General features: G+C 41.3%; 5 protein-coding genes and 1 long non-coding RNA gene across 16 annotated transcripts; all 6 read left to right on the top strand.

Annotated features, from left to right (window-relative positions):
* The first annotated feature begins 945 nt into the window (after positions 1-945).
* Positions 946-34,924, top strand: ube3c (ubiquitin protein ligase E3C). 2 transcript variants are annotated; one of them, XM_046850996.1, is made up of 25 exons: positions 946-1,081; positions 3,169-3,273; positions 3,571-3,624; positions 3,704-3,778; positions 4,862-5,008; positions 5,410-5,525; positions 8,749-8,906; positions 9,013-9,166; positions 9,706-9,926; positions 10,043-10,200; positions 10,342-10,529; positions 15,436-15,522; positions 15,639-15,796; positions 16,438-16,476; positions 16,686-16,912; positions 19,631-19,735; positions 20,590-20,677; positions 22,415-22,512; positions 22,623-22,755; positions 23,825-24,072; positions 28,119-28,331; positions 29,501-29,689; positions 30,219-30,285; positions 30,386-30,516; positions 32,457-34,924. In XM_046850996.1, exons 2-25 carry the CDS (start codon positions 3,208-3,210, stop codon positions 32,625-32,627), a joined length of 3,291 nt encoding a protein of 1,096 aa, XP_046706952.1. In that variant the 5' UTR covers positions 946-1,081; positions 3,169-3,207; the 3' UTR covers positions 32,628-34,924. The 2 variants fall into 2 exon arrangements, with proteins under 2 accessions (XP_046706952.1, XP_046706953.1); XM_046850997.1 differs by lacking the exon at positions 16,438-16,476.
* Positions 34,925-43,881: 8,957 nt separating this feature from the next.
* LOC124386947 (E3 ubiquitin-protein ligase TRIM21-like) lies at positions 43,882-50,723 on the top strand. Of its 7 annotated transcripts, none has more exons than XM_046851021.1 (8): positions 43,882-43,962; positions 44,208-44,231; positions 44,672-44,985; positions 45,086-45,181; positions 46,797-47,030; positions 47,122-47,269; positions 48,714-48,740; positions 48,836-50,722. In XM_046851021.1, the coding sequence occupies exons 3-8, from the start codon at positions 44,674-44,676 to the stop codon at positions 49,372-49,374; spliced, it is 1,356 nt and encodes a 451-aa protein (XP_046706977.1). In that variant the 5' UTR covers positions 43,882-43,962; positions 44,208-44,231; positions 44,672-44,673; the 3' UTR covers positions 49,375-50,722. The 7 variants fall into 7 exon arrangements, with proteins under 7 accessions (XP_046706977.1, XP_046706978.1, XP_046706975.1 ...); XM_046851020.1 differs by having other exon boundaries at positions 43,911-43,962; positions 44,155-44,231; XM_046851023.1 differs by having other exon boundaries at positions 43,919-43,962; positions 44,202-44,231.
* A 3,722-nt stretch (positions 50,724-54,445) lies between these two features.
* Positions 54,446-61,295, top strand: LOC124388047 (E3 ubiquitin-protein ligase TRIM68-like). 2 transcript variants are annotated; one of them, XM_046852674.1, is made up of 7 exons: positions 54,446-54,589; positions 55,940-56,532; positions 56,617-56,712; positions 56,795-57,028; positions 57,121-57,268; positions 59,822-59,848; positions 59,935-61,295. In XM_046852674.1, the coding sequence occupies exons 2-7, from the start codon at positions 55,942-55,944 to the stop codon at positions 60,504-60,506; spliced, it is 1,668 nt and encodes a 555-aa protein (XP_046708630.1). In that variant the 5' UTR covers positions 54,446-54,589; positions 55,940-55,941; the 3' UTR covers positions 60,507-61,295. The 2 variants fall into 2 exon arrangements, with proteins under 2 accessions (XP_046708630.1, XP_046708631.1); XM_046852675.1 differs by having other exon boundaries at positions 54,449-54,578.
* Positions 61,296-65,714: 4,419 nt separating this feature from the next.
* On the top strand, positions 65,715-75,970 carry LOC124387766 (E3 ubiquitin-protein ligase TRIM39-like). 2 transcript variants are annotated; one of them, XM_046852321.1, is made up of 7 exons: positions 65,715-65,833; positions 66,491-67,105; positions 67,186-67,281; positions 69,894-70,127; positions 70,226-70,364; positions 71,395-71,421; positions 75,313-75,970. In XM_046852321.1, the coding sequence occupies exons 2-7, from the start codon at positions 66,518-66,520 to the stop codon at positions 75,858-75,860; spliced, it is 1,632 nt and encodes a 543-aa protein (XP_046708277.1). In that variant the 5' UTR covers positions 65,715-65,833; positions 66,491-66,517; the 3' UTR covers positions 75,861-75,970. The 2 variants fall into 2 exon arrangements, with proteins under 2 accessions (XP_046708277.1, XP_046708276.1); XM_046852320.1 differs by lacking the exon at positions 75,313-75,970 and adding an exon at positions 71,506-72,499.
* Positions 75,971-95,954: 19,984 nt separating this feature from the next.
* On the top strand, positions 95,955-103,500 carry LOC124387368 (carcinoembryonic antigen-related cell adhesion molecule 5-like). 2 transcript variants are annotated; one of them, XM_046851688.1, is made up of 7 exons: positions 95,955-96,284; positions 98,918-98,953; positions 99,411-99,680; positions 100,351-100,668; positions 101,505-101,753; positions 102,009-102,125; positions 102,644-103,500. In XM_046851688.1, exons 1-7 carry the CDS (start codon positions 96,041-96,043, stop codon positions 102,688-102,690), a joined length of 1,281 nt encoding a protein of 426 aa, XP_046707644.1. In that variant the 5' UTR covers positions 95,955-96,040; the 3' UTR covers positions 102,691-103,500. The 2 variants fall into 2 exon arrangements, with proteins under 2 accessions (XP_046707644.1, XP_046707645.1); XM_046851689.1 differs by lacking the exons at positions 102,009-102,125; positions 102,644-103,500 and having other exon boundaries at positions 100,977-101,631.
* A 29,589-nt stretch (positions 103,501-133,089) lies between these two features.
* On the top strand, positions 133,090-137,104 carry LOC124387387. The gene is made up of 3 exons (XR_006926152.1): positions 133,090-133,145; positions 136,214-136,481; positions 136,631-137,104. It is a non-coding gene; the product is annotated as an uncharacterized LOC124387387 (long non-coding RNA).
* Positions 137,105-144,179: the final 7,075 nt, after the last annotated feature.

A 144,179-nucleotide genomic window follows, 5' to 3' on the forward strand; every position in this document is an offset into this window, starting at 1 on the left:
TCCACACCACACCACACAACTCCACACCATGCTACAAAACTCCACCACACTATGCCACACAACTCACACCACACAACGCCACACAACTCCACACCACACCACACAACTCACACCATGCTACAAAACTCCACACCACACACAACTCCACACCACACCACACAACTCCACACCACACCACACAACTCCACACCACACCACACAACATTACACCACACTCGCCACACAACTTCACACCACACCACACCACACCACAAAAATACATATATATTAAATATATTTTAAATAACAACGCCACACAAGCCACACAACTCTACGCCACACAAATCCACACCATGCTACAAAACTCCACCACACCACACAACTCCACACAACTCCACACTCCACACAATGCCACACAACTCCACACACACCACACAACTCCACGCCACAAGACTCCACGCCACACAACATTACACCACACTCACGCCACACAACTCCACACCACACCACACAACTCCACGCCACAAAACTCCACGCCACACCACACCACACACACAACTCCACTCCACACCACACAACTCCACACAACTCCACACCACACCACACAACTCCACGCCACAAAACTCCACACCACACCACACCACACAACATTACACCACACAACTCCACACAACTCACACCACACCACACAACATTACACCACACCACAAAAATACATATATATTAAATTACATTTAAATGTGAAATATATTTAAAATAACTAAAAACTAATAATCACACACACACACACACACACACACACACACACACACACACACACACACACACACACACACACACACACACAATGACCTTAAAGTTAATGCAGGAAGTGCTTTTGACACTCTACACCGCCCCCAAAGCGCATCGACCAATAGGATTGCAGGGTCTCCGAATCGGTCGAATCGCGTGTGACGCTGATTGGGGGTGGGCGTGGCCACGGCTCTGTTGTGCTTCTGAAAGCTACAGCTGAGGAGGGAAGCAGAGCGGCGCAGTTTTTGTTTCGGTTTCTCGGATATTTGTTCACATTTCATCTTAAACTGAATATTTATCTACATTTCAGGTAAATGTTCAGCTTTATACCGGTGTGAAAAAGGGTGAAAGTGTTCTAAACCCGGGCAGGAGTCACTCCTGAAGTGCAGCACAGGGTCTGAATGCCGGAGCGCTATGCTAAGCTAGGCTAGGCTAGGCTAGCTCTTTTACGGATTAAAATGGCGGTGTTTCCATTGTTTTTGTAGTTACAGGTTTATTTTTCTGGGAATGAGGAGACACAATAGCGGAATATGTTCTACCACACAAACCCGAGTGATGTCAAATCCGCGGTCAGTTTGTGTTCATTCTGCTGAGTCATTAGCAACCTACAGTGTTAGCTAACCTGCACAACGAGCTGTGTCCCAATCCGCTACATGTGCACTACTCAGGGTGCAGGGCCCGAACTCAAGTACCCTATTTAACCCTATTTACACTCCGTTTACAACACTGCCTTCTTCCTCCTCCTCTTCTTCTTCTTCTGACTCATCTTCCTCCTCCCCTTCTTCTTCCTCCTCTTCTTCTCTTTCCTCCTCTTCTTCCTCCTCCCCTTCTTCTTCCTCCTCTTCTTACCCACCTCCCTTCTTCTCCCTCCTCCTCTTTCTCATCTTCTTCACCTTCTCATTCCTCATCCTCTTCTTCCTCCTTCTGCTCCTTCTCCTCCCTTATTCCTCTTCCTCCCCTTCTTCTTCATCCTCCTCTTCCTCTTCTTCCTTCTCATTCCTCATCTTCTTCTTCCTCCTTCTGCTCCTTCTCCTCTCCTTATTCCTCTTCCTCCTCTTCTTCTTCCGCTTCTTCCTCCTCCGATGCCTCTTCCTCATCCTCTTCTGTTTCCTTCTGCTCCTTCTCCTCTCCTTCTTCTTCCTCTTCTTCCTTCTCATTCCTCATCTTCTTCTTCCTTCTTCCTCCTCTTCTTCCTCTTCTTCCTCCTCCCTTCTTCTTCCTCCTCCTTTCTTCTTCTTCCTCCTCCTCCCTTCTGTTTTCTCCTCCTCTTCTTCTTGCTCATCCTCTTCTTCCTCCTATTCCGTGTCTCACTCATCCTCTTCTTCTTCATCCTCTTCTTCTTCCTCCTTTTCTTCTTCCTCCTCCTTCTCCTCTTCTTCCTCTTCCCCTCTTCTTCTTCATTTCTTCTTGTTCTTCTTTTTATTCATATTCTTCTCATACTTCAACTTTGTTTTCTTCCTATGCTTTCTTTTCCTCCTCATCATCATCTTCCTCTTTCTTCTTTTACTAATTTCACTTCCTCCTTCTTCTTCTGTAGGATGTTACTGAGCTCAGATTGAGATTGTATTGTTTTATTGTGTAATATTTTATGAATGAATGATTTCAGTATTTAGTGTAGAAGCAGAAATGTATCACTTTATAAATAAAATCTACAGCAGCAGCCAAAAGTTTCTCTTCTACTTCAGTGGACTTTCTCTCTTTTTATACTCCACATTGTGCATTAATACTGAAGTCATCCAAACTACAGTCCAATGTATCCTTAAGTGCAGTCTTTAAAACTGTCTCAGGAAAGAAGGACTGAGAGCTACCTCTGCTGCAGAGGATAAGTTCAGCAGCCGCAGATTTACATCAACGCTTCGAGTTCAATCACACCTCCAGGTTCTGTAAGAGCTATTTGTCCATGAAGGAGAGTGATGAAGTGCTGCATCAGAAGATCTGACCTGGTAATCACATCATATAAATACAGTTGGGATCATTGTGGATGAATTGGACCGGAGAGTGAAGAAAAACGAGCCAACGAGCACTTAACACCTCAGAGAGCTACTCCAGCTTGCAGGTGGTCGCTCATGAGGTTCACTGAGAGAATAGCAGGTTGGGATTAAAGTTGGTGGCTACTTTGAAGAATCGGAAATATAAAACATACTCTGGGTTGTGAAAGACGTTTTTTGCTCCATGGATCAGAACGCTGTTTGTTATTGGTCAGTAACGAGTACGCTCTGACCAATCAGGTATCAGACATTTAGAAGCAGTCTCCAGTGTCAGGGCTCCAGAACGTGTCTCCTAACAGAGGGCACTGTGACGAGTGTAACTGTAAACGGATAAAAAGTACACTGTGTGTGTGTGTGTGTGTGTGTGTGTGTGTGTGTGTGTGTGTGTGTGTGTGTGTGCGCGCCTCAGGTTATCCAGACGCTGCAGCTCCATGGGAGAATTGTAGCCATGTTCAGCTTCGAGGGAGATTTCAAACGGACACGAAACGTGTCTCTCGGCGGGGCGAGTAAAAAGGTGCGTCGCAGCACTCCTCTGTTATTTTCTTCTCCTCCGTCAATCGTTATTCCTTCAGCACTTCCTCCTTTTACTTTTTCTTTTCCCACGATTTCCTCTTTCCTTTATCTCCATCACCTCTTCCTTTATCTCCATCACTTCTGTTTTCCTTTTTCTCCATCACTTCTCCTTCCTTTATCTCAATCACTACTTCTTCCTTTATCTCCATCACTTCTCCTTCCTTTATCTCCATCACTACTTCTTCCTTTATCACTTCTTTTCATTAGTTTTAATTTAAACTTTTGTTTTGTTTTTCAGGAGGAAAAAACATCACTTCTTCAGCGGACCCAGGAGGAAAGACGCAAGCGTGAGGTGTGTGTGTGTGTGTGTGTGTGTGTGTGTGTGGGGGGCAAGGCCGATGACACTGATGTTGTGTTCTGGTTGTTTTCAGGATGAAAGGAGAAGGTTGAAAAACACAATAATCATCCAGTCCTACATCCGAGGTTTCCAGGAGAGAAAACGACAGGTAGGAGGAACTCACACACAGAGACTGTGTTCAGGGAGTGTAAGGAGGTTGAAGCTCAGTGGTTACGGCATTGGACTTTGGATCGGAAGGTCACAAGTTCAAATCCCACCACCACCAAGCTGCAACTGCTGGGCTTTTAACCCTCCTCAGGCTCAGCTCAGCTCGGGCTCAGCTCGGGCTCAGCTCGGGTTCAGCTCGGGCTCAGCTCGGGTTCAGCTCGGGCTCAGCTCAGGCTCAGCTCAGCTCGGGTTCAGCTCGGGCTCAGCTCAGGCTCAGCTCAGCTCGGGTTTAGTTTAGGTTCAGCTCAGCTCGGGTTCAGCTCAGCTCGGGTTCAGCTCGGGTTCAGCTCGGGTTCAGCTCGGGCTCAGCTCGGGCTCAGCTCAGCTCGGGCTCAGCTCGGGCTCAGCTCAGCTCGGGCTCAGCTCGGGCTCAGCTCAGCTCAGCTCAGCTCGGGTTTAGCTCAGGCTCAGCTTGAATTCAGCTTGGGTTCATCTCAGCTCGGCTTCATCTCAGCTCAGGCTCACCTCGGGTTCAGCTCAGGTTGAAATGCTGAGGTTTTACAGGCAACTGTGTGTTTATTTACATGCATACTTTTAAAATGTCTTTCTTTCTTTTTTTCTTTCTTCTTTCTTTCTTTCTTTCTTTTTCTTTTCATGCATACTTGTTTGATTAGTTACTTGCTTGTTTGTTTTTAAATGTTTTCTACTTGCATACTTTATATAGTAGTCATTTGTTTATTTATTTATTTGTATTCTTTCTAAAATATTTATTTATTTACATGCCCACTGGTTTGATCAGTTACTTTCTTTGTTTGTTTATTTGTTTATTCATAAGTTTTGGTATGAAGCGTTTTTTTCTCCCATTTGTATTTCCGTGCGGTGCGTCAGGAAGAAAAAGAATAAGAAATCAGACCCTGATCATGATTTTTGTGAGGCGAGTTGTTACTATGACAACAGCAGTAACGGTGTGGGGATGAGGGCGGAGTCAGATGTCAGCGTGAATTGTTATTGATAACCCTGTTTTTTGTCTCACCCTGTGTGTGTGTGTGTGTGTGTGTGTGTGTGTGTGTGTGTGTGTCAGTAGCATGGCATCCAGCGAAGCTATTTTGACTGCTGTGTTTGTGATGGTCAGCGATCCTCTGGATCCACTCTCCCAGACGCTGTTCCACTCAGCCTGCTCATCCGCCGCCTGCTCTTCTTCTACCGCCACAGTGAGGACACACAGCGGCTGGTGAGGGCACACACTCACACACTATCACACTCACACTCTCACACACACACACGCAGACACTATCACTATCACACACTCGCACACTATCTCACTCACACTCTCACACACACACACACTATCACACTCACACACTCACACACTATCACACACTCACACACACAGACACTATCACACTCACACTCACACACTATCACACACTCACACACTATCACACTCACACTCTCACACAAACACGCAGACACTATCACACACACACACACACACACACACACACACACACACACACACACACACACAATATAACTGTTTAAAAAGGAAACATGTATCTAAGAGTAATGAAGTACAGAGTCTGCAGTTGTTGAGACGGTGGTGCCGTGACCCGGATGTGTTTGGTGTTACAGATCTGGTTGTGTCAGTGCCTCGTGAAGCATCACGCACAGTTTGTGAAGTTGCTGGTGGGACCTGACAGGAGCACATGCCTCTTCCAGATCAAGAGGCTCCTCGGACACTGCTGCAGGTCTGCTCCATCACTACACTTATTCATCACTCCATCTCTATTACTCCATCACTACACTTATTCATCACTCCATCTCTATTACTCCATCACTACACTCCATCACTCCATCTCTATTACTCCATCACTACACTCCATCTCTATTACTCCATCACTACACTCCATCACTCCATCTCTCTATTACTCCATCACTACACTCCATCTCTCTATTACTCCATCACTACACTCCATCACTCCATCTCTCTATTACTCCATCACTACACTCATCACTCCATCTCTCTATTACTCCATCACTACTTATTCATCACTCCATCTCTATTACTCCATCACTACACTCCATCACTCCATCTCTATTACTCCATCACTGCACTCCATCTCTCCATCTCTATTACTCCATCACTACACTTATTCATCACTCCATCTCTCTATTACTCCATCACTACACTCCATCTCTCCATCTCTATTACTCCATCACTACACTCCATCTCTCCATCTCTCTATTACTCCATCACTACACTTATTCATCACTCCATCTCTATTACTCCATCACTACACTCCATCTCTCCATCTCTCTATTACTCCATCACTACACTCCATCTCTCCATCTCTCTATTACTCCATCACTACACTTATTCATCACTCCATCTCTCTATTACTCCATCACTACACTCCATCTCTCCATCTCTCTATTACTCCATCACTACACTCCATCACTCCATCTCTCTATTACTCCATCACTACACTCCATCTCTCCATCTCTCTATTACTCCATCACTACACTTATTCATCACTCCATCTCTCTATTACTCCATCACTACACTCCATCTCTCCATCTCTCTATTACTCCATCACTACACTTATTCATCACTCCATCTCTCTATTACTCCATCACTACACTCAATCACTCCATCTCTATTACTCCATCACTACACTCCATCTCTCCATCTCTATTTCTCCATCACTACACTCCATCACTCCATCTCTATTACTCCATCACTACACTCCATCACTCCATCTCTCTATTACTCCATCACTACACTCCATCACTCCATCTCTCTATTACTCCATCACTACACTCCATCACTCCATCTCTTTATTACTCCATCACTACACTCCATCTCTCTATTACTCCATCACTATACTCCATCACTCCACTCCATCTCTCCATCTCTATTACTCCATCACTACACTCAATCACTCCATCTCTCTATTACTCCATCACTACACCCATCACTCCATCTCTCTATTACTCCATCACTACACTCCATCACTCCATCTCTATTACTCCATCACTACACTCATCACTCCATCTCTCTATTACTCCATCACTCCATCACTCCATCTCTCTATTACTCCATCACTACACTCCATCTCTCCATCTCTATTACTCCATCACTACACTATTCATCACTCCATCTCTATTACTCCATCACTACACTCCATCTCTCCATCTCTCTATTACTCCATCACTACACTCCATCCTCCATCTCTCTTACTCCATCACTACACTCCATCTCTCCATCTCTCTATTACTCCATCACTCCATCACTACACTTATTCATCACTCCATCTCTATTACTCCATCACTACACTCCATCCTCCATCTCTATTACTCCATCACTACACTCATCACTCCATCTCCATCTCTATTACTCCATCACTACACTCCTTTACTCCATCTCTCCATCTCTATTACTCCATCACTATACTCCTCACTCCATCTCTCCATCTCTCTATTACTCCATCACTACACTCCATCACTCCATCTCTCTATTACTCCATCACTACACTCCATCCTCCATCTCTCTATTACTCCATCACTACACTCCATCCTCCATCTCTCTATTACTCCATCACTACACTCCATCTCTCTATTACTCCATCACTACACTCCATCCTCCATCTCTCTATTACTCCATCACTACACTCCATCACTCCATCTCTCTATTACTCCATCACTACACTCCATCACTCCATCTCTCTTACTCCATCACTACACTCATCACTCCATCTCTCTCCATCACTACACTCCATCACTCCATCTCTATTACTCCATCACTACACCATCACTCCATCTCTCCATTATTCCATCACTACACTCCATCACTCCATCTCCATTATTCCATCACTACACTCCATTACTCCATCACTACACCCTTTACTCCATCTCTATTACTCCATCACTACACTCCTTTACTCCATCTCTATTACTCCATCACTACACTCCATCTCTCCATCTCTATTACTCCATCACTACACTCCATCTCTCCATCTCTATTACTCCATCACTACACTCCATCTCTATTACTCCATCACTACACTCCATCTCTCCATCTCTCTATTACTCCATCACTACACTCCATCTCTCTCCATCTCTATTACTCCATCACTACACTCCTTTACTCCATCTCTATTACTCCATCACTACACTCCATCACTCCATCTCTATTACTCCATCACTACACTCCATTACTCCATCTCTCCATTACTCCATCACTACACTCCTTTACTCCATCTCTATTACTCCATCACTACACTCCATCACTCCATCTCTTTATTATTCCATCACTAAACTCCATCTCTCTATTACTCCATCACTACACTCCATCACTCCATCTCTTTATTACTCCATCACTACACTCAATCTCTCCATCTCTCTATTACTCCATCACTACACTTATTCATCACTCCATCTCTCTATTACTCCATCACTACACTCCATCACTTCATCTCTCTATTACTCCATCACTACACTCCATCACTCCATCTCTCTATTACTCCATCACTACACTCCATCTCCATCTCTCTATTACTCCATCACTACACTCCATCTCTATTACTCCATCACTACACTCCATCACTCCATCTCTCTATTACTCCATCACTACACTCCATCACTCTATCTCTATTACTCCATCACTACACTCCATCACTCCATCTCTCTATTACTCCATCACTACACTCCATCACTCCATCTCTCTATTACTCCATCACTCCACTCCATCTCTCCATCTCTCTATTACTCCATCACTACACTCCATCACTCTATCTCTCTATTACTCAATCACTACACTCCTCCCTCACTACACTCTTTAAAGTTTGTGTAGTCTCTTGAGCTGTGTGAGCTGATGTGATGTGTCTCCATGGTGTTTTTGATATGCTCTATGTGTGTGTGTGTGTGTGTGTGTGTGTGTGTGTGTGTGTGTGTGTGTGTGTGTGTGGTCAGACTCCTGCAGCTGTGTGGTGATGACGGTGTAAATGTTGCCGTCCCCATGCGCATGCTGGAGGTGTTCTCCTCTGAGAGGACGTACCTCCCCCCTCTACAGGATGCTGCCACAGCCGCCGCCCTCACCGAGCAGGTTTTGCACTCTATGGTTCAGAAAGGTACCTCACCCCACTCTGCTTTATTTGCCCCTGCCCTCCACCACCATACATGCACACAGTGATGTTTCCTGGTTCATTCAGATTAATGCTGGTTTTCTTTGTACAGGTTATTACAGGACGATGTATGTGCTGGCCAATCACAAGCTCCCGGCCAGTCTGGATTACAGCGACGCCCCCTCACTTCCTCTCGCACACACACTCCTGGAGCACACACTCAAACCACTGCACTGTACATACAGCTCCTGTCCTGCAGGCGCCAGGTACACACACATGCACACACACACACACACACACACACACACACACACACACACAGAGGTGTAATCAGACAGGTGGAGAAATTTGTAATGACTCAAAGGAATGTGCCATAGTAGTAGGTGTGTGTGTGTGTGTGTGAGATTATCTCAGTGTTTACAGTGAGCAGTAAAAGTCTCTGTGTGTGTGTGTGTGTGTGTATCGGTGTGAGAGAGAGCTGTAACGTTTGCTCAGCTTGTGGTCTCTGTGAGTTACACCCCTGTTCCAGTGTGGGAGAGCGAGAGCTTCCACACACACACACACACACACACACACACACACACACACACACACACACACACACACAGTGTGCAGTGGACAGTGTTGTGGACAGTAAATACACACCGATAGAGATACTATTAACAAAAAAATGAATGGAAGAATTATACCATGTCTCTCTCCCTCTCTTTTTATGTTCTCTCTCTGTCTGTCTGTCTGTCTGTCTGTCTGTCTGTCTTTTTTATTATTATCTCTCTTTCTCTCTCTCTCTCTCTCCCTCTCTCAGGCAGTTAGTGTTCTCGGCCTTTACAGAACACTTGGTCTCTCCCCCATTCACTGAGCAGATGTTTCACTTCTTCGTGCCGGCGTTGTCGGACCCCAGACTCGGCTTCCCGTTTCAGGACTTCCTGTACTCCCTGCAGGCCACCGTTTCGTCATCAGACCACGCCCAGCAACACGCCCCCTGGCTCCTCTACTTCGTGCTTTCACTTGGGGAAACGGGCATTGGTGAGACGCTCTCTGTGTGTGTGTGTGTGTGTGTTGTGTTTTCCCAAAATGATGCAAAGTGCTGTTGCATCTCCGTCCGCTGGCTTCACTCAGGTGTGTGTGTGTGTGTGTGTTAGGCTCTCTGTCTGAAGAAGGGCTGCTGTTGTATCTGAGATCTCTCCAGGCTCTGCTCCCTCTGCTTCCTGTGAGCGAGAGCCACACTAGAGCTGATGTCAACAGCGACTCGGAGGACGAGGACGCGGTTGACGCTATGACACACCCACCTTGTGTACAGGTACACACACACACACACACACTCAAACATTGTTCATCACATGTCAACCTTGTGGTCGTTTCCCTAGGTTTACATTCATTTTATTTATTCTGGTTCATTTCTGCATTAAGTGTGTGTGTGTGTGTGTGTGTGTGTGTGTAGGACAACAACAGGATGTCTGTGCAGTTAATCACACAGCTGTGCGTGCAGAAGTTGGACTCCAAGCAGCAGACTAATGCTCTTCTCTCCCTGGTGAGGAGGGACTCAGCCAGCGAGGACATCTTCACCATGATGGCGTCCATCTGCCACACTCTCATGGTGCAGCACCGCATGATGGTGCCCAGAGTCAGGTGAGCGCACACACACACACACACACACACACACACACACACACACACACATTGTGCATTGTTGTTAGCAGTTGATTTTTTTCTGAAGCACTTTTTATTCTGGAGATGTCTGGGTCACGGCACCATAAATATAGACTTGTACAGTAGACGTACCAACTCTGCTGGGTGTACAGCAACAAGCTGATCAGATCGGAGGACGTTGAAGCAGATACGTGATATAACGCAAACCTCCCCAAATCATTTGCATTACAATTTGTTTCAATGACATCAGACTTCCTGGACTACTTTTTTATTGGTTGCAGGGGTGGTTTAAAGGATGAATGGATGGAAGGATAGGTATGTAGATGTATAAATAGGGAGGTGGGATATTGGATGGATGGATGGGTGGGTGGATGGATTGACAAGTAGGTAAAGGTATGGATTGGGAGGTAGGTTGTTGGATGGATGGATGGATGGATGGAAGGATGGATGGAAGGATGGAAGGATGATAAGGTAGGTGGATGGATGTGAGGTAGGTTTTTGGTTAGATAAATAGATAGAGAAGTGGGATTGTTTAGATGGATAGATATGGAGATGGGTTGTTTGTTGGATGGATGGATCTATGGATGACTTAGTAGATTTATAGATGGGAAGGTGGATGTTTGGTTGGATGAATGGATATATGGATAGATGAGTAGCTTTATAGATAGTAAGGTGGATGTTTGGATGGATGGATGGATGGATGGATGGATGGATGGATGGATAGATGAGTAGATTTATAGATGGTAAGGTGGATGTTTGGATGGATGGATGGATGGATGGATGGATAGATGAGTAGATTTATAGATGGTAAGGTGGATGTTTGGTTGGATGGATGGATGGATGGATAATAGTATCTTCTTCTTCTTCTTTCGGCTTCTCCCATTAGGGGGCGCCACAGCGGATCATCCGTCTTCATACCCCCCTGTCCTCACCATTTGCCTTTTTCACCCCAACTGCATGTCTTCCCTCACCACATCCATAAACCTCCTCCTTGCTCCTCCTCTTTTCCTCCTTCCTGGTGTCTCTATCCTCAGCATTCTTCTACTGATATACCCCATGTTCCTCCTCTGCACATGTCCAAACCATCTCAATCTCGCCTCCCTCACCTTGTCTCCAGAAGAATCCTCTATTGGATTATATATATGAATGGAAAATAGTATAATTAGGAGAATAAATAAAAGGAAAGAAAGAAACGAAGCTGTTTGGTAGATGATTTGAGCTTCATTTTTCACCCACTGCTAAAAAAACCCAAATATAACAAATGATTGTAAATGAGAAACTTTTAAAGTCTTAAAAATTGCATTCCAACACAAAGTGTGTAGATTTTATATTTACAGTTTATACAAGTACAGAAGCTGAAACATCTCTGTTTTCTATTGAATCATTCTTAACTAACAGAAGGTCATTCATCAAGGTCATATCACTCCTCCTCTCATCACCGCTCTGTGTGTGTGTGTGTGTGTGTGTGTGTGTTTATCAGCACTTCATTTGGTAATTGAAACGAAGGTTTTTTTTGTCCTCACAGGCAGTAAATCAACTCTGTAGGGCTTTTTGTCTCATTTCACTCACACACTCGTGTTCCATAAAGAGCTGAAGCTCCTCCTCCTCCTCCTGGACCACCAGCTGGGGGTCGTAAACCCCACCGCTCTCCACCGCTCTTACTCATTTCTTTATTCCTCTCTCTCTCTTTTCAGTGAAATCGTTTACACAACCTGCTAGTCATGTTCTTCATGTTGTTGCTTATATACACTGTATGGGCAAAACTCTGTGGACACCTGACTGTCTTTTTAAACATCCCATTTCACATGAAATCCTCATTCACGCTTCTAATAAGCTCCACTCTTCAGGGAAGATGTTCCACTGGATTTTGTAGACATTTAAAGTCAGGTTCTGATGAAGGGGAGGTGAGGAGACCTGAGGTCAGTCAGTGTTCACATTTATCATGTTCAGTAGGGTGTGAGATCTATAGCAGGAGATCCTTCCTTCCTTCCTACCTTCCCTCAATGCAGTTTTCCTTTCTTTCTTCCTTCTTTCCTTTCCTTCCTTTAATGCAGTTTTCCTTCCTTCATTCCTTCCTTTCTTCCTTCAATGCAGTTTTCCCTATTCCTTCCTTCCTTCCTTTCTTCCCTCCCTTCCTCAATGCAGTTTTCCCTTTTCCTTCCTTCCTTCCTTCCTTCCTTCCTTCCTTCCTTCCTTCCTTCCTTCCTTCCTTCCTTCCTTCCTTCCTTCCTTCCTTCCTTCCTTCTTTCTTTCTTTCATTCATTTCATTTCATTTCTTTTTACTCCTCCCATCCATTTCTTTCTTTCTGTTTCCTTCCTTCCTTCCTATCCATCCATCCACCCATAAGAGGAACCAGACTGAAGAAATACCCTGCTGTTATCTGGGTGACAGGAAATACCCTGTGTGTGGAGAATGTTGGTGTTACTGAGCAGGAAGGAAACGTGAGATCTTGATTTGAATGTGGACCGATGGACGTAGGGTTTAGGGTGAAGTCGGGTTTTTAGAGATTAGGAATCGAGCACTTCTTAGAATCGTCTAGATGCTTGGACTCTGTAATCACCACCCCTTCAGTGTGGATGTGTTCTGTCTCTCATGACCCTGAGGTTCATTAAACAGAGAGATGAACCAGCCGGAATGTTCTTTATTCAAGCTTTTGTGTCTCATCGTCGTTCTGGTGCCACTCGACATTAGCAGAACACGTAAAACACACACACACACACACACACACACACATTAATCACTCGTGCTCGCGCCTTTTCTTTCCCTCGTGGGTGTGTTTTCTCGCACATCGGTGTCGGCTCACACACTCTGGGTGAGGATGAGTCCCTGTAGCATTGTCCTCCGCGCAGGTCATTAAGTTAAACGGAGCCTCGCAGGAAACCTTTTCTTTTTTCTTTTTTTATGAGCCGGCGCTTTTACTAATGGGCGCCTTAATAAAGCTTAACAGCTCCTTTAATTCGCCCTGCTGCTGAACACAAACAGGGGTAGATGTAACAGAGTTTGTTTTTCCACCTCCACACCTCCTTCAGCCGTTTAAGGGTCCCAGGGGTCATCAGGGGCAGGAAGAGCGCTGATTAGACTCGCACCCAAAGATCGACGATGCAGAACAACACAGACGCTATCGTACACCTGCACCAAAACGTATAAAAAAGTACAAGTCCCAGTTTCCTCACGAACGTATTAAGCGGCAAACTGCAAGTGTGTTTAGGATCCACCTCGCACTTAAGGGCACTGTTGTTTCTTATTTTATTATTAAACATGAAAACATACACAACAATGCCATGGGGATAAAAAAAAAAAGGAACTAGAGTTAGCGCAGTGTCGCTATGATTACTCACTCTGTACCGGAAATACGATTTATAGTGCGCTGTTTTGCGCATGCGTGAAATCGCTACCACTTCCTGGATCCTGGTTCTAGTTTGAGTTTTGTTCTAGTTTGACTTTTTTTTTTTCTAGTTTAAATTTGGTTCTAGAGTGAGTTTTTTTTTTTCTAGTTTGACTTTTTTTCCTAGTTTGTTTGGTTCTAGTTTGACTTTTTTTTCTAGTTTAAATTTGGTTCTAGAGTGAGTTTTTTTCCTAGTGTGAGTTTGTTCTAGTGTGAGTTTGTTTTAGTGAGAGTTTTTTTCTAGTGTGTGTGTTCTAGTGTGTGTGTTCTAGTGTGTTTTTTCTAGTGTGAGTTTGTTCTAGTGTGAGTTTTTTTCTAGTGTGAGTTTGTTCTAGTGTGAGTTTGTTCTAGTGTGAGTTTGTTCTAGTGTGAGTTTTTTTTCTAGTGTGTGTTTGTTCTAGTGTGTGTTTGTTCTAGTGTGAGTTTTTTTCTAGTTTGAGTTTGTTCTAGTGTGAGTTTTTTCAAGTGTGAGTTTTTTCAAGTGTGAGTTTTTTCCTAGTGTGAGTTTGTTCTAGTGTGTTTTTTCTAGTGTGAGTTTTGTTCCAGTGTGAGTTTGTTTTAGTGTGAGTTTGTTCTAGTGAGTTTTTTTCTAGTTTGAGTTTGTTCTAGTGTGTTTTTTCTAGTGTAAGTTTGTTCTAGTTTGAGTTTGTTCTAGTGAGTTTTTTTTCTAGTGTGAGTTTGTTCTAGTGTGTTTTTCTAGTGTGTTTTTTTCTAGTTTGAGTTTGTTCTAGTGTGTTTTTTCTAGTGTGAGTTTTGTTCCAGTGTGAGTTTTTTTCTAGTGTGAGTTTTTTCTAGTGTGTTTGTTCTAGTGAGTTTTTTTCTAGTGAGTTTTTCTAGTGTGAGTTTTGTTCCAGTGTGAGTTTTTCAAGTTTGAGTTTGTTCTAGTGTGTGTGTTCTAGTGTGTTTTTCTAGTGTGAGTTTGTTCTAGTGAGTTTTTTTTTCTAGTTTGAGTTTGTTCTGGTGTGAGTTTTTTTCTAGTTTGAGTTTTTTTCTAGTGTGAGTTTTTCTAGTTTGAGTTTGTTATAGTGTAAGTTTATTCTAGTGAGGTTTTTCTAGTTTGAGTATGTTCTAGTTTGTATTACTGTTGTTTTGCACAATCATTGTTAAATGTGATTCAGTTGAAAAGAACTCAATGGTGAATAATATATTGAAGTTTTTGTTCTTGTTTTGATGCTTGTGTGTGTGTGTGTGTTTTTTTTTTTTTTTTTTTTTTTTTTTTTTTTTTTTTAAATAGTTGATACTTTCCAAAATAATTCTAAATGTGATTATTTTATCGGTTGGTAGTTTTTCTAGTTCAGATAAATACAATTTTACAAAATCTAAAAGTCTACTACGATTACAATCAATTATGCAAAAGCTGTTTTAAAATACCTGACAGTTCCTCAACCTCAGCTACATCCAGTTCACTACTAGGCTACAGATAACTCAAGATTCTTTTCTCCAGAATGTAAAAAACTGTTAAACCACAGTGCCCCAATCTGCCTTTTTGTCCTCTGCAGGCTCCTGTACAGTTTGGCCTTCAACGCTCGCTTCCTCAGACACGTGTGGCAGCTTATATCATCCATGAGGACCAAAATGATCACAGGGTGAGTGCAGATACCACCATACTTCAGGTAGCTCAAGTACTCAAATACAGTCAATGATGTGTGTGTGTGTGTGTGTGTGTGTGTGTGTGTGTGTGTGTGTGTGTGTTTGGAATCAGGTCTCTGGTGCCGTTGCTGCAGTTGATGTCCCGTGGTTCTTCCATGTCGGCGGAGGACTCAAACAGGATCATCCCTCTGTTCTACCTGTTCAGCTCTCTGTTCAGCCACTCGCTCATCTCCATCCACGACACAGAGTTCTTCGGGGAAGCCCTGGATGGTACCGTGCACACACACACCCACACCCACGCACACACACACCAAAACCAACTGTCTCAACCCTGCATTTTAATGGAGAGAGAGAGAGTGTGTGCCTTTTTACTTTCATTAAAGCATCTCTCTCTTTCTCTATCTTTCTCTCTCTCTCTCTCGCATGCTCTTTCTTTCCTTCTCTAACTCTCTATCGCTTTCTCATGATCTCTTTTTCTCTCTTTCTCTATCTCTATACCTATTTTTCTCTCTCTCTCTTTCTCTCATGCTCTTTCTTTCTCTCCTTCTTTATCTCTATACCTCTCTCTCTCTCTCTCTTGTGCTCTTTCTATCCTCCTTCTCTATCTCTATATCTCTTTCTCTCTCGCTCTCTCTCTCTCTTGCTCACGTTTCCTTCTCTCCTTCTGTATCTTTCTTTCTTTCTTTCTTTCTTTCTTTCTTTCTTTCTTTCTTTCTTTCTTTCTTTCTTTCTTTCTTTCTTTCTTTCTTTCTTTCTTTCTTTCTTTCTTTCTAAAAGGCGATTACTTTACTTTATTAGGCCTTTACTTTGCCAACTGAAAGAAAAACTCTGAGGCAGGTGGTCTTGAAAACAGACCAGTGACTTTCTCTGCTCATGGCGAGGATGTAACAGTATTTTTATTCCGTCTTTAGCAAAAATAACCTGGGCAAAGAGTGAAGGCTACTTAATAGGTGAGTGAAGTGGAGAAGAGAAGGTGTCCATCTGGGGACTGAGGACTACATGGAGAAATACTGGGAGGGCATGCTGGAGTAACCCGATGTCCTGGTGGTCCTGAGTGCTGCCTCAGCTTGTATACAGGGGTTGAGTATTGAGCGTTCTCCATCTCTCTCTCTCTCTCTCTCTCTCTCTCTCTCTCTCTCTCTCTCTCTGTATGTTGTAGGTCAGAGACAGGCGTCTATGATGCCGTTCTCCCTCCTGGAGTTGGTGACCCTGTCTCGGTGTTTACGGGACGCGTGTTTGGGGATCATAAAGCTGGCGCATCCTGAGACTAAGACTGGCCACAGGGAGGAATACGCAGCAGCTTTTCGCAGCGTCGGAGTCAAAACCAGCAGCCAAGTGCAGCAGCGCATCCAGAACCAACAGAAACGCTGGGTCCAGCTCTTCAAGGTCAGAACCACAGGGAGCATGATCTCTGTCCTCCTGACCTTGTACTGTATTATTATAAACATCCCATCTGTCTTTCTGTCTTTCTGTCTGTCTGCCTGCATCTCTGTCTGTCTTTCTGTCTGCCTGCCTCTCTGTCTGTCTTTCTGTCTGCCTCTCTGTCTGCCTGCATCTCTGTCTGTCTTTCTGTCTGCCTCTCTGTCTGCCTGCCTCTCTGTCTGTCTTTCTGTCTGCCTCTCTGTCTGCCTGCCTCTCTGTCTGTCTTTCTGTCTGCCTCTCTGCCAGCCTTTCTGTCTGCCTGCCTCTCAGTCTGTCTGTCTGCCTGCCTCTCAGTCTGTCTGCCTGCCTGCCTCTCTGTCTGCCTGTCTGCCTGTCTGTCTGCCTGTCTGTCTGTCTGTCTGTCTGTCTGTCTGTCTGTCTGTCTGTCTGTCTGTCTGCCTCTGTCTGCCTGTCTGTCTCTGTCTGTCTGCCTCTCTGTCTCTCTCTGTCTGGCTCTCTGTGTCTCTCTGTCTGGCTCTCTGTGTCTCTCTGTCTGCCTCTCTGTCTTTCTGTCTGTCTCTCTTTATCTGCCTCTCTTTTTTGTAAGCATCTCTGTTAGGGATGCATCGAAATGAAAATTCTTGGCCGAAACTGAAAACCTGAAAAAGAGGAAAGCACGGCCGAAAACCGAAACACTGCAAGAAATTTTGCCAATTATTATTACCATTGCATTTATGGCTATGACTGTGTACTAACCTTACTAAAATCAAGGCATTTCAATTGCATGGATTAATATTAAATCATGCAATATATATAATATATATATAAGTTTCAAAGAATAAATCAATTACAAATTATGAAAATATTTATTTCTAGCACATTGCAACAATGCACAGGATAAAATAAATGTTTAACTTAAATGCACTCATGTGTACATTAAATAATAATGTACAGGCCCTCTGGCCTGCTGAAAGGTTGTACCACCTCTCTGTCTGTCTGTCTTTAACTCTCCGTCTATCTTTCTGTTTCTCTCTCTCTCTCTCTCTCTCTCTCTCTCTCTCTCTCTCTCTCTCTCTCTCTCTGTCAGTCTGTCTTTCTTGAGCTCTTTCTGTCTGTCTGTCTTTCTTTCTCTCTCTCTCTCTCTCTCTCTCTCTCTCTCTCTCTCTCTCTCTCTCTCTTCTTTAGGCTTTCTTTTATCTGTATGCATCTCTGTCCATCACTCATTGTCTGTCTCTCGTGCGCTCTCTCTCTCTAGCTCTCTTCCACCCCCCCTCCCTTTCTCTCTCTCTCTGTCTGCCCCATGTGTTTAACCCCTTTGTGATCCCTCTATCCTTGGTGTAGTAGCGGAGGAGTAACGGTTTGTAATAAAGCGTACTGCTTGCTGTTGAAGCTGGTTGAAAGCAGCAGAATCGCATTTCCCAAATTGAAGGCGGGATTTACGGCCGGCCGGCCCTCTGCCGACCCCGCCCAAGCTAATGTTAGCCTCGGGCACGCGCTTGTCCTTCCGCTGTGTTTTATCACCCCTATTGTCCCAGCCATCCATTTAATCCAAAGGAGCTAATTGAATGAAAATGATCAACTAAGCTTGTATTAATATTGCTAATGGAAGGCTTCCTCTCGGCACGGCGCTGAGCGGGACGGACACGGCCCGGGTTTGGGACGAGACCGGCACGGCCTGCACTTAACCTGATGGGATCATTAACCAGCACTCGATTCAGAGCTTTTTTCCTCCGTCTCTTTTTTTTCTCCTCCGTCTCTTGTTTGCCGTGTGACCAGACAGCGTTTTGCACTCGCTCTTATTAGGTCAGGGTTATTATCGCCTCGGGACTACAGCTTCTTCTTCCTTCTCTTCCTCCTCCTCCTTCTCCTCCTCATCATCATCATTTCCCCTCACTGCTAAGTATTCGGATGTGAAGTGTTACATAATATATTTAGTTCAGTTTAATCCATAGATAGTCACAAGATAGATAGATAGATGGATGGATGGATGGACAGAAAGAGACAAAGAGAAAATACACAGAAAGACAGATCGACAGACAGACAAATAGATGGGCAGGTACAAAGACAATAATATAGATAGATGGATAGATGGATGGACTGACGGACGGACGGATAGATGGATAGATAGACAGAAAGAGACAAAAAGAAAATACACAGAAAGACAATAATAAAGATAGACAGACAGGTAGATAGATGGACAGGTAGAAAAATAGAGCAGCAGTCCAGATGTTTACTTTCCACTCCTGAGGACCACGTGCACATTTGATCTCATCTGAAACGTCTGTATTTCTGCCAAGGGCTTTGAAACGGCTCCAGCGAGGAGGATTCTGGGTAATCCGGGCCGTTGCGCACTGCAGCGAGAGATCTTTGTCAACCGACTTTTCACTTCTGAGCAGTTAAGACTTAATTATAAAGAGAAAGCAAACATCAGTGTCTGCTTGTACAGCGCGCTTGTGTGTGTGTGTGTGTGTGTGTGTGTGTGAGAGAGGGTGATAATTAGCAGTGCAGGCTGCTCTCTGACAGCTCATCCATCTTTTCCATCCACCAGCAATCGCCCACTAATGACCCTAATGCAGCCCTTTTAACTCGGACCAGCGGCCATTTTGACCGAAAGACAAATAAATCGTTCTTCCGCCTCTTTGCGCGTGCTGGAGATCGGACGCCACACAAACCAACACACACACACACACACACACACACACACACACGTTTTTATCATCTGATGTTTTCTTTTTATTCCAGGTGATCACCAACCTGGTGAAGATGTTGAAGGCGCGAGACATCAGGAGGCCGTTCTGCCCTAAAGGTCACTGGCTGTCCAACGAGGTCAACATCAAGGCTGATAAGGTAATAATGGTGATTATAATAAGGAAAAAAGAACCACAAGCACTAATGCATGCGGGACCTGCGTGTTCCTTCACTCTCTACATAACAAACTCGGTCATGTGACAGCATGAAGATTCCCTCTGACCAAACATCTAGAAGAGTGGCGTTTCCACACTCTTCTAGACAGACGGATAGACAGACAGACAGACAGACAGATACTTGACAGACAGACGGACGAACAGATAGATAATTGACAGACGGGCAGACAGATCATAGACAGATGGACAGACAGATAGATAGATAATTGACAGATAGACATACAGATGGATAATTGACAGATGGACAGACAGATCATAGACAGACGGACAGATGGATAATTGACAGATGGACAAACAGATAATTGACAGACAGACGGACGGACAGATAGATAATTGACAGACAGACGGACGGACAGATAGATAATTGACAGATGGGCAGACAGATAGATAATTGACAGACAGACAGATAGATAATTGACAGGCAGACAGACAGATAATTGACAGACAGACAGACAGACAAATAATTGACAGATGGGCAGACAGACAGATAATTGACAGACAGACAGATAATTGACAGACAGACAGACAGACAGAGATAATTGACAGACAGATAATTGACAGACAGGCAGACAGATAGATAATTGACAGGCAGACAGATAGATAATTGACAGACAGACAGATAAATAATTTACAGACAGACAGATGTAAGTTTTAGAATGTGTGGGATTTGAAATAATGTGTATTTATTAATGTGTTTTACTATTATATATTTTATATATTATATATTACTGTCTGTGATGATGATGATGATGATGATGATGATGATGTGTTGAACAGGTGACTCAGCTGTACGTGCCCTCGGCTCAACACGTGTGGAGGACGAGGCGTATGGGCCGAATCGGACCGCTCCGGTCCACGCTAGACGGTGAGCCCCGGGCGTGTTTATAGCAGGAACGCGTGATGTAGTGCGTCGCTGATTTATGGCACCCGTAACGAGTTATCGATGCAGCCGCAGCTAATTAGTTAATTAATTTAGACTTAATGCTGAGCTGTAGAGTCTCATTTCAGCACTGCGGTGGAAACACTACTGATCCATCAGTACCCTACTGTACTGGTACTGATAGTTAAAGTAGTGCTGATACAGAAGCTGGTACCGGTATGGATACTTGTATGGATACTGGGACTGAGTTTATACTAAAAGTGATGGGGATACTGGTAATGATGTATATATATGAGTACTGATACTGGGACTGAAAGTGATTCTGATACACAGCTACATTTCATCTCTCCACATCGAAACATCTTCAACGCTCTCAACGCTAATCTCACATCTTCCATTGTAGGAGGACGTTGTAGTTCCTCTTCTGGATATGTACCCACACTTCCACTTGGACTGTAATGTGTCCATCCCTCCACCTATGTCTGTCTGTGTGTATTCTGAGGGATCACAGTGTGATTCTGTCCCCCACTATCAGCCCCGGGTTCCAGAGTCAGTCAGTTATCGACGCGTCCCTAATAAACAGAGTGATATGAGATGGGATGTGATGAGATGGGACGAGTGGCTCGAGTGAGACGGAGGCCTGAGTGGATTGAGTGGGTGTGTATTAGCCTAATAGCCCGTTTGTGTGTGTGTGTTTGGTGTGAAAACTCCCCAATAACAGCGTCTCGTGCGGTTCTCCCGGGCATAGGTGCTTAAAAATTCAATTAGCCTAAGGCAGGTCACATCTGGCCTCCTGTTTGTCCAAAGCTCTTTCATTTCCCTAAATGGAGGTTTGCGCGGGTGATGAACGGCGAGCGCATTGACCACGCCGCGCCATAACTCTCTCTGCGAGATGGCGCATTGATGGCCGGATCGGAGAGACCGAGAGGTAGGCTTGACTAATTGAGCAGAATAATTGCGCCGTATTAGCAGCGTGGCAGACAAATGATGCCTCGCTGCTGCTGTTCCGGCACTTTCTGCCCTCCCCCCCTCCACCTCCACCCCCTCCTCGACAATCTCCATCACACAGGACGGCGCTTTAATCCCAAACAAACGTCCCGGTAATGGACGCCGCAGACAGCCGGACGGACCAACGAGATAGAATCCGCCGAACTCGACCTGAACGTACTGCATACCGTATACGCTCAGGTGCAGAATTATTGGCACCCTCAGTAAAAAGGGCGGATTAAAACGTGATCGGGGTTTTAATGAGTCTCATCATGAGCCTCTGCTTTACACACAGATTAGAACTGGTGCTGAGGTCCATACTGAGAGCAAATCTGCTACTGATATAACAAGTGAGTACAGATAGAATTAGGGTACTCTATAGGATCTTGCTATTGATAGGGACACTGTTACTGATTCTGATAGGGGTTCTGGTACTGATATTAGTACTGATTCTGATGGGGGTTCTGGTACTGATATTAGTACTGATTCTGATAGGGGTTCTGGTACTGATAATAGTACTCATTTTGATAGGGGTCCTGGTACTAATATTAGTACTGATTAAAATAGGGGTCCTGGTACTGATAAGGGTACTGGTACTGGGACTAGTCCTGATAATTATACAGGTTCTGGTTCTGAACTGGTAGGGATATATAATAAAAATGTTTTTATAAATAAAGTTCAGAATAAAAAAACGAATGATTAAAGGATGAACTTTTTATCTTTTTAACTCCACAGTTGGCTTGGAGCCTCCTCCGCTGTCCGTTTCCGAGGAGAGACACCTGGCCATCCTCACAGAGCTGCCCTTCGTCGTACCCTTCGAGGAGAGAGTTAAGGTACAGCGCTCCATTGCCCAATGCTCGATAAGTGCTCTAAACCACAGGTCACTTCCTGTTGGGGGCACAAATGTCATTTTTTTTTTAATTCTTCTCAATCTCTCCATCAGATCTTCCATAGGCTGATCTACGCCGACAAACGAGAGATACAGGGGGACGGCGCTTTCCTAGACGGCATCAACGTCACCATCCGCAGGAACTACATTTACGAGGACGCCTACGACAAACTGTCCCCGGAGAACGGTACACTTGAATTACGCGTTGCCATGGAAACCTTATTAATATGCTCCAGTTCTAGGGGCGTGGCCTAAAGATGACAACTCTGGCTGCTGCATTCTGGACAAACTGTAGCTTGTTTATTAATGCTGCAGAACCACCTAGTAATTCATTACAGTAGTCTATTCTGGAGGTCATGAACGCATGGACGAGCTTCTCTGCATCAGATATAGATAACATACTTCTTAGCTTACCAATATTTCTAATGTGGAAGTAGTTGTTTTTGTAACTTGGTTGATATGATTTTTAAAAGACAAGCTGGTGTCTAAAATAACTCTCAGGTTTATACTGTTGAACTAGTAGTTATAGAACATCCATCTAAATGCAGGTTGAAATGCTGGAGCTTCTGTGTACTGGTTTTTGGGCCGATGAGCAAAATCTCCGTCTTCTCAGAATTTAATAATAGAAAGTTATAAATCATCCAGTCTTTTAATTCTTTAACACACTCGGTTATCCGAGCTAATTGAGCTGTATCGTTTGGTTTTGATGAAATCTAGCTGGGTATCATCCACATAACTGTGGAAGCTAATATGCCTTCTAATAATATTTTCCAAGGGAAGCAGGTATATTGTGAAAAGCAGGGGTCCTAGAACTGAACCTTGTGGCATGCCATAATCATTTTGCATTAGCCTGGATAGCTCTGAATTTAAGTCTACAAAATAGTAACGATCAGACAGGCATAAATGGGAGATTTAAAATGTGTCTGTATCGATTTGATAGCGTGTTTGGATCCAGATTAGTTTTCTTAATGAAGGGCTTAATAACTGCTAACTTGAGGGGTTTGGGGATGTGACCTAAAGATAGTGAGGAGTTAATAATATTTAGATTCCTCTCGTTTCCATTTCAGCATTATAAAAAGGACTGAAACATTAAAAAAAAGTGAATAAAACATTATAAAAATGGCTATTTTGGGTGCTTTTCATAAAAAGCCCCGAAAAATCCCCGTTTGCTGAATTCCTCCTGCTGGGAATTTAACATTTCAGGCTCATTTGTTTTGTCTCATAAGTGTAAATGGTCTTCCTCTTCCTGCCTCCAGAGCCAGACCTGAAGAAGCGGATCCGCGTGCACCTGCTGAACGCCCATGGCCTGGATGAAGCCGGTATCGACGGCGGAGGGATCTTCCGTGAGTTCCTCAGCGAGCTACTCAAGTCAGGCTTTAACCCCAACCAGGGCTTCTTCAGGACCACCAACGAGGGCCTGCTGTACCCGAGCCCCACGGCCGAGATGCTCAACGGCAAGAGCTTTACGCGCCACTACTACTTCCTGGGACGGATTTTGGGAAAGGTGGGTATAGAGAAAACTGGGGGATATTATTGGATTGGATTAGGCCCAATCCAGGCGACACCCTTTGAGTGATTGACAGGTGCTTGTTGATTTCCCCTGGTGTGTGTATATATATGTTTGTCCTGTGCTAGCTGGGCTATGACGCAGCAGTGTGAGACTGGGGTAAAAGCAGAAGTGTTTGATTTGTGTGTGTGTGTGTAAGAGCAGGTGATAAGGCACAGTGTTGTGTTGACCTGCTCTCCTGGCGTTTATCAGCACAGTATTAAACCAAGAAATGAGCAGATAATGTTGATTAGATTGGAAAAGTCCACAAAACTCTCAGTATCAGTTCTCCAAGATTTGCTTCAGTCTAGACGCCTTTCTGCAGTGTTACAAACCAGTGCTGCACGATTCATCACATCACAATCGCTATGTCGGCTTGTGCGGTCGTATGACGGCAACTTTGCGATTTAACACATCACATGGTCATGTGATAAATCTCGAACATCTCACTGGTTCTGGGCGGAAAAAAGAGACGACAGGCGGCCGTTCTACAGACAGTGTTTTATTTAACTCTCGCAGTAACGTACATCTTTCCTCGTACTCACGCCGACACACACACACACACACACTCAGAGTAACACGTCTGGATTAATTATTATTCATTTTTTAATTGTTTTTTTTTTATTTTATTGCATTGTCTTAAATTCAAAAGATTTCCTTTTATTTCTCCTCTTCTCTGATCACCTTCTAGTCACCTCACACAATATCAATCGTTTCAGCTTCTTTCCTTTTTCTTGTACACGCAGCATCTAAGGGCCTAATTTAACGAGGGTCAGAGGTCGTATCCAATCAGCGCTGAGTCCGAGTGCTCATGACATTTCTCTGGCCCTAAGGGGTTCTTCTGCCTTACAGGACTAAGAACAAAAGCCAGAACCGAATCATATCATATCCATTTTGATCTTTTACATGTTCTTAAAAAAAAAAAAAAGAAAGCTCCCCCCACCACACACACTCCATGTTCCTAAGTTGTTACAGTGGGAAATAAGCCCCGCCTCCCCCAGTTGCTCTGTCACTAATGGCCCATGCAATTAAGGTTTGGGAGATTAATTAGAATTTGACTTTTAATTAACCCTCTTTGTCTCCCATAAATACCCTCCTGGTGGCAGCGAGAGCGGCCTATTGATATTTGTTTAGTGCCGTTCGAAAGGCACCTGATGTAGATTAGAATTACATCACTGTTGCTGTATCGAATGCACACACACACACACACACACACACACACACAGCGGTCATTATACTAATTCATGATTAAGGTCCGTTAGTGTTGCCGAGGGCTAATGCGCTCCGCCTCGCCTTCGAGCTTTGATGGACTCGATATAAAGTGATCTAGAACCTACTTACTGAATTTATTACCGCTTTGTTTTAAACACGGACGCGGTAAAAGGATTACGTCATCACGCCGCGTACAGAGACTTCTTTCATCGCCCGCGGTTCGGCGGAGAAACCGCATACGGTGGAAAAAAAGGCATATAGTGTACGAAAGACAAATTTGTTAAGCTACTTTTCTTCCGCGAACATGTCATTCGACTGATCTCCAAATATCTAAAGAGTTTTCATTGAAAATAGGCAGTTATTGGTTTCTGCTCCACCAATCTGGACTCTATGGTAGTTTCTTTGACTGACTGAAGTTCATCATACAGATTCAACATCAATTATAGTCGACTCGGCGACATCGTCAAACATCTGATCGTCTCGCACTTCTTGTATAGTCTCACCAACCCTCGGGGTGAAAGGAGGACAGTCAGTCTGAGATCTTGTTCGTCTAGTGTTCTAGGTAGTGGAATGGATCTAGGATCCAGGTAGTGGAATGGATCTAGGATCTAGAATGTAGGTGGTGGAATCGCTGTAGTTGATGGACTAGGTTCAGCTCCCAATTGGTGGAATGTATCTAGGATCCAGGTGGTGGAATGGATCTGGGATCTATTTAGTGAAATGGATCTAGGATCCAGATGGTGAAATGGATCTAGGATAAAGGTGGTGGAATGGATCTGGGATCCAGATGGTGGAATGGATCTAGGATAAAGGTGGTGGAATGGATCTGGGATCCAGATGGTGGAATGGATCTAGGATCCAGATGGTGGTATGGACCTACGATATGTGTGAATGAAACCGGTAGTCTTCAAGTGGTAATTAAAGAATAACCTCTTCCAGAAGAGATGTCTTTGATAGTGTGCTGACCTCCTAAATTGGGCGTTTATCCTGGTGGTACTTATATATTAATAGGACGTATTTATTGAGGGAGATTTTAAAGCACTTCTGTAAGTCGCTCTGGATAAGTTGAAAATGATTCAGTGGTTCAGGAAGATTAGCTATGGTTTAAAACACTTTGTGTAGCAGAGAAAAGTTCCTCAGAGAAAGCGAAGGTCACGTGCTGACTGGTGGAATCGACTCCCTCAATACGTTTTGTTTTATTTATTTTATCGATTCCTAATGTTATAAATTAACAAACTCACCTGGCAGAGAGGCGAAGGCGGGAACTCCGAGTCGCCGAGCTGCGATTTGCATTAATTACCCTGCCGGTGCACTCACTGATATTAAAAGCCACCGCAGCCGTTAATCTTTTTTTTTTTTTCCTTTTTTATTCTCTCGTCATTTTGGCACAATTTCGAGCAATAAACGGCGCTAAATCATAGAGCAGCTCGAGGAACAGCAGCCGGACTCCGTCTCCGCGCTCTTCCTGCCGCTCGTTCCCGGCAGCGCCGTTATTGATAGGTTTCATGGGGCCTCGCGGATGTCACATACGTTTCGGATTGAAAGCTAAGTGGATTATTTTTGCATAAAAAATGTGTTGTGTTTTTCCCTCCACTACCCCGTCCCCCCCTCTCACCGAGTCGCACAATTAACTTGTGTTTAGAAAAATGCCCTGATTTACGAGCCGCCTGTGTGTTTTCAATGCGAGCATTATGGAAATGTGGGAAATTTATAATCCATTTAGTTGATGTGGCCAGCGAGGGAGAGTGCAATCCTTTATACGAGCCGTGTATATTTTAATGTCCTGAAATGCCCTCCTTTAGAGCGGCGTTGCTCTGCATTAGCTGCAGCTCTTTTATGACTCTCTTCCGAGGGGGGGTCAAGGTCAGGACTCGTGTCCTGATAAGTTTTGGGGATTGTTGATTCTTTCTTTGCGTCTCTCCGTTCTGAAAAGGGCGAACCGGGATTGTTAATTGTACGGAGAAGTTAAAATTGTTTGTCGCCAGTTGAATGTAATTGAATTGAATACACTTTTATTTGTCCCGTGGGGGCACTTTGTTGCTGTGCGTATGCAGTATAGAAACCACTCTCAGGATAAGCTTTTAAACTCTGTTTAAAGGGAAAAGTGACATATCTCTACATGCTTTTTTTGTGGGTCGGTCTGTCTGTCTGTCTGTCTGTCTGTATTTATCTGTCTGTCTGCTGCTATTTGTCTGTCTGTCTGCTGCTATCTATCTGTCTGTCTTTGTCTGTCTTTCTCTGTCTGTCTGTCTATTGCTATCTGTCTGTCTGTCTTTCTTTCTCTATCTGTCTTTCTTTCTCTATCTGTCTGTCTATTGCTATCTGTTTGTCTGTCTATTGCTGTCTGTCTATTGCTATCTATCTGTCTGTCTTTCTCTATCTGTCTGTCTGTCTATTGCTATCTATCTGTCTGTCTGTCTATTGCTGTCTGTTTGTCTTTGTCTGTCTGTCTGTCTGTCTGTCTGTTCAGGTTACAGCAATTAAATGTAACAAAAGGCAACCTGCATAATCACACAGTCTATTATTTTATTTGTTTTATTTATTGATAAAGGAATAAATGCTCTACAAAGTTTTCAAAGATAATGAATAATTGCCATTAATACTAATAATTGTGTTTTTTGGCCACTTTTATTTTCTTGCCTCATGTTAAATTTAGAATTCGGATTGAAATCATCGTAGAGTGAGAAAATGGAGAACATCAGAATTGAGAGTACAGAACAGGAAGCGGAGTGAAGTCTGGGTTGATCTTCGGTCATATCGGTGATCTGATCTCTCTCTGTCTCCCTCTTCAGGCTCTGTATGAGAACATGCTGGTGGAGCTGCCCTTCGCCAGCTTCTTCCTGTCCAAGCTGTTGGGGACCAGTGCTGACGTGGATATTCATCACCTGGCCTCGCTCGACCCCGAGATGTACCGGAACCTTCTGTTCCTCAAGAGCTACGAGGGAGACGTAGAGGACCTGGGCCTGAACTTCACCGTCCTCAATAACGACCTGGGAGAGGCTCAGGTTCTTATTGCACACACACACACACTCTCTCTCTCTCTCTCTCTCTCTCTCTCTCTCTCTCTCTCTCTCTCTCTCTCTCTCTCTCTCTCTCTCTCTCTCTCACTCTGCCTCTTTCTGTCTATCTATCGATCTAATTATCCCTCTTTTTCTCCCTGTCTGTTTTTGTTGTGCTCTCTCTCTCTCTCTCTCTCTCTCTCTCTCTCTCACTCTGCCTCTTTCTATCTATCAATTTAATTATCCCTCTTTTTCTCCCTGTCTGTTTTTGTTGTGCTCTCTCTCTCTCCCTCTCTCTTTCACAATCTGTCTATCTGTTGCGTTCTTTTCTCTCTGTTTATCTGTCGATAGTTTACTCTCTCTGTGTCTCTTTTGTTTATCTGTTGCTCTCTTTCTCTTTCTCAGTCCAACTTTCTCTCTATTGTGCTCTCTTACTCCATCCATCCATCCATCCATCCATCCCTCTATCCATCCAATCTCCTCCTTACTCCCATTATCTGCCTATCTCTAGATACATCTTTGTCTCAGTTCTCTCCATCTCTCTTTTCCTCTCTGTCTATCCCTCTGCATCTCTGTTTTCTTTGACTTTCTCTCTCTCTCGCTCTCGCTCTCTCTCTCTCTCTCTCTCTCTCTTTCCCTCCCTCCATGTGTCAGTCTGTTGTTCCGGTGTACTCCGGTTAATCATTGAACAGTCTCTAACTGTGTATCCAGCACTGGGATGATAAAGCACGTCTCTCTCTTTCTTTTTTCTTTCTCTCTTTGTCTTTCCTTATCTCTTTCTTTTTATCCTTACTTCAGTCTTATACATTTTCCTCATTTTCATTCTACACTACATTCATTAGAACAGATACAGGCAGAATCTGTGTGTGTGTGTGTGTGTGTGTGTGTGTGTGTGTGTGTGTGTGTGTGTGTGTGTGTGTGTGTGTGTGTGTGTGTGTGTGTGTGTGTGTGTGCGTGCATTTTGTAGTTTACTTTGTCTCCCTGCTGTGAAGTGAACATGTAAAGTTGAATGTAAACACACACACACACACACACACACACACACACACACACAGATTAGAGCACAGACGGTGGATTATGGGGTCTGTAAGGCTTCTGGTGGTATAGTAGAATATGAAATAGTGTCTCTCACTCCATCTTTTTTATCTTTCTTTCTTTTTTTTCGTGACTTTCAGGTGGTTGAGCTGAAGCTGGATGGGAAGGACATCCCGGTTACCACGGCGAATCGCATCGCCTACATCCACTTAGTGGCCGATTACCGTCTGAACAAACAGATCCGAGCTCATTGCCTGGCCTTCAGACAGGGTCTCGCTAACGTTCTCAACCTCGAGTGGCTACGCATGTTCGACCAGCAGGAGATGCAGGTCACGCTCACACACACACACGCACACATGCGCGCGCGCACACACACACACACACACACCCACACCACACACACACAGTTGTTCTGTAGCTAGTTTTGAAACAGAAAACAATAAAACAATATTAATAAATAAAACAACTGAAAAATAAAAATAAATAGACTCAATGAAACTTTTCATTGAAATTGTCTATTTTTTCATTATAATAGTATTTATTTTACACTACTGTATATGCCTGCCCCTAGAGGGCGTGGCTTATCAGAACAACCCTGAACAAGCAATTATTTGAAACGAGTGTTTCAGCAGTTTGGAGGAACGAGTGTGTGTGTTTATACCGTTCCGTGTGCATGTGCGCGTGCGTGTGTGTGTGTGTGTGTGTGTGTGTGGCGCAACTCAAAAATCACTCTGTCACTAAGATCCAGTTTCAAAGAGGAAATGCATCATTTTACAGACTTGAATCCCAGCCCTGTGTGTGTGTGTGTGTGTGTGTGTGTGTGTGAAATCTGACCTCAGTGTTGATCGTATCTCTCAGGTTTTGATCTCTGGAGCACACGTGCCTATCTGTCTGGATGATCTGAAGAAATTCACTAATTACTCAGGTATACACACACACACACACACACACACACACTCACACACACTCACACACATACACCTGTTATTCCTTACAGCATGTGTATATTGTGTGTGTGTATGCAGGAGGTTACTCTCCCACACACCCCGTCATTAAGATCTTCTGGGACGTGGTGGAGAACTTCAGTGACGAGGAGAAACGTAAACTTCTCAAGTTTGTCACCAGCTGCTCACGTCCACCTCTGCTGGGATTTAAAGTAAGTACACACACAGACACACACACACATTTTTAGATATATCACAGTTCTAAAGATCTTCTCATCAGGAAGTCTTTATCTTTGATTAGCTTTGTGTAGGAGCTCCTGATGAAAGTGTGTTGAAAACTTTCCCAGATAAAACAAGGAACTTTTACTGGCAAGAGACGTTTTAATGCATTTCATTTCAGCTGAGAGAGAGAGAGAGAGAGAGATGGAGGTAGAGAGGAGAGAAGAAGGGCTGGCAGACAGTGTGAGCACAGAGAGAGAGAGAGAGATGGAGGTAGAGAGGAGAGAAGAAGGGCTGGCAGACAGTGTGAGCACAGAGAGAGAGAGAGAGAGAGAGAGAGAGAGAGAGAGATGGAGGTAGAGAGGGAGAGAAGAAGGGCTGGCAGACAGTGTGAGCACAGAGAGAGAGAGAGAGAGAGAGAGAGAGAGAGATGGAGAGAGAGAGAGAAGAAGGGCTGGCAGACAGTGTGAGCACAGAGAGAGAGAGAGAGAGAGGGAGAGAAGAAGGGCTGGCAGACAGTGTGAGCACAGAGAGAGAGAGAGAGATGGAGGTAGAGAGGGAGAGAAGAAGGCTGGCAGACAGTGTGAGCATAGAGAGAGAGAGAGAGATGGAGGTAGAGAGGGAGAGAAGAAGGGCTGGCAGACAGTGTGAGCATAGAGAGAGAGAGAGAGAGATGGAGGTAGAGAGGGAGAGAAGAAGGGCTGGCAGACAGTGTGAGCACAGAGAGAGAGAGAGAGAGAGATGGAGGTAGAGAGAGAGAAGAAGGGCTGGCAGACAGTGTGAGCACAGAGAGAGAGAGAGAGAGAGAGAGAGAGAAAGAGAGATGGAGGTAGAGAGGAGAGAAGAAGGGCTGGCAGACAGTGTGAGCACAGAGAGAGAGAGAGAGAGAGAGAGAGAGAGAGAGAGGAGAGAAGAAGGGCTGGCAGACAGTGTGAGCACACAGAGAGAGAGAGAGAGAGAGAGAGAGAGAGAGAGAGAGAGAGAGAGAGAGAGAGAGAAGAAGGGCTGGCAGACAGTGTGAGCACAGAGAGAGAGAGAGAGATGGAGGTAGAGAGGGAGAGAAGAAGGGCTGGCAGACAGTGTGAGCACACAGAGAGAGAGAGAGAGAGAGAATGAGAGAGAAGAAGGGCTGGCAGACAGTGTGAGCACAGAGAGAGCGAGCGATGGAGGTAGAGAGAGAGAGAAGAAGGGCTGGCAGAGAGAGAGAGAGAGAGAGAGAGAGGGGTAAATAAGGGGAACAGTGAGAGATAAAGAGAGGGATGGATAGAGAGAGAATCGGGGGTGGAGATAGTGAGATAGTGTTGCCCTTTCGTCTCTCTCTTGTTGCTCCTCAGTGGCAGTGGTAATTAGCAGGTGTCCAGTGTGGGGGATTAATGAGGGTAGAAATGGTGGTGTCAGAGGAAACCCTGTAAATCTGCTGATGGAGAGCTTCTCTTCTCTCTCTCTCTCTCTCTCTCTCTCTCTCTCTCTCACACACACACGCTTTAACACACTCATCACCCTCATCACCCTCAACAACCCTGAGATAGACTTTAATCAGGTCCACGCACACACACACACACACACACACACACACACACCATGATTTTAATGATGATGCTCACTGTAAGATAGAAAATGACACAAGAAATGATGGAAAGAAGAAACAAATAAAAGTAAAGAAAGAAGGTGTTAAAGAAAGACTGGAGGAAGTAAAGAAAGTAAGATGAAAGGAAAGGAGGGAACGAAGGTCTTAAGAAGGAAGTAAGAGTGAACTTCGTTTCCTCATAGCTGTTCTCACTGCACACTTCATCATTTCCAGAAAGATAAATAGAAGAACGAAGGGAATTTTTTTCCTTTCCTGCGTTTTTTTTTTTTTTTAAGTGAATGTTTAAAGTGTACACACTTTTCCTCTTCATGTCACTCTTTCATTTCCTCACCTGTTCCTCTGCAGGACCTCTACCCCGCCTTCTGCATCCATAACGGCGGGAACGACCTGGAGCGCCTCCCCTCTGCCAGCACCTGCATGAACCTCCTGAAGCTGCCGGAGTTCTGCGACCAGCAGCTGATGAAGAGCAAACTGCTCTACGCCATCGAGTCGTCCTCAGGCTTCGAGCTCAGCTGAGACGCCACGTCGCCTGGGGCGACCTGTCGAGGGGGCGGGGCGGGGCGGGGGCTTTTTAGGGTTTTTTTGTTGTATTTAAAAAAAATTAATCCTAAACAGGAAGTGGCGGCCGTAGTTCCCGAGACGCCGACGTTCGAAGCACTGCACTTCCAGGAACAAACACGCGATGCATAACTCGCCAAAGAATTCTTCTCGCCTTGCGTATCTTCGTGGCGCCGCCCTAGAACTTTCAGGAGGGGGCGCTCACGAGAACGAGGAGCTCTGAGAAAATCGCACCAGTGACTCGGCGCTATTCCTCCGCTTCATCAGCCTAGCATTAGCAGCAGTATGTCATGGATTTCAGCTGTTTTGTTTTGCTTTGTTTGTTCGTTTGCTTGTTTTTTTGTGCTAAAAAATTATAAATTCTTTTCTTTTTTTGGATGAAATCGTCCTTCGTGTTCCAAGTTTTGCAGGTTTTACATTTTTATTGTCCACCCAGAAGTGCGCTATCCGCCATGTAGCCCCCCCTCCCTTTTGGGAACTAGCTTGAGCATCCACCAGCATGCTTCAAAAAAAAAAAACCTTAACGTACAGTATATCACCAAAAGTATTTGGACACCCGACCGTAAAACCTGTATGCGCTTTTATTTTACGCGTCTCAAATCCACATCCCCATTCGCTCTTGGAAGATGTTCCAGATTATGAGATCTGACTTTATTCAGCATCCGTCTCATGGATCCCTAGTTCAAGGGCGTTGAAGGTACTGATACCGGTGAGGAGGTTTGGACTGCAGTCAGTGTCAAAAGTTCGTCGGTGTTTTAAATTCAAAAGCAGATGATTTTCCACACCTTCCAAGCCTATGGAAAGCAGATCTTCATAAAACTGGCTTGGCGCATTGGAGGCACTGTCATGCTGGAACACGGTATGGATCGCTTAGATCAAGCGAAAAGAAATTCTCATGCCACCACCATCTAAAGACAATCGTGCGCCTCCAGGTTTTTGGGAAGATTTTGGTGAAGAACCATCGTTTGTCCCAATACTTTTGGTCATATACTGGAGATGTAAATACTGATTTCTTTTTTTTTTTTTTCGCTCTTACATTCCTCCCGGGTAATCCCCCTCCCCCTCTCGCCATGTAGTGCCTTCTGGGTAACGTCCAGCTCCTGGATCCCTTCAGGCTCGCAGGAGGTTCATCTTCAGTTTAGTGTGTTCATCAAATATGTTCAGACGTGTTTGTGGTTGGTCACGATGAACGTTGAAGCTTTCAAGCACTAATACTTGTGTGTGTGTGTGTGTGTGTGTGTGTGTGTGTGTGTGTGTATGCTCAGGGGTGGACAAATCAGCAGCTCGGGACTGGCAATAAGAGAGTGTGTTAAACCGTTTATTCCTAGTTAGTAAGTGATCAGTATTTTATTTTTTAAGAAAAAGGGGAGGATGAGAATGATGTGGATCAGATGCAGGAGGATTAGAAGTAGGAAGAGGAGGAAGAGACTGGACAGGAGGTTTAGGAGGAGGAGAGGATGAGGATCAGACTGAGGAGGATGAAAAGTAGGAGGACAAGAATGACGATATGTAGGATGAGGAGGAGGAGTTGTTCTTCATGATCATGTTTCTGCTCTGTATGTCACTCGTTCAGCTTTGGGGTGAAATAAGTTGATGATTTGTCCAGCCCTGGTGGTGACTGTGTAAATCTCTCTCTCTCGCTCTCTCTCACACACACACACACACACACACACACACACACGTGTTTATTTTGTGCCCTGAACAAGCAGCACGTGTCCTGAACTCAAACGTGACGCCTGTGCAATAACGTCCACCATCGCTGCTTTATGCTCTCTGGCTCCAGCATGTGCCTCCTCAGTCCTTCTTCTGTCTATGAGCATCTGTCTGTGCGTGCACGTGTGTGTGCACGCGTGCTTGTGTGTGTGTGTGTGTGTGCGCCGTTCTTTCTCGCACAATGATATGGAAATGCTTCCTTTGTCGTCTTTTCCTTCACCTCTGTACAGCAGGACGATGTCGCAGCATCAATGATTTAAAAAAATTAAAGAAAAAGTGCAGATTCTGCCATGTGTGCAGTCCTACAGACTCCGGGGGGGGGGGTGAGACTCTGGGTGAGACTGAGGCATGAGACACCATGAAGGACCCTGACGTTGTTATTGTCCTTTCCTATAATTAGAGTTGTATAATAATGAGAGTGAAGATTGTGTATTGAGCACTGAGGGGTGTGTGTGTGTGTGTGTGTGTGTGTGTGTGTGTTTGTGAGAGAGAATATAAATGAGTGTATGTACAAATCATTAAATATGTTTTTGGGAATTTTATTTGCAACTGAGATCTGAGAATGTTTTTTTGTGTGTGTGTTGGGGTGTGTATACATACAACAAAAGTAAAGTCTTCTCTGCTGGTCTAAACACTATCAGAAGCACTGACCTACATTTACAACCTAAATTCTAATATTTGTTCAATGAAATTGTATTAATTTATTTCGTAATGTTTCTCTTGGCTGATTCCAGTACGTGTATGTGGATGTTAGATTTTTTGTCCTGAAGGCCCAGGTACCAAATGCACGGCCCACCACTGATATATACACACACAATATCTCACAAAAGTGAGTGCACCCTACATTTCAGCAACCTTTTAGTGTTTCTTCTTAAGGAACAAAACTATATGTAACGAGATAAAATGAAACTTGGATATATTTAGTCAATGTGCAGTTTGTATACAGTACAGATTAACTGTCCTCAGTAAACATACATAAATAACTCAACATACAGCTATTATTGTCTTAATAACTGGCAACAAAAGTGAGTACACCCTCAGTGATGACAGCTGAACCTGGTGTAAACGTGTAAAGCCACACATCCTGTTCATCATGTTCATGTTTTTGTCTGCTTGGCAGAACCAGACAAAATTGTGTATCGTGTATTAGAGCAGTTAAAATGTGGTGCTTTTAGTTCAATTCTCTCATACTGACCACTGGATGTTCAACATGGACCTCATGGTATCTGAGAATTAGAATTGTTGCTCTCCACAAAGATGCTGAGGCTGTAAGAAGATCAGTAACACACTAAAACTGAGTTACAGTACAGTGGTCAGGGTCATACTGAGGTTTTCCAACACGGGTTCCTCTCAGAACAGACCTCGCAAGGGTCCATCAAGAAGTCGAGTCCTCGTGCTGTGAGTCAGGTGCAGAAGCTGCTTCAAAAAACAGACAAGTGCTTCCAGCATTGCTTTAGAGGTTGCAGAAGTGGAAGGTCCGCTTGTCAGTTTTAGACCATACGCTGCACACTGCAACAAGTCCGTTTCCTTCTGAAGCTACTCACAAGAAACCCTGCAAACTGTTTGCTGAAGACGACCTCTCCAAGAGCATGAATTACTGGAACCATGTCCTGTGGTCTGATGAGACGAAGATAAACTTGTTTGGCTCAGATGGTGTTCAGCGTTATGTGGTGACGCCTGGAGAGAAGAACCAAGAAAATTGTCTTGCCTACAGTCAAGCATGGTGGTGGTATCATCATGGTCTGGGGCTGTATGAGTGCTGCTGGTGCTTGGAGCGGTGGTTCATCCAAACATGGATTCCAACACGTATTGTGACCGAGCTGCAGTTTAACAACACAATACCGACCGCATTTGTGTGTATAGATATAAATGTGTGTGTGTGTATATAGATATAAAAGTGTGTGTGTATATATAGATGCATTTGTGTGTGTGTATAGATATAAAAGTGTGTGTGTGTGTGTGTGTGTGTTTGTGAGAGAGAATATAAATGAGTGTATGTACAAATCATTAAATATGTTTTTGGGAATTTTATTTGCAACTGAGATCTGAGAATGTTTTTTTGTGTGTGTGTTGGGGTGTGTATACATACAACAAAAGTAAAGTCTTCTCTGCTGGTCTAAACACTATCAGAAGCACTGACCTACATTTACAACCTAAATTCTAATATTTGTTCAATGAAATTGTATTAATTTATTTCGTAAGGTTTCTCTTGGCTAATTCCAGTATGTGTATGTGGATGTTAGATTTTTTGTCCTGAAGGCCCAGGTACCAAATGCACGGCCCACCACTGATATATACACACACAATATCTCACAAAAGTGAGTGCACCCCTACATTTCAGCAACCTTTTTAGTGTTTCTTCTTAAGGAACAAAACTATATGTAACGAGATAAAATGAAACTTGGATATATTTAGTCAATGTGCAGTTTGTATACAGTACAGATTAACTGTCCTCAGTAAACATACATAAATAACTCAACATACAGCTATTATTGTCTTAATAACTGGCAACAAAAGTGAGTACACCCTCAGTGATGACAGCTGAACCTGGTGTAAACGTGTAAAGCCACACATCCTGTTCATCATGTTCATGTTTTTGTCTGCTTGGCAGAACCAGACAAAATTGTGTATCGTGTATTAGAGCAGTTAAAATGTGGTGCTTTTAGTTCAATTCTCTCATACTGACCACTGGATGTTCAACATGGACCTCATGGTATCTGAGAATTAGAATTGTTGCTCTCCACAAAGATGCTGAGGCTGTAAGAAGATCAGTAACACACTAAAACTGAGTTACAGTACAGTGGTCAGGGTCATACTGAGGTTTTCCAACACGGGTTCCTCTCAGAACAGACCTCGCAAGGGTCCATCGAAGAAGTCGAGTCCTCGTGCTGTGAGTCAGGTGCAGAAGCTGCTTCAAAAAACAGACAAGTGCTTCCAGCATTGCTTTAGAGGTTGCAGAAGTGGAAGGTCCGCTTGTCAGTTTTAGACCATACGCTGCACACTGCAACAAGTCCGTTTCCTTCTGAAGCTACTCACAAGAAACCCTGCAAACTGTTTGCTGAAGACGACCTCTCCAAGAGCATGAATTACTGGAACCATGTCCTGTGGTCTGATGAGACGAAGATAAACTTGTTTGGCTCAGATGGTGTTCAGCGTTATGTGTGGTGACGCCCTGGAGAGAAGAACCAAGAAAATTGTCTTGCCTACAGTCAAGCATGGTGGTGGTATCATCATGGTCTGGGGCTGTATGAGTGCTGCTGGTGCTTGGAGCGGTGGTTCATCCAAACATGGATTCCAACACGTATTGTGACCGAGCTGCAGTTTAACAACACAATACCGACCGCATTTGTGTGTATAGATATAAATGTGTGTGTGTATATATAGATGCATTTGTGTGTGTGTATAGATATAAAAGTGTGTGTGTGTGTGTGTGTGTGTGTGTATATAGATGCATTTGTGTGTGTGTGAGGTCGAAGATATCGTTTCCAAGTTTTATGGCCTCTGACATATAATTAAAGAAACATCCAGTGATGAAAGCAGGCACGAGGCCGATCTGTCCCCCGCCTGTGTGCTGCTCATAAATCTACAACTGAGAGAGAGAGAGAGAACATATTCATCCTTGGAATTCTCTCTCTCTCTCCCTCTCTCTCTCTCTCTCTCTCTGGTGCACAGAAAGGGCTAATTGGGTCTTAAAAAGCCGACTTGTCCCGCCGCTATGAGCGATTGATTTCAATTAAGGTGAGATTTATTCGGGTCCGTTACCTTATAATGGATTACAGCTCACAAACTTAATGCTGCTGGCCGTGAATCAGGCCTCATACACACACACACACACACACACACACACTTCCACACACACTGGGTATTTCCAGGCATCATTACCCCTGTGCAGGTCAACTTATTAAAACATCCAATTCCCAAGATTTCATTAAGGTTGACAGATGGTTCCAAAATGACACTTTTACTCATGGAGCGCCATGGAGAAATTCGTAGCGGATACTGTACTTGTAGGTCTTTAGGTGCACTACATAGATTTTCCCAACCATATGTGATTTAAACTGTTTCCAAAATTGAAGGCACACAATTGTGTATGACGTCTCTGGATGTTGTAGCATGACATTTTCCTTCACTTGAACTAGAAGACATAAATCTGTCGGGTGCACAAAACCAGCTCCGTAAAGAAATGCTTTCCACAGGTTGGAAGACGTAAAAAATCCCCTTCTGTAACGCTCCAATTCTATTGAACACCTTCAGGATTCATTTTTAAAGCTGACTGCACCCCAGGCCTCCTCACCTCACCTACATCAGTACCTGACTTTACTAATCTCCACAAATGTCTACAAAATCTACATTCTTCCCAGAAGAGTGGCGTTCGTGTATACCGGGATCAATCTTACGATCGGGTGTCCACAAACTTCTGTGCATACTGTGACCTGTTTTTATAAGAAATTAAAATGTCATTGATCAAAAGGTCATAAGGTCCCCAAATCCCATCCCAGCACCGCCAATCTGGGACCTTGAGCAAGGCCATCTACCATTGAACTGCTCCACAAATGAGATATCTGTAAGGCACTCTGGATAAGGGCATCTTCCATGTGCCATTTAATGTAATTGTAGAAATGAAGAAGACAAAGAATTCAATTGAATAAAAAACGTTTTTGATGTTTATTGTTTCTAGAAAAAGACCTCGCAGAATTAAAACTAACCATGAAGCATTAACTATCAAAGGCTGAAATTTTACATAAAGAACCTTTGAGAAAAAAACGTGTCTCTGATGAAAATAATTTTAAACGGACCAAAAGGAATGGATGTGGCATCCTTTTTTTTTTTTTTTTACATAGTGTAAACCTTTTAGGAATCCAGGTCCCTTTACACAGCCTTTATTTTTAATCTGGTGTATAAACTAGTTAAAAATAATACTATTCATGACTCAGGTCACTTCACCCTATGTACAAATATCCATTCATAATAATAATAAGCAGAAGAGGAAACTATAGTTGGTGGATTTAAATCAAATTAACTTCCTGACATAGCGTTTATTAAAAAAAAAAAATACAGAAAAAAGGTTTTTCACCTCTCCGTACTTCCAACTTGTACTGGGGCTACTCCACCCTTACCAAATCAAGTGACTATTTGTAACCTTTGAGGGATGTTTTTCTTTTCACAGCTTGAGTTTGAGCGCCCCCGTGTGGTAAACTTCACATTGCTTAAACTTTTTGTTTATTTTTTATATTAGTTACTGCCAAGGGTTTTTGTTAGTTTAGGCATAGTTTCAATTATAATAAATGTATTCGGTCACATGCAATCTAACAGTAATTAACACTCATAGAATGTTACAGTCTCACAGTAAAGTACAGTGATTTAGTCATTTATAATAACTTACCAAAAAGTACAGACTCTAAATAACTGTCTCACCATACCATACAGTCTCACAGTAACTTACAGTCTCACCGTAACTTACAGTCTCACAGTAACTTACAGTAACTTACAGTCTCACAGTAACTTACAGTTTCACAGTAACTTAGTTTCACAGTAACTTACAGTAACTTACAGTCTCACAGTAACTTACAGTAACTTACAGTCTCACAGTAACTTACAGTCTCACAGTAACTTAGTTTCACAGTAACTTACAGTAACTTACAGTCTCACAGTAACTTACAGTAACTTTCAGTTTCAAAGTAACTTACAGTCTCACCGTAACTTACAGTCTCACAGTAACTTACAGTAACTTACAGTTTCAAAGTAACTTAGTTTTACAGTAACTTAAAGTTACTTAGTCTCACTGTGACTTATAGTAACATACAGTAACTGTCTCACTGTAATTTATAGTAACTTACAGAAACTAACAATCTCACTGTAATTTATAGTAACTTACAGTCTCACAGTAACTTACAGTAACAGTCTCACTGTGACTTATAGTAACATACAGTAACAGTCTTACTGTAATTTATAGTAACTTAGTCTCACAGTAACCTACAGTTTTACAGTAACTTAAAGTTACTTAGTCTCCAAGTAACTTATAGTAAATTAGTTTCACAGTAAATTACAGTTTCACAGTAACTTACAGTAACTTAGTCTTACAGTTGTTTACAGTTTCACAGTAACTTACAGTTTCACAGTAACTTAAAGTAACTTACAGTTTCACAGTAACTTATAGACTTACAGTAACTAACAGTCTAAAAGTAACTTAGTCTCACAGTGACTTAACAAGTGAGAACCTGGCCAGCAGGATCCATGTCTGCTCTCCAGGACTGTTTCGAATGCACTGACTGGGACATGTTCAGGGAAGCTGCAACCAATGGCGATTTCATCAACTTGGAGGAGTACACGTCAACAGTGACCAGTTACATCGGCAAGTGCATTGATGGCGTGACTACCTCCAGGACCATCACTATACGTTCCAACCAGAAGCCATGGATGACCGCCAAGGTTCGTGCGCTGCTAAAACAAGAGACTCTGCCTTCAGAGCAGGGGACAAGACGGCCTTAAAACAGCAAGGGCCAAACTGTCCCGTGCTATCAGAGAGGCGGCGCACACGCCAAGAGAATCCATGGCCACTTCCAGGACAGCGGAGACACCCGGCGCATGTGGCAGGGCATCCAGGCGATCACGAATTACAAGACCACATCACCTGCTTGTGACCGTGACGCCTCCCTTCCAGATGCGCTGAATGACTTCTCGCCCGGTTCGAGGTGCAGAACAACGTGGTGGCGAGGAAGACAATCCCTCCTCCCAGTGACCAGGTGCTCTGTCTAACCACAGCTGAAGTGAGGAAAACTCTATGCAGAGTTAACCCACGGAAGTCTGCTGGACCTGACAACATTCCTGGCAGAGTGCTCAGGAATGTGCAGAACAACTAGCAGATGTCTTCACTGACATCTTCAACATCTCCCTGAGCAGCGCCACTGTTCCTTTGTGCCTCAAGATGACGACCATCATTCCTGTGCCGAAGAAGTCTTCTGTGTCCTGCCTCAATGACTATCGTCCGTTGCACTCACACCCATCATGATGAAGTGCTTGAGAGGCTTGTCATGAGGCACATAAAGACCCAGCTCCCACCCGCACTGGACCCCATGCAGTTTGCGTATCGTCCAAACCGCTCCACGGACGATGCCATCTCCACAACCCTCCATCTGGCCCTCACCCATCTGGATAACAAGGACTCTTATGTAAGGATGCTGTTCATAGACTTCAGTTCAGCATTCAACACAATCATTCCCCAGCACCTGATCGAGAAGCTGAGCCTACTGGGCCTGAACACCTCTCTGCAACTGGATCCTGGACTTCCTGACCGAGACCTCAGTCAGTCCGGATCGGGAACAGCATCTCCAGCACCACCACACTGAGCACTGGGGCCCCTCAGGGCTGTGTGCTCAGTCCACTGCTGTTCACTCTGCTGACTCACGACTGTGCTCCAATGCACAGCTCGAATCATATCATCAAGTTTGCTGATGACACGACCGTGGTGGGTCTAATCAGCAAGAACGACGAGTCAGCATACAGAGAGGAGGTGCAACGGCTAACAGCCTGGTGTGGAGCCAACAACCTGTCTCTGAACGTGGACAAAACCAAAGAGATGGTTGTTGACTTCAGAAGAGCACAGAGTGACCATTCTCCACTGATCATCGATGGATCTTCAGTGGAGATCGTCAAAACACCAAATTCCTTGGTGTTCATCTGGCGGATAACCTCACCTGGTCACTTAACACCAGCTCCATCACCAAGAAAGCCCAGCAGCGTCTCTACTTCCTGAGAAGGCTGAGGAAAGCCCATCTCCTCCCCCATCCTGACCATGTTCTATAGAGGGACCATCGAGAGCATCGTGAGCAGCTGCATCACTGCCTGGTTTGGGAATTGCACCGTCTCGGATCGCAAGACCCTACAGAGGATAGTGAGGACAGCTGAGAAGATCATCAGTCTCTCTCCCTCTATCATGGACATTTACACCACACACTGCATCCATAAAGCAAACAGCATTGTGGACGACCACACACACCCATCACACACATACTTCACCCTCCTACCATCAGGAAAACGGTTCCGAAGCATTCGGGCCGCCACAAGCCGTCAGGCTCCTGAACAAACATCTGGACTGAACTCTCTCTCTCACACACACACACACACACACACTTACACACAACTGAGTGACTGTGCACAACCGGACTCAACACACATACACTTCACACACCCAGGTCTCAGCACCATTCACACCTCTCATTATAGCATAATGTTTACATGCCGTTTGTTGCTGATCTCCGGAACTTGCTCTATTTGCACATTATTCTGTGAATCCATTGGTCACTGTTCACTTTATCTTGATTGCTGCTACCATATTTTTACACTATTATAGGATTGCAAAATTCTGTTTATATTTGTTTACATTTCTGCTACTGTGCACCTTATCCTGTCACGACAAGTTTTACTGGCGGAGCTACTGCTGCTTTTATTTTTATATTTTGTGTATTTTGTATTGTTCTGCACTGTCTTGTGTTGTCTTTTGCACTGTCTTGTGTTGTCTTTTGCACTGTTTGCACCAGTTGCACACATGCACTTTATGTGGCGAGGATCTTAGTTCCTGGCCCTGTGTTCTTCTGTTCTGTGACTGTTGTTTTATGTTGTTTTATGTAGCACCTGGGTTCAGGAGAAACGTTGTCTCATTTCACTGTATACTGCATCAGCTATATATGGTTGAAATGACAATAAAAGCTTCTTGACTCTTGACTCTTGACTTGACTTATAGTAACATACAGTAACAGTCTCACTGTAATTTATAGTAACTTACAGAAACTAACAGTCTCACTGTAATTCATAGTAACTTACAGTCTCACAGTAACTTACATTAACTTAGTCTCACTGTAACTTATAGTAACATACAGTAACAGTCTCACTGTATCTTAGTCTCATAATAATTTTGTCTGATAGTAACTTAGAGTCTGTTAGTAACTTATCGTAACTTACTCTCCAAGTAACTTACAATTTCACGGTAACAAATAATAACTTAGTCTCAAAATAACTTGCAGTCTCACTTATAGTATAGTAACTTACAGTTTCACAGTAACTTATAGTCTCACATGCACTTACACTAATTTACAGTCCCACAGTAACTTAGTCTGATAGTAACGTAGAGATTAAATTATTTACCTACATTCTCACAGTAACTTATAGTAAATTGGTTTCACAGTAATGTATAGTCTCACAGTAAATTAGGGTTTTACAGTAACTTACAGTCTCATAATAACTTAGTCTCATAGCAATTTACAGTCTTACTGTAACTTATAGTAACTTATCATAATTTACAATCTCACCATGAATTAATCTCACAGTAACTTAGGTTTCAATTTTCCTTGTTTTTCTCTGTTTGTTTGTGTTTTTTACTGCACATTACCATGTTGAATGATCTGCTCTGAACTTGCTTTGCTGCTTTCTAAATGTCATTACACTTTTTTCCTTCCCTCACCAACTTGGGAGGGACTTAATGGTCTATTTCAGGTGCAATAAAACTAATCAGTACATTGCAGTGCAAAGCTGATGAAGTCACTTGTATAGCTCGTGGGTCTTTCAGGAACTAAAACCACTGCAGGTAACCACAAATTATATCGAATATTGTTATTATTTCAAGCTGTATTATTTGCATTATCTGAATTTATAAAGCATTAAGTGTACATGTTAAAAGACAATTATGCTTTGAAGCTTTTTGGACCAATATCTTCTCTAGCTACAGTGTAACTAATTAAAATGAATGAAATAAAAATGATTGAAACTATGATCCCAGGATGCATGACATGCTATGGTTGACCTTTTTGTCATATCTCCTTTGAGGAACAGTATGAATGATGGTGTAGTCTGCAGGTAAGTCTAGCTATTTAAGAACTGATCTGAATCATTAATACATTATTTCTAGACTTTCCGTGACTTGAAAATGAAAAATTAAGCTGCAGTTACATAAGAAATGCAAATGCTAAACAAAACCACAGCATAGCACAGAGTCACACCCAGAACATTTCAGTAATGAGTCATGAACGAGATGATGCTAGGGCTCATCCAGGTTTAGCCAGTTTAGCACAAATATAATTTGCTGGGTGGAGAAGAATTAAGCGCAAGATCCATTTTTATTCCCGATCCCTGAAAGTCACAGAATCCATGGCAGAACTCGGTATACTTTATTGTAAGAAATGTGCACAGGACAGATATGAATTAGAGATCAAGGTCACGTACTTCAACCGATCTGAATGAATTCATATGTAATAGCGATATAAACACTGATAGCATGTTTGGGTTTCCTCTGTCAGTCATGGCTTCGTCTAAAACGATTCTGTGTGATTACTGCACTGAGGGAAAACTGCAGGCTATAAAGACCTGCCTGGAATGTCGGGTTTCGTTCTGCACCACTCATCTGATGCCTCACAAAAGTGTTGAAAAACTCAAAAAGCACAAACTCATCGACCCCGTAGAAACGCTGGAGGATTACATATGCAAGAAACACGAGCGGCCCCTGGAGATGTTCTGTAGGGATGACCAGATATGTGTGTGTCATTCGTGTTTAATGGGAGACCACAAAACTCACATCATCACTTCGATAGAGGAGGAAGTTCAAGTGAAGAAGGTAATCCCTCACCTTCATGTTCACACATGGAGCACAAATCTAACCACGACAAATGCAAATATAGAATTCAAAACTTTATTATCTATCGTATTTACCATAGAGCCAGCTTGGTGAGACACAGGCAGACATTCAGAAGATGATCCAAAAGCGATTGAATAAAGTTCAAGAACTGAAATCCACTGTAGAGCTCAGTAAAGTAAGTGCTAGCAAGTTTTTTTATGTCAACAATTACCACAAATCTCAGTAAAAAAACCCATTATAAACAGCATTAGCTTGTTAGTTTCCATTCAGGGAACGCTATTATGTCTTTGTCAAATGGTTTGGTTCTATAGATCATGCACATAGAAATTGTGGCTATTAACATGGTAATTAAGTGCTCTCAAGTAAGTTGTGAGGAAGTGGATGTACATCACATCACCTGAGAACCTAGGTACCTAGAAAAGATCATGTCCTGCAAAACCTCAGCTCAGAAACAAAACAGAAACTTGTGAGAAAAAGTACACAAAAACTAATGTTGGTCTTAGACCAATAAACGGTCAAATTTGGTGGTGGCAGCATCATGCTCTGGGGATGCTTTACTTTTTAAGAACATTCTAAGGGCTTCTTTTCAAAAACAGTACAATACAAGGGGCTATGACACGAGAATCTGCTTGAGAGTAATGTATTGTATTCTATTGTATTAATTAGGCAATAATCCCAAATATTTTTTTTTTTAAGTTTGGCATAGTCAAAGTCCAGAGCTGAATACAATTGAAAATCTACAGCATTGTTTGGCTTGTAGGAACATACGCCCAAAATAAAAGTTCCTCCCCTTTGCTTAAATAGTTCTTGTGCTAGATGTGGTCCTACAAATACAGTGCTAAAGAACTTTCGCCTGCATTAGAACTTTTGTTGCAAATAAAATGTTTGAATTGATAACCGAATTGATATTGTTGATATGACAAGTTCTGAGATATAAACAAAAACCTTCCTTTTCCCACCAAGATAATTTTTTAGTCTATTCAAATAGATACTAACTGTGGTATCTAAGGATACACAGAGATCTTGTATTACAAAGAAAATAAGACAACTTCTGCTGTGGTACGTTTTAAGACTAGTTTTGTTACATGCCAACAGATGGCAGCACAAGGCTGGATGCACAGTCACAGTGAGCACTAACCTATATAAGTCAGTATGCCAAAAGTCACGATTTAAAGGAAGTAACCAGGACATATTTCAGAAGTGGCAGAAACGTTGGAAGCACTGTGTTGCTGTGCAAGGGGACTATTTTGAAGGTAAAAGTGTGTAAACGTAGATAAATAAAATACTTTCTTGTAAACAGAGCGAGTCTAAAAACGTTTTGATCCCACCTCCTAGAGGGCAGTAAATGGAAATGTACCACTTAAACCAACAGCGTTTTTGTACGGTAATGAGGACCAAGTCCTGGATAACACGTTTCACTTATTTGATTGCTCAATTAGGTTTCTTGTTATAGAAACAGAGAATGAATCAGACTTACAGTCTTAAACCATTATGTAGTCAGAATTTACAAACTGAGCCAAACTTGTAGTGAGACAAGATTTGAGCCAGATACCTCTGTCCCCTTTTTCTAGCCAAAATATTTGTGCCTATAGTATTGAACGCTGCTCTGAGATCAAGTAAAGGAATCCCTAGTCAAGAGCTTGTAAAATGTCATGTACCACTTTAACCAATTAGATCTAAATAAATAGATGACACATTTAAAATAGGTGATTTCTTAGTTTTCTTAATCAATTCATATCCATTTAAAGTAATTTTTATAGTCAATATTATTGTTTGGAAACCCATGTTAGACAAACACAGAGAAGGAGAAAGCAGACATCGTAGAGGCCTTCAATGCTCTGATGCTCTGCATTGAGAGAAACCAGGCAGAGCTGCTTAAGATCATGGAGGAGAAGCAGAAAGCAGCCGAGAGGCAGACTGAAGAGTTCATTAGACATCTGCAGAGTGAAATCTCTGAGCTAAAGAAAAGAACCACCGAGCTGGAGCAACTCATGCACTCTGACGAGCACCTGCACCTTCTACAGGTCAGAATCCCTCTGTGTTTCTAAAGCAGTGCAGGACATGATGAGATATGATGAGTGCTGATATTTTTCTTTTCTCTACTGTTGTATGTAGATTTACCCGTCATTGGGTGGTTCCCTACCTGGCAGTAACTGGTCTGATGTTGGAGTTGAGTTTTATCTCAATGTGGAGACACTGAAGAGAGCTCTTCCCCAGCTTCAAAAATCTCTCAATGAGGAAATGGAAAGGGTTCCTGATATTAGTAAGTACAAGCATCTGATGATGGGGTTTAGAGGGTAAAATATCAATATAGAGTAAAATATATAATCAGTGCAGGTTTGTCCTGGGTTTCGGCTTTAGCCAAACAAAATTTCTAAAGGGACAATGTTGAACTGCACTTTCAATCTGATTGTGAGGAAAATTACAAGGAATCATTTGCAGACAAATCGCAGGTCTAGGAACACCCCATCAGGATGCTCTGTGGTTTTCCTGAAATTGGCTACCTGACTGAAAAATCAGAAACAGAAACAAAATACTTAGAGTTGTTCAGTCTGTGTATCTTCTGGTGATTACATTTTTATCTTAGAAAAAAAAATATATATATTTTTCTAATACTCCAGAACAAAATCCTGACTCAGCCATTTGAGTTGCACAAGCCAGTGAACTCTGAAGTGAAGTCCTGGGTTCAAGCCCAGATAAATGGGGAGGGTTGCGTTAGGAAGGGCAATCAAATCAAATATGTGGATTAGGAATCAGAAATTCATACTGGATCAGTTGAGGCCTGGGTTACCAACGGCCGCCACAGGTATTGTTATCCAACAAGGTGGCGGTTGAAAATTGGGCTACTGTTGGCTGAAGGAGGAGAAGGAGAGGAGGAAGACGTCTACGGAGACGGCAGGAAAAGGGGAAGTGTAGGAGAGTGGAGGTTCGGGTTGGTACCTTAAATGTTGGTACTATGACTGGTAAAGGGAGAGAGATAGCTGATATGATGGAGAGGAGAAAGGTAGATATGTTTTGTGTTCAGGAGACCAAGTGGAAATGGAGTAAGGCCAGGAACATTGGAGGTGGGTTTAAACTGTTTTATCATGGTGTGGATGGAAAGAGAAATGGTGTAGGGGTGATCCTGAGGGAAGAGTACAGTAAGAGTGTAGTGGAGGTGAAGAGAGTTTCTGATAGGGTGATGAACGTGAAGCTGGAAGTTGAAGGGGTGATAATAAATGTCATCAGTGCCTATGTTAAATTGAGTGGGAACATTGTAACGAACAATTTTACTCCCTCAGTAAATTTAACTTATGCAAATATTTTGTTAGAAGCTGAATTGACGTCCCTCTGTCCAAAGCCTGTTTTTGTGCTAGCATGAAGCCCGAGCCTGGATAATGGTTTGGGATTAGGCCAATAAATATAATTGTAAAAATTAGCAACTTTTTTCTACTTCAACAAAATTGTAACAATGAACATTTGTCGGATATTTAGATTTGCACATATGTTAGTTCAGGTTTAACTGGTTATTACAGTGTCCATTTTCTAGTAAATTACCCCAGTACCCCCCCATCCACCCCACTCCGGATAAATACCCCCCATTGACCAGTAGTGGAAATTTGTATTGCCTGCAAAAGAATTTTCTAATAATCAGAATGAAAATATATTGTAATATATTAAAGTATGATGTAAAGTATGAGTAATGTCTTGTAATGTTTTCCCAACAGAATTAAAGCGAATCCGACAGCATGCAGGTACATTATGAGACCTTTTTACGCCTGGCAAAACTATTTTAATTATTTCCCAATCCACTCTATAATCTCAAAACTGTACTGTCTTTTCCTCTCAGTGGATGTGACTCTGGATCCTGAAACAGGAAACCCTGCTCTCATTCTTTCTGATGATGGGAAACAAGTGAGCCACGGAGACCTACGACAAAAACTTCCTGCTAACGTGAAGCGATTCGATTTCTCCCCCTGCATCATGGGAAAGCAGGGATTCTCCTCAGGGAGGTTCTACTACGAGGTGCAGGTCAGAGGGAAGACAAAGTGGGATATAGGAGTGGCCTGGGAGTCTGTTAAGAGGAAGGGGGAGATTACATACAGCACGGAAAATGGATTCTGGCTTCTGTGTCTGAGGAATGGTAGCGAATATAAGGCTTGCGACTCCCCACCTGTTCCTCTGTCCTTAACAAAGGCTCCTCAGAGAGTAGGAGTGTTTGTAAATTATGAAGAGGGTTTGGTCTCCTTCTATAATGTTGACACCAAGTCTCTTATTTACTCTTTCACTGGTCAGACTTTCGGTGAGAAAATCTTTCCATTCTTCAGCCCTTCACTCAATAACGGAGGGAAGAATTCGGCACCGCTGATCATCACGCCTGTTCAATGAAATGTTTTTTTTCACAGAAAACAATAATTTAGCTAATGTGATGTTTTATTTAAAGAATTATTATTTAGGATTTTTCAAATTCAAGATAGTCAGTGGTGTAATCGTTTTTAAAGTAGTGTACACATATACAAGACCTGGTCAGGACAACCCAAGTGAGTTTTTCACTTGGATTGTCAGTCCCCCCCTCCCCCAAATGAAATCCGTTAAGGGTTTCTTTTCTCAATAAATTAATCGCGGTGTTATTGAAAGGTTTCAAGACTGGTTTCATAACATCCCAATGGATTGTAGCACAGTACAGTCACAAGGAGCACCGACCTTCATAAGTCAGTGTGCTGAAAAGTCATCGTCCTGTGTACATCGGGAGTTGCTAATCTGACCACGTGCGTTACTACGTCTGCGGTTTCGTCGTGGACATCAATTTAGAACGAGGAGCGAATGTGAAATTCTGGGTGAAACTGGGCAAATCTGCCACAGAGACGTTCGGCAAGTTTACGGCGATGCTGCTTCGCGGTGCTTTAACTGGCCTGTGGACTTCGATCTCATCCTAAAGATGAAGTTTCAGCTCAAATGCCGCCGTTTGGACCCCATTGAGGAGATCTGGCGCGAATTGCAGAAGATGCTTGACGCGTTCGAGAAGTGGCAGAAATGCTGGAAGTGCTGCATTTCTGTGTAATAGGACAATTTTAAAGGTGGTAGTTTCGAAAAAAATAAATGTTTTGCAACCTACAGTGTGTATATACGTGTATCTTATTGTTCTGGCCCCTTGGACATTGAACTATGCAAATTGTTTCCTAAATGCGACACCTCTGATGCACATCACTCTCCAACCACTATTGCTTTATGTGCAAAACTGGATTGAGTTTCCAAAAAGCATTTGCATAACGAACACAACACGACTTTGCTTTAGTCCTCACACTTCCTTCATTCCATCCCAACAAGGAAGGACTACTGGTGTATGTTCATTAGCTTTAACAGGTTTTTCTAGATTGTGTCTATTATTTTTCTCCTTAGGTTTTTTTAGTTGTTCTTGTGTTACACTTGTTTGTATGTGATATATTTTGATGTGTGCATTACAATAGAGAGAAAAAAAATCAAACACACTTTATGTCTGTGATGTGACTAAAACGCCCTGAAAAAATACATCGAAGAAACGAATTGAAGGGGACACACGAAATCCTGTGAATACCGTGACGAATGAAACCAGGTGTCACATGTGAAACAATATGTAAATTTGAATGTTGTAGTAAAATCCGTGAAATAAAAATGATTGAAATATGTCAAAAAGTAAATGAATGAATTGCATGTGAAACATACAAAAGATGAAAATATATATATTTATATATAAGGGATTATACAGATAAAAAAAGGGTATCACTGCTTTATGATTAAAAGCACTTATTATGCACTTATGTATGTTTTAATTATCTTCACACTCAAAAAACCTAAATTTGAAATCTCCATATTTCTGTACTACCACACATGACTTCTCCAGCGCGTAAACTTCCCATCATGGTTCAGATCAATATTCTCAGAAAACACTGTTTCATGTCATCTGTTTGCTACCTACTCTAGACTTCTTGTTAATGTGGGAATTTTGTTTAATTTGGAAAGCTCTTTAAAGCTGTGGTTTCTTTAAAATTTCATACATACACCGAAAACGTACACTGGAATAAGTGATTTGGGATGGTGACAGATACTGAAAAAATAGGTACTGACTGATGGATACAAACCCAAACCCCCAGAATGTATTCTGAAAACTCTGGGAAAAAAAGGCATATTTTCTAAGATGTGTTGCCACAATTTTGAATTTAATCCCAGTGTCAAGTTCCTTTTTTAAGTACTTGGGCATCTATAAATGTCAAGGGCAAACAACACTACAACAATGATAACTAAGTGGTAGGCTTCTTGATAGAAGGTCAAAAGATCAAATCCCATTCCCACCCCTGCTTGTCCCTTGATCAAGACCCCTGATCTTCAACTGCTTAGTTGCATTAATGAATGCATATAATTAGCTTTGGATAAGGGAGACTGGCAGGTGACATCAGTGTCTGCTTGGTGAGGTCAAGCAAGCACCGCCTCAACACCTTCTACCGCCACACCATGGAGGATGACACTGCTTGAGGACGTCTACATCACCTATTGCATCTTACAAGGACTTACGAGGTACAGGATCTTTTCCACAAGCATCAACATGATGTCCAGATGGAGTTTTTATCAGCTGGAAACCACTCTGCTGCTTTTTGCTCCACATAGGCATTTGTAGAAAGATTATGGTGGATGGTGTTGATGACTTACATTAATATGACAAGTTTTTTAACTGGCTTAGGAATGCAATTGCCATGAACAGTTTTGCGCTCAAGTGTCCATCAGTGAACAGGTGATAATCTCACCATTGATGACACTGTTCTTGTATTTCTTACCTCAGAGGCCTCATACTGCACCACACTGTCTGAGATCCTCTAGTACTGCTCGACATGCAGGTAGTTGGGTTGAAAGAGGCAGATGTAAAGGACAGGGGGGTATGGAGACGGATGATTCGGTGTGGCACCCCCTAATTTGAGAAGCTGAAAGAAGAAGAAGTATGTAAGGTGCCTATAAATAAAATGTATTATTATTATTATTATTATTATTATTGATGAATCCCAGATGAAGTGGTAGCTCAGTGGATAAGGCTCTAGGTTTTACCAAGCTGCCACTCATCAGACCCTTGAGCAAGGCTCTTAACCCTCAGTGCTCCAGGGGCACTGTATCATGGCCGACCCTGTGGTCTGACATCAATGGGATATGAGAAGAAAGAAATTCGCTGTGCAGTAATGTACATGTGACAAACAAAAGCATCTATCTATCTATTTATAGAAGAGAAGTTCTCTTTAGAGTCTGGTTCCTCTCAAGGCCCCTTACTCATGAATTCTAAGGGAGTTTTTCCTTTAATACTATCACCATTGACTCCCTCATTAAGGACTAAATTATAGGGATAAATACAGAGAACAGGAATAACTTAATGGCTGCTGATCAGGCATAACATTATGACCACCTGCCTAATATTTTGTTCGTCCCCTTTTGCTGCTAAAACAGTTCTGACCCATTGATCATCAACAACATGAACTTCTTTAGCAGTTTGAGCTCATCTGTTGGATCGGACCACACAAACCAGCCTTTACTCTTCACGTGCTACAAGAGCTGCAGTTATGGAGATGCTCTGACCCAGTCGTCTAGACGTCACAATTTGTCAAACTCGCTCAAATCCTTACGCTCGCCTATTTTTCTTGCTTCTAACATCAACTTTGAGGTGAAAATGTTCACTTGCTGCCTAATAAATAAATCCACCCACTAACAGGTGCCATGATGAAGAGATCATCAGTGTTCTTCACTTCACCACTCATAATGTTGTTCCTGGTCGGTGTATACGAATTACTACTGACACAAAAATGACATTGAACTGAACTGAATTGAATTACAACTTGCAAGCCCTGGGGCAAACCAACCAGCATTGAGTCCTTCACATATCAGTAATGAATGGACAGAGTTCCCTCTCAGAGCTTCTTAAACTTTTTCTGCCATTCGCCACTTTAGATGGGGTGAATGTTCAAGCCACACCTGTCCTCCATCTACCCTAGAAAATGGTAATAAAATACTTCTTGTTTAAAAATGTCTAATTCATTGAAATATCAAGTTCTAAACCAAAAACAGTAAATAGCAAATTCCAAAACAAGAAAAGAAAAGTGTAGTTGTATAGATGTTGTGTTAATTTACTTGCATTCAGTGTTTATTTGTGGTTGCTTTGAGTGTATAATGTTATTTTTATTAGAGAAATCATACATGAAGACTAATGAGGAAAACACAAAGAAAATATAGAAATCTTGCTGTTCATTGAGCCCCATGTACAATGTCTTATTCCCCACTAGAGGGCCTCACCCCACACTTTGACATCAACTGCTTTAGACTGATTGAAAGTTTTCTGTTTAATTGAAGAAAACCGCATATAAACTTTGCATGGTTGGGCAGACGTCACTTGTTTTGCAATATGCCTTGCATTTTCTCTTGGGTTTAGCTACAAGGAAATACTTGTTATTTTAGCCCTGAATCACCAGATCGTCATACTGGAAATTTCTGAGTTTTAAATTTGAGGATTAGAATTTTCTTCATGTAAATTTATGTTGTTTTAAAGTTGGAAATTCCCTGCTCCTCCCCTTCCAGTTCTTTTTTTTTTAATCTCATATCGGCCGTAATACACCGTCATATTACATGCCGTTTTCTTCCGTGATAGAACCCCCTTCAACTTCAAGTTAATTTCTTGTAATTTTGTGAGTTTTTTCTTGTAAACTTTTGAGTTTTTTTCTAGAAAATTTTGAGTTTAAGATTCCCTGCCTCTTCCCTTCCAGTTTTTTTAATCCTATAGTGGCCCTAATAAGCCGTCATTGTAAGTAGTTTAAAAGCAATGGAAATATTTTTTGCAGGCCCCAGTTTAAGTGCCGGTCTTTGACACACTTAACTTGTGTTGCTGCATATATTTATTTATTCATTTTGAGTTGTTTTTTGAAAAATTTTATTTTATAAAAAGAACATATTAACCAGAATTTAAAATGTACTTTGTTCTTCATTTATTTACTTGCTCAACACGTGATGCTACATATTTGTTAATTTTTGAGTTGTACATGGACATAAATAAATTCTTTGTTATTGAGAACCTGCATTTTTTTTTATAGTAGAAATATATATATGAATTTTCAATGGCTCAAAAAAAAAAAAATGGCTCTTTGGTGAAAAAAGTTTCCCGAACCCTGGTCTTGGTGAACAGGAACAACGTTGTCGTTATTGTGTAACATACTTGTGAAGTATTCATGTACCAAATACAAGCTTCTTTTTTCATTCGTAATTGTACGTCATTATGCCCTCAGATCTATTTACAGGGCAGACGATGAGTAAAGATCCACCCCTCTGACACACACTTTTCATTCACAACTAAAGCATTCTTAAGGTGTTATACAATGTCTGCCACCTACTGGTTACAATTCTTTTTAAACAAAAGAAAAGAAAACAGGAGGAGGAGCCTGACGAGGTTAAAGAATCCTTACATGCAAAAAGAGATGTCTTCATGAGAACACCATCTCCACACTAAGGAACCTACAGCTTGTGAAAGTGACAAAATTTGCTGAAGGTCAATTTGAGGGGGCAAAAAGGCAAAGGGACAAAAGAGGACAAGAGTGGGTGAGAGGTAACATAGTTACCAAACTCTATTTTCTTTTATTGTGTGTTCCTGTCATATATATACACACACACACACACACACACACACACACACACACACACACACACACACACAAACACACACACTGCCTGGACAACAAAATCACATCTGGATATAACTAAGGAAATAGTTATGAAGCTTACATTGGATAATTAATGCAGTAATAAATATGTTTCATCTGGCAAGAAGATATTGAACCCTATCTAAAACAGTGAGAAGCTTCTCAATTTCCGTCCAAACATGTCCTGTGATTGTGGAAAAGATGTCGCTCTGTTTCAGAAGGGTCAAATTATTAGCCTGAATCAAGCAAAGAAAATTAAGGAGATTACTAAAATACTAAACTATAGTGTAAATACTTTCCAGTGCATTATGAAAACCCGGAGAAATACTGGTGACCTATCAAAAAATCTTGAATGATCGTAATCAGAGGTCAGTCAAACTGAAAAAAAAAAATTCTAATTTTCTCATATACAATGCAAAGAATACTCAAAGAAATTACGACTTAATAGGTGTGTAAGCCTTAAGAAAACCAGTTGTCAGTGCAAATGATTGAAAAAAGGATTTGATTCACTGGGGACCATAAAGATTATACTCTGGAGCAAGAAAAATCAAAGGTCATGTGGTCTGATGAGTCCAGATTTGCTTGTTCTAAACGGGTAGGTGCATCAGGGTAAGAAGAGATGCACACATTATGCATAGTGCTTATTGTATAAGATGGTGGGGGCAGTGTAATGATCTGGGGTTGCTTTAGTTGGTCAGGTGTAGGTTAATGTTATGTACCTGAATATACTGAATGACCAGTTCTTTTTCAATGAATTTCTTTCTTCCCTGGTGGCACAGGCACATTTAAACATGACAATGATTCATTGGGCTCAAATTATGAAAAAGGGGTTCAGGATACATGACGTTATCCCAAGATAACAAGATGAGAATCTTGTGATGTGTATCTTGTTACTCTTGGCTCTTTTATCAAAGAGTCCTGGCAAGAAATGAATGCAACTCTAGACTGAAATCAATGGTGGGACATTAGATAACATTAATTGAAATGATTCCACACAGAATGTGTCGTAATCAAGACAAAAGGCGATTTAGCCAGGCAGTGTGTATTTATATATGGGAGTGGTGAGGCTATCCCATCTGGAGAATGTATTTACTGCAAAAACAAGGTGGAGAAACAGGTTTTTAGGACAGGTGTGAATGCTAGAGCTATTATTTACTTATGTCTGTAAAACATTAGCATGGCTTTGTATCAAATGCCAGAGTAAAATTTAGCAAAATGAGGATGTTTTGACTCATCTACATTAATATCTCTGTTAGTTATGGCTTCAACAAGCAGTCTCTTGTATGAAGAACAGCTCCAGTGCTCCATCTGTCTGGATGTGTTTACTGATCCAGTCTCTACTCCATGTGGACACAACTTCTGCAAGACCTGTCTCAATGAGTTCTGGGACACCAGTTCGCATTACAAATGTCCAATGTGCACATTAGATTTCCCCAAAAGACCAGAGCTCCGTGTGAATACGTTTATTTCAGAACTGAGTGCTCAGTTTAAGATGTCAGTTCAGTTCAAATCCAGCAGCAGTGCTGATCAACCTTCAAACCAGGAACCTAAAGGGGTTCTGTGTGACTCTTGCAATAAGGAAAAGCTTGAGGCGCTAAAGTCTTGTTTGGACTGTGGCGTTTCTTTATGTCTTACTCATCTGCTGCCTCATAAAACTGCAGCTAAATTAAAAAAACACAAACTGATCGATCCTGTGGAGAACCTAGAGGACTACATCTGCCAGAAACATGAAAAAACGCTGGAGCTGTTCTGTAGAGATGACCAGATGTGTGTGTGTCAGTTCTGCATTTTGGGGGACCACAAGAATCACAACACTGTTCCTATGGAGGAGGAAAGTCAAGAGAAGAAGGTCAGAATTTACTTTTTGTATTGGTTTTTACGTTTGGGATCGAATCGGTTCTGATTTGTGGTACTGTTTGTATCATTACACCAGAGTCACCTTGTGGAGACCCAGAAGCATGTTCAGAAGATGATCCAGAGTCGACAGGAAAAGCTGGAGGAGCTAAAACAGTCTATAGAACTCAATCGAGTGAGTCTCTTAAAAACTAATGTTGATTTTAGTTTGAAAAAAAACCCCCCAAGAAACTCAAAAGTAAATATTCTTGCAATAGAGACATGCCAACATGGAGAAAACGGAAAGCATGAAGATGTTCAGCGCTCTGATGCGTTGCATTGAGAAAAGCCAAACTGACCTTCTTCAGGTGATGGAAGAAAAGCAGAACGCAAATGAACGACTAGCACAACAGTTCATTCAAGAGCTGGAGCAGGAAATTGCTGAATTACAGAAAAAAAACGATGAGATGCTGCAGCTCTTACGTACCCAAGATCACCTTAAGTTCCTACAGGTTAGAAATGCGTCTTTTCTCAATAGTAATATTATGCAGTAAACGATAGAACAGTGCTGAAGGTATTGCTCCTCTTTCCTGCTGTACCGTAGTTTTACCCGTTTCTGCACGGACCTTTACACAACAACTATTGGAATAATGTCCAAAATAATTCGCAACTCAGTATAGAGACATTGAGGAGAGTTCTTCATGAGCTTCAGGAGTCTCTCAATAAGGAGATTCTGAAGCTTCCAGAGATTGGTAAGTTCCTATATTTCCACACAGGTTTTCAATGAAACCCTACAAGCCAGTAGAGATGAGAAATCTGAAACCGTTTACGGATTCAAATCCTTCTGAGTCAATCAGTTAACACATCTGCGTCCCTCGAGTCTCTTTATTCAATGGGGTTTCTGAATGGTTTTTCCATTGAATTCCACTAGAGGGCTCTCACCAAATCCTTAAAATTCACAGAATCCAGAAGACTCATGAATCCCATTCACAAGTCTCTCGGATCCAGCTTCGTGCTACGAGTCCGATGGATACGCTGAATCCCATGGTTCAGGTGGATCAACGAGGACTCTCACAGGATCCACGATTTTGAGTCACTTGTGTTTCAACCATACAGAAACTTTCCTGAAAAACTCAGATAGTCAGCTGGTTGTTGCTACAGTTACTTGCTGACAACAACTTAACAAATTGAATGGTGGAATTTACATTTTGTATTTATATATGTTGTTATTAACAGAATAACCAAGGACTCAAGTGATCCAAATAAATGAAGAGAGGGATGCATGAATCCTGAGTCATTGAAAGGTTCGGGCTATGTAACCCCATTGAATCTGGATTTGCTCATCTCTATAGGCTAGGGGTGTGTAGTCTTTTACACAAAGGGTCAGTGTGGCTGCAGGTTTTCATTTCAACCAAGAACACATCAAATTCTACCTGTTTAATCTACTTTTCATTTAAAACTACTATCAGGTGGTCCTTGTTTGGTTGGAATGAACCCCTGCAGCCACACAAGCCCTTTGTAAAAAAGTTGGACATCCTGTTTTAGGCCATCCTCCAGGCATAACCATCATAGCATTAAAGTCCCTGAGATGATGTAGCTTAGCCTGCTACACTCACATACTTGCTGACTTACCTAGTAATTCCAGGATACCTGCCTATTTGTCACAGCTAGTGAGTTTTGCTAGTACAATGCCACAGTTAAAAACATGCCTTTGGTGCTTCCATAACAGCAAGGCATTTATAGCCCTTCACTTGTATGGGGTACCTCAGAAAATCACATCCACTGCCTCAAATTCTCCAAAAGCTTGCTCACTTTATGTGTGGCATTTGATGCCTTTTCAGAACTTTGACCAACATGATTCTCACTGGACTAATCAGGTTAACCCAAGCACATTTGGGGCAGATACTTGTCTCTTCGAAGGAAAGGTGTCTGGCTTTGAATGGGAAAAATGATATTTGAGGGTACAGCTGATAAAAATGTTTCCTCCTCCCCCATGACAGAGAGTTGACTGTTGTTTAAAGGTTTGCAATTCTCATTTAGATTTATAAGCAGGTTCCCACCAAATTTACTGGATGGCAAACTCCCAGGCCCTCCTGAAGATCTAGCAAACAGCTTCTCTTTGCTTGTTCTGGTATGCACCAAGCATATGAAGAATCACTAGAGGAAATCGTATGAGATCTCTTTGGCCTGAATAGCAAAGACATGTCATCCTGTGGCAGGAATCCTCAGCTATTGAATAGCCAATGACCAGGCTCATAATAATGGGTAAAAAATGGGTAATTTGTCTGCCTCCACTTTCCAGGCCATATATTGGGAAAGTTTATAAAAAAAAAAAACCTTGAATGTTTTGTTCCTTCCTCTCGGCCTACCAAGCTGAACTTATGTGACCATTGAGAGGCAGTAAACAATGAAAGAAAATGCCCCCTGAATGAATTTATTTTACAATAGTATTGGTTTAAGATCACTACATATACAGACACGATACTTGGTTAAAACCATTGCATTGTCCATAGTAATTGCTATTTCGAGAAGGCAATCACCAAATTAAAAATGATCGCTTAAGTTAGCCTGCTTGATTGTTGCTAAGCTTCACCAACTATGAATTTACTAGTTTGGATTGAGAGATAGAGAATTACTGTGGATATTGAGAGATGACTAGAGAAGAGGTCCTGCCCTCACTTGTAGATGAACAGCATCATGGTCAATGACTTCATTCTTTGCCATTGTAAAGGAATGTTTCAAGTGTACAGTACCTATGGAGCCAGGTCAGACTTTCCCCAACTCATACACAACCCTCATGTGGAGAAATATCAAGAAGTAAAATGGGTCATTTATACTTTGACTTCCAAGGATTCCAAGATTGTACAGCAGGTCCTTTACAGGTGTCCCTCAAATCAGGGGATCGTGACAATTGCTGTTTCATAAAATGTATCCATTTTAACAGTTTATGGGAAGAAATTTGAAAGCGACGTTTTCATCTAAAAATGTCCACGGTTCAATTTTATTTCCCAAAGGTTGCTCATCCACATTAAAATGTCTATAAATGTCCCTGTACTGCGTTTGAGCAAAAAGTACGACGATTCAATCTGCATCATTTCTGCCTGCAATTGATTTACTTTACAGCTCTTTGGATTGTTGCGTCAATGACTAAAAATGTGTCATCGTTTTCTAAAGCCATTTGATCCACACTGGAGAGCGTTTTCAAAACATTACGTTTTCGTTGACTATAAACTATTACTAGAAAAAGAATGCAATTTGTATGTGTATTGTATAAGTTCTAATTGGTGATTTTTTATCTCAAATAGAACTAAAGATATTTCAGCAATATGCAGGTATGTTGGTTGGTTTTTTAAATGAATTATAATTGTATTCACTATAATGAATTATTCCCTATAGTTACCATTTCTTTTTCTTGCAGTGGAAGTGACTCTGGATCCTGACACAGCGAATTCTAAACTTATCCTGTCCAATAATCTAAAACAAGTGAGATATAGCAACAAAGGACAGAACGCTCCTGATAACCCCGAGAGGTTTAAGCGTTGTGTCAACGTGCTGGCGAAGGAGGGATTCTCCTCAGCAAGATTTTACTATGATGTGCAAGTTAGAGGAAAAACAGCCTGGGATTTAGGAGTGGCTCGTGCGTCTATCAATAGGAAGGGGGAAATTATATACAATCCAAAGAATGGATACTGGATCTTGATGCTAAGGAATAAGACCGATTACAAGGCTTGTGAATCTCCCCTCATTCCCCTTACATTAAAACAGGCTCCTCAGAAGGTAGGGGTGTTTGTGGATTATAATGAGGGTTTGGTCTCCTTCTATGATGTTGAGGCTAAAGCTCATATTTACTCTTTCACTGGTCAGACTTTCACTGAGACACTCTATCCATTCTTTAGTCCGTGTCTTAATCATAGTGGAAAGAATTCAGCACCACTGATCATTACATCTACTGAACATTATTTTTCCACGGAAAACATCTTTGCATGTTAAGAAATAAACCATCAGGTGGTATCAAAAAGTTTCACTATCACCTTCAAATAGTCCCCTTTTACAGCAATATTCATTCACTTCAATTCAGTTGTATAGACATTCACTGGGCTTTGTCTCAAAGCAGATTTACAGAGATAAAGTGGTAATGAGGTTGTATAAAAGAATGTGTTTTTTGCATATGTTATTTCCTTATAACTGTTTATCACTAGTGAGCGAGCCAGTGGCGACTGTGGCAAGAAAAAACTCCCTGAGAAGATATAAGGAAGAAACTTTGAGAGGAATCAGATTTGAAAGGAACCCATCCGCATCTGGGTGGAACCCATCCTCATTCATTGCATTTCCATTGTTGAGGTGTGCATTATGGGTGCGCAAATACAGTGACTTTCTTCAGCTCTTGAACCGCGCTTGCTGCTCAGAACACCTCGAGCGACTCTTTGCAGCATTGCTGTATGTCAAACGGACGTCACGTCAAGCTTCTCTGTGGCGGATTTGCACGGTTTCACGGAAAATATCACGTTTGCTCTTTGTTCCAATCGCTGTCCATGATGAAATCGCAGATGTGGTGAAGCATGTGGTCAGAGTAGCACCATTACACCATTCGCCTTAAAACTTTTTGATACCTCCTCATAGCACGCAATTAGAAAGATTTAAAAAATATATTTTATATGATTTTATTTATGATGTCTGCAGTTATTAGATTGTGTACAATCATTTTGTCTTTTCTGTAATGTATTTATAGAAAATCTATCATATGTTAAAACTGTTAAAAATGGCATGTTTTACAGTTTACATTTGGTTTTTGTGGTGATATTCTATTACATTTATTTTGCTAAACATGGCACTGTGCATGACTGTACATCTCCACTTCCCAATCAGTACACAGGACATTTTAACAAAGCATAGGTGGTTTGTTTAAATGCACTTTTGCATGTATGTTCTATAATCTCTTTGGAGACAAGATTTCCCAGCCATACTTCAATGGAACTTTGGACTGAATTTGAAACACTTTCTACAAGAAAACTGGAAACAATCTTTAATTCTTTCTATTTGTTAACATTCTCAGTGTAAAATTATGAAATTTTAATTGTTTCGAGATGGCCTTATAACCCTTCCAGGATTGAGAAGCATCAGCACTTGCTTCTCTAAGATCATTTCTTTCTGACACACACGAGTGCTCCAGAACAACAAAATGACAAAAACAACTTTTTAGTGAGTGAATCACACTTCACTTTGCATTTCTTCAGTAACAACTAGTTGCTATTTATATTTGTAATTATTGTTTAATTAGCAAGGGTGTGCTCACCTTCCCTCACCTGCTTTCTGAATATTGGTTTACTGTTTCTGACAATTTCAGACAAATATTTATTAGGAAAAAAAAATGTAATTCTACTAATAATATCTGAATTCTTGGTTACTAGTATAAATGTGGATCCTCCCCATGTACATGAAATGGGTGACTTAATTTAATCACAGTGGAAGGAAAGAGTAAAATTGTTGATTATTTAAACAGTTTTGGGACAAATGATTTGTCTAATTCAATTTGCATTATTTGCATCAGTTTATTAAAAATTCCATGCCAATGTGGTGCAATGACTTCAGCTGTATAACTGCTAACACATCGTCTAATACACATACACTATACTGCCAAAAGTATTGGGTCACCTTGTCATAACTACGATATGTAATTTTTAAATATTGCATTCCACATTTAGTCCCAATTCACTCTTATAATTCCCTCCACTCTTCTGGGAAGATGTTTCACTAGATTTTGGAGTGTGTTTATGGATATTTGTGTTCATCAGCCACAAGGGTGTTAAGAAAGGCAGGTACTGATGTAGGTGAGGAGACCTGGGGTGCAGTCAGCATTCACATTCATCCCAAAGGTGTTCAGTAGGGATGAGATCAGAGCTCTATAGCAGCAAGATCTTCCTCTCCAAAGCATGTAAACCAGATCTTCAAGAAGCTTTGATTACATATAGATAGCTAATCACATAGATAAGAGGCTTCCTTTGGATAATTAATACTGTGATAAATATGTTTCATTTGCATTTACATTTACGGCATTTAGCAGACGCCTTTTTCCAGAGAGACGTACAAAAGTGCTTTAAATCTCTAGCAGTGAATAAATCTACACTGGTACGCAAGATTACAAACTCAATACAAATATAACTCTTGAATTCTACAAATTTGGAAAGTGCTAATTTAAGTATTTCAGGAAGGTAGCTCTTCAATCGTCGCTTGAAGATAATCAGGGACTCTGCTGTACGGACATCTAGGGGAAGTTCATTCCACCACCTCGGTGCCAGAACAGAGAAGAGCCTTGAAGTGTACTTACCTCTCATTCTGAGAGAAGGTGGTACCAGTCGAGCAGTGCTGGAGGATCTCAGACAGCATGGTGCAGTGCGAGATGTGATGAGGTCACTGAGGTAAGATGGTGCTGGTCTATTTTTGGCCTTGTAGGCAAGCATCAGTGTTTTGAATCTGATATGTGCAGCTACTGGAAGCCAGTGAAGGGAGCGCAGCAGTGGGGTGGTGTGGGAAAACTTGGGCTGACTGAACACAAGTCGTGCAGCTGCGTTTTGGATAATTTGCAGTGGATGAATAGCGTTCAGGGGAAGACCTGCCAGCAGAGAGTTGCAGTAGTCAAGTCTTGAAATGACAAGAGACTGAACAAGCACCTGAGCAGCCTGTGTGGACAGAAACGGCCGAATCTTTCGGATATTGTAGAGATGAAATCGACAGGAAAGAGCCACATTAGCGTCATGTGAAAAGAAGGACAGTTCATTGTCCATAGTTACCCCAAGGTTACGAGCAGTGGCTGAAGGGGAGAACAGAGAGTCATGAAGAGATCAGCTGCAACAGGTTATTTAACCCCAACTGATGCAGTGAAGAGCTTCTCATTTCTTATATTTATAACTATTATGTCTTTAACACTGATTTGGAGAAGTGTTCTTTAAATGTGTTTTTTTTTTCTTTTTTTGTAGCGAGGTACCAACAGTCTATATACATTAGGCCCATTCGATTTGCATCTTGATGCATAGTCAACGATACGATAAATTAAAGATAGATATGATGCAGTTAATGTTCCAATGTGATACAAATCACCCCTATATTATGATACAGTGCGATCCAATTCAATTCACTGAAAAAGAAAATGATGCTGTGCAATTCAGTATGCTGTAGAAAGTTCACTTTTATTTCGTCGGTTCAGACAGACAGCAAATCATCCATTTACTTAAGTGTCTTCTGATTTCTAAATCATGGCCCCTTTACACATGCCTTTGTAGTGCAAAAACATGAAATAAAATAAAATTTAATTTAATTTCCTTTTTATTTGTATAGCACTTTTAACAATGGACATTGTCTAAAAGCAGCTTCACACTGATAATGCACTAATAAAGAATGAATAGGATTGTTCTTTATAATTGTTTATTTTATAAAAGTGTTTAACTCAATGAGTAAGCCAGTGGCGACCTCTGCCATGTTAATGTGTATTTTATCTGACTCTCAGCAATGATGTTGAGAGAACGTGCTCGATCTACATATCAAATACTGGGCACAAATTATTGGTCACTTTTTAAATAATAAAATTATAGATCATCTACAAATAATTCTATATAAATAAATCACTTTTTATCGTAAATATGTTAAAATGATGTCGTAGTTAAAAAGATTCATGCTTTTAGGTTGAATGAGCCCTCGATTTATTTTTTTTTTAGCATTTGGCGCCATCTAGTTGTCACAATGGTAATTTGGTTTTAACAATCAAATCAATTCGTTTACTTTTTTTGTAGAACAAATATTGAAAAACATAAAATACACATTTTATCATTACAATGTGTCTTATTACAGTATATTGCAGAATCAGTTAATGTGCTGTTTGCATTCTGATTGGGCAGAAGGTTTTACTTCCAAATCAATAATATTCAAGGTGATGTTTAAAAAAAATTAATAAATAAAACTGTATGTAATCATTGATGTTGATTAAAAAAAAAAAATCACTGTGAGTAAATTAATGGTGTAACATCAAATGAGAGCAAAGAGGTTTGCAATGTCTCTGACAGACTCAAGAGTAAAAAAGAGAGGTTAGTGAAGGACCGACTAGATGTTCTATTGCTGCTTAATCATAATGAAAACAGAAACTAGTTTTTTCATAACAAATGTAACTATAAATGAATAAAATCACATTGTTCATGGCCACTTTGTGCTGCTCAGGTTGGTTCCACATAAACAGGCATAAAAATAACACTGGAGGTTTAAATCATGTAGATGGATTTGGACTGTTTTGCACTCAAGTGTCCATCAGTAAACAGTCGATAACTTGCACAACTTGCACGTACTCATTAGGGATTAACTTTATAGGGAGTAATTTATGAAATTAAAATTTAGAGCTGTAATCTATTTCTCTAAAGCTGCTTTGGAGTGATGTCCATTGTTAAAAGTGCTATACAAACCAAACCACACAAATTAAATCGACTTAAATCGAACTATAACCAGAGTTTTTACAGGGTCAGGTTGGACCCAATGACTTCATCTAATCTAATCTAATCTAATCTAATCTAATCGCATAATACTAATCCACACCTTTAGAACATGATATAAAATCTGTGCTTAGCAAAAAAGTCCTTTTTTTACACATAAAATTGCAAACAAGTATGCAACATTGTTCTAATCTACACACATACAAAGCAAATATACAGAATGTATCTGAATGTTATTTCTAACATTACATATTTCTAAGTGCAACAACCCGTAAGAGAAACCAAGAAAAACCCCAATTCACTACTCATTCATTTATTACTCTTTGTTGATTAGTTTCTTCATCAGTATGACCCACAGGCTTTGTTCCTTCCCCTTTTATTATTATTTCAAGAATGCTGAATTTACTTTTAGGAACAACAATTGCGGAATTAAAAAAAAAATTAATATATAAATAAAAAATAGGTAGAAGAATAAATAAGTAAATAAAGAATTTTACCACAATACCACCGTCACTACTGAGACTATTACTACTACTAATAACACAGTATACTGAGCATTTATACTAAACTATATACAATTATATAAACCCTCAAATTCCCTTTTTCAAGCTTACATACGCACTTGTGTGAACGATAGAGGGAGGGACTGGTGGAGGGAGGGACTGGTTAGAAGGAGGAACTGATGGAGGGAGGGACTGGTTGGAGGAGGGGTCTGATTGGAGAGATTTCACAGTGTTTTAAACGAAACGAAAGTTAAAATTAAGGCGCGAAACCACCATAATATGTTTTCCCCTTTGGGGTGAAGCGTCTCCACTGTTTTTTTGTTAAGGAGTTACAGAATCACAGGTAAGTGCTATAAGGGGGGGAAAGGAAACTGTAAATGTAATTTTTTTACCCGCTTTACTGGTGAATAGTTCCTGGAACAGACTGGCACATTGGACTGCAATATGGGCAAGAATGCATTACTTTATGTGACTGTTTCACTTCCCTTTGGGTGGGGATGAGAAACTGGTTGCCTCTGATATATAATTCCCTTGTCTTTGTATAGTGATATTTCCCTTATTCACACTATTCACCTCAAATCTAGATTGTTTTGCATTATACTAAGTTGAAAAACTGTGCAAACCTATTTATTTATTTATTTATTAATTCATTTATTTATTACAAACTAGAACAGTGCAATAAACCAGAAAGCACAATTATAATTTTTTTTTTTAAACATAAATTATTTGATTAGATATGGCAACCGTAAAAAAAAAAAATACATTCTTCATGTACAACACATTAGTGCAAATTATTGGATGGTTTGTGTGCTCGTTTTTTTTAACCATCCATTTTTGGCAATAACAAACCCTGATTCACATTTGGCATCTCATCATGTGAGTCATTTCAGCGGTGGAGATGTTCGAATCACTGTAAGCTATTTGAGCTGTGTACCCAAGTTATTTTGTTTTGTAAGATAACCTAGAAAATAAACATGTGCAATTTTTCACATGTGCACAGCTCATTGACGTGTCTCCTGGACGAGTCATGGCTTCCCCCAGCAGTGTCCTGTACGAAGACCAGCTTTTGTGCTCCATCTGTCTAGATGTGTTCACTGATCCAGTTTCTACTCCATGTGGACACAACTTTTGCATGCTCTGTCTCGGAAAGTGCTGGGACACCAGTCTATACTGCAACTGTCCAATATGTAAAGTGGATTTCCCCAGAAGGCCCGAGCTTTGTGTCAATACGTTCATTTCTGAATTGGCGGCTCAGTTTAAGAAGTCAGTTCAGGTAAAATCCAGCCATGATGCACATCCACTTTTCTCCTTGGATACCAAGGTTCTATGTGACTTCTGCACTGAGCAAAAGCTGGAGGCCGTAAAATCCTGTCTGCACTGCGGCGTTTCTCTCTGTAGCACTCATCTGCTGTTTCATAAAACTACAGTGAAATTCAAAAACCACAAACTAATCGACGCTGTGGAGAACCTGGAGGAATACATCTGCCAGAAACATGAGAGACCCCTGGAGCTGTTCTGTAGAGATGACCAGAGGTGTGTTTGTCAGTTCTGCACCGAGGGAGACCACAAAACTCACAACATCGTTCCTATAGAGAAGGAAAGTGTTGTGAAGAAAGTAAGTACTTTGGCATTTTGGCACCATTTTATATATATCTTACTTGTCAATTGCTCAGGTATGTGCTGTCATTTCAACAGCGTCAACTCGGGGAGAGACAAGCAGAGGTTCAGCGGATGATCCAGAACCGACTAAAGAAGATTGAAGAAGTTACAAAATCTTTAAAACTCACTAAGGTATGTCTTGGCACATTGTCATACAAACTGGAGATTCTCATGGTTCTATTTGTTGAGGGCTTTAGTGGAGTTTTTCCTTAAAACAATAAGTTTTCTTCCTATGTACTAAAGGTGCTTTATACTTCTTTAAAATTAAAATAAAAAAATAAAATTCTTTCTTCACATATCCAAGCAATGTTAGGAAGCTGGTGTCAGAGAACAAGGGTCCACCATGATACAGTGCCTCTGGAGGACAGAGGGTTAAGGGCCTTGCCAATAGCAGCATTTTTATGATATCAGGTTTGAACTCTTGACTTTCCGATCAGTAACCCAAAGCCTTAAACACATAGCTACCCCAATAGCAAATCTTGTTGCAATGACCTCATATGAGTAGCCTGTATGATTTGTCAGCCAGGTGACCTTGGTGTTCCACCACATAATCATGTAATCACTTCCTGTTCTTCTTTTTGTTCTGGACTATACAATATAAGTTCAGCAGCAGAGGCCATGTATGAAATCCCTACTAAGATGAATGCATTTATCTGAGTGTTGCCCCCAAGTGACAATCTATTTGATGCCTCCTAAAAAAGTAGTCATAGAGTTGAATACAATTTAGAGTTATGAAGTGCCTGTGATCTCTTATGGTACATGGAGCTGATCTAGGCACATAATCACCCCCAAGAGCAGGTAGATTTATAGGTTTATTGATATTGATGTCTCAATACCTTTGGTAGAAACGCTGGTTTCTTGAGCAGAATGAAATGTATGAATTCCACCCCTCAGTACAGACATTGCAGTTCACCACCTAGTCATTGGCTTTAAAAATGGTGGAAGTGAAACCCAGTTTTTATCTACAGTTTCTGCGCAAAGCGGTACAAGGTCGTGCAAGCTTAGACTTGATTCTTTTATCTTAGAAAAATTGGCAGTCATTTAATACCTGTAATACCTGTAAGCTATAGACATGTTCAGGCACTAATGGTTGCTTTTTCTATGCTCCATAAATGGCTTTTGAGCAAGCCAGACATGTCAACTCATCTTTATAAGATCTTTGTGTCTAGTGCACCTTTTGAGAGGTGGGAGCTCAGTGGTTAAAGCATTGGACAATGGATCAGAAGGTCACAAGTTCAAATCTCAGCACCAGCAAGCACTGAGCAAGCCCTTGAGCAAGACTATTAACACTCGACTGCTCGGTTGTAAGTTGCTCTAGATAAGGGTATCTGCCAAATGGCATAAATGTCTTGATGTGTCCATTATTTCCTAAAGAGGGAGCAGAAAGCATAGGATTGATACACTTCACACTTACCTCTTATGGTGTAGCAAGATTTACAAAACGATATCAGCTCTTATATATTTGGATTGCAGCTCAAACTGATTCGTTCCTGTCTCACTGCAGCCATACGGAATAGACAGTAAACACTAAAATCATCATATTGTGGATATTCCAACTCTTTTTATTTGTGAGATGTTCAGTTCCAGACAATTAAATCCCTCTTCCAGCCACACCAAGGCAAAACATACACCTCAACATTCCGCTCTGAAATAAATTGGCGGTAAATGGTAGCTCAGTGGTTAAGATGTTGGACTATTGATCAACAGACTTTGACATCAATTCCCACTACCACGCAAGGGTCTTAACCTCAAGTGTTCAGTTGCATGAATGAGAGAATCACAAGTCACTCTCTATAAGGGCATTAACTTGGATCAACGGCTCCCTCCATAAAACCCTTTGTAATGAATTTGGGAATAATATGTGACAGCAACCTTACTTTTGACAAAAAGATCAACTCAGTTATCCAAAAAAAAAAAAAAAAAAAAAATAATAATCTATCAACTTTATTTACTTTCCAAAATGAAGCCTTTTCATTTTTTTCAGATATTGAAAAAGCTACACATGCATTTAATAGCTCCAAGTTAGGTTATTGTAATGTGTTGTACAGCAGTCTCCGACAATCATCTGTAAACAGGTTACAATTGATTCAAATACTCCATAACCACTGATTTGGCAACGCTTTACCGACTTCCAGTTGGTATAGAATGCTTGTCTATAAGACTTGAAATATTTCAGCTCCCCAATACCTCGTCGATTTAACTTCATCACGCTCACTTAGATCCTCCCATCAGCTTCTTTTACATGCACCAATGACTAAATACAAAAACAGAGATGATCGAGTGCTTGTTGTCATCGCTCCTAAGCTGTGGAACAATTTGACTTTTAATATAAGGTCAAATCTGGCTATTTTTTTTTCATTTGGATTTTAATTCCTAAAGTTTCAGTTGCTTTTTTTTATGTTTCTTGACTGATACTTGGTTGTGAATGGTGTATGTAACTTCCAAATGTTTTAAATGTAAAATACAGGTTAGAATGTTGAGAAAATGTAATCAATTCATATAAAAAATGTTTCTTTACTTTCATTCTGTCTTCACAGCTCCTGCATGTGCCAATTTAATAACTAGCGTTCACATTTCCTTTAATGCAAAACAAGCGATTTTGATCAAATAAAATGACCATCACTTACATTGTATAAGCTGCAAAAGGAAGACAGGAACAAAAGGAAGTAGATGTTATATTACTAGGCAGGATTGTTCCTGTAACAACTCCCCAACAAGTATTACTTTAATTGATCTTCTGGCAGATGAACACAGAAAAGGAGAAAGCAGAAAGCATGAAGGTGTTAAATGCTCTGATACGCTGCGTTGAAAAAAGTCAGGCTGAGCTCCTTAAAATGATGGAGGAGAAGCAGAAAGCAGTCGAAAGGCAGGCGGAAAACCTCATTAAAGAGCTGGAACAGGAAATTTCTGAACTGAGGAAGAGAAACAACGAGATGGAGAAGCTCTCTAACACTGATGATCACCTCCATCTCCTGCAGGTCAGAATCCTTCTGTTTCTCAATAGCAATGCTGCATAAGACAGAGCAGCTCTGCATGCTGAGGCTTTTCTTTTCTCTCCGTACCTGCTGTACCATAGATTTACCCGTCACTGCGCAGCCTTCCGCATACCCAGGACTGGACCGATATCACAATTACCTCTCAACTGAGTGTTGAGACTCTGAGGACTCAGCTTCAGGAGTCTCTCAGTAAAGAAATGGAGAAGTTTCCCGAGATTAGTAAGTACTCCTGATAAAATGATAAAGAATTTGATGAGGATTGTGGCAGAGTAGAGGTTAAGATGTAGGTCTACTTAATAAATGGTTGCAAGTTTAAATTTCAGGACCACTGAGCTGCCACTGCTGGGCCGTTGAGCAACACCCTTAACCCTCAACTACTCAGTTGAATAAATGAAATACACGAATATATAGTCTGTAATTTGTTGTGGAACCATCACAACATGCCGACGTCCCGACGTGTACCGAGGTATTACTGTAAATGCAAGTTGCTCTGTATAAGTCTCTCTATGACATGCTGTAAATGTGTATATCTGATGGGAAATAACATTTGACATTATAACATTATGACTAGTGAAGTAAAGAACAATGAAGAACTCTTCATCATGGCACTTGTTAGTGGGTGGATTTATTTATCATAAGTTGATGTTAGAAGCAGGAAAAATGGGAAAAATCATTTGAATGAGTTTAACAAATTCTGACGTCTAGACGTCTGGGTTAGAGCATCTCCAAAACTGCAGCTCTTGTGGGATGTTCCTGGTCTACAGTGGTCAGTATCTATCAAAAGTGCTCCAAGGAAGTAACAGTAGTGAACCGGCGACAGGGTCGTGGGCGGCCGAGGATCATTGATGCACGTGTGGGGCGAAGGCTGGTCCGTGCGGTCCGATCCAACAGACGAGCTCCTGTAGCTCAAACTGCTGAAGACGATCATGGTGTTGATGCTCGGTTGGTTATGACTGTTTTAGCAGCAAAAGGGGACCAACATAATATTAGGCAGGTGATCATAATGTTGATTGGAAATTTTTATTGTAAGAAATCGGCATATTTCAATGTACAGATTTGTACAGATTGAAATGTTTTGTTCGGAAGGTTCTTCTAATCCAATTTTATCTGTGGTGGAATTATGAGAATTTACTTTGAAAGATGACATGCAGCTTTTTTTAATATCTTTATTAATTTCTTGATATGAAGAGATTACTTGATTACTTCAAAGTGTAAAATGAGAATGTTTCTTCTCTTATTTCCCAAACAGAACTGAAGAACATTCAACAGCATGCAGGTGAGAACGTTTTTTACTGATGACAATACTAATTATCTTCATCTACATCTTCGCTTTTCCAAAATTTTCTATTTTCTCCTTTAGTGGCGGTGACTCTGGATCCTAATACAGCGAATTTTTACCTCACGTTGTCTGACGATGAGAGACAAGTGACATGCGGACTCTGGCGATACAAACTGCCAGATAACACAGAGAGGTTTAATTATTGCGCATGTGTCCTGGGAAAGGAGGGATTCTCCTCAGGTAGATTTTACTATGAGGTAGAGGTCAGGGGGAAGACTGAGTGGGATTTGGGTGTGGCCAGAAAGTCTGTTAACAGGAAAGGAAAAATTACACTCACCCCAGGGAATGGGTACTGGTGTGTTCTGCTGAGGAATATGACTGAATATAAGGCTGGTTTATCTCCCCTTGTTCCCCTGTCCCTAAAACAGGCTGTTCAGAAGGTAGGGGTGTTTGTTGATTATGAGAAGGGCCTGGTCTCATTCTATGATGTTGAAACCAAGTTTCATATCTACTCTTTCACTGGTCAGTGTTTTACTGAGGATCTCTATCCATATTTCAGCCCTGGTCCTAATGATAAAGGTATAAACTCAGCACCACTGGTCATAACACCTGTTAAACATTTGAAGCAATAGTTTGTTCATTAGAGGGTCACGTTTGTCCTGAGCTGCACAAATTATTTTTCAAAAGAATTCAATTTCATAAAATGTGTACAATAATTACTGTTATTGTAACGGCATCTGGTGTTGGTTTATAAATCTACGTTGCCTTATCACAATAAAAATATTACTAAGTAAGAAAGTGTATTTGCTTTCATAGAATGATATATTTGTACACCTAAATGTGAATCTATTCCCAAGATTACAAGTATATTCTGGATAGTGTTTTATTGAAATTACATTAAACTAGAGCAATGATGGCCATTTCTAATTTAATATATAACAACATTTTTAAAAATTCAACAGGACCGCATTCTACGAGCAGATTTTAGGTCTGATAGACTAATAAACAAGTAAAATACAAACTGACTCTCACTGCTGATGCTATAAATTTGAAGGTTTTTGTTTTTTATTTTAAATAGCCCTAAATAGCTCTAGTTGCAAAATTCATTTAGTTGCTTAAAAAAAAAAAAAAAAAAAAAAAAAAAAAAAAAAAGAGAAGAATTTTATAAAATATTTTATTTTATATAAGAATTAAAAAAAAAAAAAAGAAGAATTTAGGAAATTACTTTTTTCTAGAGGACCAAATTCTGAACTTCAACTAAAGCTATTATGTGCTTTAGTTGAAGTTCAGAATTTTGTCCTCTAGAAAAAAGTAATTTCCTGAATTCTTGTCTGGCCTTGTCTTTTTATCTAAACTGGTTTTTATCTTGGTTAAAAAAGGTAACCTTCTAATCTACTGAATTATAGCAAGATAAGAGTGATGACTAATTCGCTTTCAGTGCGTTAAATGTAAGTGGGGAGGATCTAAAATATGGGTTGGGGAAGATTGTGTGTGTTTCCGCCCCCTGGTGGCACAATTGTGTGATTGTGTTAAAAAAAACAAACCCAAAAACGAAACATAACCGAACAAAAAAGAAAACAAAACAAAACCCCGGGAGTGGCTTAATGATGTCACCAAAATGAAATGAAAGGTACTCATTCATTTCATCTGCACACCGACAAACAACTGAGAGCACTGCAGGTACGTTCTAAGAAAGTATATATATATATATGGGTACAATTATATTTAATAATAAATTGTATATTCACTGTCTATATTATGTATAAGTTAACTGTATTATGTGATGTGTATTATTATTAAGGGGAAATCTGATCATGAATCTTATAAAATACTGTATAATTAATATATTATTGTGTTTAGTTACAGAGTAGAATCAAAAATAACTTTCTCTCACACTCCGTTATAAGAATTCTGATTGAGTTTGTAATAATTAAAATAATTACCCTAATCACAACCACAACAAGGTGTGGACACAAGCTCGATGTGAATGTTGTTGCTCATAGTGCTGCTGTAAATTTTGCAATCAATTTGCTTAGAGGAATTCCCCAAAAGTTAACTTTCATTTCAGAGCTAGCTACTGTACACTATCACAGCTCTTATCAAACTCACTCAAATCTTTATGTTTGCCCATTTTTCCTGCTTCTAACACATCAAATTTGTGGTCAAAATGTTCTTGCTGCCTTATAAATAAATCCCATAAACTAACAGGTGCCATGATGAAGAGATAATCAGTGTTATTCACTTCACCACTCATTGTGTTATAGGTATTTAAAAGCACAGGGCCAATAAACGGACTATGGAGATGTTAAAGAGAGTACTGTTTCCACTCCTGGAATGTCTCAGCAAGGAAATTGACAAGTTTGCTGACTTTGGTAAGTACATGTAACTCAGTGGTGAATAATGATATATGGGGAGGTTATTTACTTGCCACTATTAGTTTTACTTGTCTGGCATGAAATAACCTACAATGACTAATTTTTGATGATGCAGTGGGTCATTCTGCTATTATTTCTGTTTATCTCAAAGCAATCAAAAGGTGAAAAGTGGATGCAAGTGCAGACAATTTGAATTAGAAGGCACTGAGACAAAGAAAACAAAAACGCAAAGTGGAAAGAAACGTGTAACTTGGGGTCTATTGTTCGTAGGGTTGATGGACTTCATTGTTAATGATTTGACATGATCTGGTATTGTTTTTGTTTTGCATCCTGGAACCGCTGTCAGCAGGTCCGTACACTTAAACCTGTTCAGGAGCTAGATTATTTTTTTGTAAACAGGATTAGACCATGTTGAAGTGATACAGGAAGTCTGGTGCAGATTTGCCCCTTTCCATTCGTATAAGGGCGACCTACTGTGAAAGGTGCAAGCGCTCAAAATTAAATGCATATAGTGCAGGATGGACTGGATCATCAACAAAAAAGATATCTGTGATTGAGCAAGGGAAAACAAAATCTACCTGTTTCAAGGCCAGGAGATGCTCTGGTACCCAGTGCATTCCCTGAGAGGCAGGTAGAATTACGTTCTCAACATGGAAGGCAGAAAGAGCAATGTCCTCAGCAGAACAGGGTGCCAAAGTGATGTCCTGCCACCTGTTGTTCCCAAAGTCCCAGGTTCCTCTCTAGAAGGGCTTCCTGCATGTCCAAATTATTTACTGCATCTATTTTTTAGTTCTTAAGTTCTCTGAGGTAAAGCAAGGCAGCAAATTCAAACAATTTTAATATGAAGACAAATATTACACATTACAAAGCGAAAGAAACCATAACCCGAACATGAAGACGAGGACTGTGAACAGTAACAAGGGTGGAAGACAATGAGTCTTGAGAAGGGTGAAGCTGTTAGTGAACTGCTAATCAAGGTGAAAGGGTGTAAGTAATTAATGACGTGTGTCTAGGTCATGTGACATGCAAAGGCTGATGGGAGGCATAGTTCTTTGGCTCTAGGCATAAACATGTCACTGTTAAAATCATCAATTGAAGTAAAGTATTATACTAATATTTAAAAAGTATAATAAATATATATTCAGTTGTCATCCAGATGTGGATGGATACTTTTTAAGTCTTTTTCCTCTTGCTAATATCGTCTTTTTTATGGCTAACATTGCAGCTGGATTATGGTTTAGTGATAAATATATATGGATACATTTATAGATTTTAAAGTTATATATGTCATCTATTAATTTTGGACAATGCATATTGTTAAATGCAGTATACAACTATTCAATTAGTAATTACATTTTCTTACCACTTTTCCAAACAGATCTGAAGAGAATTCAACAGTATGCAGGTGTGTGGCCTTTGATTCATCACATAGCTAAAAATAAATTTCTTCCATTGAACCCACCATAAAAATGTATACAAATGTTTGTAAATTGTGACTTTTTCTTGTTCTCAGTGGATGTGACTTTAAATCCTGATACAGCCCATCCTGAACTCATCCTTTCTCATGATGGCAAACAAGTGAGACATGGAGACTTGAGACAAAATCTCCTTCATAAACCCGAGAGGTTTGATTATTGTGCCTGTGTCCTGGGAAAAGAGGGATTCTCCTCAGGAAAATTTTACTATGAGGTTCAGGTCAAAGAAAAGACTAAGTGGGATTTAGGACTGGCCCAAGAGTCTGTTATTAGGAAACAAAGCTTGATAACCAGCCCAAAGTATGGATTTTGGACAGTGTGGCTAAGAAACAAGACTAAATACGAGGCTTGCGACTCTCCTCCTGTTTCCCTCACTTTGAAACAGGCTCCTCAGAAGTTGGGGGTGTTTTTGGACTATGAAGAGGGTCTGATCTCTTTTTATGATGTTGATGCAAAATCTCTGATCTACTCATTCACTGGTCAGAACTTCACTGAAAAACTTTATCCATTCTTCAGCCCTTCACGCAATTATGGTGGTAAAAACTCAGCACCACTGATCATCACACCTGTTAAACAATCTACATGAGATCTGGTTCCATCAACGTTGTGCCAAGTAGTAAACTCTGGTAATGGAGTCAGGACATGCTGTTACATTGTATGTATTTATTTTATTTAATGTGATGAAATGTGATTTAAAAAATAAAAAAAATATTTCTTAATTTATGTTTATCTGTAATGAATTTTCTGTCATTTAATGTAGCCTATAGTGCGCTACTGTGATCTTGCCAAATCCAATTGTTCAAGTCAAGTCTAAACTGATACTAAAGCCATACTAAAACAATTTGATTGTTTTAGTATGGATCTGTATATCCTTAAACATCATTGATCTAATGTCTAACTAAATCAAAAGTTCAAGCACAATCTGCATCTCTTTTAAGAGAGTCATTGCAGAAGAAATCCTGCACAGTGTAGGCAGGCAGAGCAAAGTCCTCTGCAGGGCATGCAGGAAGAGCAACATCCTTAGCAAAGTGAGGGCAGGGAGGCAGCACAAGGTCTTCAGTAAGAAAAGGAGTGTGTTAAATAATTTCTGTTTGGTTGGCTGGTTGTTCTGTAAAATATCCCCTTAATGGGTGTATAAAATTGAGTCAATCCCAGATGGTTCAAACCAGACTTTCCCTTCCCTGTTGCTTTCAAAGCCCAGCAAAGCAAAAACTAATTATCCACTGCATTCATTTTTAGGTCTTACATCCTGTCACGTAATGTAAGACAAAGGTAGATATAAGTACAGATGAATTTAGTATAATGCAAATATATACAAAACAAAGAAACTGATTGGATATGTGGTCTTGTGTTTCTAGGAATACTGCTGATATCTAGATAGTAGATACCTAATGTTTACTTGGTTGGGTTGCACAAGCCAGTGCACTCTTAGTTGTCAGTCCCAAGCCTGGCTAAATGTGAAGGGTTGCGGTAGGAAGGGCATTCAGCGTATAAAAAAACGCAACAGCCCGTGGATTAATCGTGATCTAGTGGTTCTGCTTCAGAAAAAAATAACAGCCTGGCGCAGCGCACACAAGACAAATTCTGTTAAAGACAACATTTTATTTAGTGAAATCAGGAACAGGGCCACACAAGCGGTGAGGGAGGCTAAAGCTGACTTAAAAAAAACAGCTCACACTTTGTGGTGCGAATCCAAAAGCATTTTGGAATCCGGTAAAAAAAAATTGAAAACAAACCCCGGACCATACCATTGTCTCTAAAATTGGATGACATAGTTGTCACTAATAAAAACTCCATGGCTGAAGCATTCAATCACCACTTCATAAATGCTGGCTTTGTTTCAAATACATTAAACCCTATTTCTACAGCCCCTGCAGCCTCTAATACCTGCAGCCTTTTAGTACCTCCTCACAGTTTTTCCATCCGGCCTGTTTTAGTGGGGGAAGTCTTGAAGGAACTGACCGCTCTAGACCCCAATAAAGCAGTTGGGTCAGATGATCTTGCTGCTTTTTTTTATTGAAATTGCTGCCCCTGTCATTGTGGCTCCACTAACAGCCCTCATTAACCTCTCCCTCTATACAGCCGAGATTCCACCTGCTTGGAAAGAAGCGGTTGTGCTTCCCCTGTATGTGGGCAGTGATCAGGCTGACCTGAATAATTAAAGGCCAATTTCCATCTTGCCATGTGTGTCTAAAATTCTGGAAAACCTTGTCCATAAACAACTAATCAATTATCTTAATGTGAACGGTATCATCTCCGGGGCACAGTCTGGCTTCCGATCAGGGTATGGTTGTGTTACTGCTACCACTAAAGTGCTCAATGACATTACATCTGCATTAGATAACAAACAAAACTGTGCTGCTATATTCATTGATCTTGCAAAAGCTTTTGACTCTGTGGACCACAACACACTTATCCACAGACTCAGCAGCATTGGTGTCACTGATCATTTACTGGTTTGGTTCTCAAATTATCTTTCTCACTGGGTTCAACGTGTAAGATTTGAAAACCTTTTCTCTCCCGTTCACCAGGGGTGTCCCCCAAGGCTCCATCCTTGGTCCCACACTTTTCTCAATTTATATTAATAACATTCCCCAGGCAGTTGGTAATTCACTCATTCACTTATATGCCGATGTTACAATCCTTTATGCCATAGGTCCCTCCCCTGATGCTGTTCAAGCTACCCTGCAACATAGCTTTTACCAACTACAGCAGTCTTTTACACAACTCAAACTCACTCTCAATACCTCCAAAACAAAAAGCATGTGGTTTTGCCGTAGGGGTACTACGCCTCCTCCTGCCCTTAATATCACCACCTGCAAGGGGGCTACTCTAGAACAAGTCACTGCTTATAACTACTTGGGCATCTGGTTGGAAACTTCACTTTCTTTCTCTATCCACATATCAAAGTTGCAATCTAAGGTCAAAGCCAAGCTTGGTTTTTTTTACAGAAACCGCTCTTCCTTCACCACTTCTGCCAAACTTATTCTTATTCAAATGACCATTCTACCCATGTTAGATTTTGGAGACACTATATATAGGGTTGCTTGCAAGTTCACCCTATCAAAACTTGATGCTCTTTACCATTCTGCTATCAGGTTTGCCACAAATGCTCCTTTCAATACACACTACTGTGCTTTATATTCATCTGTTAACTGGCCCCCCCTTCACTGAATTCACTGGTTCACCTTCATTTATAAGACCCTTCCTGGCCACTCACCTCCTTACTTAGGTCACTTGTTGCAGCTAAAGCCTGTCACATATAACACCCGGTCCTCACTTCATTTTCAATTTCAAGCATTCCTAAAACCAACTCTGCGTTTGGTCTTGCATCTTTTCAATCTGCTGCCGCTCGCGACTGGAATGCTTTGCAAAATACTCTCAAACTGGATAAACTAATTCTAATTTCATCCTTTAAAAATATGATATTTATTTACGGATATATGCAGTTGCTTCTCTACATAATTTTGTTTTAAAATGTATTCATGTAATCGTTAACATGTATGTATTTTTTATGTTTTGTATTTATTTTAGCCCTATTTTCCTTTCCCTAAGTGGTTATTCCACTTGTCAGGCCGCCATTGTAAATAAGAACCTGTTCTTAATGACTTGCCTGTAAAAATAAAGGTTAAACAAACAAGGTTAAACAAAAACATGTGCCAAATCAAATATGTGGATCACGAATCAGAGTTTCATACCGGATCGGTCGAGGCCAGGGTTACCATCGACCACCACAGGTATTGTTAGCCAACAGGAAGGCGTGTGCTGGTACAGGTTTTTAAAAATAAGGAACTACAGGGGAATTAAGTTGATCAGTCACACAATGATGTTATAGGAAAGAGTAGTGGAAGCCAGGCTGAGAGAAGAGGTGACCATCTGTGAGCAACAGTGTGGTTTCATGCCGAAGAAGAATACCACAGACACATTATTTGCTTTGTGAATGTTGATTAAGAAGTATAGAGAAAGTCAGGAGAAGTCGCAATGTGTGTTTATGGATTTAGAGAAAGCGAACGACAGTGTGGAGAGCGAGGAGTTGTGGTACTGTATGTGTCAGAGATGTATGTGTGGGTTGTGCAGAACATGTATGAGGACAGTGTGACAGAAGTGTGCAGTAGGAACAACAGACTGGTTTAAGGTGGAAGTTGGACTTAATCAAGGATGATGGATGATTGACAGGTTGATGCACGAGGTCAGACAGGAGTCTCTGTGGACAATGCTGTTTGTGGATAATATTGTGATTTGTGGTAAAAGTAGGCAGCCGGTTGAGAAGAGCCTGGACGGTTGGAGGTACACGCTGGAGAGAAGTAGAATGAAAGTCAGTAGGAGTAAGACAGAGTACATGTGTGTGAATGAGAGGAGGGCAGTGGAGTGGTGAGGTTGCAGGAGAAGAGGTGGTGAAGGTGGAGGAGTTCAGCTAACAGAAGCTGTTAGTGAACTGCTAATCAAGGTGAAAGGCTGTAGTAATTGCACTTAACATCACCACCTGCAAGGGGCTACTCTAGAACAAGTCACTGCTTATAACTACTTGGGCATCTGGTTGGAAACTTCACTTTCTTTCTCTATCCACATATCAAAGTTGCAATCTAAGGTCAAAGCCAAGCTTGGTTTCTTTTACAGAAACCGCTCTTCCTTCACCACTTCTGCCAAACTTATTCTTATTCAAATGACCATTCTACCCATGTTAGATTATGGAGACACTATATATAGGGTTGCTTGCAAGTTCACCCTATCAAAACTTGATGCTCTTTACCATTCTGCTATCAGGTTTGCCACAAATGCTCCTTTCAATACACACTACTGTGCTTTATATTCATCTGTTAACTGGCCCCCCTTCACTGAATTCACTGGTTCACCTTCATTTATAAGACCCTTCCTGGCCACTCACCTCCTTACTTAGGTCACTTGTTGCAGCTAAAGCCTGTCACATATAACACCGGTCCTCACTTCATTTTCAATTAAGCATTCCTAAAACCAACTCTGCGTTTGGTCTTGCATCTTTTTAATCTGCTGCCGCTCGCGACTGGAATGCTTTGCAAAATACTCTCAAACTGGATAAACTAATTCTAATTTCATCCTTTAAAAATATGATATTTATTTACGGATATATGCAGTTGCTTCTCTACATAATTTTGTTTTAAAATGTATTCATGTAATCGTTAACATGTATGTATTTTTTATGTTTTGTATTTATTTTAGCCCTATTTTCGTTTCCCTAAGTGGTTATTCCACTTGTCAGGCCGCCATTGTAAATAAGAACCTGTTTAATGACTTGCCTGTAAAAATAAAGGTTAAACAAAAACATGTGCCAAATCAAATATGTGGATCACGAATCAGAGTTTCATACCGGATCGGTCGAGGCCAGGGTTACCATCGACCACCACAGGTATTGTTAGCCAACAGGAAGGCGTGTGCTGGTACCGGTTTTTAAAAATAAGGAACTACAGGGGAATTAAGTTGATCAGTCACACAATGATGTTATAGGAAAGAGTAGTGGAAGCCAGGCTGAGAGAAGAGGTGACCATCTGTGAGCAACAGTATGGTTTCATGCCGAAGAAGAATACCACAGACACATTATTTGCTTTGTGAATGTTGATTAAGAAGTATAGAGAAAGTCAGGAGAAGTCGCAATGTGTGTTTATGGATTTAGAGAAAGCGTACGACAGTGTGGAGAGCGAGGAGGTACTGTATGTGTCAGAGATGTATGTGTGGGTTGTGCAGAACATGTATGAGGACAGTGTGACAGAAGTGTGCAGTAGGAACAACAGACTGGTTTAAGGTGGAAGTTGGACTTAATCAAGGATGATGGATGATTGACAGGTTGATGCACGAGGTCAGACAGGAGTCTCTGTGGACAATGCTGTTTGTGGATAATATTGTGATTTGTGGTAAAAGTAGGCAGCCGGTTGAGAAGAGCCTGGACGGTTGGAGGTACACGCTGGAGAGAAGTAGAATGAAAGTCAGTAGGAGTAAGACAGAGTACATGTGTGTGAATGAGAGGGAGGGCAGTGGAGTGGTGAGGTTGCAGGGAGAAGAGGTGGTGAAGGTGGAGGAGTTCAGCTAACAGAAGCTGTTAGTGAACTGCTAATCAAGGTGAAAGGCTGTAAGTAATTGCACTTAACATCACCACCTGCAAGGGGGCTACTCAAGAACAAGTCACTGCTTATAACTACTTGGGCATCTGGTTGGAAACTTCATTTTCTTTCTCTATCCACATATTAAAGCTGCTGTAAGGCGGGGAACCACCCACTGGTCCAACGACGGTTTCCAGAGGCGTGGCGAAGGATTCTCGCGCGTTCTAATCTTTCCTTTCACATTAGATAATAAGATTTGGATTAATGTATTATTTCATTTTTGTCATTTTATCTGACTCCATTTAGATAAAACAATAAATATTTGCATAGGTTGTTATTTTACTAATAGTATAATTTTGATGGATGTTTAATAAGTTTGGTGTTGTTGGGAGAGAAAGGTTGCAAAGTGTTACATGTACAGATAACATAATTGTGTGTTTCATGGCAACATGTGCGACTGGTAAACAAGGTCTCAGTACCCTTTTGTGTCATGTATCCAGTGAGGTGATCCCATTTAATTACCTGATCCTTCACTACCACGCCAATCGAGCGTATGGTAGTGGAATTTGGAAAAACCTGATCTGGGTGTATCAAAGGAAAACTGACGAAAAATCCAATACATCCATTACATTCATTTCCTGTAAACATCATTATGGTGGATAGTAACTCAGAATATCTTACATTTTCATTTTCCTGATTCATACCACCTATGTAGATCTAAGATGTCTATGAGGTCATTCAAAACATGTCTAGGCGTTTTGTACAGGCGAAGATCTAGGATTTCTTGTCTAGCAGCAGTGAATAGATCTTGTGCATATGTCCTACAGGCTAAGTCACGTTCAATGGTACGGGTTTGATTGAATAATGTGTGGCTGATCGCAAGAAGCGCCTGCGCTTCGGATCGAACCGCTTTTATGATATTTTCATTGCTATTTGTGATATGTTGAAAACCATGTTGAGAATTGTGATTGTTTGGTAATTTTGTAGTTGTTAGCAATGGAATTAACTGAGCCGAAGAGACCTGCTATGTTTCCGAGCAGGTCTCGTTTTGAGCGTGCAGGTGAGATTTGCACGGCAAGTCTGTTTTTGTAGTCATAAATTAAATCATCGATTCGTGACTGTAGCCATGCATAGGTCTTATCATTGTAATCACAGTGATTGATATAAGCAGATAGGATGTTGGAAATATTGTATGATACATGTGTCATCACTAGATTCACATCATGAAATAATGTCTTGTTAATATTCCCTTTAATCAGTCCACCAGGTGGAATAGGATATAGTTTTGGACATTCCTTTGGTTTGCTATATCCACAAGTGGTTAAATTGAAACAATGTTTCATTATCCATGAGCAATTCTGTGGCCCCGTGTAATTATCTGGGTCATTGACACATTTTCCCATAATACATGCCTTCTCTCCGGCTAGTCCAGACAAAGGCTTCAGGTTGATTGTTATGAGGTACATATGAAGTTATATCAAATTTATATTCGGTATAACTCATATGCGTAGTGTTGATTGTTTCAGTGTGTGTACACCTATATATTGCGGGTTTTAAATTTTTGGTTAAATAACAGATTTTAGGATCTAATCCATTGTTGATTTTTTCATAGAGAGTGCGCATACTCCCAATTTTTGCTCCTGGTTCTGCTTTTAAGTTGATACCAGGCCGTTATGTTTTCATGCCTACTTTCTGTGTTGTATGAAGATTCCTTTCCTAACCAGAGTTTCCAGCCTTCTCAAGCCTGCCTTGAACTCGCCTCCAATTGATTACTCATGCCTGATTCCCCTATTTAAGGAGGATGAGCGCCGCAACCAGGGAGGGTTGTAGCTGTAGCTGTAGCTGTAGGTAGCGGTGTTGTATTGGCAGTGGAGCTTGGTATGGTGGTGGTGGCGTTGTAGTGCAGTTTGGAGTAGGGTTGCTGTAGTGCAGTTTGTTTAGCTTAGTGGTACATTTGTTCTGGTTTTGACTTTGGCCTGAGTTTTGGTTGCCCTTCTGGACTTGGTTAACTTTCTTGTATATAGAGATTACTGTACATACAGTTGTGTTTAAAATTATTCAACCCCCAATGCTGTAAATGGTTTTAGGGAATTTAGTGTACATTTGTAATTGTATTCAGAATGAAATCCTACAAGGACTTCTTAAAGAACCATATGCAACTAAAATGACAACAATTAGTTTTGTAATACAGTAGTAAATGTTTCTTTTGTGAATTCTTCATTGACATAATTATTCAACCCCTTAAAGACTACCACTCTGAAGAACAGAGGTTCAATTAAGTGTTTTCAATCAGGTATTGAAAACACCTGTGGATATCAGGGAGCAGCAATAAAGCCTAATAAGCACCAATTAGGCAGCTTTAAAATGACTGTGATACTAAGCTCCTTCTAGACATTTACTGGTGTGGTTACAAACATGGTGAGGTCAAGAGAATGGTCCAGGAAGACAAGAGAACAGGTGATTACTCTTCACAGGAAGGGCAATGGCTATAAGAAGATTGCAAAGATGTTAAACATACCAAGAGACACCATAGGAAGCATCATTCGCAAATTCAAGGCAAAGGGCACTGTTGAAACGCTACCTGGTCGTGGCAGAAAGAAGATGCTGACTTCGACTGCTGTGCGCTACCTGAAGCGTAGAGTGGAGAAGTGGAGAAAAGTCCCCGTGTGACTGCTGAGGAACTGAGAAAAGATTTGTCAGATGTGGGTACTGAAGTTTCTGCTCAGACAATACGCACCCTGCGTAATGAAGGCCTCCATGCCAGAACTCCCAGGCGCACCTTGCTGTCCCCAAAGAATAAGAAGAGTCGACTGCAGTATGCCAAAAGTCATGTGGACAAACCACAGAAGTTTTGGGATAGTGTTCTGTGGACTGATGAAACAAAATTAGAACTGTTTGGGCCCATGGATCAACGCTATGTTTGGAGGAGGAAGAACAAGGCCTATGAAGAAAAGAACACCTTGCCTACTGTGAAGCATGGCGGGGGGTCAATCATGCTTTGGGGCTGTTTTGCTTCTGCAGGTACTGGGAAGCTTCAGCGTGTGCAAGGTACCATGAATTCTCTTCAGTACCAGGAGATATTGGATGACAATGTGATGCAGTCCGTCACAAACCTGAGGCTTGGAAGGCGTTGGACCTTTCAACAGGACAATGATCCCAAGCATACCTCCAAGTCCACTAGAGCATGGTTGCAGATTAAAGGCTGGAACATTTTGAAGTGGCCATCGCAGTCACCAGACTTAAATCCGATTGAGAACCTCCGGTGGGACTTAAAGAAAGCAGTTGCAGTGCGCAAGCCTAAGAATGTGACTGAACTGGAGGCTTTTGATGAATGGGCGAAGATACCCGTAGATCGCTGCAAGACACTTGTGTCAAGCTATGCTTCACGTTTAAAAGCTGTTATAACTGTAAAAGGATGTTGTACTAAGTACTAAGATTGAATGTCACTTGGGGGTTGAATAAAACTGATAATGATGTGAGCTCAGAAAAGACATTTGTGGTTATTTCATTATAAATGTTATGTTATATTTGTCTGACCTACACGTGCCTCTTTGATTTAATTGTAAGCAGGATGACTGAATGATCATAATCAATGTCAAACCGACCAAAACAATCAATTTCAGTGGGGGTTGAATAATTTTGAACACAACTGTATTCACTCAATTCACTGGCAGTAGGGGTGTGGCTGCCATTTTCTTTGGGGAGCGGATTGTTCTTCTCTGTTTTTGTAGTAGGAAAGCTTTGTGTTTTTGTTTCTTTTTTTTTGCAGGTAAGAAAGCTTCTACACTCTGATATTTTTTATTTATTGTTTATTTTGGCCTTGCCCCACCCTGAAAATGAGCCATTGTACACTTGTGTGAATACATGTAACTAATTAACTAAAACACTTGTCTCGTCAATATACCAACACCTTGTGTAGCAAATCTGTGTGTCTGTTTTTGTGATATTTTATAAAGATATCCATTCTCTAAAATCTCGAGCTAGTTACTCGGTGCGGCCTAACACTAGACTGGGTGGTAACACTTTACTTTTTAACACATTACTAACATTCAATTAAAAACAGTAAACTTTAAATATTATATATTGTTTTGTATAGGAGGTCTTGTGAAGTCCATGCTTCGATGGGTAAGATCATGCTTTGAAGGGTTTGATGCTGATGTGCTGGTTTGTTGTGCTGTTTTTTCACATCAAACTTGTAGAGTGACTAATTTAGTGACTGTAGTTTTCGGTCCAGCTTTCTTTCTCCTGTCTTTCTGTCTCATTACAGGAAGTGGTAGGACCTTAATCCACATACTGGTCAACGGTCATAAGCGAATCAGTATTGGTCGCTGCCAGAGGTTGGACTATATGCTTGCCGCCGCTCTCTGCGTGCTCAACTTTAAACATACTTTATTTAGTCCCCTTAGAGGTGACACTTAATTATTACAATAATTATTTCTAACCACAGATAATGAATAGAATAATATTGAAATAATCAGAGGTTGAGGCTGACCCTATTTAGAGTGATTAGAAATGTTACTCTAAACGGAAATACATATTGTTAGCCTCCACGCTTCTAAGTACACTTAAACTAACGCCAAGTGCTAGTCGTATCTCTAAAATCCTCAGTTGATGTGTTATTCACTATCTAACTGGGATTTAGGCCGATCTAGCCTGATTTCCAGTCCTTACGGTAACTGCGGATGCAACGTTATTACTTGCAGTGTCAACATTTACCGAGCAACACAGAATAAAATCAAACATAACAATTTATTAACCAGGTAAGAAAATCACAATTCAAAGCCAATTTATAGTTCAATTAAAATAAAACATAAATACAAACCAATAGTATTTACATTTAAACAGGAAATATAAACCTTTCATACCTGGTACGAGACTACACACAGTAATCGTGGGATATCTGTTTACAGATTCCCTGAATTGTTGGTCAGTTCTCCTTAAATACCCAGATAGAGTAAGCATTATGTAAACATTATTTAGTCATGGAAGTTTGCATTGATTGGTTCTTACAGACCTGTGGGAGGCACCTCGCCTGTATACATCTGTAGTGGGGCACGCCCCTTGTATAGAGTTATGTTTTCTTTAACTTTATTAAAACCTTTTTTTATTATTTGTTCTATTGCTGTGGGAATGGGACCTGTGTACCAGTCGCGATAAACCTTTGTAAAGAAATGAAACATGAACATTTTCTGTCGTTATTTACATGTGATATGACCTTTCTTACACATAATCATCCGGTGTGCTGTAGAATGTTCTGTGTTGAGTATGTAACAGGAAAAGGAGGGGAAGAGGGGTCAGACACTTGTCTGCAGATCCACCATTTGTATGGAGATGTGGTGGTCAAGACCAAGGGTAGCTCTCCGGGGAGCCTACTGTATTCCAGGAAATGTTCTGGTTCTCGAAAGGGGGGTTGCGGGTATATCAGTAGAAGAATGCTGAGGATTGAGCCACCAGGAAGGAGGAAATGAGAAGGCCAAGGAGGATGTTTATGGATGTGGTGAGGGAAGACATGCAGGTAGTTGGTATTAAAGAGGCAGATGTAGAGGACAGGGGGTTATGGAGATGGATGATCAACTGTGGCGACCCCTAATGGGAATTTATTGTTCTAACTTGCAGCACATCCTTCCCAGCTCGGTCCCTCTGCCTGGCCAATTGGTACAAATCCTTTTCTCCTTCCTTAGTAACCAACTTCTCCTACAGCTCCTCATATGCCTTTTCCTTCGCTTTGGCCACATCCGTCTTCACCTGCTGCCACATCTCCTTGTACTCCTGCCTACTTTTCTCATCTCTCTGCCTATCCCAATTCTGTTTCTCCAACCTCTTTCTTCTTATGCTTTCCTGCACATCCTTATTCCACCACCACGTCTCGTTGTCTTCCTTACTGTTTCAGATGTCACACCAAGTACCTTTCTAGCTGTCTCCCTTATCACTTCTGCAGTAGTTAACCAATCATCCAGCACCTCGTTACCACCACCGAGCCCCTACCTGACCTCTTCCCTAAATCTCACACTACAGTCTTCCTCCTTCAGTTCCACCATCTTATTCTTCTTTCAGTCCTCACTCTTCACCTCCAAAACCATTCTACAGACCACCATCAGATGCTATCTAGCTACACTGTACCTTGCCAACACCAACATGGCCATTTAGGTCTGCCCCAATCACCAATCTTTCATTCATAGGTACACCTTCTACCACTTCATCTAATTCACTCCAGAATTTTTCCTTCTCCTCCATCTCACAACCTACTTGAGGACTATAAGCACTGATGACATTTATCATCACCCTTTTAAACTCTCCCTTACTGTTCTAGTTCTGTCTGCTCCAGACCATAGCAGACCATTTAAGTTGGAAGTTGATGCCAGTATCACAGGTGCAAGAGCGGTTCTTTTACAAGATGATGATCAGGGTATAAAACACATTGTTCTGTTTTTTCAAGGAGGTTTTTAAAACACCAGCTTATCTACAGCACAATCGAAAAGAAGCATTTACCTTGCTATTAGCCATCCAGCACTTTGAAGTCTACCTTAGTGAATGTTCCACTCCTGTACAAGTTTTTACAACCCTTATGTTTTTCATGCCTACTTTCTGTGTTGTATGAAGATTCCTTTCCTAACCAGAGTTTCCAGCCTTCTCAAGCCTGCCTTGAACTCGCCTCCAATTGATTACTCATGCCTGATTCCCCTATTTAAGGAGGATGAAGAGCCGCAACCAGGGAGGGCTGTAGCTGTAGCTGTAGCTGTAGCTGTAGCTGTAGCTGTAGCTGTAGCTGTAGCTGTAGCTGTAGCTGTATTGGCAGTGGAGTTTGGTATGGTGGTGGTGGCGTTGTAGTGCAGTTTGGAGTGGGGTTGCTGTAGTGCAGTTTGTTTAGCTTAGTGGTACATTTGTTCTGGTTTTGACTTTGGCCTGTATTTTGACCCTGAGTTTTGGTTGCCCTTCTGGACTTGGTTAACTTTCTTGTATATAGAGATTACTGTACATATTCACTCAATTCACTGGCAGTAGGGGTGTGGCTGCCATTTTCTTTGGGGAGCGGATTGTTCTCTGTTTTTGTAGTAGGAAAGCTTTGTGTTTTTGTTTCTTTTTTTTTGCAGGTAAGAAAGCTTCTACACTCTGATATTTTTTGTTTATTTTGGCCTTGCCCCACCCTGAAAATGAGCCATTGTACACTTGTGTGAATACATGTAACTAATTAACTAAAACACTTGTCTCGTCAATATACCAACACCTTGTGTAGCAAATCTGTGTGTCTATTTTTGTGATATTTTATAAAGATATCCATTCTCTAAAATCTCGAGCTAGTTACTCGGTGCGGCCTAACACTAGACTGGGTGGTAACACTTTACTTTTTAACACATTACTAACATTCATTTAAAAACAGTAAACTTTAAATATTATATATTGTTTTGTATAGGAGGTCTTGTGAAGTCCATGCTTCGATGGGTAAGATCATGCTTTGAAGGGTTTGATGCTGATGTGCTGGTTTGTTGTGCTGTTTTTTTCACACATCAAACTTGTAGAGTGACTAATTTAGTGACTGTAGTTTTCCGGTCCAGCTTTCTTTCTCCTGTCTTTCTGTCTCATTAGAGGAAGTGGTAGGACCTTAATCCACACATAATTTCTCTGTCAGTCGGTCACTCAGTCAGTCATTAGAAGGAGAGGATGGAGGTCACTCCACTTCCTGTGATGTTCTGTAAGTAAATGTTCTCTTTGTTTCTTCAGTAAGTTGACTGTTGGGGTATAAATTTTATCATTTATAGATTGAACAGACTGACTGTGCTGATTAATGAGTTTCTGATTAGTTGATTAGTTCTGATGTTGGGTGTTCACAAAACAATAGCATGATCATATGTTCTGTACTGAAAATCATTGTACAGCTAATTTTTTCATATACAAACTAATACCAAACTAGTATAGAATGTGCATTTATTTTTAACTGGTAATTATTGATTATTTAGATAAATAAAGACTTAGTGCAGTTTTACGGTGTTGGCTCTTGTAGTTCTGCTGGTATGAGTGCAGGATGATGAGGTGTTAATGTGTCATAAGTAACAAAAAAACTACTGACTATGGTGTTTAAGCATATAACACAGGTACTTGGCACAAACTAAAAATCATACTGCTCACATTTAAGCACTAAAGGAAAATTAAAGCCAGGGTGTGTGCATTAGAAAGTTTTTGAGACAAAGTGTATGCAGTGTTTTTTTTTTTACACTGTTGCAAACTCCAGAATTTCTCATGTGTGTAATAGTCCCAAATCATCAGTATTTTTTTTTAACACTCAAACTGTCCTATTTGACATGAAAGATGAGGTAAAGATTTTCCCCGTTTTGATATTTTGTGTTTGTCTTCTAAAGCTCTTGATCACTATATGTGTGTAATTGTATGCATTTTGCAGCATCCTCATGATTGTCTGACTGTATGATAGTGTGAATAAGCAGCTGTACAGCTGTTTCTTAAGTAAGACTCACATGTGTATGTCTTATTGAGAGTCTTATTTTGGACAATAGAGTCCACTCCACATGCTACTGTGTGTAAATGTTCTCTTTGTGACTACATTAGACTGAATGGTGGATTATAGTGTTATTCATTTGCAGTCTACATCAGAGTTATAAGTTTATTGTGTGATAAGAACATTGGAAATGTTTTCATAATTTTTTTACATTTTGTCAATTTTCTATGTCCTGCTTAGTCAACTTCTTATCATTTGCTCTAATAACAGAAAATAAATGCATGGGGTTTGAACTTTCATCAGTAGACATCAGGGTTATGACTCACTGAAATTTTTTAGCTGATGTGATGGTGGTGGTGTTTCCTGTGCACTTAATGGTAGTATAAATTGAATTTACGTCTTTTTGTGGTCTGTGGATATAAACAGCTCACAGCATGATCACACTTGCACACGCAAACACCAAACTACTTCATACTGTAGCAATTAAAAATAACTTAGCAGTATTTATTAATCTATGTTTAAATAATAGTAATTAATGTGCAAAAACAAAAGCTTCTCTTTAGTCCTGCACACATACGAAGCAGTGATACTGTGAAAGAGGCTTGTTTGCAGTTGTTGTTTTCTTTTCTTTTAAATGTAGAGGTGTCAATTTAGCTGTGAAGAGCTGGAAAGGGCGTGCATGTTTTCGTGTGCATGCAACAACTAACTTAACTCCTTGACTGCTGGAGAAATTAAACTCCTCTGGTGCTCATGTCAAGTCTTTGCCTTTGTCATTTAAAGCTTATATACAGTTTCCTTTACTAATATTGCCACCCTCAGTATACATGAGCAAAAAAGCAATTATTGGCACCCTGTGATATATGAGTAAAATATTTGTTATATAACCCTGATTCCAAAATACTTTGGACACTGTAACATGTGAAATAAACAGAATGCAATTGTTTGTAAATCTCATAAACCCTTTTATTCACAATAGAGCATTGAAAATTTCAAATGTTTAAAGTAAGCAAATGTACCATTTTAATGAAACTAAGTTAATTCTTAATTTGATGGACCCAACACATCTCAATAAATTTGAGGCAGTTCCATGTTTAAAACTGTGTAGCATCTGCTCTTAGAGTCCATCTGGGACCTGAGGAGACCATTTGCTGGAGTTTTAGGAAAAGAATGTTGTCCCATTTGTGTCTGATGCATGATTCTACCTGCTCAACAGTCCTGGGTTTTGCTTTTATCATACCACACCAACATGTGTTCAAAATGTCTCTACTGCATGTAGGTCAGTTCAGCACACAGACTCTTCTACTATGAAGCCATGCTATTGCTAAAGATGCAGTATGAGGTTTAGCATTATCTTGCTTAAATATGCAAAGCTTTCCCTGAAGAAAGATGCCATCTTGATAGCATCATGGTGCTGTCCCAGATGTGCATGCTGCCCATTTCATATGCACTAATGTGCACCTTTATACCATCAGAAATGCAGGCATATGAACTGATCCCTCGACATGCAGTGAAATGCTTTATACGACGGTCCGGCATGAGGGAATAGGACAGGAAAAAAGAAAAAAAGACAGATAAATAAAGTATTAAAAAAAACCATATAAAATATAAGAATATAAAGATATAAAGATATATGTATGTGAAACAGAAAAAAATGTATATACAAAAAAATTCTTATGGCAGTAGACAGTGAAACAGTAAACAATGTGTAACAAAGTGTAAACAATAGACAATTTTGTGCTGGGTTGTCCATGTGCGGTATGGTGTGGTGTAAAGGTCCGTAAGTGTCCATGTGCAGTATGGTGGGGTATAAAATAAAATAAATATAAAGTGCACTTTGCTGTGCAAGTCCAGAGTTTAAAGTGTCGTGGTGCGAAAGGTGAGATATGTACAGAGAAAAAGTGTGATGATGTGATGACTGAATGGCCTGCGGGAAGAAGTTCCTCCTCATTCTCTCTGTGTTCGCTTTCAGGGAGCGGAAGCGTTTCCCTGAAAGCAACAAAGAAAAGAGTCCATTGTTGGGATGGCTGAGGTACTTCAAAATCTTACTGGCTCTGGTCCTGCACCGCGTGCTGTAGATGTCCTGCAGGTCAGCTCGGTGTGGATGTCAGCTGAACGCACCACCCTCTGAAGGGCTCGTCTGTCCTGCATGGTGCTGTTTCGAAACCAGGAAGTGATGCTACCCGTCAGAACGCTCTCAATGGTGCAGGTGTAGAAAGTCTTGAGCACCTGAGAGTGAAGTTTAAAGTCCCTTAAGCATCTCAGATGGTACAGACGCTGCCGGGCCTTATTCACCAGGGTGGTGGTGTGACAGGACCAAGACAGATCCTGTGTGATGTGAACACCCAGGTACCGGAAACTGTCCACTCTTTCCACTGGAGTCCCGCTGATGTTTAGCAGTTGGTATGACTGCTCCCGCTGTGTGCTGAAGTCCACAATCAACTCCTTAGTCTTGCTGACGTTCAGGAGAAGGTTGTTCTCCTGGCACCATCTCTCCAGGTTTTTAACCTCCTGTAGGTAGGCCGTCTCATCATTGTTGGAGATCAGACCCACCACAACAGTGTCGTCAGCAAACTTGATGTTGGTGGATGGAGTTGGATGTGGCCACACAGTCATATGTGTACATTGAGTAAAGCAGGGGGCTCAGAACACAACCCTGGGGAGCACCAGTGCTGAGGGTGGGGGTGGATGAGGTGTGTTTTCCCACCCGTACAGCTTGTGGTCTGTCTGTCAGGAAGTTAGAGATCCATTGACACAGCGGTTGGCTGAGTCCCAGGACCTCCAACTTAGAGGTGAGTGTGGAGGGAATTATGGTGTTAAACGCTGAACTGTAGTTCACGAACAACATCTTTGCATAATTCCTGTTTCTTTGGTCCAGGTGGCTCATCGTGGTGTGGAGGAGATGAGCAATGGCATCCTCAGTAGAGCGGTTCTGACGGTACACAAACTGTAATGCATTTCATCACTACTGAGGTCAAGGCTACAGGGCGATAGTCATTAAGGCAGGTGGGCTGGGGTTTCTTCGGGACAGGAACAATGGTGGACTGTTTAAAACATGAGGGGACAACAGACTGTTCCAGGGAGAGGTTGAATCTCTCAGTGAACACTGGTGCTAGCTGGTCAGCGCAGGCTTTCAGAACCCGACCTGTGATGCCATCTGGTCCTGCTGCCTTCCTGGTATTCACTCTCTTGAATCCCCTCCTCACGTCATGCTCTGAGATGGTGAACGTGTTTACCTCTCCGGCTCTCTTGGCGTGCACACTGGTTGTGCCGCTAGCGCCGCTAGCGTGGTTAGCCGCAGCCTCGAAACAAGCGTAAAAGGTGTTTAGCTCATCTGCCAGAGAAGCGTCCGCATTCACCATTCTAGAAGATGGTGTTTTATAGTCCGTTATTATCCTTAGTCCCTGCCACAGGCTCCTAGAGCCACCATGTTGGAACTGTGACTCTAGTTTCCTCCCGTAGCGCCACTTTGCATCCTTCATCGCTCTGCAAACACTGTAAGACGCAGCCTTGTACTCTTCTATCTCCCCCGTGGCGAGCCCCGTGTTGTAGGCAGCGGAGCGGGATCTCAGAGCGTCGCGGATGGTTTTATCCACCCACGGCTTCTGGTTGGGAAACGTTCTGATACAGTGGAACCCCATTGTACGAGCATAATTCGTTCTGAAAATTGCTCGTAGGTCCATTTGCTCGTACATTCGAACTGATTTTTCCCATAAGAATGAATGTAAAAGTGATATAATCCGTTCCAAGATCTCATTCAATCTCTTATTTCTGCACTTAAAAAGTAATTGTAGCCTATTTTAACAAACGAATACACCGCAAATTACTGTAATGTAAACATAATTTAACACTTACTGTCAGGGATCTCCCTGATTCTTCTCCCATGCGTGCCCCACGGAGCTGCTCGCCGGCTTACTAATCACACGCCTGACTCTCGTTTAGCAGTCATCACCCAACCATATATAAGCCCCTCATTCACCCTTGCTCGCTGCCCGTTATTATCAATGGTTTGGCTGTACATGTCACGATTCTCCCGTGCTTGTGGTCAGCAGCACGCATCTCCTAGGCACTCCTTTGGATATTACACAGACTGCTTCTCATCCAGTTCTGGACTAGTGGACCGCGCTCCGACCACGCACCACTGGATTACTTCCCAGTTACTGCGAGTATGCGTTTTTGCAAAATAAACTTTGTTTGCTTTGACTTCGGCTTCCGCCTCTGTTTCTCGCATAACTCTTACTCATCTGATAGTGGATGATTGCGAGTGTGAGGCGCACATCACCCTCATAATTGCCTCGGTTTCCATGGTATTTCTATTTACTTTCGTTTTCACAGCACAATCACTGATTTACTTGGGAGACATTTTTCAAGATTTCTAGTGAAATAAAAATATAAAACTAAAAAAAAGTTTTACTGTAGGGGTTTTCTGCACTGTATCATCCTCTAGTTTCCCGATGAATCCCACAACCACTTCCGTAAACATGTTGACGTCATCAGAGCTGCGCCGGAACATGTCCCAGTCTGCGGCATCCAAAGAATCCTGCAGAGCGGCCACTGATTGGTCAGTCCATCGCGACCTCCCTCTGAACTGAAGCTTCCTGTTTCAAGTCAAGTCAAGTGGCTTTTATTGTCATTTTTACTATACACAGTGGTACACAGTACACAGTAAAAACGAAACAACGTTCCTCCGGAACCCTGGTGCTACACTAAACAACAAAACAACATAAAGTGCATCGAGTGCAGCCTGGTGCAAACAGTGCAAACAAAAGAACAGTACAGACAGACAGAGTGCAGACAGACAACACAAGACAAGACAAAAGACAAAAACCAAGTATAGCGCCGACTAGTAAACCTACTGTATACTTAAATATACAGTACTGTGTGAGGAGAAATGTAAAAACTATACCCAGGAGAAAGTATAAACAGAACAGAGCAATGTAGTGCAAAAAAAAAAAAAAAAAAAAACAGCAGCAAGGAGGTGCAAAGACCGCAAAGACAGCCTTTGTTTGTAAACAGGCATGAGGAAGATGGCGGCATGGCCCGATTTCCCAAACGATGGACGTGATTGTGCCTTGTAGCTCTTCTTGAATGTTGTGTAGCAGTGGTCCAGTGTTCAGCACAGGTGATGTGCTGATAAAAGTTCGGTAGTCCGCGCTTGAAGTTGGCACTGTTGAAATCTCCGACCACAATGAGCTCAGCGTCCCGATGCTGTGTTTGGTGAAGAGTTATTGTTTCATGTAAATCCCATACTGCAGTGTCCGTGTCCGCTTGAGGTGGAATATAAGCGGCACTGACTATGACCGAGCTGAATTCCCGAGGTAGATAAAAGGGTCGACATTTGATGGTCAGTAGTTCCAGGTTTGGTGTGCAGGAGCATGAATGAAGAACAATGCTCGCGCTGTCACACCAGTGGTTGTTCACCATCAGACACACTCCACCTCCTCTTGACTTCCCCGACTCCAGTGTTCTGTCCATGCGGTAAACCGAGAAAAACTCGGCCGGCTGGATGGCGTGGTCCGGTACCGCTGGGTTCAGCCATGTCTCGGTGAAGCAGAGAAGGTTGCAGTCCTGAATGTCTCTTTGGAACTTGACCCTTGCCCTGAGGTCGTCGAGGTTGTTTTCCAGTGACTGGACGTTGGCTAACGGGATACTGGGTAAGGGAGCGCGGTGTGTGCGTGCCCTCAGCCTGTTCCTGACGCCGGCTCGTTTCCCTCGCTGACGCCGGTACGGGTCGCGTCCTTTGTTCTCCCTCAGGATCTCTCTCGGCCAGCATGGGTCCGGGTTTAAAAATGGCGAAAGGTGTGTGCATTGTACACCAATAGATAAGAGTGTCTCTGTCATATCTAATGATGTCCATCTTGTGTAGATGGAAGTGTGACTACTTAAAGAAAAGTATAAAATAAACAAAAAAAGAGAAAACGTAGCCGGAGCAGTCGTGACGGCAGCCGACCTCACCGGCGCCATCTTGGTTGAATCTATATGTGATCATCTCATTTACAATCAGTGCTTTGGGTGAAAGTGATCTAATGTTTAAAAGACCAAACTTTAGAACTTTGTTGTGATTGTTTATCTGGCATTTTTCAGTTTTAACTGTATTAAGAATATTTCTGGATCTTGTGTATTTAATTCTTGGTTTTACTAAACGAGGGGTAGATATGGTTTATATAAGCTGGGCTGTGTGCTCACTTGTAACTATATTGACAATTGGTTGATATTGGCTCGATCAGAGCAGTTAGCAGGCTCGATCACATGAAGGATTTGAATGTCGAAAAGAGTGTGCTTTCTCCATTTCAGAGAACCACCTATCTCGGCGTCATTTCGGATTCAAGAAAGTTCGCTCGGATGGAGTCAATCTCCTCCTGGTGGCTCCTGGTAGCTCTCCTCAAGCACCCTCCCTGGGAGATTCCTCTGAGGACAGATCTCCTTTCCCAGGCCAGGGGCACCATAGTCCACCCTACAGATGAGCCGGATACTCGGCTGAAACAAGTATCCGGTACGGATAAAGCACTTCTGCTGTGTACGAGTATTATACGAGTAATACGAGTCAATATCTGTGCTCAGATTGAATGAAAATCATCATTGGGTAGCTGATTGTGTCACCGTTCTGTGATAGGCTAGTCACAGCGCCCCTCCCCTACACACATACAGATGTACTGCGTTGCTGTGTCCCACTCTGCTCACTCACAGTCACACACAGAACAGCTCTCTGTCTCTCCCTCAGTCACTTGGGTTCACGGGTCTTTTCCGTTAACGTTTAGGGTTTTTTACTTCGGGTTGTAACGTTAATAATATGTACTTACTAACCAGTAGAGTTCTGGTAAACTTGGGTTCGTTAGGACGTGGTGCTTGCTTGGTAAAATGCGACTAGCATTGCGTCTCTGCCTGTTGGAGATTTTTTTTCTTTTTTAAACCTTCAGCTGTCTCTAACCAGTAACCAGACACTGAGTGTCTGACACGTTTTTGCTGTATTTCCTAAAAAAATAAAGGTAGTAAGCTAGTGTTAGAAATATTACAAATTAATTAAGCTACATACACACTAGGGATGAGCGAGTACAGCATTATCGGTATCTGTTAACCATATGAATTATCTGTATCTGTATCGCGATCAAAACCATTGATCTGAAGCTCAATCCTGATGCTGTCCTGTAAATATTTTTCTAATCAGCAATAAATATAACAATTTCTGATCAACCCATATCAATTGCATGCTTAAAATAACATACCGGTTAAAACCCCGCCCATTTCAAGACAAGCCCCGCCTACTTCCGGGTTAGGCACCACCCACTACAGATACAGATACAGATAATTCACATGGTTAACAGATAATGCAGTACTCGCTCATCCCTAGTCCACCCCCACCTGGAGTTGTGGAGGGTGTGGCTGTGGCCCCTGAGGGGTCACAGCTCAGTAGTTCCGGTCACTCCAGCAAGGTGGTAGAGACCATTTCCCATTCCAGAGCTCCCTTCATGAGGAGGTTGTATGCCGCTAGATGCCGCCTGTTTTGCTTGTGGTGTGAGCACCACCAGCTGGATCCAGTCCACTGCCTGGTCGGTTCACTGCTGGAATTCCTCCAAGGACACTTTACCAAAGGGTTGACTTTTCCACCCAGAAAATCTATGCATCGGTCATTTTAGCGTATTATGCCTCCGTGGCGGGGCAATCTCAGGGCAGAGACCCACTCATTATGCGTTTTCATCGCAGCACCTGGAGGCCCCCTTCAGGCTCCTGTCCAAGGCATCTTGGAGGCACCTTTCAATCAAGACACCATTCTTGTTGGCCATTTGTTCTCTCAAGAGAGTTGGAAATCTGCAGGCTCTTTCTGTGGTCCCCTCCTTTTTGGAGTTTACTCCAGGCATGACCAGTGTCTTTACATAGTCTAGAATACATTACATGCCAAAGGTGCACTCGGTCAACCCAGGACCCATTAGGTTACAGGCATTCTACCCTTCTCCGTTTCAGGCTCCAGACCAGGAGGAACTGAACTGGCTATGCTTGGTATGAGCACTGGACACTAACGTCCACAGGACGGGTCCCTGGAGGAAGTCCTACCAACTGCTACAGCCCTGCTAGGAGAGGAACTTTCTGCTTATAAGCAAACCCAGAGCAGATGGATCATTGATGCCATTGCATCCTCTTATGAGTCCTCTGGTCTCCTCGCTCCATTCCATGTCGGCGCTCACTTGACCTGGAGTGTAGCAGCCTCTAAGACTTGGTCCTCTGGAGTACCTCTTCAAGACATCTGCAATGCTGTGGGCTGGTCCAGCCCGCGTACATTTGTCCGGTTTTACAGCCTGGACCACAGTGCCACGCCATGCCCATACACACTAGTCAGGGAATGGTCAGTCTGGTGTGATTGGACACTTGTTCGCAAACGTCCCTAGGTTACATATGTAACTCTAGTTCCCGGAGGGAATGAGATGCTTTGTCTCTAGGCCACTCTGTCAGCGTCACTGCAGTGCTTCTTTCTCTTTTATAGAAGCCGGAGCTTGCTTCAATCCATGTGCATTTTATACTTGCTGATCATGATGTTACCCCGCTGGTGATGGCATGCGCCTAATTTTGACTGATTACACACATTATTCAGAGCAGTCGCGTTCCTAAAGTGTTCCTAAAGCAGCGTCTCGTTCTCTCAGGGAACCGGGGTTACATACAAAACCTAGAGAGATGTTCATGCTGAGCAAAAATTATTTGACCACAGAACAGTTTTTCACTTACTCACATTTGTCTTACTCCATTTTGTAAATTACGTATATATAGTGAAGATTGCAGCATTTCTGAAACATGTTCACATATTGCTTCTTATTAGAGATAATATGTCCTGCATTTGTGGATGGTACAGCAAATGTGTTCACAGACATTGATTTCTGGAGAAGTTTCTAAACCCATGCAGCCTATTAAGCTTTTTTTTATTCATCAATTTTCAGAAAGACATCCATATTGCTTTGCACAATTGTTTTTACTTCTTGATAGTTTTCAAAAGGTTTGATGGTTTCCATTGCTGATAATGATACAGTTCAATATATTTTTTTCTTTACACGTGTTCAGGTTTCTCAAATATCTGCTGGTTTTAATCATACACTGAATCTTTACCATGTTTTCATCATGTTCTCTGCTTGTCTTTTTCAGTGCTGATTGCACTCATACCAGTGCCACATGCTGAAGGTGATTATGGTTATATATTCTATTTATCGTAGTTGTACTTTACATTTGCACATTACTATGCAGAATTTTCTATTTAAGTTGCTTTTAGGATATTACTCTCATATCAGTTAATCTCATGTTCAATTAGAACTCTATTTGGATTCTGACACTCTGCTGCAAAGAGAAACCAGATTCATTTACACAGAATTGTGTTATTAGAAATCATTACTCTTTTCTAATACAATTCATAAAATAGAGAGAATAGGGACTCCAGCAAGACCACATGACTTTCAGCTTAGACTTAAATACTGAGACTGTCTCTGAATCCTGAACACTAACTGAAAGTCTGTTCTACAACGGTAGGGCAGAAACCTCTGACTCCTGCTGTAGCTTTACTTACTTGAATAAATAGTCAACTTTGTGTATTTTTTGACCTATTAATTAATTTATTAATATTTTTTTTTATGATTGATTGTAGGTACACAGAAAGCTGTGTTGTCCATTCAACCTGACAATCAAGTGTACAAAGGAGAAAATGTTACACTCAAATGTGACATTCAGGGAGGAGGAGACACTGAGTGGAGATACATCTGGATGAAGGATAATCAAGTCTATGCAAACAGCACAATGCCAGAGATCCATATCAACTCTGTTAATAAGTCTTACACTGGTAACTACACCTGCAGAGGACAGAAAAATCACTCTCAGCATTTAGAGCTCAGTGATGCTGTTACATTAAATGTATCAGGTGAGTATGTGGTAACACCAGGATGTGGTAGTTTATTGTTACATTATAACTGTGGTGAGTCAGTGTGATTAATAATACACAGGATGCATTAAGACACTAAATCTCATCTTGTATTGCCTCTTTTATTATCCAGATATTCAGAAGATTTAGGAGGCTGTTAAAAATTATATTACAGATTTACTTATCTTACTTTGAGCTTCTCCCATTAGGGGTGCCCCTTTAAAATGATGTGTTGGGTGGGGGCACTGAAAACTAGTCAGTAATTGTGTGACCACCATTTCCCGCACACATTTTGCCCTGTACAGTGAAAACCAGGATTCATCCGTGAAGAGAACACCTCTCCAAAAGTGCCACACACCATTGAATGTGAGCATTTGCCCACTCAAGTCGGGTAGGATGACGAACAGTCAGGTCGAGACCCTAATGAGGACGACTAGCATGCAGCTAAGCTTCTTTGAAACAGATTCTGACAGTTTGAGCAGAAATTATTTGGTTATGCAAGCCGATTGTTGCAGCAGCTGTCCGGTTGGCTGGTCTCAGAAAATCTTGGTCTTAGTCTCAGTCTTAGATCTTTGACTTCAGCTCATGGAAAAATGGGGGCAAAAACAAAAGTGTTGCATTTATAATTTTGTTTAATATATATTTATATTTTGTTTTTCCTGTACAACAGAGAAACCACAACCATTACTGAGTGTATCTTCAAAGAACTGGCTGACTGAAGGAGACTCAGTGACTCTAAGCTGTGAGGTTAAAGATTCCTTTTCGGACAGGACATTCAGCTTTCACAAAGTTGTTCCATGTAAAGTCAATGACAGTCACATCAAGTACAAGCTCCTGCTCCTCTCAGACAGCAACAGAGGATCTGGAGGTTCCTACACTCTTAGTCATGTTGTTCTAAATCACACAGGACTTTATAGGTGCAGAGGAGAGAGAGGAAACCCAGCATTTTCCACAAAGAACAGCAGTCCCAAGCCACTATGGATCACTGGTAAGGTCACATAACAACACTGGTGTGGGAGTGTTAAATGTAGATGCATGAGTAAAAAGAAATCCACAACATTAATACTGTAAATAAAGAATCTGAGCTGTGTTAATGTTTAGTGTAAATATCTTTATATTCACCCTCCTGAGTGATGAATGTTAAAAGCAGTTGAAGAGCCCTGAGCAGTGGTAGAGGATTATTCTTATTCATATAGCACTGTTTAAATAAAGATGGTGTAAATGTGTTCACTGCAATTTATGCCATGAAAACACAATTCTAATAATGCATATGAATTATAATATTCTGTGTTTAAGGTGAATCTCCTCCAGTATCTCTGATCATCAGTCCCAACAGATCTCAACACTTTGCTAATGACTCTCTCTCACTGAGCTGTGAGGACCAGAGTCACTCTTCAAAAAGATGGACAGTGAGACGATACATGCAAAAAATGAAACTGGCAAATTGTTCACAATGGGAATTAAGTTTAGGGTCTACATTACTCTACATACTTTATGTTCTTTGATTATTGTTAAAGGAAACCAGGGAAAGGTTTAATTACAGAATATTCAGAACTCTGGGTTTGTAACTGGGAGAACTGTTTGACAAGACGCACTTCACTGGTTTCATGTTTCCTGAAAATAGCAAGAGACTGGAATGGTTACAATCCACTCCTGAGCTAAATCAGTTTTGGTAGAACCAATAAACTGCTGAATGAGGATGTAACACAGTTCAAAAATGTATTCTTCATCAAAAGTGTTTTCATAAAGTTTAACACCACAGAATACAAACAAACTGATGACTTTCACACTGAAACCAAACAGTCTGAAAATTCTCTCTTCCAGATGGTGATGTGATCCTGGAGACTCCTGTCCATCCTGTGACTGAGGGACATCCTCTTACTCTACGCTGTTTAATTCGCAACACAAATTCCTCAAATCTCCGATCAGTTTTCTATAAAGGTCGATCAGTCGTCCAGAAGCAGACTACAGGAGAGATGATCATCCATAAAGTGTCAAAGTCAGATGAAGGTTTTTACTGCTGTGAATACACAGAGAGAGGAAATTCAACGAATATCTGGATCTCAGTCAGACGTGAGACATTATTTTAATTATTTATTTATATACAATTGTGACTTATTGAGTTTAACTTATCATGTTGAGTAGCTCTATATAATGCAATGTAAAGCTATAGTACTTAGTTTCTGCAAGCCTTTGTAAATTATGTATTGTGTTCACGTGTGTTTGTGTCCAAATGAAAACGATTTTATTTGTATATCAGTTTGATCCAAAAATACAAACAGTTGATAAATAAAGTGTTTTTGTAATTTTTGTTGTATTCTTTGTCAGGTCCATCACATGTAGAAGCTCCATTCTCAGTGCTCATGCTGATCAGTAGAGTAGTGACGGCATCTCCATATCTGCTGATCACCATCATTCTGCTGGTCAAATATTACAGAGCTCGAGGTAGGAACTGTTCAGTACCTCTCTACATTACACATAAGGAGCAAACTAACGTTAATTATTGCAAAAACAAAACGTCACCTCAGAAGAAAAATAATAATTTGACTAATTTTAGAATTTTAGTTGGGTTTAAATGTAATTTTAGTTGGGTTTAAATGTAAATTGAATGTGAAGGATGCTTCAGTCATTGTGAGGAAACATCGCAAAAAATCACATTTACTTCACAAAAATGCAAGATAACATCTGGTTATATTATTTCGATTTAAAATGTACTGTAATAATAATAACTATACTGTATCTGATTGTAACTGGGAGGAGGGATAGCTTTTGAAACTGGAGCTGCTGGGCCATCAACTACTTAGTGTATATTAATAAAAAATGTATATTATACTGGAAGAATTTAGTTATTCATCATAGTGACATGCGGTTAGGACAAGATCAAATGCCATTGGTTGTTTTACTGATATAAATCATCTTGAATGAACTTGCAATAAAAATGCCTCTGTTCTTTTTTTTATCAGCTCAAACTCATGAGAAGAGAATCGAGACTGCTGTTCTGGAGGAGTGAGCAAATTGCATGTAAAAGAAGAGGATGTGATGCTTTAAAAAATATATATATACTTATTGTTATCATTGTTTGTTTGATAATGCAGATTTATTGCTATAATGCAATGCTAAAAGAAGCTAATATTTTGAGGCAGTGTTACACACACAGAAAAGAGATTTCTGGTGGCACATAAAACAATTTTATTTTGTTGTCACAGCTGTCGAGACTGTATAAACAATAAACACATAGGAAAAACGTGAGTTATCGTGAGTGTTTCTCTGAAGCTGGCAATGTGATTTCTTCATATGCTCTGTGAAGCGTTCTAAACAGACAATACACAAAAGACATGTCTCGTATGCTTCTCCATTTACAAACTGAACTTACAGATTAAAGATCAAATACAAACGAAAACATTAGTATTTTCAATTCAAGTATGAAATACATAGGCCACATCATAATATAATATTGCAGCATAGCCCATGACTTAAACCCATTAAACAATGGTGGCATAACCTTTATACTTTTAAAATGTAACCTACATTAGTTAACAAACAGTATACATGCTCTACTGCATATACATTTACTCTCTCAATTACCATTACACACTTTAACACATTATATTGTCTCGTCTCAACCTCGTGCGATCTTGGCTGGTGGCTAACTCACACGCGATATGACCTTGAATCGCTGATGCGATGATTTGTGCTCTAGTTTACATATTAACACACAGTAAAACATTATATAAACACATGAACATTATATTAACAGTAACTTGTGCAGATATATCACAGATCTCACCTGTATAAACAATAAACACATAGGAAAAACGTGAGTTATCGTGTGTGTTTCTCTGAAGCTGGCAATGTGATTTCTTCATATGCTCTATGAAGCGTGAGGCTGTTCTCTATCGCCCCCTAGTGTCACCCGCTAACCCACACAGATCTCAATGATATATTTAAATGCACAAATAGCAAGCATGAAAAAGCTAAACATTCTGTATATTTACATCTGCTAAACATAAAAAAAACAAAGTCCTAGGTAACTAAATTCCATTCCTCTACACCCTCCCCCACTTGAAAAAAAAAATGTTTTTCTACATTTTACGACAAATGGATCATTGTTCCTGGGTGACCTGGTTTCTGCTACAAGACAAAAGGTAGGTAAACAGTAAGCATTAATTAAGTACATTCATTTAGTCAGCCCCCTTTTCACCATGGTTTATTTCTAGAAAAATAAAGGGGTAACTTACTATTGTAACATTTTCTGACCAAGCACTTTAGCATTTATTCTGTCTCTTACTACCCATAATTAAAGCATATAAACAGTCCTATCTATAATAGATAAGTCTTACCATACATCTAGACTCCAACAGTATCGGCCACATATCCACTAAAACTTGTCAACTTTTTTCCTATTCTGTTTACTTACAGGTCACCAATATATATATCCTTTTCTATTATATTTTCTCCTTTGTTTGTCTCTAATTTATTGTCCTATCTTTAATTCATCCCCAGGGCCTCCACAGGTTCAGTCCATCTGTGGGCTGTAAACTTAACTCTTTCAGTTCTGTGGTTCTCCGTATCACTGTTGGTTTTCCCAGTGCATCATAAGTCAACATCTTCGGCTGGTGTCTCTGTCTTTGAGGGTAAGTGGATGATTGAGTCCTCTCCTGTTCACACTCTGTTTCTCGATCCTCCTGTTCAGAGATATTGTCTGCCTGTGAGATATTGTCTTCCTCTGCTGTCAGGATATCCTGGTGTTCCATTTCTTCATGTACAGAAAAGTGCTCAGGTGATTCTGTTCTCTGTGCTAGAGGTTCGAATGGTTCAGCCTCGGGATTTAGAGTGGTATCAGTTTCAGTATGGTCTGAGCCTGGTGGAAACCGATAGCGCAGTGCATATCTGTCATCATCATCACTCTCTGAGTCGTTGTATTGTTCTGGCTTATCACTTTTCTATCACTTGTCTCTGCCCACAACCCTACGCTTTTGCTGTTTCTGACATACATGGTTTTCTACTGGTAAACTATCGCAGGGTAGCAGAAGATTTCTGTGTACTATCTTGCTTGGTCCACCCTTTTCAGGCTTGATTTCATACACAGGACTGCCAAGGCTCTTTCTGCTGATCACAGTGTATACACAATCTTCCCAATGTGAACGTAGCTTTCCCGGCCCTCCTCTTTCACTGAGGTTCCTAAGCAGCACTCTGTGGCCAGGCCATAGTTCAACACCGTGGACTCTCTTGTCATAGTACTGTTTTCCTCTGTGCCTCTCTGTTTGCAGTTTTTGATGCAATGTCGTAGGCTTCCTGCATCCGGGTCTGCCAGTTTCTCACGTAATCTGCATAATTCTGTTGTTTTTCATCCAATGGCAAGTTAAACATGAGATCGATGGGGAGTCATGGTGAGCGGCCAAATAACAAATAATATGGGGAAAACCCAGTTGCTTCACAGCGGGTGCAATTGTATGCATGGATCACCTTAGACAGTGAATTTTTCCAGTCTGCCTTCTCAACATCACTCAGTGTCCTGAGCATGGATAAGAGCGTCCTGTTGAATCTTTCAACTTGTCCATTGCCCATAGGGTGATAGGGCGTTGTGTGAGATCCGCGTACACCACAAGTCTTCTGCAGCTGATCCATCAGGTGGTTCTCAAATTCCTCCCATATCATGATGGATTTTCTCAGAAAAGCCAAACTTGAGAGCAAAATCTCCAAAAACCTGTTGCACCACAGTCTTTGCTGATTTATTTCTCGTGGCATAGGCCTGAGCAAAACGTGTGAAGTGATCCATTACTACAAGTATGTATTCATATCCATTCTTGCAAGTTTCGAGATGGAGAAAGTCGATGGACACTAGCTGGAATGGGTATGTAGTTTGAATTGGGACCAATGGAGCTTTTGGAGTCTTGTGAGGTTTCTTCCTTTTTAAGCATTCACATACGTGCATCACAAAGTTCTCAGTTTCTTTTTGCATCTGAGGCCAGTAGAATCTCTCACGTATTAAGTCTAGTGTCCTCTCCACTCCGAGGTGTCCCATCTCTTGATGTAACTCTTTATAGACAGTTTGGTGATGCTCTCTCGGTAAAACAAGTTGGTTTCTCTTTCCTGCTCTTCTGTACAGGACCCCTCCCTCATCCAAATAAAGTCTTGTCCACTGTTTCAGAAGAGTCCTAACATCCGTCGGCTCTTTCCTGAGAGTGTGGCCAGATGGACGACTGTTGTTCCTTTTGAACGTCAGGACACGGCTAATGACTGAGTCCTGCTGTTGAGATTGCTTTATCTGGTCTAGAGAGAGATGCAGTTCGGAAGGCAGTAAAACTTTATCGTCCACTAGCTGCATGGCCTGTACATCGATTCCACTTGTCCATAGAGAAGCATCATTCACAGGTAATGTTACGCCTTGCACTGTAGCACTGATGACACCTTGATTTACCTCTTCTGTGCACAGTTTCATGTATTGATCAATGTCTAGTGGCATTCTTGAGAGACCGTCTGCGTCTGCATTACATCTGCCCGGACGATATCTGATGGTGAAGTTGAAGTCAGCTAACTCTGCGACCCAGCGATGTCCTGTTGCATTAAGTTTGGCTGTTGTGAGGATGTACGTTAGGGGGTTATTGTCTGTGTATACTTCAAAATGTGGAACATGGACTAGGTAATCTCTGAAGCGTTCACAAATCGCCCACTTTAACGCCAGGAATTCCAATTTTCCAGCATGCATGTGGTAGTTTTCTCTGGTGGTGTAAGTGTTCTTGATCCATATGCAATCACTGACATCTTTTCTTTACTTTTCTGATACAGGACTGCACCTAGACCATCCTGTGATGCATCGCAATGGAGGACAAATGGCTTCGTCAGGTCAGGGTATGCAAGGATTGGTGGCTGTGTTAAGTGATCTATTAAGTTATTCAAGGTATCTTGGTGAGTCTGTGTCCAGGTTATGGGTGTTTTGGGCGGTACCTGTCCTTTTGACTTTGTACTTGGTTTCTTTCTCTTTCCCTTTGTCTCGACAGGTAACATACTCTTTGGTGGTGCGGCTATCAGCTGGTAGAGAGGTCTTGCCAGACGAGAAAAATTAGGAATATATGTCCTGTAATAGGAAAGGAATCCCATCATCTTTCTCAAGTCTCCTACTGTAGCTGGTGATCTGAGCTTTAATGCCTGCACAGGTGCTATTTCAGCAGGATCCATCGAGTATCCCTCTTCTGACACGATGCGGCCCAAGAAACGTACTTTCTTTTTAAACAGCTCACATTTGTGCGGACTCAGCTTGACTCCATGCTTCTGATATCTTTGGAGGACTGTACGAATATGATTCACATGGTCATTAAAGGAAGAGCTATGTACAAGGTTGTCGTCCAGGTAGGGTTGACAGATGGTATCACGTAGACCTTCAAGACAAGCTTCCATGTTTCTCTGGAATTCAGCTGGGGCCGAACTAAGGCCAAACGGAATCCTGTTCCACTGGTATAGTCCCCAGGGTGTAATAAAGGCTGTCAATGGTTGGCTCTCTGCATCAAGGAATCCTTGGTGGTAGGCCTTACCTTGGTCCAAGACCGAAAACCAAGAGCTGCCACTCAGGGAGTCTAACATGTCCTGTATTCTTGGAATGGGGTGCCTATCAGGTACAGATTTGCGGTTCAGTTCTCGATAGTCGCAGCATAGTCTCAGGCTACCATCCTTTTTCCTTACACATACCACTGGCGAGGAGTAAGGGGATCTCGATTTGCTTATCCACCCTTTGTTCAGCAGGTCCTGGAGATACTCTTTCACTTCCTGTAAGAGTGGTTTAGGCACTGAGATGTACGTCTTTTGCACAGGTGTCTTGTCGTGCAGTGTAATATGCATATTCAGTGAGGGAATGCAACCAACATCATTATCATCAGCGGCAAAAGCATTACACTCTTCTCTTAATAGCTGTCGCACTACCTGTTGCTGTTCCTTAGTTAGGTGTTCGAGCTTTATTGGGGGATCCCACTGATTGGGTCTCTCTGTTTTGCCTGATGTGACACTCACTTCACAGGTTTGCATGAGATGAGGGTTTTGTGTTGTTGCTGCTTGTGTTTCACATGCTCGTAAGGGCTCTGCTGTGACTGGATAGGCTGTCTTTATCATTTGGAGATGTCCCAGGGTAAGACGTGAGTCAGTTCGAGACACTGTTTGGTAGTATTGGCGATAGTAACCGGTATCTGGGTTGTCCTTCCTGCAGTCACTTTGACTGATCCTTCCTGAATCACTAAACCTTCAGGTAGTGGTGACGGCTCACAGGGGACAAACAGCAAGGTTTGTTCTGAAAACTGTGCTCCAATGTGTACCCGTGCATGGATGGTTGTTACGTGTTCTGCTTTCAGCTGTACCCTTTGTTTCCCGGCTCGAACTGTTCCGACATTCACATAGGAGTTTGTTGTTTTTAACAGCTTAAGCATTGACTTTGCGGTTGTGATGGATACAGAGAAGGCTTGGCTTATCCTGTTTATTGTGTTTGGCTTGCATCTTTGTTTTTCCCACTTGTCGACCACCTCCTCAATGACGTTAAAGCCAATAACAGGGTTTTCAGCTACATTAGGGTCACTTGTCACGAGAATGGGTACCTGAAGGGCTCCTTCTGTGTCATCACTGGGCAGCCGAATCTCACCTCCACCCAGCCTTCAAACGGGATCTCTGTGTGGTTTGCAGCCAGTCCTGTGAGTGTTCCTGGGCCCAGGAGCTCCTCAATAGGTCGGATGATGGCATGTGGTAAGTATTGTTTTCTCCAATCAGCATTGATAATACTCCCTTGAGCTCCTGTGTCCCACAAGGCCTCCACTGTGATGTCATCTAGTTGGCAGTGAACCAAGCATCTCCTCCCAATCAGTTTAAGAAGTTTCGTTTGGTCAGAGGGGGACAAATAACATACTGGCATATTACTATGGGTGGTTATTTTAACTGTTTGCATGCTGGACTCACTGTTGTTTACCTAATCACCGTGTTGGACTTGACAGGGTCTGAAAGCCTGCTGCATCGCTGGTACTGGTTGGGACCCGGGAAGAGACTGGACTACTGCGGGCCCCTGTTCAGCAGTCCCGCCCGTTCCGACATCTGTCGTCTTTGTCTGCAGCCTCGAGACAGGTGTCCCTCTTGCCCGCACCGGAAAGTGTCTGCATTCTTCACCTCTCTGCGCTTCCTGACATGATCGGCAACCCCTTGGCAGCCCTTTGGCCCTTTCAGCCCTCTGTGGTAATGGTTGCGGATGTGACCTGGTTGCTTCCATTGTTTCACGAAGATCTTTGTCATTTCCATGACGTTTGCCTTGAGGTCCTCAATGGCTTTGGTGGTATCAGTGTCAGCATCTTTACCTCGTCCTTGCTTCTTTTTGTCCCTAACTACAGAGTTATTGTTTTCCCTGACTTCAGCCTCACTCACCAACTGCCTACTTTCACAGGGGTGCTCGACTGTCTGAACTTCACTTAGCTTAAGCGGCTTTGGTGTCACAGCCTTCCTCAATTTGGTCTGTCTTTCTAATTCTAAGTTAGCAGCTTCTCCTAACTTCTCAATTAACACCTCATCTGTCACTTTTGGATCCTCAAGGTATGGTTTGATCTGAAACTTGACAGCATCGCTTAAAAGTCCTGTCTCAAGTGAACGGAGGAACTTTCGCTGTATGAGTTCAGGGCTAAATTGTTCTCCATCTTTTTCATCTCCAGACTTCCAAAGCAATTTCTCCCTCAGCTCTATAGCTCGAAACAAATAATTCTGGGCAGGCTCTTTGGGTTCCTGTGATATATTCATTAACCTGTGCAGCAAGTCTGATGAGGAGTCAATCTTGTAGTGCCCTCTCAGAATCGTCTTCAGTGTGGGTAGCGTAAGGTCTCTTTTAATCTCTAGCAGCTCTCTAAGGTGGAGGCCCGGACTCACAGCCCTGACGACTGCTTCGATGATTTCAGCCTCCGAGTAACCCTTCTTTAATCCAGACTCTATCTGATTAGTTAGACTGGTGTATGACAGCTTCTCTTTTTGGCCTGCTTCTCCAATCTGTCCAAATATTCTGAATTCTTTTCTCAGGGTCATCTCAGGCATCGAATCAGGCTGTCGGAGTACGGTCTCCCTCCTGCTTGTTCCTTGTCTACTGCTTTGAAGTCTCGCCTCCAGGGCCACAATCTTTTCCTCCAGCGTGCGTCGGACATCATCTTGTCTCTTCTGTAGCTCTACATACTCCTTTTTCAGTTCCGAGATTTCATCAGGTTCTGCAGGTGGGTTCTCTGACTCTTCAGGCTTCTCATATTGCTCCAGGAAACACAGAAGTTCACTGAGAAATCCTTCATAATCTTCTTCTGTTTCACCTTCCTCAATTTCCTCCAGTGTTCTCTCTGCTAGTCGTATCAGTGCTCGCCTTGAGTTGTCTGAAAATCCCTTATCTGCTGGCTCACTGCATTTTAGATGTTGACATACCTTGATGAGCTGGGGTTTGTCTAATGTTAGGAGCTTGGAGCTTACACAATCTTGAAGTTGTTCCATTTTTCTCTCTTATTGTTAAATCCAATCCTGATTTTGTATCTTCTTATTTGTTTAAATCTGCTCTCTGTATTGATGTATCTTCTTTTATTTACAGGTTCGTCTCAAGGAGGAGCTGTTTTCCCTCTCACTGTTGACTCAACAGCGCCTCCTGGCTGGCTCGCCATGTTTATGTTACACACACAGAAAAGAGAGATTTCTGGTGGCACATAAAACAATTTTATTTTGTTGTCACAGCTGTCGAGACTGTATAAACAATAAACACATAGGAAAAACGTGAGTTATCGTGAGTGTTTCTCTGAAGCTGGCAATGTAATTTCTTCATATGCTCTGTGAAGCGTTCTAAACAGACAATACACAAAAGACATGTCTCGTATGCTTCTCCATTTACAAACTGAACTTACAGATTAAAGATCAAATACAAACGAAAACATTAGTATTTTCAATTCAAGTATGAAATACATAGGCCACATCATAATATAATATTGCAGCATAGCCCATGACTTAAACCCATTAAACAATGGTGGCGTAACCTTTATACTTTTCCAATGTAACCTACATTAGTTAACAACCAAACATTATACATGTTCTACTGCATATATATTTACTCTCTCTCAATTACTATTACACACTTTAACACATTATATTGTCTCGTCTCAACCTCGTGCGATCTTGGCTGGTGGCTAACTCACACGCGATATGACCTTGAATCGCTGATGCGATGATTTGTGCTCTAGTTTACATATTAACACACAGTAAAACATTATATAAACACATGAACATTATATTAACAGTAACTTGTGCAGATATATCACAGATCTCACCTGTATAAACAATAAACACATAGGAAAAACGTGAGTTATCGTGTGTGTTTCTCTGAAGCTGGCAATGTGATTTCTTCATATGCTCTATGAAGCGTGAGGCTGTTCTCTATCGCCCCCTAGTGTCACCCGCTAACCCACACAGATCTCAATGATATATTTAAATGCACAAATAGCAAGCATGAAAAAGCTAAACATTCTGTATATTTACATCTGCTAAACATAAAAAAAAACAAAGTCCTAGGTAACTAAATTCCATTCCTCTACAGCAGCGTGTGAGGATTTGTGTTTTGCTTCTAAACTTAAAACCTTATATAAACTTGCACATTGCAACTGTAATAAATTTCATGTCACATTGATCATTTTGGTGTGCATAGGTGAGATCAGACTTGGTGTGTTTGTATTACATTTTTTTGCAGCTTTTTGAACATTTAATTGTAGTTGTGTAAGGAGGTTTGAGGTTGGAGTGTTTTTATAAAATAAATGCATAATTTTCTATTCACTGAATTTCACATGGTTTGAATAAAGTATCTGAAGTACATGTTTATTTTTAACAACCTCTTTACCTTTTTAAATATATACAGTATATTTTTAAGTATATTTATCATGTGTTGTACTTATTTTTTATGTTCACTAAATGTTTTACATTGAATCAAACAATTTTTTATTTCTTTCTAAAAGTAGTTTATTGGATCCTGTAGTTTTATTCATTGTATATTACTGACACTCATTAAAAAAATCAACTAAACCATTGTATTCTGTTTTGTATACTAATACGCTTAATTAGGAAATGCATGGATATGACCTGAGCCTGATCGATTCCCTGTTGAACCGGGGCGGAAGAGACACAAACTGAATCGTATAGCCACGCTCTACAGTGCGCACTTCCCATCGAGACACCTCTGGCTGGGCTTCCCAGGTTGACCTGGGTCTCTCAAGACTGACCTCCGGTACGCCTAGAGCCTGTCACTACCTCTTAGTTGAAGCCCTCTTATTAATTAAAACAGTCTTTAGGTCTGTCACCTCACAGGGCGTAGGAACAGAGCGCTACGTGGGATCCCACTCTCTGCACTTCCCAGTGGGACGTGTTGGGGCTACGCCCGCTTAGCAGCCCCATGAGAGCAGCATGGGAGGTACCACTGGAATGCTGCTGATTGTTTATTTGCTTACTGAAACCTTTTGAATGGAGTCGCGAAGGTCTGAGGGCGAGTGTGGGGCGTCCCGCAGCACGACTTAAGGCACGGGGTGAGCCACAGATCTCCCTTTGTGGCTGTTAGTCAAGTCAAGTTTATTTCTATAGTGCTTTTCACAACAGACATTGTCTTAAAGCAGCTTTACAGAAATCAACAGTCAAGGTGAATGGTGTGTATTTATCCCTGATGAGCAAGACTGTGGCATTGATAAAAAGATAAGTTTTTAATCTGCATTTAAACTGGGAGAGTGTGTCTGAGCCCCGAACACTGTTAGGAAGACTGTTCCAAAGTTTAGGAGCCAAATGTGAGAATGATCTACCACTTTTAATGGACTTTGCTATTCTAGGAACTACTAGAAGTCCAGAGTTTTGAGATCTCAGGGAGCGTGACAGATTGTAGAGTGTTAAAAGACTGGATAGATAACTGGGAGCCAAACAATTTAGGGCTTTATAAGTAAGAAGTAGTAGTTTGTAGTCTATTCGAAACTTAACAGGAAGCCAGTGCAGAGATGATAAGATTGGGGTTATATGATCATATTTTTATAACCTTGTAAGAACTCTTGCTGTCGCATACTGAACTAACTGAAGCTTGTTTATTAATGATGCAGGACATCCACCTAGTAATGCATTACAAGAGTCTATTATGGAGGTCATAAACGCATGGACGAGCTTCTCTGTATCAAATATAGATAACATGTTTCTTAGCTTAGAAATATTTCTAAAGTAAAAGAAGGCTGTTTTTGTAACTTGGTTGATATGATTTTTGAAAGACAAGTTGCTGTCTAAAATAACATCCAGGGCTTTTACCGTTGAACTAGTAGTTACAGAACATTCGTCTAAATGCAGGTTGAGATGCTGGAGCTTCTGTATACTGGTTTTTGGGCCGATGAGCAAAATCTCCGTCTTATCAGAATTTAATAGTAGAAAGTTATGGGTCATCCAATCTCTTATTTCTTTAACCCTCTGAAGTCTGAGGGTGTTTTTGGTCCCTTGAGAGATTTTGACATGCTCTTACATTTGGTTCTTTTTAGTTGCTTTTACAATATATTATTGACAAAAGATTTATTACATTGTATTCAGCACAAACTGGGCTACCATAATATGTAAACAACTTATGACAAAATAAGGTTTATGCGTGGTAAACTTGCTGATATATGGCCACAAAACCTATTGTAAACATGTTTTCCCAAGACTTTTTGAGAACAGATCTTCTAATGTAGGTTTTTTTTTAATCATGTGAAAATCATCCTGCCTGCTCATTCACATTAAACAATACAGTTGTGTTCAAAATTATTCAACCCCCAATGCTGTAAATGGTTTTAGGGAATTTAGTGTACATTTGTAATTGTATTCAGAAAGAAATCCTACAAGGACTTCTTAAAGAACCATATGCAACTAAAATGACATCAATTAGTTTTGTAATACAGTAGTAAATGTTTCTTTTGTTAATTCTTCATTGACATAATTATTCAACCCCTTAAAGACTACCACTCTGAAGAACAGAGGTTCAATGAAGTGTTTTCAATCAGGTATTGAAAACACCTGTGGATATCAGGGAGCAGCAATAAAGCCTAATAAGCACCAATTAGGCAGCTTTAAAATGACTGTGATACTCAGCTCCTTCTAGACATTTACTGGTGTGGTTACAAACATGGTGAGGTCAAGAGAATGGTCCAGGAAGACAAGAGAACAGGTGATTACTCTTCACAGGAAGGGCAATGGCTATAAGAAGATTGCAAAGATGTTAAACATACCAAGAGACACCATAGGAAGCATCATTCGCAAATTCAAGGCAAAGGGCACTGTTGAAACGCTACCTGGTCGTGGCAGAAAGAAGATGCTGACTTCGACTGCTGTGAGCTACCTGAAGCGTAGAGTGGAGAAAAGTCCCCATATGACTGCTGAGGAACTGAGAAAAGATTTGTCAGATGTGGGTACTGAAGTTTCTGCTCAGACAATACGGCGCACCCTGCGTAATGAAGGCCTCCATGCCAGAACTCCCAGGCGCACCCCCTTGCTGTCCCCAAAGAATAAGAAGAGTCGACTGCAGTATGCCAAAAGTCATGTGGACAAACCACAGAAGTTTTGGGATAGTGTTCTGTGGACTGATGAAACAAAATTAGAACTGTTTGGGCCCATGGATCAACGCTATGTTTGGAGGAGGAAGAACAAGGCCTATGAAGAAAAGAACACCTTGCCTACTGTGAAGCATGGCGGGGGGTCAATCATGCTTTGGGGCTGTTTTGCTTCTGCAGGTACTGAGAAGCATCAGCGTGCAAGGTACCATGAATTCTCTTCAGTACCAGGAGATATTGGATGACAATGTGATGCAGTCCGTCACAAACCTGAGGCTTGGAAGACGTTGGACCTTTCAACAGGACAATGATCCCAAGCATACCTCCAAGTCCACTAGAGCATGGTTGCAGATTAAAGGCTGGAACATTTTGAAGTGGCCATCGCAGTCACCAGACTTAAATCCGATTGAGAACCTCTGGTGGGACTTAAAGAAAGCAGTTGCAGTGTGCAAGCCTAAGAATGTGACTTAACTGGAGGCTTTTGCCCACGATGAATGGGCGAAGATACCCGTAGATCGCTGCAAGACACTTGTGTCAAGCTATGCTTCACGTTTAAAAGCTGTTATTACTGTAAAAGGATGTTGTACTAAGTACTAAGATTGAATGTCACTTGGGGGTTGAATAAAACTGATAATGATGTGAGCTCAGAAAAGACATTTGTGGTTATTTCATTATAAATGTTATGTTATATTTGTCTGACCTACACGTGCCTCTTTGATTTAATTGTAAGCAGGATGACTGAATGATCATAATCAATGTCAAACCGACCAAAACAATCAATTTCAGTGGGGGTTGAATAATTTTGAACACAACTGTACATTGATTTAAAATTTAAAAGACACTTTTTACTTTGAAAGGCCATATGCGAAGAGGCGTCGACATGTTGTGACTGACAGCTTTGTAGACAATGGGTCGCATAATGAGCTATCGATTACGTAATGAGCTGTGTATCACTGAGCCAGGATCTGAGTGAGAAGTACAGTACTACAACAAGGAATGCGATTCCATTGTGGTTTATTTAAAATACACATTAGCAAGGACAGCATTAAAAGACAGCGTGTGAACTGTTTACCTGTGAATAGCAGGGGGGCGTGTCCGCTCGCAGCTCAATATCAGATAATTAGCTGCGGTGGAAAATCTGTGCCTCTACTTGGTTTCACATGATTTATATTCATTGAAAACATGTTTTTATTTTACCGAACTTATTCTAAAACTACACACTTTAAGCTGTCTAAAGATATATTTTTTATTTCCGTGTGTCAGCTATTGGCCGATTTTCAGCGCTTTTTGATGACGTGTTTCTAAACGAAGTTTACGCAGACAAAGGCGATAGATAGACTTCCGGCAAGATGGCGGGCTGAACACATATGCTCTCACTAAGCGGTTTAGTTATCTCTCCCGTTTTTTAACTTGAAATTAATTTAATTCTCAATTACACCTACCAAGAGTGATATTTAAATTTTGTGTCTAATCCCATTAGGGGTCGCAACAGCGGATCATCCATCTCCATACCACTGTGTCCTCTACATCTGCCTCTTTCACACCAACTACCTGCATGTCTTCCCTCACTACATCCATAAACATTCCTCCTTCCTGGTGGCTTAATCCTCAGCATTCTTCTACCAATATAATTCATGTCCCTCCTCTGCACATGTCCAAACCATCTCAATCTCGCCTCCCTTACCCTGTAACCAAAACATGCGCTGTTCCTCTAATAAACTCATTTCTAATCTTGTCCATCCTCGTGACTCCCACTGTCTCTAATCCATACAACATCACAGGTCTCACCACAGTCCTATAAACTTTCCCTTTCATTCTTGCAGATACCCTACTATCACAAATCACTCTTGTCACTCTTCTTCACCCACTCCACCCTGCCTGCACTCTTTTCTTTATTTCTCTAACACACTTCATTACTTTGCACTGTTGACCCCAGGTACCTAAACTCCTCCACCTTCTCCAGCTCTTCTCCCTGCAACTGCAACACTCCACTGCCCTCCCTCTCATTCACACACATGTACTCTGTCTTACTCCTACTGACTTTCATTCCTCTTCTCTCCAGCGCATATCTCCACCTCTCCAGGCTCTTCCCAACCTGATCCCTACTCTCACCACAAATCACAATATCATCCGCAAACATCATAGTCCAGGGAGAATCCTGTCTGACCTCGTCCGTCAACCTGTCCATCACCACTGCAAACAGGAAAGGGCTCAGGGCCGATCCTTGATGCAGTCCAACCTTCACCCTGAACCAGTCTGTCGTACCTACTGCACACTTCACCGCTGTCACACTGTCCTCATACATGTCCTGCACCACCCTCACATACTTCTCTGACACACCTGACTTCCTCGTACAATACCACAACTCCTCTCTTGGCACTCTGAAGATGTCTTTGAAGATGGCGCCGGTGAGATCGGCTGCCGTCACGACTGCTCCGGCTACGATTTTTCTTTTTTGTTTATTTTTATATTTTTATTTAACTAGTTTTATTTCCATCTACACAAGATGGACACCATTAGATATGACAGAGACACTCTTATATCTATTGGTGTACAATACACTCACCTTTCGCCGCTTTTAAACCCGGACCCATGCTGGCCGAGAGAGATCCTGAGGGAGAACAAAGGACATGACCCGTACCGGCGTCCGAGAGGGAAACGAGCCGGCGTCAGGAACAGGCTGAGGGCTCGCGCACACCGCGCTCCCTTACCTAGTATCCTGTTAGCCAACGTCCAGTCACTGGAGAACAAGCTCGACGACCTCAGGGCAAGGGTCAAGTTCCAGAGAGACATTCGGGACTGCAACCTTCTCTGCTTCACCGAGACATGGCTGAACCCAGCGGTACCGGACCACGCCATCCAGCCGGCCGAGTTTTTCTCGGTTTACCGCATGGACAGAACACTGGATTCGGGAAAGTCAAGAGGAGGTGGAGTGTGTCTGATGGTGAACAAACACTGGTGCGACAGTGCGAGCATTGTTCCTCTTTCACGCTCCTGCTCACCAAACCTGGAACTACTGTCCATCAAATGTCGGCCCTTCTATCTACCTCGGGAATTCAGCTCGGTCATAGTCAGTGCCGTTTATATTCCACCTCAAGCGGACACGGACACTGCAGTATGGGACTTACATGAGACACTAACTCTTCACCAAACACAGCATCGACGCTGCGCTCATTGTGGTCGGAGATTTCAACAATGCCAACCTCAAGCGCGCACTCCCGAACTTTTACCAGCACATCACCTGCCCCACCAGGGCGAAAGAACACTGGACCACTGCTACACAACACTTAAGAACGGCTACAAGGCACAATCACGTCCACCGTTTGGGAAATCGGACCATGCCGCCATCTTCCTCATGCCTGTTTACAAACAAAGGCTGAAACAGGAAGCTCGGTTCAGAGGAGGTCGCGCTGGACTGACCAATCGGTGGCCGCTCTGCAGGACGCTTTGGATGACGCAGACTGGGACATGTTTCGCGCAGCTCTGATGACGCCAACATGTTTACGGAAGCGGTTGTGGGATTCATCGAAACTAACGGATGATACGGTGCAAAAACCACTATCCGAACATTTCCCAACCAGAAGCCGTGGGTGGATAAAACCATCCGCGACGCTCTAAGATCCCGCTCCGCTGCCTACAACACGGGCTCGCCACCGGGACATGGATGAATACAAGGCTGCATCTTACAGTGTTCGCAGAGCGGTGAAGGATGCAAAGCGGCGCTACGGGAGTAAACTAGAGTCACAGTTCCAACAAGGTGGCTCTAGAAGCCTGTGGCAGGGACTAAGGACAATAACGGACTATAAAACACCATCTTCCAGAATGGTGAATGCGGACGCTTCTCTGGCAGATGAGCTAAACACCTTCTACGCTCGTTTGAGGCTGCAGCTAACCATGCTAGCGGCGCTAGCGGCACAACCAGCGTGCACGCCGAGAGAGCCGGAGAGGCAAACACATTCACCATCTCGAGCATGACGTGAGGAGGGCATTCAAGAGAGTGAATACCAGGAAGGCAGCAGGACCAGATGGAATCACAGGTCGGGTTCTGAAAGCCTGCGCTGACCAGCTAGCACCGGTGTTCACTGAGATATTCAACCTCTCTGGAACAGTCTGTTGTCCCCTCATGCTTCAAACAGTCCACTATTGTCCCTGTCCCAAAGAAACCCCAGCCTGCCTGCCTCAATGACTACCGCCCTGTAGCTCTGACCTCAGTAGTGATGAAGTGCTTTGAGAGACTGGTCAGAGACTTCATCACTGCATCACTACCAGACACACTGGACCCATTACAGTTTGCGTGCCGTCAGAACCGTTCGACTGAGGACGCAATTGCACATCTTCTCCACACTACAAACAGCCACCTGGACCAAAGAAATGGGAATTACACAAAGATGTTGTTCGTGGACTACAGTTCAGCATTCAACACCATAATTCCTCCACACTCACCTCTAAGTTGGAGGTCCTGGGACTCAGCCTGCCGCTGTGTCAATGGATCTCAACTTCCTGACGGACAGACCACAAGCTGCACGGGTGGGAAAACACACCTCATCCACCCTCACCCTCAGCACTGGAGCTCCCCAGGGTTGTGTTCTGAGCCCCCTGCTGTACTCACTGTACACACATGACTGTGTGGCCACTTCCAACTCCACAACCATCATCAAGTTTGCTGACGACACCGTTGTGGTGGGCCTGATCTCCAACAACAACGAGACGGCCTACCTACAGGAGGTTAAAACCTGGAGAGATGGTGCCAGGAGAACAACCTTCTCCTGAACGTCAGCAAGACTAAGGAGTTGATCGTGGACTTCAGCACGAAGCAGGAGCGGTCATACCAACCGCTAAACATCTGCGGGACTCCAGTGGAAAGAGTGGACAGTTTCCGGTACCTGGGTGTTCACATCACACAGGACCTGTCTTGGTCCTGTCACATCAACACCCTGGTGAAGAAGGCCCGGCAGCGTCTGTACCATCTGAGACGCTTAAGGGACTTTAAACTACCCTCTCAGGTGCTTAAGACTTTTTACACCTGCACCATTGAGAGTGTTCTGACGGGTAGCATCACTTCCTGGTTCGGGAACAGCACCATGCAGGACAGACGAGCCCTCCAGAGGGTGGTGCGTTCAGCTGAACGTACCATCCACACCGAGCTCCTGACCTGCAGGACATCTACAGCACGGTGCAGGACCAGAGCCAGGAAAATTGTGAAGGACCTCAGCCATCCCAACAATGGACTCTTTTCTCTGTTGCGTTGGGAAACGCTTCCGCTCCCTGAAAGCGAACACAGAGAGAATGAGGAGGAGCTTCTTCCGCAGGCCATTCGGAGTTTAAACCAGGAAACACCCAGGATCTAAAACTGGCCCACTCTCTCCATCATCACCATTTTTCCCTGCACAACCACACTTTTCGTGCTACGGCACATTATACACTGGACTTGCACAGCACAGTGCACTTTACATTCCATCTCTTTTCATATTTTCTTTTCATTTTCTTTTCATATTTATTTCATATTTTTATATTCTCTTTTCTTATACCACACCATCCGCACAAGGACACTTTACACCACACCTCACTGCACACGGACACTCATGGTCAATCATAACTTGTTTACTGTTGTTTACTGGCTAACTGCACACTGCCATAAACATAAACATTTTCTGTGTACATTTTCAGTGTATGTGTATATATATGTATATGTATGTGTATATATGTGTATATGTATATATACATATATATTTATATATATTTATATATCTCTACATCTTATTTATCTGCCTTCTTTCTTATTATATTTTTCTTTAAATTTTGTTATTATATTTATATTTTTTATATTTTCTATTCTCCTTTTTTACCCTATTTTATTCCCTCATGCCGGACCGTCGTCAAAAGCATTTCACTGCATGTCGTACCCTGTATGTATGTGTTTGTGACAAATAAAATTTGATTTGATTTGATTTGACTCTGTTGTACGCTTTCTCTAAGTCCACGAATACACAATGCAATTCCTTCTGTCCTTCTCTATACTTCTCCATCAACATCCTCAAAGCAAATAAGGCATCTGTGGTGTGGCCACTCTTCATCCTCTTAATCGTTGCTGTCACATCTCCTTGTACCCCTGCCTACTTTTCTCATTATTCTGTCTATCCCACTTCTGTTTGCCAACCTCTTTCTCCTTATGCTCTCCTGCACTTCCTCATTCCACCACCATGTCTCTTTGTCTTCCTTTCTATTTCCAGATGTCACACCAAGTACTTTTCTAGCTGTCTCCCTTAACACTCCTGCAGTAGTTGCCCAATCATCCAACACCTTTTCAACACCACCGAGCCTCTGTCTGACCTCTTCCCTGAACCTCACACTACACTCTTCCTCCTTCAGTTTCCACCATCTTATTCTTCTTTCAGTCCTCACTCTTCTCCTCTTCTTCTTCGCCTCCACAACCATTCTACAGACCACCATCCGATGCTGTCTAGCTACACTGTCCCCTGCCAACACCTTACAGTCTCCAATCTCCTTCAGGTTGCATCTCCTGCATAGCACATAGTCCACCTGTGTGCACCTTCCTCCACTCTTATACGTCACCCTATCCCAACCATCTGCCCTTCCACATTCCTCTCCTTAAAACCATACCTACCCATCACCTCCTCATCACCTCTGTTCCCTTCACCTACATGCCCATTAAAGTCTGCCACAATCACCAATCGTTCTTTCCTAGGTACACCATCTACCACTTCATCTAATTCAATCCAGAATCTTTCCTTCTTCTGCATCTCACAGCCGACTTGTGGAGCATAGGCACTGATGACATTCATCATCATCCCTTCAACTTCCAGCTTTATGTTCATCACCCTATCAGAAACTCTCTTCACCTTCACTACACTCTTACTGTACTCTTCCTTCAGAATCACCCCTACACCATTTCTCTTTCCATCGACACCATAATAAAACAGTTTAAAACCACCTCCAATGTTCCTGGCCTTACTTCCTTTCCACTTGGTCTCCACACAACATATCTACCTTTCTCCTCTCCATCACATCAGCTACCTCTCTCCCTTTACCTGTCATAGTACCAACATTTAAAGTACCAACCCTAACCTCCACTCTCCTACACTGCTCCTTTCCCTGCCGTCTCTGTAGACATCTTCCTCCTCTCCTTCTCCTTCTTCGGCCAACAGTAGCCCAATTTTCACTGGTACTCTGTCCGCTAACGATACCTGTGGCGGTCATTGTTTACCCGGGCCTCGACCGATCCGGTATGAAATTCTCATTTGTGATCCGCATATTTGATTTGGCACATGTTTTACGCTGGACGCCCTTCCTAACGCAACCCTCCCCATTTACCCGGGCTTGGGACCGGCACTATGAGTGCACTGGCTTGTACATCCATAATGGCTGGGTTGTTACTGTTACTGTTACGGGCCTCCAAAATGCGAAAATCTCAACAGACAACTCACCCAAGGATTGTTATTCCTCCGGCTCAGCGCGTGGCTCAAACTACAGCTTCAGAAATGGAAACAGAGACTGATCCATTAGAAAAACAACGTGATTCCTCTCACTTTACACCCACTAAAACACACACGTCGAAAAAGCTAAAATATCAAGAAGACGACATCACTAACGATACTCTGCTGCAAGCCATTACTTCCCTGACTGCTCGCTTTGACGTACTCGGTTAGTTGTCACCCAGTTAGTACATATCTGTTTTGAGTTCGCAATCAGTGTTTGTTTGTTTTCTACTTTTATAAGTGTTTTTTTTTATTTTTATTTTTTTATGTTTCCAGTTAAGTTTCCGTTTTCATTACTTTCTTTAAATGTTCGGGGCATTCAAAACAAGGTCAAAAGAAAGGAACTGGTTCGCATTGTATTTTTTTACAAGAGACACACTCTACTGTTGCTGATGCTGCTTTTTGGAGTCAATGGGGAGATAAAGTGTTACTAAGCCACGGATCCTCCCACTCTGCAGGTACTGCGATCTTATTTAACAACTGTCCAGGGAAAGTTCTCTCTGTCAAAACTGATTCTAATGGACATTGGATTGCAATTGTGGTGGATATGGAATCCATTTTATTTATTTTGATTAATATTTATGGTTATAATAATGTAAAACAAAATCAGCAGCTTTTTGCTGATGTTTCTTGTTTAGTTTGTGATTTCAAGAAGTTATTCCCAACAGATAATATTGTTATAGGTGGAGACTTCAATGTTACACCAGATGAAACTCTTGACAGACATCCGCCTAAAAGTAGTACCCCTCAACTTAACTCTATGATTACAAATTTTTGCAATAATCTTAAAGTATTGGATGTATGGCGACATCTTAACCCTAACACCAAACAGTTTTCTTGGTTTAGACCCAATGCCTGTAGCAAATCGAGGATCGACTATTGGTTAATTTCGGATAACTTGTTACATTTTGTTAAGCATTGCATTATTTCACCAGCACCTCTAACAGATCACTGTGCTATTACCTTGGATGTTACGCTAAGTTTTACATAGTAAGGGATATTGGAAGTTTAAGTTTAAGTTTAAGTATAAAATTTTCACACGTCTTTGTCAATCGATTGAAAGAAGGACTTAATGGAGTAGTTAATGAGGTTCAATCGGGATTGAACCTCATTAAGAGGAGCGGAGCGGCCCATGTCTCTCGTGGCACATAAATTGCGTGGAGATGATGGCAGTGTTTTTAGGGTTAAAACACTTTCGCCCGGACCTGAGAGATCACCATGTGTTGGTCCGCACGGACAATACAGCGGTGGTCTCCTACATCAAACACCAGGGGGTCTCCGATCTCGCCCCTTGTACAAGCTAGTGCGAGTGATCCTCTTGTGGTCTCAGGACAGGTTCCTGTCCTTGAGAGCCATTTACATCCCGGGTCGGTTGAATGTCAGAGCAGACGCCCTGTCGAGGCAGGGGCCAAGGCCTGGGGAATGGCGTCTCCACCCCGAGGTGGTGGAGCTCGTGTGGCGGAGATTTTACAGAGCCCAAGTGGATCTTTTTGCGACCCAGGAGACCTCGCACTGTCCCCTCTGGTTCTCTCTCTCTCACCCAGCCCCGTTAGGGCTGGATGCCATGGTGCAGTCGTGGCCGAGGCTACGCCTGTACGCTTTTCCCCTGATCGCTCTGCTCCCTGGAGTTCTGGAGAGGGTACACTCTGGAGAGGGTCTGCCGCCTGTGGGGCAGTCGTTGGGCAGGCACCCACTAGTGGCACGTTTCCTCCGCGGTGCCCGGGATGCGACCCAGAGTGCCTGTCTAGGATCTGGTGGTTGTGCTGGCGGCTCTATCTGAGCCCCCCTTCGAGCCATTAGCCGATGTGGCCCTTAGGTTTCTATCGATTAAGACCACCTTCCTTTTGGCATGGCATGGCCAGAGTGTTGCTCTATCCGAAACCTGGGTACGTCCCTAAGGTGCCTTCGGCTCCCTCACGACCTGTCGTGTTGCAGGCATTCTGCCCTCCTCCGTTTGCAGCCCCCGACCAGGAGCGACAGCACCGACTGTGTCCAGTGCGAGCACTGGATACTTACCTCCGCAGGACGAGTCCGTGGAGGAAGTCGGAGCAGCTGCTAGTCTGCTATGGCCCTAATAGGAAAGGTTTCCCGGCCAATAAGCAGACTTTGAGCAGATGGGTTGTGGATGCGATTGTGTCGGCTCACGAGTCCTCTGGCCTCCCCGCACCGCTCGGGGTTTGAGCTCACTCCACCCGGAGTGTGGCGGCCTCTACGGCCTGGTCCGCTGGAGTCCCGCTCCAGGACATCTGTGACGCGGCGGGTTGGTCCACCCCGCTGACCTTTGTCAGGTTCTATGACCTCGACCTCAGAGCCACCCCGGGCTCCTCTGTCCTACGTGCTGGTGCCGAGGCCCTCACTCTCTACGCAGGGTCTGGTCAGTATGGCGTGATTGGACACATGTTCCCATAGCGTTTCGACGCAGCTCGAGTTCCTAAAGGGGAACGTCTCTAGGTTACGACCGTAACCCTAGTTCCCTGAGGGAACGAGATGCTGCGTCTCCATGCCACACTCCCTGCATCCCTGCGGCGCTTACCTTCTCTCGCAGGAGCTAGCGTCTGGTCCATCTCGCAGCCATTTGTAGCTTCCTGTTTATGCAACGTCCCCGCCGATGACGTCACGTCCCAAACGCCTATTGGTCAGATTACACACGTGGTTCAGAGCGCGGTCACGCAGGGGCGTTCCCATAGCGTTTGACGCAGCGTCTCGTTCCCTCGGGGAACTAGGGTTACGGTCGTAACCTAGAGATGATTTCCTGTTAGTCGTGGAATAAGGCAGGGATGCCCTCTGTCCCCTCTTTTATTCATTTTGGCTGCGGATATGTTGTCTACTTTAGTTATTCATGATCAAACGGTACAAAAAATTAAAGTATTTGGTAAAAGTATAGCAATTAGTCAATTGGCAGACGATACTACACTGTTCTTAAAAAACAAAGACCAAATTCCTCTGGCTATTTCATTAGTTAATGTTTTTTCTAAGGCATCAGGACTCCAGTTGAATCTAAGCAAATGTGAACTTCTTGCCCTACATCAGAGTGATAGTGCTTGTTTGAATAATATTCCGGTAAAAGATAAAGTGAAATATCTAGGCATTATAGTTACCAAAGACCAGAAAATAAGTACGAAAGAAAATTTTTATAATAACTTGCAAAAAGCAAACCGAATATTAAATTGCTGGTTACAAAGAGACATTTCCATTTTTGGCCGAATCTTGCTAACAAAGATTGAATATTTATCAAGACTGATTTATCCCGCTCTTTCTTTGGCTCCTCCCTCAAATTTCATTAAAATATGTTCCCAAGAATGTATAATTTCATTTGGAAGCACAAAGCCCATTATATAAAAAAGGCAACAAAATCCTATGAACAAGGTGGTTTGAATGTAATTGAATTTGAAAACATGAATATTTTGTTAAAACTTAAATGGTTAAAAATGTTTCTATGTAAAGAAGATGGTTTACAGTTCCATCAGCTTTGTTTCAAGAACTTAGTGGAATTAAATTTTTTCTCAAATGTGATTTTGATTTATCTAAACTCCCAGTGAAACTTTCAACATTCCATCAACAAGTACTCTTATTTTGGAAATTGGCACATACACACAATTTTACACCTCATAATGCTTTAATTTGGAACAACAAATACATATTGCACAAGAACAGGTCTTTATGCTATAAGAATTGGTTAAACAGGAATATATGGTCAGTGAGAAATCCAATGGATGAACAGGCTAACATTTTAGACTATAATGCTTTTACTGTGAAACATGGTTTTGCCTGTCACCCGAAAGAGTTTTTCACTGTTGTTAATGCAGTACCTTCTGGCATAAAAATGCTGATGAGATGCTCTCTTTCTTATACTGAAGTTAAACCAGTTCTTCCAGCCTTATATATTGGAGATATGCAATTTAAAAGTTGTTAAAAGTTAAATAGTTGTTCTAACAAATATATAAAACAGGTCATTTTAAAAACCTGTTATCCCTGTCAAGTTAAAAGAAACAAATTAGATCATATGTTTGAGAAGAAAACTGTGATTTATCTTAAAACAGCTTATTTGAAATTTCCTGTTCCTCCTAAAGCTAAAGAAATACACTTCAACATTTTAAATGAGATTTAACCTTCTTACAAATTCCTAAATCAGAAATTTAATAAAGAAATTGTCCCCTGTTCCTTTTGTGAAAGCCATTCTGAAGACACAGATCATATCTTTCTCTTATGCAATTTCTCCAAACTCTTCTGGATGTCAATTCAGGACTGGTTGATAGAAAAAGAGGTTGTTGATAGTTTCGTTTTTTCTTTACATCATATTTTATTTGGAGTACCTAAAGACTGTTGTGCTAATTCTTTTTTGCTAAATAATATTGTAATATTAGCAAAATATTTTATTCATAAATGTAGGTTCTTTAATTCCCCCCACTACATATTATATTCAAAAATGACTTAAAAGGTTTTTTCCAAAGCCCTCAATAAGATGAAAGGGTTCTTTATATACCTTTGTATTCAATAAAAAATAAAATAAAAAAAAAAAGGCGACAGATGGCGCACCCTGATTATTTTATTCATAAAAAAGAAATACAACGTTTTGTTTATATAGTGAGCATACACAAATGAAAGTCGACCCTTTACAGATTTAAATGATATATTACTTTGACATTTTTATCAAATATGACCGAGCAGTTTAAGCTCTTTTTGCTGGCATCTGAAAAAAAAGCACGTTTGGGCGCCGGTGGCAATTCAGACTCCAGAGGGTTAACACACTCAGTTATCCGAGCTAATTGAGCTGTATTGCCTGGTTTTGATGAGATATATAGCTGGGTATCCTCAGCATAACAATGGAAGCTAATTCCATGCCTTCTAATAATATTTCCTAAGGGAAGCATGTATATTGTGAAAAGCAGGGGTCCTAGAACTAAACCTTGTGGCATGCCATAGTTTACTAGCATTAGTCTGGATAGCTTTCGATTTAAGTCTACGAAATGGTAACGATCAGACAGGTAGGATTTAAACCAGCTTAAACCAGTTAGGGTGCCCATGGACTGGCCAATGGCCTTAGTGGTCTCTTTAGTGGCTCACAGGGCTGTCGGCGGAGCTCTTGCACCTGGCCGCCAAAGATGTCTCCTACATCAAACTCTCGCAGCAGGTCGGTTTGTTATGCTTGTAGCACCACGTAGTGTGTGGCCAAGGAGTACGCCTTACCCACCAGCGCTGATGTAGTACGCAGAGGCTTGGTAGGTAGTGGTAGGTAGTATTAAGGGATGATGCCACAATTGATCTCTTTAGGCGCCGCCCAAGTGGCAGCCTGTTGCAGCAGCTCCCGTAAAGTTTGTGCTTTTTTTATTTATTTTATAGTGTTCCGGCACTTTGTGTTTTTTCTTTTTAAGTGTATGTGCGTAAATTTGGAAATTGCACAATGGACATAAACAAAGCCACCGAGTTTGCTCTACTTTTCCTGCTTCTTTGGACTTTGTTCACAGTCGCGTCTGGAAACTCTGTTCATAGCCACGGTCCTATTGTTTACACCAGGGATCAGCTGTTAGCATTCCGCAACATGCCGATGCTACTAGGAGAAAAAACGGATATTCCCCGCGAGCTAAGAAGGAGAAGACGGGGAACCGTGCTGGAGCTTTGTGTCGAATAAAGGAGACGTTACAGACCAACTCTCCCGTCCATCGTTATGGGAAATGTAAGATCTTTACCCAACAAGATGGACGAGCTAGTGGCTCTTACCCGGCATCAGAGGGAATTCCTGGAGTGTAGCATCATGCTGTTCACGGAGTCATGGCTAACCAAGCTAACACCGGACACGACCGTGGCTCTGGATGGATTAGATTTACTGCGCGCGGACAGAACGATGGAGAGCGGTAAGAGTAAGGGAGGAGGACTGGCAGTGTTTGTGAATAATAGATGGTGTAAATCTGGACACATCACTATTAAAGAGCAGATCTGCTGTAAGGACATTGAGCTGTTAGCCGCTAGCATGAGGCCGTACTATCTGCCGAGGGAATTCTCGCATGTTATCGCGATAGCTGCGTATATTCCCCCCTCTGCTGACGGTGAATCGGCATGCGATGTCCTGCATTCTGTTGTTAACAGACTGTTAACACAGAGCCCAAATGCCCTTTTCATTATCTCTGGAGATTTTAATCATGCCCCTCCATCCTCCACTCTGCCCACATTCACCCAGTATGTTTCATGCCACACCAGAGACAATAAAACACTGGACTTATTTTATGCAAATTTAAAGGAGGCCTATGCTTCATCACCTCTCCCCCCCTTGGGAAGATCGGATCACAACCTGGTTCATCTCCTACCTGTGTACAAACCCCTTGTATGCAGGCAACCAGCTACCTCCCGCACAGTGACGACATGGTCTGATGAGACCGATGAGGCTCTGAAAGACTGTTTTGAAACAACTATGTGGGAGGAATTGTGCAGTCCACATGGGGAGGATATTGACAGTCTAACAGACTGTATTACGGACTACATTAACTTCTGTGTGGAGAATACTGTACCCACCAGGACTGTACGGTGTTTTCCCAACAACAAACCATGGATTAACCCTGATATAAAGACTCTCCTTAAAGAAAAGAAGAGGGTGTTTAAATCAGGAAACAAGGAAGAGCTGAAAACTGTCCAGAGAGAACTGAGGAAGAAGATCAGGGAAGAAAAAGCATGCTACAGGAGGAAGATGGAGGATCAGCTGCAGCAGAACAATGTCAGCGGTGTGTGGAAGGGGCTCAAAACCATCACTGGTCACAAGGAGCCAAGCTCTCAGGCTGTGGGTGACCAGAAGTGGGTGAATGATCTCAATCTATTCTTTAACAGATTTGATCAGCTACCCTCCCTGCCCCATCCAGTCCCCCTGCTGCAATCCCCCCTCTCTGCTTCCACAGCAAGCAGCTCCAGCCCCACCTCTCTCTGCACTGCTATCAGCTCACAGACAATAGACAACACACCTAACTCCCCCCTGCCGATTCCCTCCAGTCAACACTCCATCCAATACACACTGCCCCTTACAGAAGCCCAGGTGAGAATGGAGCTCAGGAAGATCAAGGCGAGGAAGGCTGCAGGCCCAGACGGCATCAGCTCCAGGCTACTTAAGACCTGTGCTGACCAGCTGTGCGGCATATTGCTGTACATGTTTGACCTGAGCCTGAAGCTGGGAAAGGTGCCACAGATATGGAAAACATCCTGCGTGGTGCCTGTTCCAAAGACGCCGCCCCCAAAAGACTTCGGAGACTATCGACCAGTAGCGCTGACCTTGCATCTGATGAAAACATTGGAGAGGCTAGTGCTCACTCATCTCCGACCTCTGGTGAGCCCATCAATGGATCCACTTCAGTTTGCCTACCAACCTGGCATTGGAGTGGAAGACGCAGTCATCTTCCTCCTAAATTGGGCTATTTCACACCTGGAAAAGGCTGGGAGCACTGTGAGAGTCATGTTTTTTGACTTCTCTAGTGCTTTCAATACCATCCAACCTGCGCTCCTGAGGGATAAGATGGTGTACATGGGAGTGGACCATCATCTGTCTGCCTGGACACTGGACTATCTCACAGACCGACCACAGTATGTGAGGACTCGTGACTGTGAGTCTGACATGATTGTCTGCAATACTGGAGCCCGCAGGAACGGTTCTTGCCCGTTTCTCTTCACCATCTACACTGCAGACTTCATGTTCAGCTCAGCAACCTGTCACCTACAGAAGTTCTCTGATGACTCTGCCATCGTCGGTCTGATCACGAATGATGATGACAGAGAGTACAGTGGACTTATAAAGAACTTTGTGAACTGGTGCCAACGGAGCTGCCTCCAGATAAATGCGGGGAAAACGAAAGAACCGGTGGTGGATTTCCGTAGGCACAAACAAATTCTATCACCAGTGAACATTCAGGAAAGGACATTGTGAGAGTGGTCTCTTACAAATACCTGGGTGTTCACCTAAACAACAAACTGGACTGGACAGACAACACTGAGGCAATCTACAAGAAAGGGCAGAGCAGACTCTTTCTGCTGAGGAGACTAAGGTCTTTTGGAGTACAGGGAGAGCTACTGAAGACCTTTTTTGACTCTGTGGTGGCCTCAGCCATATTCTATGGAGTGGTCTGCTGGGGCAGCAGCATATCTACTGCAGACAGGAAGAGACTAGACAAGCTGATCAGGAAGGCCAGCGCTGTCCTGGGGATTCCCCTGGACACTGTACAGGAGGTGGGAGAAAGGAGGATGGTAACATCATTGCTACAGAACGCCTCCCACCCGCTGTATGAAACCGTTACATCGCTGAGCAGCTCTTTTAGTGACAGACTGATGCTCCTTCAGACACTTAGGATGTGATACAGAAGGTCTTTTCTCCCTGCTGCTATTAGACTATACAACCAAAGCTGTTCCCAGTAAAACCAGTCACCACCATACAACACTGCTATTACTTTTTAAGATGTGCAAAAACTTTATCTGTGTGAAATATTATTAAACGAATCAGGTACAATATTATATGCAATATTACCCGCAATTTACGTGCAATACTACCTTAAAACATGACTTAAAAAGCGTACTTTAGTTTTTTCCTATTTGTATTATTACATTGTACTGTATATATACTGGTATTGTAGTATATGTATATTATTTTTTAGATATTTGCATTTATTTTTATTTCTTTGTTGTTGTTGTTATTATTATTATTATTTATTTTTATTTCTGTTTTTATTTTTTGTATATTCTTCTTTTTTTATATATATTTGCATCTATTTTTATTTCTTTGTCTTGCTGTTGTAACATAGAAATTTCCCCACTGTGGGACGAATAAAGGTTTATCTTATCTTATCTCTTAATTGATAATTGATATTAAGGGATGATGCCACACCCCAGGAGAGATGCCTCTCTTCAACCCGTGACATGACTCCATAACCGTAATCCCTGAGCCACATGATGTTGGTATACAACACGGTCTTGGGGCTGAAGAGGCGGGCCGAAGAGGCAGCGCCTAGAACCTGGACACCATGGTGTGCAGATCAAGGAAAAACAGTAAACCCTGACTTGGAGGTTGCGACACCGAGAGCAAAATGCGCTCGTCGAGCATACTTGATGGAGCGGGTTTATTCTCATCGGCTGCCCAAGTTATATCTAGCTTCTCTATGGTGCGTGTCACAACGTCCAGAAGCCTACACCACTGAAAAGTGTGCTTGCAAAGCCTGCAAACTGGAGCTGGACCGTGCAGGTGAGGTAGAAGAAAGGGACAAGCTCGTCTCAAAACCCACTGGCAGTCGGCTCCCTCGAGAACAAGTGCTCCACTCCCTAACAAACCACACAAAGGGACACACAGCCAAAAAGTGTGCTTGTTTTTTTCATTGCCTTTTTTTTATTAAAAAGACAAACACAACATTACATTGTTTTGTGCTTTGTGAAACAGAAGCTGGTGCCGGCTTCACTCCATGTGCGTTTATATTTCCTAGTCATGACGTCACCCTGTTGGTGACAGCCTGCCTCCAATTTTGACTGACTGCATACATTATTTCGGAGCCTGGACAATGCGGTCGCATTCCCAAAGCGTTGCAATGCAGCTCGAGTTCCTCAAAGGGAACCGATTAGAAACAGATTGTTTATTAGAAAATGGATTAGCTGTTCCGAGTGTGAGCCTATAGTGCTCCCCTTGTCTGTTGGTACCAAAAGCTAATCGTTCCTTTTGTTTCTGTACAGATTATAGAAAAGTAAATGCTGTGACAAAGCCTGACTAGTTTCCTCAGAATAAGTAATAAGAGTAAGCTGACTCATCGTTCTTGCTGATGAGACTCACCATTGTCGTGTCATCAGCAAACTTGACGATGTGGTTTGAGCTGTGCATTGCTACACAGTTGTGAGTCGGCAGAGTGAACAGAAGTGGGCTGAGCATGCAGCCCGGACTTACTGAGATCTCCCAGTCAGGAAGTCCAGGATCCAGTTGCAGAGGGAGATGTTTTAGCCCAATAGGCTCAGCTTCTCAATCAGGTGCTGAGGGATGATTGTGTTGAATGCTGAGCTAAGGTCAATGAACAAAATTCGTACAGTCCTTGTTGTCCAGGTGGGTGAGGGCCAAATGGAGGGTTGTGGAGATGGCATCGTCGCTGGTCACTGATGATGTGTACTCCATCAAGTTGATAGAATCGCCGTTCAGCCTCCCTAAACATGTCCCAGTCAGTGCACTCAAAACAGAGCAGAAGTGGCTCCTGCTGGCCAGATTTTCACCTGTTTTAGAACTGGTTTAGAGTGTCCAACGAGCGGTCTGTATGCTGGAATTATCATGGGGCCGAAATGTGGGTGGGGATCCCCACGATACACACTGAGAATGTTTGTGTAAACAAGATCCAGTGTGTTCGCTCCTCTCGTTGCAAAGTCCACATGCTGATGGAGTTTAGGGAGCACAGTCTTGAGATTCACATGGTTAAAATCTCCAGCGATAATAAACAATCTATCGTGGTGAGCATTCTGCAGGTCGCTAATAGCGCTGTAGAGTTTACACAAGGCTTCCTTAGCATTAGCGCTGGGGGAATATACATTCCGATAATGAAGACAGTGGTGAATTCCCATGGTAAATAAAATGGTCTGCATCTTACAGTCACGAAATCCACTAGTGATAAGCAGTAGCGTGAGAAAAGCAGAGTTTTTGCACCATTCCGTGTTGATATTAACACACGCCACCACCGCGATTCTTACCGCACAGAGCTGCATTTCTGTCGGCACGAATTTTGTTTAGCCCGTCTAGCTGAATGGTGACTTCGGAACTGATAATGATCTATTGTACAGTTGTGTAATTACATGTAAATAATTCCACTTGTCTCATCAATATGCCACCACCTTGTGTTATTTTATAAAGATACCCATTCTGAATGAATCCCGAGCTAGCTACTCTGTGTGGCCTAACCCTAGAGTGGGTCGTAACACTTAACATTCATTTAAAAAAATAAAAGTTAACTGAAATATTATATATTGTTTTGTATACTAGGTCTTGTGAAGTCCATGCTTTGATGGGTAAGATCATGCTTTGAAGGGTTTGATGGGCTGTTTGTTCACACATTTAGTGTTCCTGTCAGCTTGGATCAGTTGACCACAGGACCATGGCTTCCTTTTTTGTTTAAAAATTATTTTGTTTATGTTTTAAACTTTTACAGTACGATCATGTTGTAAAATCAAAGAAGTTTAGCAGTCAATCACCTGTAGGACTTGATCTATATCAGCATAATTGTATGCATTTTGCCATATCCTTAAAATTCTCTCTCTCTCTCTCTCTCTCTCTCTCTCTCTCTCTCTCTCCCTCTTCTCTTTCTGTCTTACTAGAGGAAGTGGTAAGGCCTTGACATGCATCATTTCTCTTTCAGTGTGTCACTCAGTCAGTCATTAGAAGGAGAGGATGGAGCTCACTCCACTTCCTGTGATGTTCTGTAAGTAAATGTTCTCTTTGTTCCTACAGTGTTTGGATATCAATTTTATCATCTACAGACTGAACAGACTGACTGTGCTGATTAATGAGTTTGTGATTTGGATGTTGGTTGTTCACAAAACATCAGCATGATCATTTTATTACTATTATATTCTGTGCTGAAAAATCACAGTACAGCAAATTTATTCGTATTCATACTAATACCAAACTAGTAAAGAATGTGCATTTATTTTTAATTAATAATTATTGAATATTTATTTAAATAAAGACCATAGTCCAGTTTTAGGGTGCTGGTTTGAGTTCTGCTGGTGTGAGTGCAGGAGGAGGAGGTGTTAATGTGTCATAAGTGACATAAAACTACTGACGATGGTGAATAAGTATATAACTTATTAAGCCATTCTGAAAATCATACTGTTCACAGCACTGTTGTACAGCTGTTTCTTAAGTAAGACTGATATGTGTAGTTCTTATTGAGAGTCTTATTTTGGACAGTAGAGTCCACTCCTCATGCTACTGTGTGTAAATGTTCTCTTTGTGACTTCATTAGACTCAATAGTGGATTATAGTGTTATTCATCTGCAGTCTACTTTTTCTGACTGATAAGTTTATTGTGTGATTTGGACATTTTTTTTCAGACACTGGGTTTAAATAATCTAATGAATGTAAATAATTCAGTATTGTTATTTGTACTCAATCTTCTGTGTTCTGCAGTCATCTGCTCCTCACTAACAACTTCTTATAATCATTTGCTCTGCTAACAGAAAAATGACTGCATGAGGCTCTGACTCACTGAAATGTTTTTAGCTGATGTGATAATGAAATCATCTTGACTTGATGATTGTGGTGTTTCCTGTGCACATCATTTTATTATTAATAGAATCTATGTCTTTTCTATTATTGTAGTTTGTGGAGAGAAACAGCTCACAGCAAGATCAATCTTACACACGCAAACACCAAACTGCTTCACACTGTAGCACTTAAAAATAACTTAGCAGTATTTATTAATCTATGTTTAAATAATAGTAATTAATGTGCAGAAACAAAAGCTTCTCATTAGTCCTGCACACATACAAAGCAGTGATACTGTAGAACAGGGGTGGCCAACCAGTCAGAGACCGAGAGCCACATTTTTTACTGTGTTACCGCATCATACACATGGGCACACATGAACATCACCCATCCCTTCCTCTTACTCACACACACACACACACACACACACACACACACACACACACACACACACCTCTGCTCAGCCAGATCACCATCACTGGAAAACTTTCCTTTTTTTTTAAAAAACGTCCTCTACAGATGGAGTGCGCATGCTCGGATTGACTTTACTTTTCTGCGCCGCGTTCTTCTCATATTTAGAAGGCAATCGGAATGTTTGGATTTCAGGTGATAAATTAAACCCGACTTGGAGAAACTCTTTGCAGATACACCCCCTCTTGAAATTTCAGCATTGCATGTTTTGCAAATCGCTCTCCGCACACCGCAGACATGTTGCTCTTATCCAGATTTCCGTGTGCTGCTGCGCTTTTTTATTGCGTCATTACAATTGTGTTTCTGCCGTGTTGTTTCTGTGATTTAGGTATTTCGGCCGAACATTTTCGGTGCATCCCTGTAATTTATTAGGGCCGGATGTGGCACGCGGGCCGTAGTTTGCCTAGGTCTGATATACCGCAAAGTTTCCCAGTAAGGGCAACTTCGTTTAAGTCTTAAAAATACCGTATTGAACTCAAGCGAAGCGAACACGCACATTAAAAAACAAACAAACACAATCTTCGATATGAACGTAAGAGCCGCATGAAACCAGCCAAAGGCTCGCGAGCCGCGGGTTGGCCACCCCTGCTGTAGAAGAACAGAGGCTGGTTTGCAGTTGTTGTTGTTTTTTTTAATGTAGAGGTGCCAATTTAGCTGTGAAGAGCTCGAAATTATGATTTTATGTGCTCTTGTCAAGTCATGATTCTACCTGCTCAACAGTCCTGGGTTTTCTTTGTCATTTTTTTGCTTTCATAATGCCACACCAACATCTGTTCAAAATGTCTATACTGCATGTAAATTAGTTCAGCACCCAGACTCTTCTACTATGAGGCCATGCTATTGCTAAAGATGCAGTATGCAGTTTAGCATTGTCTTGCTTAAATATGCAAGGCCTTCCCTGAAGAAAGATGACATCTAGACAGCATTTAGTTGAATCTAATCTAATCTAAGCATGGTGCCTTCCCAGATGTGTATGCTGCATATTCCATATGCTCTAATGTGCACCTTATAACATCAGAAATGCAAACATTTGAACTAATTCCTCTCCTCTTTAGTGTGGAAATGAGTATGGCTTTCATGGTGGCCAAAAATAATTTATTTCTATAATTATATAATTTATAAAAGAAATTATATAATTTTCAAAATGTAGATTTATTTTGACCACAGAACAGTTTTTCACTTCCTCAATTTCGTCTTCCTCTATTCTATAAATGAGCTATTTAGAGAAGATGGCAGCATTTCTGAAACATGTTCACATATGGCCTTATTCTTAAAGATTTTACCTGCATTTGTGGATTGTACAGCAAAGGTGTTCACAGACATTGATTTCTAAACCCCTGCTGCCTAAAAAGTTTCTTGGAATATTGGGGAATTATAATGATACAGTTCAGTATATTGTTTTCTTTACACGTGTTCAGTTTTCTCAAATATCGGCTGGTTTTAATTATACACTGAATCTTGTTCTCTGATTCTGTTTTTTCAGTGCTGATTGTACTCATAACAATGCCCCATGCTAAAGGTGATTATGGTTATAGATTATGTATTGTAGTTACACAAAATAAATAAATGTAAAGTATATGTCTCTGATTTAGATTGGAGCTGAGCAGGAATATTATTATTCCTATTCCTACATTACTATGCAGAATTTTCTATTTCAGTTCCTTTCAGGATATTTCTCTCATATCAGTTAATCTCATATTCAGATTGAACTTAATTTGGATTCTGACACTCTGTTGCAACGAGAAACCAGATTCATTCACATAGAATTGTGTTATTATTGATATTAATTAATATATTGATTAATCGTAGGGACACAGAAAGCTGTGTTGTCCATTCGACCTGATAAACAAGTGTACAAAGAAGAAAATGTTACACTTAAATGTGACATTCATGAAGGAGGAGACACTGAGTGGACATACATCTGGATGAAGGCTAATAAAGTCTATAAAAACAGCACAATGCCAGAGATCCATATCAACTCTGTTAAAAACAATTCCACTGGTAACTACACCTGCAGAGGAGAAAAAAATGACTCAGCATTTAGAGCTCAGTGATGCTGTTACACTGAATGTATCAGGTGAGTCTGTGGTAACACCAGGATTTTAACCAGGTCATAAGAACATAATTTGTAAACATAAGCGTTTTTTTATTACTTTTTTACCATAACATTAAAACAAGATTACAAATTTACTTATATCATTGTATTTTGTATTTCCTGTACAACAGAGAAACCAGTGCCAGTACTGAGTGTATCTTCAAAGAACTGGCTGACTGAAGGAGACTCAGTGACTCTAAGCTGTAAGGTTAAAGATTCCTTTTCGGACAGGACATTCAGCTTTCACAAAGTTGTTCCATGTAAAGTCAATGACAGTCACATCAAGTACAAGCTGCTGCTCCTCTCAGACAGCAACAGAGGATCTGGAGGTTCCTACACTCTTAGTCATGTTGTTCTAAATCACACAGGACTTTATAGGTGCAGAGGAGAGAGAGGAAACCCAGCATTTTCCACAAAGAACAGCAATTTCAAGCCACTATGGATCACCGGTAAGGTCACATAACAACACTGGTGTGGGAGTGTTAAATGTAGATGCATGAGTAAAAAGAAATCCACAACATTAATACTGTAAATAAAGAATCTGAGCTGTGTTAATGTTTAGTGTAAATATCTTTATATTCACCCTCCTGAGTGATGAATGTTAAAAGCAGTTGAAGAGCCCTGAGCAGTGGTAGAGGATTATTCTTATTCAAATAGCACTGTTTATTTAAAGATGGTGTAAATGTGTTCACTGCAATTTATGCCATGAAAACACAATTCTAATAATGCATATGAATTATATTATATTAATTATAATAAAAATTTCACTTTCAATCACCACATTATCTGTTTAAAGCTGCTTGGAGACAAAGTTTTTTGTTAAAAGCGCTTTACAAATAAAATGAATTGAATTAAATTGAATTATAATGATACAGTTCAGTATATTGTTTTCTTTACACGTGTTCAGTTTTCTCAAATATCGGCTGGTTTTAATTATACACTGAATCTTGTTCTCTGATTCTGTTTTTTCAGTGCTGATTGTACTCATAACAATGCCCCATGCTAAAGGTGATTATGGTTATAGATTATGTATTGTAGTTACACAAAATAAATAAATGTAAAGTATATGTCTCTGATTTAGATTGGAGCTGAGCAGGAATATTATTATTCCTATTCCTACATTACTATGCAGAATTTTCTATTTCAGTTCCTTTCAGGATATTTCTCTCATATCAGTTAATCTCATATTCAGATTGAACTTAATTTGGATTCTGACACTCTGTTGCAACGAGAAACCAGATTCATTCACATAGAATTGTGTTATTATTGATATTAATTAATATATTGATTAATCGTAGGGACACAGAAAGCTGTGTTGTCCATTCGACCTGATAAACAAGTGTACAAAGAAGAAAATGTTACACTTAAATGTGACATTCGGGGAGGAGGAGACACTGAGTGGACATACATCTGGATGAAGGCTAATAAAGTCTATAAAAACAGCACAATGCCAGAGATCCATATCAACTCTGTTAAAAACAATTCCACTGGTAACTACACCTGCAGAGGACAGAAAAATGACTCAGCATTTAGAGCTCAGTGATGCTGTTACACTGAATGTATCAGGTGAGTCTGTGGTAACACCAGGATTTTAACCAGGTCATAAGAACATAATTTGTAAACATAAGCGTTTTTTTATTACTTTTTTACCACAACATTAAAACAAGATTACAAATTTACTTATATCATTGTATCTTGTATTTCCTGTACAACAGAGAAACCAGTGCCAGTACTGAGTGTATCTTCAAAGAACTGGCTGACTGAAGGAGACTCAGTGACTCTAAGCTGTGAGGTTAAAGATTCCTTTTCAGACTGGACATTCAAAAAGTTGTTCCATGTAAAGTCAATGACAGTCACATCAAGTACAAGCTGCTGCTCCTCTCAGACAGCAACAGAGGATCTGGAGGTTCCTACACTCTTAGTCATGTTGTTCTAAATCACACAGGACTTTATAGGTGCAGAGGAGAGAGAGGAAACCCAGCATTTTCCACAAAGAACAGCAATTTCAAGCCACTATGGATCACCGGTAAGGTCACATAACAACACTGGTGTGGGAGTGTTAAATGTAGATGCATGAGTAAAAAGAAATCCACAACATTAATACTGTAAATAAAGAATCTGAGCTGTGTTAATGTTTAGTGTAAATATCTTTATATTCACCCTCCTGAGTGATGAATGTTAAAAGCAGTTGAAGAGCCCTGAGCAGTGGTAGAGGATTATTCTTATTCATATAGCACTGTTTATTTAAAGATGGTGTAAATGTGTTCACTGCAATTTATGCCATGAAAACACAATTCTAATAATGCATATGAATTATATTATATTAATTATAATAAAAAAAATTCACTTTCAATCACCACATTATCTGTTTAAAGCTGCTTGAGACAAAGTTTTTTGTTAAAAGCGCTTTACAAATAAAAATGAATTGAATTAAATTGAATTATAATATTCTGTGTTTAAGGTGAATCTCCTCCAGTATCTCTGATCATCAGTCCCAACAGATCTCAACACTTTACTAATCACTCTCTCTCACTGAGCTGTGAGGACCAGGGTCACTCTTCAAAAAGATGGACAGTGAGACGATACATGCAAAAAATGAAACTGGCAAATTGTTCACAAGGGGATTTAGGTTTAGGGTCTACATTTACCATCAGCTTCCTCTCCACATCAGACACTGGAGTTTACTGGTGTGAGTCAGAAACTGGGGAAAACAGTAATCCTGTCAACATCACACAGTTCATTGTGAGTTCATGGTGTTCTTTGTTTATTGTTAAAGGAAAACAGGGAAAGGTTTAATTACAGAATATTCAGAACTCTGGGTTTCTAACTGGGAGAACTGTTTGACAAGACGCACTTAACTGTTTAGCTGTGAACACACAGAGAGAGGAATTTCAACGAAGAGCTGGATCTCAGTCAGACGTGAGAAATCTAGTGAGAAAAGTTTTTTTTACTTTGATTTTCTCTTAACACAGTGTTGTTTTTAAAATCTTACATTTTGCTGTCTTTCCTTCCTAAATCTCAGGTTCTAGATCCAGATCTGGTACAGAAGTTATGGTTATTGGACTGAGTTTGGCTTTTTTGTTCATCATTTTATTTATCGTAATGATCCTGCTGTGGTGCTGTAAATAAAGAAAGGTCTGATTATTGTTTTATTAAGATAGAATAGAATGTAATGTTTTCTTTGAGTATATAAAAGGCAATAAATCACTGATTCAGTGTATATGTTGATTATGTTATTAATAAATTAAAGTAGGTGTACTTTAATCCTAACAACATAAATCCCAATCTAATATTAGTATTTATTAGTATTTTATACGTAGTTTATATTTGTAACTATTCCTCACTGTTCAGATGTTGTTTAAATCTGAATTTTATAATTATAGTTCTAGACGATTGTGTTTCATTACTGTTTATACCCTATTTAGATGTAGAATCTTTCTCCCTTTATAGAAAAGCAGAAAACCAATCAGGCATTGCAACGGAATCAAAGCCAGTCAGGAGCTGAAGACTCTCAGTCAGGGGACACACCACTTCAGGCTGGTCAGACTCTGTCTCTGTAAATGTTCATTTTTCTACACATGGTCAGTAAACATATTTTTATATATTTTCTGATTTTCTTTTTTTCTTCATTCTATTTTCTGTAGGAAATGTTAATATTATGCCACTGTGGATCACTGGTAAGGTCACATAACAACACTGGTGTGAGAGTGTTAAATGTAGATGCATGAGTAAAAGAAATCCACAACATTAATACTGTAAATAAAGAATCTGAGCTGTGTTAATGTTTAGTGTAAATATCTTTATATTCACCCTCCTGAGTGATGAATGTTAAAAGCAGTTGAAGAGCCCTGAGCAGTGGTAGAGGATTATTCTTATTCAAATAGCACTGTTTATTTAAAGATGGTGTAAATGTGTTCACTGCAATTTATGCCATGAAAACACAATTCTAATAATGCATATGAATTATATTATATTAATTATAATAAAAAAAATTCACTTTCAATCACCACATTATCTGTTTAAAGCTGCTTGGAGACAAAGTTTTTTGTTAAAAGCGCTTTACAAATAAAAATGAATTGAATTAAATTGAATTATAATATTCTGTGTTTAAGGTGAATCTCCTCCAGTATCTCTGATCATCAGTCCCAACAGATCTCAACACTTTACTAATCACTCTCTCTCACTGAGCTGTGAGGACCAGGGTCACTCTTCAAAAAGATGGACAGTGAGACGATACATGCAAAAAATGAAACTGGCAAATTGTTCACAAGGGGATTTAGGTTTAGGGTCTACATTTAACATCAGCTTCCTCTCCACATCAGACACTGGAGTTTACTGGTGTGAGTCAGAAACTGGGGAAAACAGTAATCCTGTCAACATCACACAGTTCATTGTGAGTTCATGGTGTTCTTTGTTTATTGTTAAAGGAAAACAGGGAAAGGTTTAATTACAGAATATTCAGAACTCTGGGTTTCTAACTGGGAGAACTGTTTGACAAGACGCACTTAACTGTTTAGCTGTGAACACACAGAGAGAGGAATTTCAACGAAGGGCTGGATCTCAGTCAGACGTGAGAAATCTAGTGAGAAAAGTTTTTTTTACTTTGATTTTCTCTTAACACAGTGTTGTTTTTAAAATCTTACATTTTGCTGTCTTTCCTTCCTAAATCTCAGGTTCTAGATCCAGATCTGGTACAGAAGTTATGGTTATTGGACTGAGTTTGGCTTTTTTGTTCATCATTTTATTTATCGTAATGATCCTGCTGTGGTGCTGTAAAATAAAGAAAGGTCTGATTATTGTTTTATTAAGATAGAATAGAATGTAATGTTTTCTTTGAGTATATAAAAGGCAATAAATCACTGATTCAGTGTATATGTTGATTATGTTATTAATAAATTAAAGTAGGTGTACTTTAATCCTAACAACATAAATCCCAATCTAATATTAGTATTTATTAGTATTTTATACGTAGTTTATATTTGTAACTATTCCTCACTGTTCAGATGTTGTTTAAATCTGAATTTTATAATTATAGTTCTAGACGATCGTGTTTCATTACTATTTATACCCAATTTAGATGTAGAATCTTTCTCCCTTTATAGAAAAGCAGAAAACCAATCAGACATTGCAACGGAATCAAAGCCAGTCAGGAGCTGAAGACTCTCAGTCAGGGGACACACCACTTCAGGCTGGTCAGACTCTGTCTCTGTAAATGTTCATTTTTCTACACATGGTCAGTAAACATATTTTTATATATTTTCTGATTTTCTTTTTTTCTTCATTCTATTTTCTGTAGGAAGTGTTAATATTTATGCCACTGTGGATCAGGGAGATACGAATGGAACAGGTAGATTATATCAAGCATTTCCACACCATTCAGAAGCTTAATTTTACAGTAGATTAATACTAGATATTGAAGTAGAGAAGTGTTTAATAATGATTAACACTCTGCCCTGTGCTCAGGTGAAACAGCTGAGAGCATCGATGCCATTTATGCACAGGTCATGAAGAAAAAGAAGAATGGTAGTGTTTTTTTAATGCCACGACAATTTATGTACACAACTTGTGTGGCAGATTCCAGTATACACAGTCATTTATTACATTGATCATCACCACCCTGAAAAACTGCTCCATGCTGAAAGCAATGAAATTACTGCTACTAAAGAAACAAGAATAGAGACTTTATCAATGTGTTATAAGCTGGTAAACATCGTGATGGTGTTTTCTCTGCAGATGTTGATGCTGAATCCAGTTGTGGTGATGTGACTTATGATGAAATAGTACTAATAACAAAGAAGAAATCTGTGAGAAAATGCAGAAAAGGTACAGATATAACTAATGAGATGGATTGTTTTTCTTTTCTTCTTGAGATTAATTCAAATTATGTTCTTTTTAGAAAAAGCCAGTGGTGATGCTGACACTCTTTACTCAGAGCTGAAGGTTAACATGAAGGTACAACTGATTACAACAAATTGTAATAAAGCTTAAAAGATAAACATAATGAAGTAAGAAATATGTATTGGGTAGCATTTCTGCTCTAGTGGTTATGAGGTGAACTACAAAATATTGAAATAATCTTGAATGAAAAATCTTGAATAACATTTTGCAGTTCATGTCTTAACCTCTAGAGCAAAAATGACCTCACTGAGCAATTTGTTGGGGAGCAGCTGGACTCTGAGACTGGACTGTGGTGCGATAGAAAAATGTCTTGCAGTCTGATGAGTCCAGATGTATGTTGTTCCAGAGTAATGGAAGCATCAGGGTAAAAGGTGAGGTGGATAAAATGATGTAACCATCATGCCGAGTGACTACTGTACCACCTGCAATGGCAGTTTTATGATCTGGTGTTGCTTTAGTTGTTCAGGTCTATGGTTTGTATGCATGCCATAATCAAAGCAATCTAATAAATGCCATAATCAGGGAAAAGGCTTTGAGATCATTTCATGTGGGAGAAGTGATAGCTTTGTGCTAAAGATGTTGGACTTCTGATTGGAATTTGCCACTTCTGGTCATTTGAGTAAGGTCTTTAACCCTCAACTGCATTAAGCCTTGAGTTACACTGGATAAGGGCATCTACCAAATGCCATAAATATTTAGTTCTCAGAAGTAGTAAATAAATAGTTTATGTACCTTAACGTCTAAAAGCAAATTATATGATCTTAATTCCAAAAAAGTTTGTATGAATGCTGTGCAAGATGTAAATAAATTGCAGTGATTTCCATTATAGAATTATAACCGTTTTAAATGCAGTGCCTCCAATATTGATTTTCTCCCTTTAAAGATGCACACAGAGATTTCTCCAGATTCATTGATACTATTGATATTATGTACTGTAAATGATGAGCGATTTAACTGTTTTCATGTTGAACATTATTTTGAAATTGTTCTACAGTTTGTGGAAGTCTTTCACAGATTGGTCAAACTCTGCCACTCTAAGATACACTGTTTATACCCAATAACATACTGACCTGTTGTCAATTAGATGAATTAGTTGCAAAATAACACTTTTTTTTTTACTTTAGTTGTCCAAATTTTTGAGATTGTTGTGTTGCAGCCATAAAATTCAAAATGACATTTTTGTTCAATTCCCTCAACTTTTGATATGTTTTTTTGTTTTTGTTCTGGATAAATATGAGTTTATGAGATTTGCAAATCAGTGCATTCTGTATTCTTTTACATTTTATAGTGTCCCAACATTTCTGGAAATGGGGTTAAAGAATCGGAAGGAATCTCTTTTTCTCCCTGCAGTGAGACATGTATCCAAGTCTGTGAATAAGACACATGGGGACCACTGGGTATGGAGGATGATGTTACTTCTGTACAGCAACAGTGAAATAAGTTTTTGGCAAATTCAGTAGCACAGCTATACAAGATGAAAGAATAAAGTAAATAAATAATGTTCTGTAAATCTTTCTATTGGGCTTCAGATTTAACAATTTGTTTGAAATGCCTTTAGAAGTTGTAGAATGGACTGTTGACACGTGAACTGCAACTGTTGCATATATAATCTAGTTTCAGCTAGTCCTTAGCTCATCAAAAACAAACCTCATTACCCACATTCTTATTCCGTCTAAATATGTTGAATATTCTACCTTTACTTCTATATTGTTCTTATGACATTTAAACTCATATCTTAGTAAAGGTCATTGTGTATATCCTGATATAGCAGATCACTGCCTG

The sequence above is a fragment of the Silurus meridionalis genome, chromosome 6 (assembly GCF_014805685.1).
Source record: "Silurus meridionalis isolate SWU-2019-XX chromosome 6, ASM1480568v1, whole genome shotgun sequence".
Lineage (NCBI taxonomy): Eukaryota > Metazoa > Chordata > Actinopteri > Siluriformes > Siluridae > Silurus > Silurus meridionalis.

Coding starts and splice junctions, on each gene's coding strand:
- ube3c (XM_046850996.1), top strand. CDS start 3,208: ATGTTCAGCTTCGAGGGAGATTTCAAACGGACACGAAACGTGTCTCTC. Junction 5,526..8,748: donor CTCCTCGGACACTGCTGCAG/GTCTGCTCCATC, acceptor GTGTGTGGTCAG/ACTCCTGCAGCTGTGTGGTG. Junction 22,756..23,824: donor CAAACTGTCCCCGGAGAACG/GTACACTTGAAT, acceptor TCCTGCCTCCAG/AGCCAGACCTGAAGAAGCGG.
- LOC124386947 (XM_046851018.1), top strand. CDS start 44,650: ATGTTTGGGTTTCCTCTGTCAGTCATGGCTTCGTCTAAAACGATTCTG. Junction 47,031..47,121: donor AGCACCTGCACCTTCTACAG/GTCAGAATCCCT, acceptor TGTTGTATGTAG/ATTTACCCGTCATTGGGTGG. Junction 48,741..48,835: donor GCGAATCCGACAGCATGCAG/GTACATTATGAG, acceptor TTTTCCTCTCAG/TGGATGTGACTCTGGATCCT.
- LOC124388047 (XM_046852674.1), top strand. CDS start 55,942: ATGGCTTCAACAAGCAGTCTCTTGTATGAAGAACAGCTCCAGTGCTCC. Junction 56,713..56,794: donor AGTCTATAGAACTCAATCGA/GTGAGTCTCTTA, acceptor TTCTTGCAATAG/AGACATGCCAACATGGAGAA. Junction 57,029..57,120: donor ATCACCTTAAGTTCCTACAG/GTTAGAAATGCG, acceptor GCTGTACCGTAG/TTTTACCCGTTTCTGCACGG.
- LOC124387766 (XM_046852320.1), top strand. CDS start 66,518: ATGGCTTCCCCCAGCAGTGTCCTGTACGAAGACCAGCTTTTGTGCTCC. Junction 67,282..69,893: donor AATCTTTAAAACTCACTAAG/GTATGTCTTGGC, acceptor ATCTTCTGGCAG/ATGAACACAGAAAAGGAGAA. Junction 71,422..71,505: donor GAACATTCAACAGCATGCAG/GTGAGAACGTTT, acceptor TTTCTCCTTTAG/TGGCGGTGACTCTGGATCCT.
- LOC124387368 (XM_046851688.1), top strand. CDS start 96,041: ATGAAGGATTTGAATGTCGAAAAGAGTGTGCTTTCTCCATTTCAGAGA. Junction 96,285..98,917: donor TCGGCTGAAACAAGTATCCG/GTACGGATAAAG, acceptor TGTCTTTTTCAG/TGCTGATTGCACTCATACCA. Junction 101,754..102,008: donor TATCTGGATCTCAGTCAGAC/GTGAGACATTAT, acceptor ATTCTTTGTCAG/GTCCATCACATGTAGAAGCT.